The sequence below is a fragment of the Martes martes genome, assembly GCF_963455335.1.
Source record: "Martes martes genome assembly, chromosome: 9".
In the NCBI taxonomy this organism is placed as follows: domain Eukaryota; kingdom Metazoa; phylum Chordata; class Mammalia; order Carnivora; family Mustelidae; genus Martes; species Martes martes.
Genome location: NC_137896.1, coordinates 102,027,094 through 102,171,272, shown reverse-complemented (window position 1 = coordinate 102,171,272; position 144,179 = coordinate 102,027,094). Strand labels below are relative to the sequence as shown.

Genomic DNA, 144,179 nt, shown 5'->3' with positions numbered 1-144,179 from the left:
CCCTTGTCCTCTATATTATTTGTTATGCTCCACCAATAAGTGAAACCATATGATACTTGACTCTCTCTGTTTGACTTATTTCACTCAGCATAATCTCTTCCAGTCCTGTCCATGTTGCTACAAAAGTTGGGTATTCGTCCTTTCTGATGGAGGCATAATACTCCATAGTGTATATGGACCACATCTTCCTTATCCATTCATCCGTTGAAGGGCATCTTGGTTCTTTCCACAGTTTGGCGACCGTGGCCATTGCTGCTATAAACATTGGGGTACAGATGGCCCTATGTTCATCATCATGATCCCTTTTTAAAATGCAATTAAGATGGGGCACCTGGGTGGCTCAGTGGGTTGGGCCTCTGCCTTCGGCTCAGGTCGTGATCTCAGGGTCCTGAGATCGAGCCCCGCATCAGTCTCTCTGCTCAGCAGGGAGCCTGCTTCCCCCCTCTCTCTGCCTGCCTCTCTGCCTACTTGTGATCTCATTCTCTCTGTCAAATAAATAAATAAAAATCTTTGGGGCACCTGGGTGGCTCAGTTGGTTAAGTGACTACCTTTGGCTCAGGTCATGATCCTTGAGTCCTGGGATCGAGTCCTGCATCAGGCTCCCTGCTTGGCAGGGAGTCTGCTTCTCCCTCTGACCCTCCCCCTTCTCAAGCTCTCTCTCTCTCATTCTCTCTCTCTCAAATAAATAAATAAAATCTTTTAAAAAAAAAGAAAAAATCTTTTAAAAAGATGCAAATAAGATGTTTTCTGCCTAAAATCATTTTTCTCTTAACTTTGAAAAGTGGAATATTGTTTTTATAAGAATATCCAGCTGCTACTGTATCTCTTAATGTCTCCAAGAGTGATCTGACTGGTTTTTTCTCCCTAGCTCTGTTGAGATGTAATTAAAAAAAGAAACATTGTGTAAGTTTAAGGTGTACAACACAATGGTTTGCTATACATACATATCACAAAAAGATTATCCCAATAAGGTTAATCAGCACATCCATCACCTCACATAATTATACATATTTACATATTTTATATTTACATATAAATGTATACATATTTACAAAAAGATACATATTTATCTTTTTATGGTGAGAACATTTAAGATCTACACCTTGGCCACTTTCAAGTATATGATATGGTATGGTTAACAATAGTCATCATGTTGTATGTATATTGGATTCCCAGAACTTACTCATCGTGTAACTTGAAGTTTGACCAAACTCTTCCTATTCTTTTCTGTTTCTGTGAGTTTGCCTTTTTTTTAAAAAATATTCCACATATAGGTGAAATAATAAAGCATTTGTCTTTTTCTGCCTGACTGATTTTACTTAGTGTAATGCCCTCAAGGTCCATCATATGGTCACAATTGGCAGGATTTCTTTCTTTTTTTATGACTCAATGATATTCCTTTATATATCACATTTTTAACCCATTCATCTGTTGATGGACATTGAGGTTGTTTCTATGTCTTGGCTGTTGTGAATAAAGCTGCAATGAATGTGGGAGTGGAGATGCCTGAGACAGTGATTTCATTTCCCTCGGATATATACCTAGAAGGGGAAATCCTGGATCCTACGGTAGTTATAGTTTTAATTTTTTGAGTAACCTCTATATTGTTTGCTTTCTGTAGACGTTCTACCAATTTACATTCCTGCCAACAGTGCACCAGGTTTCCCTTTTCTCTACATCCTCACCAAAACTTGTTGCCTCCTATCTTTTTGATGATATCCATTCTAACAAGTGTGAAGCAATTAGCTCTTGTCCTTTCGTTTTGAATTTCCCTGATGATTAGTGATGTTAGGCATCTTTTCATGTAGCTGCTGGCCATCTCTGAATGTCTTTTTTGGAAAAATGTCTATTGAGGTCCTCTGCCCATTTTTAAATTAGATTATTTATTTTTTGCTATTCAGTTATAGGAGTTCCTTAAATATTTTGGATATTAACCCCTTACCTGTGATTTGCAAATACTTTCTCTTATTCTGAAGTTGCCTTTTTGTTTCATTGATTGTTTCTTTTGCTGTGCAGAAGTTGCTCAGTGTAACAGTCCCCTTGTTTATTTTTGCTTTTGTTGCTTGTGCTTTCGGTGTCATATTAAAAAAAACCATCGCCAAGACTAGTGTCAAGGAGCTTTCCCCCTATATTTTCTTACAGGAGCTTTACAGTTTCAGGTCTTACTTTTAAGTCTTTAATACATTTTGAGTTAATTTTTGTAAGTGATGTAAGATAGGGGTCTCCAGTTTCATTCTTTGCATGTGAATATCCAGTTTTCCCAACACCATGTGTTAGAAAGACTATCTTTTCTCCATTGAGTATTCTTGACTCCCTTGTAAATATTAGCTGACCATATATGCATGGGCTTATTTCTGGGCTCTCAATTCTGTTCCTTTGGTCTCTGTATCTGTTTTTATGCCATTACTATACTGTTTTGATTATTGCGATTTTATAGTTTAGTTTGAAATTAGGAAATGTGATACCTCCAGCTTTGTTTTTCTTTCTCAAGATTGCTTTGGCTATTTGGGGTCTTTGGTGCCATAAAAATTTTAGGATCCATCTTTCCTTCCTTCTTCCTTCCTTCCTTCCTTCCTTCCTTCCAGAAGAGGATAAGCAGGTGGGGGAGGGGCTGAGGGAGAGGGAGAGACAGAATCCCAAGGAGGCTTCCTGCTCTGCACAGGCGGGGCTCAATCTCATGACTTGAGATTATGATACGAACCAAATCAAGAGTTGGATGCTCAAGTGACTGAACCACCCCAGTGCCCCAGGATTTTTTATTTCTGTAAAATATGCCACTGTAATTTAAATAACTGTTGCCTTGAATCTATAGATGGCTTTAAACAGTATGGACATTTAGTGTACAGATCTTTCACCTTCTTGGTTAAATTATTTCTATTTATTTTATTGTTTTTGATACTACTATAAATGGGATTATTTTCTTTATTTTTCTTTTAGATATATATTTTTAAAGATTTTATTTATTTCTTTGACAGAGAGAGAGAGATCACAAGTAAGGAGAGAAGGAGGCAGAGAGAAAGGGGGAAGCAGGTTCCCTGCTGAGCAGAGAACCCGACGTGGGGCTCGATCCCAGGACCCTGAGATCATGACCTGAGCTGAAAGCAGAGGCTTAACCCACTGAGCCATCCAGGTGCCCCTTTCTTTTAGATATTTTGTTGTTGGTGTATCAAAATACACCAGACTTTGTTGAACTCAGAGACCAGCAAAGTACCTGCCCAGCGTACTGGCCCAGGGTAGCCTTCCCATTTGTAGAATGATTGAATGACTAGGTCATAAACTGTGCATGAAGCCTAGAAATGGGGCCTTCTCCACCCCTTTTGGCACATCTATATTACAGCATTTAGAGCACTGAATTGAAATCTTGCTGGTATATTAGGGCACCTGGGCGGCCCAATATCAGGAAGAATGCTATCATTGGTAAGTTTTATGTTCCACAGGCAATCTAAAAGCTGCGTATTGGGGGCGCTTGTGTGGCTCAGTCGGTTAGGCATCTGCCTTTAGTGCAGGTCATGATCCCAGGATCCTGGGATGGAGCCCTACGTCTGGCTCCCTGCTCAGTGGGGAGCCTGCTGCTCCCTCTCCCTCTGCCCCTGCCCCCTCAACTTGTGGGTATGCATGCACATGTATATTCTCTCACTCTTTCAAATAAATAAATAAATTCTTCAAAAAAAAAAAAAAGCTGCATCCTGTTCAATGCATCAATTTCTTGTGAGTTTGGTAAGCAATAGTCAGTTCCCAACTCTGAACCCTTATAAAATCGGGTGTCTAGTTCTGCAGACACTTTGGAGGCCCCAAGGAGCTCGATGGACTTTTCTGTTTTGCCTTCATGGGCTTCACTCTGTCAATTAAGCAGTGGTCACCAAACTTCATTGAAGGAACTACCATCTTCCTCAGAGTCATTATGCTGGAGTCAGCAAGACCTGGAGGTCTGATAGCTCTGTGGGTTCTCCTGCCCAGAGAACACAGAAATTCTCAGCCTGTTAATGTGTTGAGAAGCTAAGTGAAGGAGGATGAAAGCCAGTGACAGGGAGGGGGGTATGCAAGAGACTCAAGTGTCATTTCTGAGTTAATCCTTTCTGTTTCTAAGGACTATGAGCTTGAGGTCAGGAATCTTGAATCTACTTCTCCATCTTTTTGTATCCAGGGTGCATAAGTTTCCATTCTTTTTGCTCAAGGGAAATTTTGGAGCCATGGGGCAATGCCCCTTGACGTAGTAGTTTCTAGTTCTGCTGTGTCTCATCCCAGGCCCAGAGCCTGGACCCCAAACCTGGCAGCATCCTGTCCATCTCAGGAAGTGAAACTTCTCATTGTGTCAGGCAAGTATGTTGCACAATGCATGTATCAAACCCCATCCCTTCAAAGAGACTACTCAGGCCATAGCACTTCCTTCCAGTACCTAATCAACAGAAAACTTCTTACTACAGAAATAGTTGCACTGGGGGAGGGCCTGGAAGAGTGACAATGATGTAAATGGCCACGCAGACCCATAAAATATGGAACAAGCAGAAGTGGGGAGTTGACAATGCCAGGATGTAGTGGGAAACTCCATTTGGGGAGGACTCTTCCCTCTTGAGTCACTCAAGCCCTTCTCACCTCCAAATCAAGTTGTCCTCTACACTGGCAGGTCATTTCTCCAAGACAGGAGAATGGCAGTTATTCAGAGCAGCAAGTTCCTTGGTACTATCTTATGTCTGATCTTGAACTTCTAGCTTCTCTTAGCAAGCTTGACCTCCCCCAAATGGTCTTCAGTCAAGAAGACAAATGATCATGGGTCATTTCTTATATTATCATGTGTAGTTATAGTAATATCTACTCTCTGTCATGGGCCATTTTGTTCTCGTTGACTCTCTTGTAGAGAAAAGCATAAAGCCATGACTGTCCCTACCATTTTCCAAGTCCCATCTCATCCTTGGCATGGACTTCCTAATATTCTTCTTAAGAGTCTTATCATTTCTTTCCACCATCCCCATAGACCTTTCTGGTACCCAAAAGTGTTTAAAATGTCCTGTGTAGCCATGCCTGTCTCCATGGATACTTCTTTCCTTTTCTTTCTGTTTCAGAGATTATTTCAGATTGGAGAGTCTGATTTTAGTTTTGAGACCTCTGCTTTTCCTCTTATAGCATCATCTCCATCAAGTCTGCCCCCCTCTTGGATCCAGGTTCTTAGAGCAGACAGGCAGATTTCAGGAATGCTCCGTTTTCCTCCCTGGTCTAGAACAAGGAGGACTGAAATATATGAGGAAGCTGCTAGGTTTGGTGAGGTATATGGTCTGCAGAGGCTTCTCCCTACTGGCTGAGTCATTCATTATTCCATCTCTGAGAGGCCAGTGAAAACTTGTCCTTCCTTTGGGTTCGATAGTAAAAGCCCTTTGGTAGGTGAGGTAGATGCCAGGACGTTTCTACTCTGTATCTTTCTTGCACGAATAGATATAAGATAGTCTGCCATAAACACAGGGCTCTGGTGCTGCTTATATAGGGGTCTGGAAACATTATAAAGGACCAGATAGTAAATATTTTAATCTTTATGAGTCACAGGGTCTATGTTGCAACTACTCAACCCTGTCATTGTTGTGAGAAAGCAGCCATAGATAATATGTAAATGAATGGGCTTAACTGGATTTGTCCTCAGGTCATAGGATGTCGGCCCCTGTCTTACACCATTGTATTAAACCATATTTCTTGGACATAAATTTAGAAACAATACCTTAAAAAACCTGTCCTTTATTGAGTACCAGGCACTTTTTTCCTTGTCTTATTTAGTCTTTGCAATAAACTTTAAGGTAGATAGTATTGACCCATTTCACAGATGTGAAAACTGAGACTGACAGAGTTAACGAATTACTAGTAAATGCTGGAACCATGGCTCAAACATGGTTTAGTTGAATCTAAACCAGATCCTTTTTTTAAAAAAAATCACTTTTAACTGTTATAAACATTTTTTGCTCCCATCTTGTGCTGTCCACAGTGCCCACCTGCAGAATTTTTTCTCAATGATTCAGTTATATTCTAAATGACATTAGTTTGGCAGATTCACATATCTTGGCAACTGTGCCCATAAATGTTTCCACACTGTCCTCTTGGGATTAGAGTAAACTTTGTTCCCTTGTCCTTCCTCCTTTTCCCACCTGGCTGTGACATGTGTGAATTCTCTTCTTTTTCCTTCTCTCAGGGTAGCACTGGGACTTTCCAAACTGGGTATTTAGTTCTCTCTCTTCCCTTTTCTGAGTTTCTTCCTTATTCGCTTTCATTTTTTCACCTGCTACTGGTAGCTCTGTTGTTTGATCTCCTTTGTCCTTTCCTTTTTCTTTAAGACTGTTCTAGCACTATCAAAAAAAGACCACTTTAGGATTATTATCCCTGGAATCATATGGTTTTTAAAAAACTAATGCTTAAAAATACTTTGCTCCTAAAATCGATGATGAAATACTTCTCTCCTAATATGTCAGCAGTGTATGTATTCTACTTGCTGGTTATTACATAATTGAAGGTGATTTGGTCATTTCCTTCCAGGACTTAGTTAATTTCACTTCTCCAATTACTTCCTCCTTGTTGGCTGGAACCAAGTTTTCTATCTTCTGGGAATACAAAGTTCTTAGCAAAGCAACTCAGGACTTGTTGGGTGCAATGGTCAAGTCTAGAACCCAGACTCAAGGTGGTTAATCTCCCCTAATTACTGAGCAATGTTGAATGAGGAAGTCTGATTGTGTAAAGGTATTATACAAATTCTACCCATACTTCAATACAATGCATAGATATTCCAGAATTCAGCAACTTGGGATTCCTTTCTCTCCCTGGCATTAGAGGTTGCAAACTCTTTCAGTATGTAATAATGGATCTATGAGGCTGCCACATGTGACCCATTTTTCAAAGTCAGTTTTCACAAGGAGGATGTTTGATATGATAGTTCCAGGAGTGATCGATCAAAGTTAACCGGTGGCATGTGCAAGCAGCAGGTTATATTTTAGAATTGGTAGTGATTTAAAAAATATCCTTCTTAGGCTTTTTGTTAATATACATGTTCATTTTGAGAGTTTCAAATGATATAAAAATATTTAAAGTAAAAGGGAGAAAGGGTACCTGGGTGGCCAGTGGGTTAAGCCTCTGCCTTCAGCTCAGGTCATGATCTCAGGGTCCTGGGATCGAGTCCCGCATTCGGCTCTCTGCTCAGCAGGGAGCGTGCTTCCTGCTCTCTCTCTCTGCCTGCCTCTCTGCCTACTTGTGATCTCTGTCTGTCAAATAAATAAAATCTTAAAAAAAAAAAAAGGGAGAAAACTTTCACTGCCCCTACCTGACTGCCTCTCTCACTGGGTAAGCCATTTCACCAGAAATTGTCCCAGTCACTGCCATCCAAGGACTCACCGTTCATTCATTAACCACCATCAGTTCTTTGAATAGGTCTTTTTTTGAGCACTTCCTGACTGCCTTGGATCTGTAGATTTCTCTCCATCCTCATACTTCATTGTAAGTAATTCAAGCCCTCTCCCTTCTTACCTCAGTCATTTAAATCATTTCCTAATTAGTTTGTTTGCTCACATGGAAACTCCATTCATCCATTCCCAACACATTAGCCAAGGGATGTCTCCACAAAGCAAATCTGGAGACATCAAGTCCTTGCTCACATCTCATCGTTGGCTCCCTGTCTCCTCTGTGGATGAGTCCAAACTCCTGAGCATGGCAAGCAAGGTCCACCATGGAATCCTCTATTCTTCTCTCCTGCCACACACTTAAGTCCTCCCAAACTATTCGCAGTCCTTTAATGCAATAACATTCTTTCTAGCTTCCATGCTGTTGTACAACGTTTTCTTTTTGCCTGGAAACTCCTCCTCTTGTAGTTTGTCCACTGCTTAATCCTTTTTTTTTCTTTTTTTAAGATTTTTGTTTATTTATTTGAGAGAGAGTGAGCGTGAGAGAAATCACAGAGGGAGAGGAAGAAGCAGAATCACTGCTGGGCAGGGAGCCTGATGTGGGGCTCGATCCTAGGACCCTGAGATCATGACCTGAACCGAAGGCAAACGCTAACCAACTGAGCCATCCAGGTGCTCCTGCCTAATCCTCTGTACCATGTGCCTCTAATACCCTCTGCAAATCTCCCTCACTGTGCTTTATTTGCTTATCTCCCTTACTATTAACACACTTGTTATAGCTCTTATCTCCATACCTAGCGCATGATGGTGGTCCATGAATGTTGGCTGACCAAATGAATGAAAGCCAGGCATGATCATGCTGCCACTCTCCTGCCACTCCTCTGTTTCCTTAGAAAAGAGTATCTTGGATTAAAAATAGGGACTTACCGGAAGCGCAATTTTCAACTCACAATGAACTCCTCAGTAAGCAGCCTTGTTGATAATGGAAGCAGCAGGTAGGCCCCAAAGACTCCTAGTGACTTCTGGGCCTGACTAGGGGTGTTGTCCTCTTGGATAAGTGCAGTTCCTGCCACAAAGGCACAGTGAACACCTTGCTGCCTGGCTTGAGTCAGAGTGGTGTTCAGCTGCTCCTCTAGGGCATCCTGAGCTCTTTATGAAGTCCTCTGGGATAAGGAGGTGACAGGTGTTGTCACTATCATCAGGAAGTGATAGTGTTCTCCTGCTCAGCATTTCACCAGATGCCTGGGAGGTAAATTTCTGGAGAGACACTCCCATTTGTCCCAAAAGGCAGTTTTGAAATGTTTCTTAAGGACTTTTCCAAACTCCTCTGAGAATTTGGGAGTTCCAGAAAGATGAAATCAGAGGTGATGACATGGCAGGGTAAGTAGCTTTTGGAATGACTTCCATCATTCCAAAATGGGAGGTGTGTGTGTGTGTGTGCATTTGTGTGTGTGTATATACAGAGAAAGGAGAGGAAAACTATACCTCACACCAGGCTCCATGGAAGCTGTGTGTGTGTGTGTGTGTACACACAGAGGAAGGAGAACAAAACTATACAAGACATGGTACTTGTCCTCAAGGAACTTTTGCAAATGCCTACAATTTAAGAGAATATGGCAAGTGTTACGAGGTGTATAAACTGCAATGGAGGGGTCATCTGCTCTTTCCTCTACATGTGTTCAGGCACTTGGCCAGGTCAAAGGAGGGAGAGAAACATGATTTGGCTCATTGCGAACTGAGAGTGCTCTGGGCTGCATTCTGAGATGCTGTTTGGGAAATTGTGGATTCATTTGGAGGGGTTGTTTACTTCAGAGCAGAGTGAAGACCTGAGAGTACCAGGAAAGGCATGGAGGAGAGTACCTCCTCACTCTGGACAAGGGACTATAGGAAAGAACTGGATTGGCCTTGGCAAATGAGGTTGCAGACTCATATCTCCATGTGGTCATTGTTGCTGTCTGACCTGGAACCCTGAAAGGAATGGATATCTACTGTCAGACATCCTAGGGAGACGGCATGCTGGGGCAGGAGGAGGGCCCTGGTGGGTGTGGGGTAAAGCTTTCTCTGTTAGGCCACATGGCAGCTAGGGCCAGGACTCTGGGACTTGGACCTGCCTGGAACTCACCCTGGGGAGTATGAGGGGAAGTGCAATTGAGCTGTTTGCTCACACACTGAGAAACTCCACGAGTGAGGCAGGGAAGGAGGCCTGGGGGTAGCCATTCTGTCCGAGGCAGTTTTATTTCCCTTCTTTCATCCGCAAGCCTCACGTCACTGAAGGCAGGAAGGTGGTCTCAGAGATTTAAGGGACTTTCCCTCTAGAACAGATGTGACAGGAAGAGTTAGGAGGTATTGTGTGCCCAGCAAAGCAGCCACCTCTAGAATGGTCCCCGAGAGCAGGGCCCTGGGTGCCTTTGCTCACTGCAGTATCCCCAGACACTAGAGCAGTGCAGTTCACTGACATGAATGAATGAATGTCACCAACAGCAGTCTGAGTATGGCAGCCTGAGGTGGAAGTCAGAGGGAAGATTCTGAGACAGTGTCTTAGGGACTCTCAGAAGGTGATCACTGGGGACACGTTGAGGGGGATCATTTCTGTCCTCATAATTAGGCGTAAGGCAAGTTTGACCCCGACTGAAACCCAGGCATGTTGTGTGTGGTGAATGAATTGAAAGGGAGTAGTATATGTCATTCAGAATGTACTAACTTGGCATATGGGTTATTTTGAGCTGAACGCAATGAGGTTCAAAACTCAGCTTAACCTCTCCCGTAACTACCTAAAATAATTTAGATAAGTGGACTATACCAGAGAGAGGGCTGTTACCAGAGAGAACTGTTATCTGAAAGACTTTTCTGTATGGTAGGGCAAATATCTGATTACCAAACTCCTGCTCTTCTTATCTGCCTATGAATTGCCCTCCTTCCCTATGAAGCCCCAGGGCCCTACCCCTTTCCCTAGCTCAGAATGGGACACATAAACCTCAATTGCCTGACTGCTTTGAGTCTCATATTTTTATGGGGCACCTATACAAAGGAAATTAAATTTGCTTTTCTCCTATTAGTCTGTCTTATGTCAATTTAATTAGTAGACCAGACAACAAACCTAGAAGAGAAGAAGGGAAATTTTGTCTGTCCATATAGAATCCTCACCACTGACCTTCCCGTATCCAGGAGCCCAACTCCACCTTCCCTCTCCCCAGAAGTCTGCTTCAGCAGGGCATCTGGAAAGTTTGTACTATGCAAATGGAAGCATAAAGAAATGGGTGTTGGGGCCCCTGGTTTAAGTCATGATACGTAGGGGACTGACTCTCTGCATTGGGGAATAATGATAGGGCTCTGAGTGCCCAGGTGGCTCTCCAGGTGGCTGACATTGTTTGCCTTCAGCTGGGGCCTGTCCACGTCTGTGATTGCTGGATGCTTGTGGACTGGGGAGTGTGGGGTTCATAGCTGTACTTGTGATGGACTCTACATGCCCCTCTTTAGGGCAAAGGCTCCCCCTATGTCCCTATATGTCCCCCTATGTCTCCTATTTCTATTTGGGGTAAAAATTCATGTGACCTTTGCATGCCCTAGTATGAAGTTATTGGTTGGTTTAGGTGGTTTTGTTGAGGCCTTTCCAAGGCTCATACAGCCTAGGCCTTGCTGGTACTGTCTTCATCTCTCAGCCCTCTTCCTCTTGCTCACTATGTCTAGCACACAGGCCTTCTGTCTGATCCTTGGCTTGGCAGTCTTGCCCCTAACCTGGGGGCGAGTTGGTTTATCTTTCTCTCATCAAGGTCTCCCTTGACCCCCAGCTCTCATTCTGTGTCCAGCTCTAGCCACTCTCTCTCTCTTTTTAAAAATTTATTATTCAAGTATAGGCAGCATGCAATGTTATATTAGTTTCAAGTGTACAGCATAGTGATTTGGCAATTCTATATATTATGTAATACTTAACATAATAAGTGAAGTTACGATCTGTCAACTTACAATGTCTTATAATTTTATTGACTATGTTCCTTATGCTGTATTTCCCATCCTTGTGACTTTTTAAATTTTAATTTATTTTTATTTTATTAACATATAATGTATTATTAGCCTCAGGGGTACAGGTCTATGAATTGTTAAGCTTACACACTTCATGGCACTCACCATAGCACATACCCACCCCAATGTCCATAACACAACCACCCTCTCCCTACCCCCCTCCCTTCAGCAACCCTCCGTTTGTTTTGTGAGATTAAGAGTCTCTTATGGTTTAAAAAAAAAAAAAAGTCTCTTATGGTTTATCTCTCTCCCGATTCCATCTTGTTTCATTTTTTCCTTCCCTACCCTCCAAAACCCCCACTGCCTCTCAAATTCCTCATATCAGGGAGATCATATGATAATTGTCTTTCTCTGACTTATTTCGCTCAGCATTATATCCTTCAGTTCCATCCACATCATTGCAAATGGTAAGATTTCATTTCTTTTGATGGCTGCATAGTATTCCATTGTATATATGTATACCACATCTTCTTTATCCATTCATCTATTGATGGACATCTAGGCTCTTTCCACAGTTTGGCTATTGTGGATATTGCTTTTATGAACATTCGGGTGCATGTGCACCTTCGGATCACTACGCTTGTATCTTTAGGGTAAGTACCCAGTAGTGCGATTGCTGGGTCATAGGGTAGCTCTATTTTCAACTGTTGGAGGAACCCCCACACTGTTTTCCAGAGTGGCTGCACCAGCTTGCATTTCTACCAACAGTGTAGGAGGGTTCCCCTTTCCCTGCATCCTTGCCAGCATCTGTTGTTTCCTGACTTGTTAATTTTAGCCATTCTGACCGGTGTGAGGTGGTATCTCAGTGTGGTTTTGATTTTTATTTCCCTGATGCAGAGTGATGTTGAGCACTTTTTCATGTGTCTGTTGGCCATCTGGATGTCTTCTTTGCAGAAATGTCTGTTCATATCCTCTGCCCATTTCTTGATTGGATTATTTGTTCTTCGGGTGTTCACTTTTTAAATTTTATAACTGAAAGTTTAGACCTCTTAATCCCCTCCAGCTATTTCACTCATCCCATCAACCCTCTCCCTTCCTGGCAACCAGTTAGTTCTCTGTATTTACAAGTCTGTTTCCCTTTTTTTGTTTGTTTTGTTTTTTAGATTCTACATATGGAAATGTAAGTGATGTCATATAGTATTTGTCTTTCTCTGTCTGGCTACACTTAGCATAATACCCTCTAGGTTCATCCATGTTGTTGTAAATGGCAATATCTCATCCTTTTTTATGACTGAGCACTACTCTGTCACATATATACATATATAATATGTATACACACATATATAATATATATATCATATTTTTAATAAAACTGGACAGCTACATGAAGAAGCACGAAACTGGACCATTATATTATACCACACACAAAAATAAACTCAACATGGATTAAAGACCTAAATGTGGGACCTGAAGCCATAAAACTATAAATGAAAAGGCAGTATTCTTTTAGATATGGGTTTTAGCAGCATATTTATGGATATATCTCCTCAGGTCAGGGAGACAAAACAAAGATAAACGAATGGGACTGCACCAAAATAAAAAGTTCTGGCCGCTCATTAGCATTTTACTCCTGTGTATTTTCTTCTTGCTTATCTCTTGTTTGCTGACAGATTGCTCCACTAGCCTGTGGGCATGATTGGAGCATGCTCCTGCAGTCTTATTACTATTGTGTCCCCAGGCCAGGGTGGGTGATTTTGATTTTTGAGTGGCAGTTGAGCAAATGAGCCATCTAGCTCCTGTCTCAGGTTTCACTCCATGCTTTCCAAAGAATGCAGGCCCCCCCAAATTAGAGTCATTCGATTCAGTGCCTTAGGGTGGGTGGTTTGTGTCCCTGGCTCCTGCCTGGTAGAGTGTGCTGCTCTGGTTGGCTGCATAGGTTCCCTTGCCCTCTCTTTCTTCTCACTTCCTCTTGGCAGTTCCTTCTGAAATTGCTTGTTCAGTGTAGAGCATGACCTTGCCCAACAGGATTCTGCTCCACATGGGCTTAAGACAACCAAGAACTCTTGCTTGGATCTCTCCTACTGAGCTCCTGAAGTCAGTTTATACGTGAGGAATGAGACTACCCTGGGGTCAAACCGCAGATCAGGCAGGTTGCAGACTCTTGTACAGGTGCTCAACTTCTGGTGTGAGTTCCCCCCTACACTGGGTGTTCAGGTGGAGAGAGGGCAAGGTATTGCTTTGTGCTCCTGAGGAAGCCCAGGACTGAAATCTCAGCCAAGGGCTACATTATTTAGAGGAACTCGCTCAGCCAGTCCTGACACTGGGAGTTGGCCCCTGCCTGATTGTCCTATTGCAAATGGCTTAATGGACAAGGGGACTAGACTGGTATTAGTGGAGATGTGGGGGAAAGGGAATAAGCCCACAATATTTTCTCTGAACCCACAGCAGCCTTGTTGGCTTTAACACAGATTGTTTAACTGTCAGACCACTTAGCTCTTATATTATCCTATGGACAACCAGATCTCAGGAGTCAGACTTCGTGAATTCTGGCAAGTTCCTTGACTCCCTCTTTACTGAGATTGATTCCTCAGGAGACCCCATTTTAAAGTATCAAGGATACAGTAGGATTCACCTTAGTCTCACTTTGTTCACTGGACAAGGAAATTGGCTCTTCTTTTAAGTACTAGTCATACGGAAAGCAATTCTACAAATAAGCAAACAAACTCATGTCAATACCCAGAACAGAACTTTTCAATTTAGTTTCCCCCAGGTAATAAGCCTCCTTGTTGCTTAGTAGGGAGCTGCTTTGAGTGTGACTGTTTGGGAACGCATCTGACCTTCCCCTCCAGTCTTAAAGTTCCTAGAGGACCATGACAAAATCAGCCATTTCTCCTTCTCCTATGACACCTTGCTTATGTTGAGCACTCAGGAGAGGGAGGGGGAATTATTATTGGAATGAGAGATTCCAGGAGGCATTCAGTAGGTGAGTCAGAAAGACCAAAGAGGGAATCAGATGAAGCTCTACCCACCTAGCCTAATCTCTGAAGGTCACTCATCTTCCTGGCCAGATGTCCTTAAGTTAAAATGACGACAACAAAACCTATCTCTCAAGGTTGTTACAAAGATAAACAAAGTCCTTTATGTGAAAGTGTCTATCACAGAGGTGGACCATGGTTGACACACAGGAAATACTAGTTTGCCTCCCTTCCTCCTTCTTTCCTCCCTTTCTACTGAGAGTAGCCTCCTTTTCACTATTGCCACAGAATCTCTGATAATAGTGATAATTCAACAGGGCTCACTGGTTATGTGTGAGGATGTGTGAGTTAGGACTGGAAAGTGTCAACTGGCAACATTCATTCATAAAGAACTCACTTGGCCTGGGGCTGCAGTGGGGATGGGGAATATTGTTCCCCAGTATGCATCATTGTCCCTTTGTTTCATTGGTTCCTTGGGGCATTTGTCCAAATGGAGCCCCTCAGTGGGCTCACCAGATACGGATGTCCCTGAGTTTCCCAGCACCCTTAACAATTTAGCAGCATCTATTCCCTAAAAGTGTAATTGCCTTCCATATAGTATTTCCAGTATTGCTAGGAATACAAAGATAGATTAAACATGGGTGCCACTCTTCAGGGCACTTGAATACAAAAAATTAATAGTAGGTGCTGCGAAGAGGCACACCTTTTTGCCACCCTCAGGGCTGCATACCTCTTGGAAAGACTCCATTTAGGCAATCATGCACACAGACATCCTTCTTTCTGACCACAGCCTTCCTGCTTTCTCACCCCCATACTCTCAAAGTGCCAATTATTCACCCTTATCAGGACAACTAGCCCACAAACATCCCCCCTCTCTATCTGTCCTCCTACTTTTGCTTCCTTTTTAGCCATTTTAGTTAATATGCTCCATCTTTTCAACCATTTTCTTGCTGATCTTCTCAGCAGCCTTTCCATTTTTCTCCCCTAGCATTTCCTAGGCAAAACCCCAGTCCTGTTTACATTAATGGTCTGCTTCTTCTGCATCTCTCTTGAGGCTACTGGGGACTGTTGGAGAAAACTGCCTAGCCTTACAGATGACTGCCTCCTGGATGCATGGGCACCACCACCCACTGGGCTCTGACATTGTTTGTGAGTCCTATGAAGATCTTCTAGTGTGCTGTGCATAGCAGTCATTTCAAATACCACTGACCTCAAATCCTGACCCTACCTCTCTCCCTCATACTTAGTCCTTGAAAAACAGACACCATCATATGAGAGCTCCCACAGCATTTCCTTTTTTTTTTTTTTTAAAGATTTTATTTATTTGAGAGAGAGACAGCATGAGCAGGGGTTGGGGTGAAGCAGAGGGGAAGGGAGAAGCAGACTCACTGCTGATTGAGGAGCCTGACCTGGGGCTCTATCCCAGGACCCTGGGATCATGACCTGAGCCAAAGGCAGATGCTTAACCAACTGAGCCACCCAGTTGTTGGAATGGTGGAGGCTTTTTATCCTACATGGGCTCTTTCTCAGGCCTGCAACCTTTTGACCCACTGTTGTATAATAAAGAGTGTATCTGTTTTTTGCCCCAGATTCCTATCAGGGAACTTCTGAAACTCTTGGAATTTTTGATTCTTGGCAGTGCCCTTAGATAACTTTAGGTGGGAGGCTAGTTTCCAGAAAGACCAACCATGTAATTAGAAGATTGGGGCTTTGAGTCACATGATGGTATCAGTCAACTCTTCCTCCCAGCCTCCTGAGAGCGAAGAGGAGGGGGACTGGAGATTGAGTTCACTCACATGGCCAAAGATTTAATCAATTATACCTACATGATGAGATCCCAGAAAAACTCTGGACACTGGAGCTTGGGTAAGTTTCCTTTTGTTGAACACAGTGATGTACTGGAAGAGTGATGTGTCCTGATTCCACATTGAGAGGGTACAGAAACTCAGTTCCCTCCCAGACCTCCTCCTCTATATCTTGGCATTTGGCTGGTTCTCCTGATTTTTATCCTATTTAATAAAATAATAATAATAATACCAGCATTTTCCTGAATTCTGTGAATCTTTCTAACTAATTAAAAAAGCCTGAGGGGGTCTTGGGAACTTCTGAATTTATAACCAGTCAATCAGAAGTGTGGGTGGTCGCTGGTCAGGACAGTCTTATTGGGGACTATGACCTTTAACTTGTGGGGTCTGCACTAACTCTGGATGGTTATTGCTAGAATTGAATTGAAGTGTACCCAGTTAGAGTTGAAATGGAATACTCATCTTCTCAAGAACCTTGCCGTTGGTATCTTTCTCCCTCATTTTTGACCCTTTACTCTCTACTGGCTCCTTCTTACCAAACCCTCTTGTGCCTTGCTTATATGAATTAAAACGAAACAAAATAAAACAAAACTGCTTTGTTTCTCTTAAAAAAGTGCCTTCACTTGTTTTCCCTCCCACTCCTTAGGCCTCAACACTTTTGCTTCCTCCCTCCGTTTGATTGTAACTTCTCTCATGAAGGCCATCCTTGTCCCTGGAGTCAGTGATCATTTTCAGCCTTTAAAAACAAAAAGCAGAGGGGCGCCTGGGTGGCTCAGTGGGTTAAAGCCTCTGCCTTCTGCTCAGGTCATGATCCCAGGGTCCTGGGATGGAGCCCCGCGTCGGGCTCTCTGCTCAGCGGGGAGCCTGCTTCCACCTCTCTCTCTGCCTGCCTCTCAGCCTACCTGTGATCTCTGTCTGCCAAATAAATGGATAAAATCTTAAAAAAATAAAAATAAAAAAATAAAAACAAAAAACAGAAAACAAAAAAAAACCCTTGACTTCTCAGTGGTATTTCACACAATTGATCATTTTCTTCTCAAACTACAATCCCCTCTTGCCTCAGTTCTTCAATATTACCCAGCTTTTCATTCCCTCATTCCTTTCCCAGTCACCTATCTAGTCTTCTTCTGTCTGTCTCTTAACTATGCCAAACTGTTCCACTTCTCACCCTCTTTTTTGATTCCTAGCCTATGAAAGTCTCACCATCCACCCAGACACCTAGAGCATCACCTTGAGCCCTTCACCTCATTCACCACTCTAACCTCATGTCTAATGAACCATCATGCTTGGTTTCCTTTTACTTTTCAAGTACCTCATGTCTCCGTGCATTTACACCCTCTGTTTCTATTGCTCCCCAGTCCACATGACAACCTCTGGTACACTTCCTCTTTAGTCTCCCTGCTCCCCTAGTTGTGTGACCCTCCAACCCGTTCTCCACCCTATAGCTAGAGTAAAATTTCTAGAACAGACACAATTATGTAGAGCCAGAGCCTATGTGGAACCTGCCCAATGGCAAATGCCGTGACTTTTTGTCGAATGAATAGTCCTTGTTGAAGACCCTTCAGTAGTTTCCCATGGCCCTTGAAGTCCAATCTCCTGGGCACAGTTTGTGGCCCTCTTGACCCGACCCTTGCACACTCCCCTTTTTTGCCTTGAATGTGTCATGCTCACCCTCCCTCTACCTGCAACACCCTTCCCTTCCTTTGGCCAGTAACTGTTATTCATCCCTTACATCTCAGCCTTCATGGGCTCTTTCCTGCCCCACCTGCCATATGTCCTAGTCACTTCCTGCTCCACCTATTATATACTTATTACATTGTATTGCAATTGTTTGCAGTGCTGATTTACATACCCACTAGCAGTATCTCAACATCCCTATCACTCTACATTCTTGGCAACACTTAATGTAGCCAAACTTCTAAAAATTTTGACAATCCATTTGGTGTAAAATGGTATCTTATTACACTTTAATTTCTATTTCTCTAATTTTTAATGAGGTAGAGCATCTTTTCAAATGTTTCTTAGCTATTTGTATTCACTCTTCTATGAAGTGCATATACTTTTTCCTGCTGGATTTTTTTCTTATTTATTTGTAGGAGTTCTTTATATATTCTAAATACCAATCTTTTGTGATAAATTTTATGTTGCAAATTTTATATTCCAGTTTGTGGCTTGTTTTTCCTCTTTTTAATGGTATCTTTTAAAGAAAAAAAATGTTTTTTTCTTTTGTAAACATATAATGTATTATTAGCCCCAGGGGTACAGGTCTGTGAATCGCCAGGTTTACAGACTTCACAGTACTCACCATAACACATACCCTCCCCAATGTCTATAACCCCACCACCCTCTCCCTACCCCCTCTCCCCCGGCAACCCTCAGTTTGTTTTGTGAGATTAAGAGTCTCTTATGGTTTGTCTCCCTCCCCATCCCATCTTGTTTCATTTATTCTTTTCCTACCCCCCAGACCCTCCACGTTGTATCCCCACTTCCTCATATCAGGGAGATCATATGATAGTTGTCTTTCTCTGATTGACTTATTTCGCTAAGCATAATACCTTTAAAGAAAAATTTTTTACATTTAAAATGAGGTCAAATTGATCAATTTCCCATTTATGGTTTATGCCTTTGGTGTCTTGTTTAAGAAATTTCTCCCTGCCCCAAATCACAAAGATATTCTACTATATTTTGTTCTATAAGTTTTAAAGTTTTGTCTTTTCACATTTTTGCTTTTATTACATTTAAGAATAGCTGCATAAGGGCAAAAGGTATGGTCTTATTTCATGCTGATCACCAGAGGTCTGTGTAGTGACTGGTACAGTAAGGGATCAGTGACTGAATGAATGATTGAATGATTGAAGGTAGAAACAGAGCGGTGTGGGAATTCAGAGGGAGCAAGAGGTACTGTTGAAAGGGTGAAGGAGATTAAGTAAGATAGTGGTTATCAGTCCTGGGTCTACACTGGGGTTCCCTGGGGACCATTAAAATGTAGAGGGCTCCACCCCAGAAACTCTTTGTGATTGGTCTGAGCCATGGCCTGGGCATCAAGTGATTCTAGTGAGGGGTCAGGGCTGATGGCCACTGGATTTGGAGGTAAAATAATATTGTAGTCAAGGGAACAGGATCTGGGCTCAGCCCACCTGGGCTTGAATTTTAGCCTTATCACTGACTAGCTATGTGCTCTTATACTGTTTGAACCTGCTTCTTTACCTACAAAATGGATGTAGTAACACCTACGTGCTGTAGTGGTTGTGAGAGTTAGAGGAGATAAATGTGTTCCCAGAATGAAGTGTGTTCTTAAAGATCTGGTGCATTTATTTGTTTGTTTGTTTATGTTTTTCACAGAGGCGATGACATTTGAGCCAGACCTTGATGCCTGGGTGAGACATAAATATGTGGTGATTGAGAGAGAAGGTCAAGTCAGGTGGAAGATTCAAGGGCATGGGGGAGGAAAGACATGCTCAGGGAGAGTTAGCAGGTCAGTTAGCATCCGCAGAGAGTGCAAGAAAGAGAGGAGTGGGGAATCTGCCAGGGGAGACAGGTAGTGAACAGGTGCCAAGGGTACAGCTTTTCAAGGGTTCCTATGGGCACTGTTGTCTTCCCAAATCTCCAGCCTAGCCATAAGTGAGCAAGGATTCTGGATTCTCTCTCTCTTTGTTTCTCCCTTCATTCCCTAGAATAGAGCAGTGACTGGCTTTTAGGAGGAAAGTTAAGACAAGGTCACGGTGAGGATCAGGAAAAAGAATGCAAGAATGCTCTACATGTTCTCTTATTGAGTTCTTACTTTAGTGTCTATTAAGGCAATCTAGTCTAGGGCAATGCCCAGTGGGGGTTATTCTCTCTCCCTCTCCCATATGCCTAGATTATCTTTGTTTTCCATCTATATTCTGTTATTTATCATATCTGTCCTCTGCCACAGTATTTCATGTCCTGTCTGCCTTTCCTCTTTTCTAGATTCAAGCTGTTCCTGGAGGTTTAGATAATTTCCTTGTTATTTTCTTGTCCCTCAGAACACAATGAGTGCTTAATAAATGGTTATTGATTTGAATCAAATTTTATTTAAATGGTTATATTTCACATCTAATTGGTTCCTGGATCATTGCATTCCTTTCTAGCATAACCAGAGATGGGGAACCATATTAAAGGCAGGACTATGCCTTGTAGAAATGCATGAAACCCTCTCCCTGACAGCTGAAAAAGAGCATGAGAAGGTGCAAAAACAAAACTTCCACTTTTGGAAATGTAAAAATGTGACACCTATCACACTTAGGTGTATTTTACCATGAAGTTATTGTTGGTGTCTTATGACTGCATTGTTTACCCAGATATGGATTTATCTTCCTGTATCGGGAACTGAGGACAGAAATGTTGTTGATACAGACTCTTGATAAGGAGGCCAGTATTCAGAGAATTTCTATCATGCAGTTTTTGAATTGTTTTGCATTTTTTTTAACATTTATTTAAATTGGTGGTTTAACTTAGTTGTGAAGTCTGATCAAATGTTTGGGATATACTCATAATGATGACTTTGGTTTTTAGAAAAGTTATTTGTAAGTTATTATTTCTGGTAATACTTAAGCAACATGATTATTTGTTTCTTAAGGCCTATCTTAGGTTGTGACAGTAAAACTATATCATCCCTGTGTAGATAAATGCTTATCTTTTTGTCCCCTGTAGCAGGATATAACCTTAGCTTGTCCCCAGAACTAAATCAGGTTAGTAAAGTGTAGTTTACTAAGAAAACGTTTGGGGTAAAACAATCTGTTTTATTTACTTTGTTGGATATCACATATCCATCAGGAGACTCTTCTGACTGTGACTGTGAACTGACTAAAACAAGAATTAACAACATCAACTTACATTTTAAAAGAATCTTTAGCTTGGGGGCACCTGGGCGACTCAGTCATTAAGTGACTGTCTCAGGGACCGGGACCAAGTCCCACATCGGGCTCCCTGCTCTGCAGGAAGCTTGCTTGTCCCTCTCACACTCTACATGCTTGTGTTCCCTCTCTCACTATCTCTCTCTTTCTGTCAAATAAATAAATAAAATCGTAAAAAAAAAAAAAAGAGTCTTTAGCTTGTTTTAGATGGATTGTTGGTTGGATAGCCTGAAGATTTATAATTTGGGGGAGAGTTGGCTGTTGCCCTTAGTGGTTTGACTTATTTCAAAGTTATATGTAGTTTTATTGTGAAACAGTCTGGATTCTCAAAAAAATGTTGGCTTGAATAATGCTGAGAAGTACTGAGCCACTCATCTGAAAGAGTAGGCCTGAGAAATAATTTGAACTGGTTTATAGATGGGCACTATGGACATCTACCTCTGTCTTAACTGGCTGTTCAGAGATAGCCAGAAGGTTGAGAGGAGTAAGGATTTAAAAGTAGATGCTGAGCTATGCGTGATCTGTTTGATCTACAACACAGAAGACTGCGCCAATGGATCTCAAGGAAAAGGGGTGTGCATTTATTGATCCCACTACATGAAGGGCATAATGATAAGCTGAGTAAGAATTGGTCTCTGATCTTAAGAGGTTAACAGGTTTTGAGGATGACAGACAAAAATATTTAATGTTATAAATGCTCTGATGGAGTTATGTTCAAGAGATCAAGAGGAAGATTGGTTGATTGAGTCTGGGAGCATGGGAGAGAACATTCCTGAGCGGCTGCTACTGGTACTGAGTCTTAAAGGAGGAACAGTACATGAGAGGTGTGGGGAGTGCCAGCAAAAGGACTTGAGGTAGGGTCTCTGCAGGCAGTGATGAGAGATGAGACTAAGAAGTAGGCAGGAACAAGATTAAGAAGGACCTTGTGTACTAGGCAAAGGAGATCTGAGCGACACAGTCAGTTTTGCGTTTCAGCAAGTTCATTTTCCCACTATAGCACAGAAAGGGCTGGAGCTGGGCCAGGCTCAAAGCAGGGAGACAAAAAGTCTAGGGGAAGTTATGATGCCCTGAAATAAGACAGCAGTGGTAAGTAGAGAGTGGAAGAGACAGAGTTGAGATTTTTCCACAGGAAAATCAGAATGGACTTAGTGGCCAGTTGGATAGGAGTGGGGATTCAGGAAAAAAAGTTGAGGATAACTCTGAGATTTCTAGGTTGACCTACTAAAGTGGAATTATCTAACACTACCTGGAAGCCAGGGGGATGATCAACTTTGTTTGTTTGTTTGCTTTGGGCAAAGTGATGTAGGAAGAGTTATTGCATTAAAGTTTGGATATGTGAATTTGGTATGCCTTTGGGATTTATAGGTAAATTTCTCCAGATGGTGGTTGAATATGTCTGTCTAGATGAGGAAATAAGAACAGTTTGGCTGGTGATGCACAGTTGGAAGTGGTCATTGTATATCCCAGAACTTAGAGTAACTGAATGGAGAGGGCCATCCTGAAGGAGCCGGGTGAGGAGCTAGGGGAATAAATGCTCTCATCTCTTACCTCTCTGCTCATGACTTCCTCTCAGTTTCTCCTGTTGGCTAAACCTGACAGCAGGGGAGCCCAGTGGATATAGTTCCATATAGGTCAGCCTCATAGGGACCAAAGCCAGATGGAAAAGGGTGATGGAAGATCTGGGGTTCAAAAGGAATATCTGGGACAACCACCATCTGAAGGCAGGTTATATAAGAATTGTCAGTAAAGGAGACTGAGGAGACAGAGGCCAGAAGAAAAACCAGACGACTCAGAAGCCAAAGGGAAAAGGAAGTCAGGCAAAACAAAGGTTGAATCCGTTGGATTTGACAATTAGGAGACCTTCATAAAAGTAGTTTTAATGGGGTGGTGGAACCAAGAGTCAGCCAGTTAAGGTGGATTAAAGAATAAAAAGGATTTTCATTTCTAGCAATATGGATGGCTAGTTATCCATATAACTATGGTGACTTAGTTGGTTAAACAGCTGCCTTCAGCTCTGATCATGATCCTGGAGTCCCTGGATCGAGTCCCACATTAGGCTCCCTGCTTGGCGGGGAGTCTGCTTCTCCCTCTGACCCCTGTCCTCTCATGCTCTCTCTCTCTCTCTCTCAAATAAATAAATAAAATCTTAAAAAAAAAAAAAAGCATGACTGAGCTGATAAGAGAAACAATTTGATGCCAGATGCAATGGGAAACTTATGCAGCTGAGGGTAAAAACTAGAGTTGGCAAAGAGTTGGTTTGTTACAGAGAAACAATAATTGGAATGATGGCAAACTCTTCAACAGTGACAGTAAAGCCAGAAAACAGTGCCATAATATTTTTATTGTATTGTGAGTAAATGCTGTCAACTTAGGGTTGTGTACCCAGTAAAACTATCTTCCAAGATTAAGAACCCATGCAAAGATGTTGGTGATGAGAGGATTCATACCAAGAGAACCTTATTAAAGCAGCTTCCAAGGGCAGTACTATAGGTTGGGGAAAATGACCCAGCTAGGAAGGCCTGAGATGTAAGAAGGGATGGTGGGCCATGAAAATGGTCAAGGTTTAGATAAAGCTAAACAAATATTAACTGTTTAAAATGATAATAATATGTCTAATTTGTGAGGGAACTATAATTCTGGGCAACAGTAGGTTTGGAGAGGGGAGAGATTAGGGTTAAAGCATTCTGTGGTTCTTTTTTTTTTTTCCCCAGAAGAGAGGGAAAATACTGACAAATTTTTGATTTGGTTAAGTTAGATGTGATGTTGAAAGTTCTTGGAGGTGAAGGGTGCCTGGGTGGTTCAGTCGGTTAAATGTCTGACTCTTAATTTTGGTTCAGGTCATGATCCTGGGATCATGGAATCAAGCCCCAGGATGGGTTATGTGCTCAGTGTGGGGTCTGCTTGGGATTCTCTCTCTCCCTCTCCTTCTGCCCCTCCCCCTGTCCTCTCTTTCTCAAATAAATAAATAAAATCTAAAAAAAAAAGTTCTTAGAGGTGAGCACCAAAATATATAATGTCCAACCCAGTAAACAAAACACTAATGGCATAATAAAAACAAAATGAAGCAACTCAAACCATCTAAGAAAAGAAAAAAACAAGAAACAGAAAAAGTGGACAAACTGCACAAAATAAGATGGTAGAAGGAATTAAAATATATGACAAATCACCATCAAAGTAAGTGAGCTAAACTTACTAGATGAAAGGCAAAGATTATCAGGCTGGATTAAAGAAAATAAAGCTATGTTTTACCACAAACACACTGAAGATACATAGTAATATACATATATAAAATAAAGGTACAAAAATTCTGAAAACAAAATGGTGAAAAGAATATGTGTTAGACTAGTTTTAAACAAGATAAAGCTGTTGATTCATGACAAAAGAAACAAACATTAAGACAAATAACATTGCTAGAGATAAGTAGGTTCATTCATATTGATTAAAAAACCCCACAAAGATATAAAATTTAGAAATGTGTGCACCAATAATATATAAACATATTAAAGTAAAAAATTACAGATCCACAAGGAGCCACTGACAAAGCCACTAATACAGTGGGAAATTTTAATTCACATCTCTTAGTAATTGATAGACATTGCGGACCCACATCAGTAAGGAAATAACAAGCTTGGTTGAATGGATATACTTGGGATATGGTACCCCACAACTGGTACAAGTCTTTCTGTGAAATGTAGATAAGAAGTTCAGCCAAATAGAATATGTTGTCAGAAGTAAATGTGATAAACTACTTAAGATACCTCGTACAGGGCCTAGCATGTATTAAGCCCTTGATAAGCGCTTGGTAAATATTTGTAATTTTTTCCCAAATTAAAAACAAACCGACAAGCCCTGTCCCCTTTCAGAGACCTTGACAGGTAGAACACCAGAGGGCAGTTCTGAATGAAGACCACTGAGAGATAACTAAGGGCCTTGGGGGCTGGGAGCACCAGTATGGCCTGGGGCAGGACCAGGGAAGATCAAAGAGGGTGTAATAATGAGATTGAAGGTGGTGTAAGACATGCAGTAGTCATAAGGATCCATCAGGACTCAGACTATAATTTTATTTATTTAGTTTTATTTTTTTATTAGATTGTAATTTTTTTTTTAAGTGGGGTTAGGGATGGTCCTGGGAATTACAACAAGAGCTTCGTTAATGAAGGAAAGCAGGGTGGAGAGAGTTGAGGGAGGCCATCTCTGTTAGTCCATTTTACAAACTTGCTTCCCCTGCCCCTGCTTGTGCATGTGCGTGACGTCTCTATCAAATAAATAAATAAAGTCTTTCAAAAAAATTTTAAAAAATCATGAATGGATAAGGAAGATGTGGTCCATATACACTATGGAGTATTATGCCTCCATCAGAAAGGACGAATACCCAACTTTTGTAGCAACATGGACAGGACTGGAAGAGATTATGCTGAGTGAAATAAGTCAAACAGAGAAAGTCAAGTATCATATGGTTTCACTTATTGGTGGAGCATAACAAATAATATAGAGGACAAGGGTAGATGGAGAGGAGAAGAGAGTTGAGGGAAATTGGAAGGGGAGGTGAACCATGAGAGACTATGGACTCTGAAAAACAACCTGAGGGTTTTGAAGGGGCGGGGTGGGAGGGTGGGGGAACCAGGTGGTGGGTATTAGGGAGGGCACAGATTGCATGGAGCACTGGGTGTGGTGAAAAAACAATGAATACTGTTACGCTGAAAATAAATAAAAAATTTAAAAAAAAAATCATGTTGCTTGGCAAGATATTACTATCTTACCCCAAGCCTGACTTGAGGAAGAGAGTGCTCATAGGTACCCAGGATTATGGCAACTTCTTCATTCTCCCAGCTCTCGCTCTTCTATATTTTTGTCTTTCTGGGGCTTCATCTCATCTGATAGCCTTTGAGGTTCAGAGTGGGCCACTGAGTTATTCCAGTTCTGGACTTTTCCAACAGTTCTAAGTGACAAAGGGGCCTGATGTATGGGCGTGTGAGTGAGGCCCTAGTGACAGCATGCTTAAGAAACATTTAAAATTTTCCCAGCCTGGAGAGAAATTCTGTGAAAAGATTGGCATTTCCACAATTCCAGATTTATATAAAAAGATGACATTAGCAGCGTGAGTTGAGGTGATCCACACTGGGTCTGGGTTTCCAACTGTGGCTTCTCCCTCAAATCCCTATAAAATGGCTCTAGCTTATTGGGTCACAATCTGAGGACCAGCTTGGGGACTACAAAATAGAATCATGGGAGATACCCCTGGCACCTGCTTGATGCCTGCCCTGAGCATATGGAGGTTGGCTTGTAGCTTTTAAAACACTTTTAAAAAGCTTCTTAGATTCTTAAAGTTTTACTTTCCTTAAAACAGCTATACTTGAAGAATTTAAACAGCTAGACAAGGTAGCTGTTCAGCATGTCCAAGGATCTCCCAGGTGGAGGTGGAAATGATAAGGTGATGGAGCATATGTTAAATTTTTCTCTGAGGCAAGCTGGGAGGATATTCTCAGAGAAGTTACCCGATCCTTGAACCTTGAGTCATCCGGGAAACCTTGGACTAGTAGGGTAGTCATACCTGTGGAAGCCTAGGAATTTCTAGATCATGCAACTCCTTTCATTCCCACAGCAATCCTGTATGATATTAAGGATCTCTTGCTAATAAACCTCCAAGTATTTGTGGGTAATGGGGTGGTGGTGTGTTTGACCTAGGGGTGCAGTGGGGCTGTGAGGCAAAAAGGAAGTTGGTTCTAAGCCCAATAATTTAATTTATTGTTTTAGAATGTTCTGGCATAATTAAACTCAGGTATAAACAGATAGGTGCTGTTGATGGACAGGGCTGCTCTAAGTATGTCTGGGGTATTTTCAACTGGGGTCCTTTCATGATGATAATACATTGGCCCATCTGGGGTCTCTACTCTTTCCACTTTTGCTTCTTGGCCTTGGAATCAGGACATGGCCACTTTGTCTGGACTGGCCTTCTGAAAGCAAAACACCCTACTTCATCTTCATCACGTATCAGAACTAGTAAGATCCTGGGTGGGTAACAGATGAATCCAAGTGGGATGGATAAAGGCTGTGGAAAGAGATGAGGAATGAGCGATGTAGCACTTGGTGTTGGAACTGTGGAATGAATGGCCATAGAATTGGCAGTGAATGGGAAGAGGGAAGAGACCTGAGGGGTAGCTGATAGAACAGGAAGTGCCCATGTTAGAGACTGAGGTGGAATGGCGTGCTAGCGGGCAGGCAGTGGTGGTGTATGTGCATATTTTCATCCCTACGTGCTCAGGGAACTCTTTAGAGACACACCCTGGGCCCTAATGCTGCTTCAGTACCCCTATGGCACAGAGCTGAGTGCATGGTGAATGAGTAAGAAAATGCCCACAGATTCATATTGGCTAGTGTATCATGGCTATATGATATGATATATATATATATGTGTATATATATATATAGACAAACATGTATAAACATACACATATATATGACATATATATCATGATACATATCAAATGTATGTATATATAAAAGCATAGTTGATCCAGGATTTTTCTACTGCTACTGAGATTTCAGGATATATAAGTTGGATACTGTAATATTGAAATTCCTAGAAGACTTTTTAAAAAAAGATTTTATTTATTTATTTGTCAGAGAGAGAGAGAGGGGGAGAGAGAGAGCACAAGCAAGGAGAGCAGCAGGCAGAAGGTGAAGCAGGCTCCCTGCTGAGCAAGGAGCCGAATGAGGGACTTGATCCCAGGAGCTTGAGATCACAACCTGAGCCGAAGGCAGGTGTTTAACTGAGCCACCCAGGAGTCCCCCTAGAAGTTTTCATTAGTTTTAAAAAAGTATGTGAACTTAGGGTGAGTAATCAAACAGTGCCGAAGAGTTCACTGTAGAAAGTACTGTGCTCTGTCTCTGCTTGATGACAGATACTGTGGCCCAGATATTATTGCCATCAATAGTGATATTTTTTTCTAGTTTGGTGGTTTTTGGAGTGTATAGCTTAGGAGGCTTGACATTAGTGTAGGCCACAGAAAATCATTGGCAGTCTCACAAAGATAGACACATAGTGGGGATATTTCCCATGGGGCTCATTAGCCACTTGTGCCTTTGGCTTCTGTGCCCACATTGGGCTCAGAATAGCCTGCAGTGGTAGTCAGCTGTGAGGGGCATCCTGGTATGGAGTCATCAGAGCCCACGTAGTGTCATCTTGGACTACCTGGAAGTGTCTGCCAAGGAATCTGGGCCCTCTGAGGCTCTTAGGAAGGAAGGATGCTTGTCCACTTAGGGTTTTATAGCTCCAGAGTTTAGGGAGGAAGGTTTAGCTTGAGGCCATGTGCCCCTTTGCCAAGCTGGATGGGATGCACCTATGAGCTGTTGAGCTGGGTCCTGGGGAGGAGAGCAAGGCAGGAACTGGAGGCCCAGAAGCTGATGGGGTGTAGGAAATCCCATCGAACAGGCTGGGCAGCAAAGATGGGAGTGGTCATCCAGGTGTTGGGGACTGATGTAGGGGAAAATGACATACTACAAACCCACAAACTCATGGGTGATGGCACTCTTATCATGCTTCTCTGATTTCTTGATGCATTTTGGGCTCTCTAGCAGCAGATGACTGGGCAGCTTGGGTCTCAGCCATCTCCATGGTGCAAAGTCTTTGCTGCTGCCCTATGGGACAAGACAAGAGGAAACCTGACATTGGCAACAGCAGGCAGATTGGCTGACAGAGTGACACACAGGTGGCTACTCTGTTAGATTTGTTTTTGCGAGGACTCCCAGCCAGAGAGCCCTCGATGATTGATCAAATGAGCGAGGAATGGAGGCCACCTGTGAATCAGCCATCACAGATGCTAAGAGTCTCAGGCAGTGCCCCATCCAGTGCCTGAATCTTCTTTGCTGCTGGATCTGAGCCCAGTTGGTAAAGGGTGAACTGGTCAGAGAGCCGTGTTGCCAAACTACCACACACTCTTGCAGGAATGTAGGCACACAGGCATGTACCGGCAGGCATGCTGTCACTTCCCCTTTCACCACCACGGCCACGTCTAGGCTGAGTTGGCTCTGTCATGTGGGAAAACTGGTTAGACTTAGTACATAAAGATAAAGGACTTTTGGGGAGCCCATCTATCCGGAGACCCTAGGTCCGGCCCACAGATGTTGACAGGTGCCTGCTCTTCTGAGGCTGGGTTTCAGAGCAGGCTTGTGGTCTTTTACCCTTCTGTGATATCCTCTAGCTAGTGAAAGACTCCGTGCCCTCTCTCTGCCTATAGCAAATGGAGGCCCCAGGCTCAGGCAAGGAGTAGTGGCTATTTGAGTAACTAATAGAGAGGGCGAACCAAAGAAAATGGCATTTCCCTTGGGATGGGGAGGGGCCTTCATGGCATCTGACTTCCATCCCCATTTTCAAACCTTGTTCCCAAAGCTGGACATGCCACAGAGGAGGAGCTGCTGTGTGGACATTTAAGAAGGAGCCCTGCCAAGTGGCCCTAGCACCTGGACTGACCAAAGAAACCCCTGGCTTCACTCATGGCTTATGTTGTAGATACTTGTGTTGATACATCTCTGTTTAATCTTAGAGAAATCCCCTTCCTATGAGAGCAGGAGCCTGGGCTTGTTACTTCCAGCTTCTGCAAATCAAACAAGAGGGGTGAGGAGTCTGGCTGATGGCACAGGAGGAAATGCCTGGGGAACCACCAGGATCCAGTTGGGACTGGATCCTGCCACCCAGCTGAAGGGAGAAGCTCCATCCTGTTCGGCATCTTGTCTGCTCTAGAAATGTGAGCTCAACCCCAGGGCTGGGGCTTATTCCTGCAGCCTAGGGCAAAGCAGGGAGCGCTTTCCAGGGGCAGCTCCAGGGAGCTCCCTCCAGGGAGCTCACCTGCAGATAGGCCAGGCTCGCCAGGTGCAGCGTGGCCTGGAAGGCATGGCTAGAGGGGAGTGCAGGCACACCGTCTGACCCCAGGGACCTTGTGTCCTGCTGAAGGAAAGAGGACACACACACCCGCTTGCAAACCGAGAATTGCCTAACACAGGCTGCTTAACAAAGACCAGTGACATTTCCAAGTCAGAAATGCAAGAATAACGGAAGTGGGGACCCAAATAGTCACCAGGTAGGGGCCATGGATGTTGGGGTGCCATGAAGGGGCAGCATTGACCAAAGTAAGATTTAAGAAAAACCACTAGTCTTTATATCCAGAACAAAGCCAGGCCCAGGACCTCTTGTCTGTTTATTGGAGAAGAAGTCAGGGCTGGGCTCTTTCACTGCCCAAGTCTGAGATTCTTGGGCCTGAAGCCTTGCCTCCAATGGTTTCTTGAGGTCAGAGGCTCTTTTGGTTTTGCTTCCGTATATGAGCTACAGTGGGAATATGCCACACATCCAAGAAACCATAAATCAGAAAGGCGACTGCAGTGTAAGTGTGGCCTACCTGAACAGCTGGGACTGGCAAGATGAAAAGTGTCTCCATGATGATTTACCTGGCTAGACAGGAAGGTTGACTTTATCCAAACTGAGACTTGTGGCTTGCTGTTTTTGTAAGTTTCTAAGACAAGAGTTTTAACAGTTGAAACATACAAATAATATTTTATTGACTTGATTCTTTTAGGTATTTTGGGGGCTAGTTTTGTAGCTAGTTTTGAACATTAGGAAACAGAAGAATTACTTGATTGTTTTAATTACAAAAAAGTAGATATTTCTGAAGTGACAAGAATAAAGGATTTCAATATTAGAAGAGACCTCAGGGTGTCCAATCCCTAAGGATGAGGAAGGGTATTTGAGGGATGGAGTGATTTGCCTGGAGCTACTCAGCCAGGCCTGAAGGAAGCTGGAGTCCAGACTTGCCACCGCCATCTGCCGTAATGCCTACACTACACCAAGTGCAACCTTACACATGCATTATCTCTCTTGATGCGTGCATTATTTTATAGTTTGCAGGAACTTTTCATTAAGTCCTCCTTAAAATGTTATAAATATTCTACTCTATTCCAATGAGTCCTTTCACTTAGCCTGTAACTAACACACAGCTCTCTCCAGTATGGTATACCATACACAGTGAGAGTCTCCCTGAACTGTTGCTTCTGAAGAGAACGAGACAATAGTAGTGACCATGGATTGAACATCTTCTGTATGAAAAGTGGACGTGCCAGTAGATTGCACACTGGGGGCCCAAGGGCTGGAGGCTGTCCTTGCAGAAAATGGGAAGGAAAGAAAAGCAATGGGAGAAACCCAAGTTAAAGTGACCACCACATCGTGGACTCAGTCCCCATCAGAGCCCAGTGATGTCCCTCCACTGTGTCTACAGTGGATCAGGCAGTATAACCCTGTAGATCTCCTCCATGCCTACATCTGGGCCCATGCCTAGGTCCTCCAAATGTTATTGCCGCATAACCTTCTCCCTCTTTTACACATAGTGAAACCGAGGCATCCGAAACAAATTACTGTGCTTTCCCAAACCAGGTAGAGTTCTCTTCTCTAGCCACAATTTTGTACTTTTTGACAGCTTTATTGCATGTCACGTTTCTCCACATACATTGACTGCCTTTGCAGGTGAATTTTAAATACAGTTTACGGGGTCAGCTGGGTGGCTCAGTTGGTTGAGTGGCAGCTCTCGAATTTCAGCTCAGGTCGTGAGATTGAGCCCTGCTCAAAAAAAATACCTTTTGTCTTTTTTTTTTTTTTTTTAAATTTATTTGACAGAGAGAGATCACAAGTAGGCAGAGAGGCAGGCAGAGAGAGAGAGAGAGGAGGAAGCAGGCTCCCCGCCGAGCAGATAGCCTGATGCAGGACTCGATTCCAGGACCCTGAGATCATGACCTGAGCTGAAGGCAGAGGCTTAACCCACTGAGCCACCCAGGCGCCCCACCTTTTGTCTTTCTGTTGAATCACTGACCTTGGGAAATAATCAATGAAGGCTCACATAAAAATAGTCATCAAGTTAATTTTGTAGAGTGGCATGGTCTGATAGAAATTTAATTGTAAGCTGCAATTAGCCAGACATGTAATTCAAAAGTTTGTAATATCCATGTTAAAAAAGTAAAAAGAAATAGGTAAAATTAATTTTGATACATTTTAACACAATACATCCCAAATATTATCATTTGAACACATAATCAATGTAAAAATTATCCATGATCATTCTTTATTTTGCACTGCATCTTTGAGATTTGGTGTGTGTTTTATACTTTGCATTTCAGGTACTCAATAGCCACATGTAGCAAGTGGCTGCTGTATTGGACAGTGCAGGTGTACAAATAGGGCAAAGGAAAAATATCCCAGGAAGGATGGTTGTTGAGTGTCAATGTCATGGCTAACTCTTACGGAGTTGAGATTTACTCTGTCATGGGACATTGAAAATATCAGCAAGAAGTATGGTGAGATCATGGTTGTTATGCCTAAATTATTACTATTATTATTTTTTGATTTCAGAAAGTCAAACATTTCATATATTGTGAAGATGTGATGAAAAGACATGTAGAGGTGTAGAACTGATGGGTTCCTGTTTGAACTCAATTACCGCCACTACCGCTCTCAGCCTGTTTCCTCATTTGCAAAATGGGGATCCCACTGTCCGTCTCACAGAGATGTCAGCTCAGAAAATGTTATTTCATCAAGCTTCTGGGGCTCACTTCCTTCTTTGTAAGTTCTGCAGCCCATGCCCTGAAACTGATTCCCCTGCCCTTTGTTCAAGGTCCAGAAACAGAAGTCAACCTGTGTCCCTTTCGTCAGAACTCAAATGCTGGTCATCTCTTGGATAGGCCACTTATTCCAGAGAGCACAAGTGGACCTTCCCTCATTTTTCTATAATTCCCTTTCATCTCTGATCGAAGCCCTTGGTTTTTGTTTCTTTTAGGCAGTTCAACAGTTTTGCAGTCGTTTTAGTGTAAACTCAGCCAGGGCAGGGTTCTGCCCCTCCTCCCTTTCTCCTATGGGGGCACCTAAGGTGTGGAGGGGTCTTTGCAGCATAGACCTGTTGGTGGGATGTGGCAACAGGTCTGTGGTAGTTCTTGGGAACTGCTGAGCTCTGACTGACCCTGTCTGACCTGGTCATTGACCTTTTTCCCCATGGTTCCCATCACAGGATACTTTGTGTCCTTCTTGTTTCCAGCCACCAGCTTTCAGGCCCACAGGCCTCTCACTGCTGAGATACGGAATAAGGGCAGCTTCTGGAAGTTTCCCCAAACTTTCCTGGGGCCACAGGAAGCTGCATGTGTCTCTGCTTCTGTCCAGACGTTTCTTGCTACTGTTATTGTTATTTGTAGTTTCTGGAAGGCTCGCAGCTTCCCTGGGCTCTCTTAGATGTTGAAATGGATCTAGTTTTTTGTCATCCACCCATTATAGGGCTCTGTTTGGAGGAGAGGGTTGGAGGACAGGCTCTCCTGGCCCCTTTTCCTCCCAGAACCTCTTCTCTCCATACCTGGGCAGCCTATTTTAGCTTAGTGGGCAGGGTTGTCTGGCTCTTGCACATAGGTTTGGGGCTTTGAAGGGTACAGTTTGAGGGTAAGGCAGATCTCATATGGAATCAGAGTTGCCCTTCGAAATCCTTGAGATAGCCGTCATTCTGACACTGTCACCTGCCTTTCTTTAAGTCAACAAACCAGTTTTTCCTGGGGCAGTTTGGGAGGCTGGGGTGTGGAGAGGGTTTGCAGAGAGCAATCGAGGAAGGGCAAAAGAAAATAAGCAGATGCATGTAGAGACAATCCTCAGTTTCATTCTCAGTTTAACCCTGCCACCAAGGTTTTCCTGATCCCCATTCCCAGATTTGGGCTAATTGCTATTGTATCAGCAATTTCTCTCTAGAGAAAGATAAATGAAAGGAAGCAGTGACAGAGACAAATCCTTCATATTGAGATAGTGGTTAAAAGGTGAGCTAGATGTTGTCTTGGTTCTAGTCTGCTTTAGGAAAAGTGAATGTGCAAGCAGAGCAGTGCCAGCTCCCTGGTGCTGGTAAATGACTACTTTGCTGGAAAGTGTCTGCCCTCAGAACCTTAAGTTGGGAACGTCTTTAAAAATGAATTGGCCATTGCTGCTATAAACATTGGGGTACAGATGGCCCTTCTTTTTACTACATCTGTATCCTTGGGGTAAATACCCAGTCAAACTGTGGAAAGAACCAAGATGCCCTTCAATGGATGAATGGATAAGGAAGATGTGTCCACATACACTATGGAGTATTATGCCTCCATCAGAAAGGACGAATACCCAACTTTTGTAGCAACATGGACGGGACTGGAAGAGATTATGCTGAGTGAAATAAGTCAAGCAGAGAGAGTCAAGTATCATATGGTTTCACTTATTTGTGGAGCATAACAAACAATATGGAGGACAAGGGTAGATGGAGAGGAGAAGGGAGTTGAGGGAAATTGGAAGGGGAGGTGAACCATGAGAGACTATGGACTCTGAAAAACAACCTGAGGGTTTCGAAGGGGCGGGGGGTGGGAGGTTGGGGGAACCAGGTGGTGGGTATTAGGGAGGGCACGGATTGCATGGAGCACTGGGTGTGGTGAAAAAACAATGAATACTGCTACGCTGAAAAGAAATAAAACATTAAAAAAAAAAAATGAATTGGCCACGATGGTTGCTGGGGTGAGGGAGGGTATGGAGAGGGTGGTTGGGTTATGGAACTTGGGGAGGGTATGTGATATGGTGAGTTCTGTGAAATGTGTAAGCCTGATGATTCACAGACCTGTACCCCTGGGGCAAATAATACATTATATATTAGTAAAAATAATTAATAAAAAAAATGAATTGGCCATAAAAGTTTTCTTCTGAAGTATGGCCTTTTCATCACTAAATAGGCATGTTCTGAGACTTTAACAAGCAGAGCCTACGTTTATTGGAAAGCTCTGGTTCACCTCACTTGTGTGCAGAGCTGGGGTTCACTCCCCCGCCAACCCCCCCAACCCCCCAGGGGACTCTCTCTCGCCACCTGGTGGCCAGGTGTCCACATTCTATGTGCCACCCAGGAAGCACCTTGGTGAGTTCACTAGTCCAGGGTGTTACAGACCTTAGTAAAGATAAGCTAAAACTCTGTAAAGAAATGGGGCGCACACATACACACAAACACACCCCACAAGTATTTTAAGAGAAAATTGGCATTTGTGTGTGTTTCAGCTTTATGTCAATTTACTGCTGTTATAAATAGTGCTTATAGGTGCCAGACAATATTCTAAAACTGAAAATACATTTTTAGGTGTTCCCAGTCTATGGGCATTAAAAGATAGCTGATATAAAATTTGCTATGATTCATATTTTTGGGGTAAGGTGTAGGATTTTTTAAGTCTAGGCTGTAGCATTCTAGAATGCTCAAAGAACCATTTCTGGTGGGGCTAGGAAAGTTGAACGGCTGCCTCAGCTCAGACCTTCATGGAGAGTATTAAGACAGATGAATCTGTGAACACTGTCCCTGCCAAAGCGACAGCTGGTGGTGAGGAAGCTGAAAGACTCCACATTCTGAGAAGAACTTAATGGGAAAATGACAGAAATATTTATTTAATAATTGAAATCAGAAACCACTGCATTAAAATGTTCTCACTAAACTTTGGCAATGTTTTTCATGTTGGGGAGTTTTCTTTTTTTTTTTTTTTTTTTTTTTAAAGATTTTTATTTATTATTTATTTGACAGACAGAGATCACAAGTAGGCAGAGAGGCAGGCAGAGAGAGGAGGGGAAGCAGGCTCCCCGCTGAGCAGAGAGCCCGACGCGGGGCTCGATCCCAGGACCCTGGGATCATGACCTGAGCCGAAGGCAGAGGCTTTAACCCACTGAGCCACCCAGGCGCCCCTCATGTTGGGGAGTTTTCTAAGTGGCATCTGGACGTGGTTTTGCATATTGTTAGAATGAACAACAGATGATGGAGAACATCTTTCTTTGGAGCCCCCTCTGGGGATTTGGGTTATTCCCACACATGCAATTAGAAAGCTTAGACTTGAGTCCCATCTGCCTCTGGTGTTCCTTGTACAAATCACTTAAGTTCCAACCTCACCTCCTCCTCCTTCTAAGTTGGTTTTATTTTTTTCCTCACAAAATTCAAACAAAACACAGAATTTGCAGAAGAGAATCTTCGAGTCCCCTTTTATACCTCCTCATTCCCAAATGAACTCCCTGATGCCTGGATAACCATGTATTAGCTGGTTGGCATTACTTGTAAGGTTAAATCCTTTCCTTTGCATGCGTACATAGTACATATACACTGTTTATTTATTTACTGGCCTAAATGAGGTCACACTTAGCTGTATTATTTTTCCTAAAAAATTGACTTTATTGAGGTATAGTTTATATACAACAAAACAGCCATTTTTAAATGTACGGCTTGGTGAGTTTTGACAAACGAAAACCTTGTGAAACTACTACCTTAGTCAAGTAATAGAATGTGTCTAACAACCCCTAAAGTTCCCTTATTCCCCTTTGCAGCCAACCCTCCCACCCCATCCCCCCAGCAGCCACTCAGCTACTTTCTGCCACTGAGTTTCAGTTGGTCTCTTCTACAATTTCATATAAACGAAATCATATACTGTGTAGTCTTTCGTGTCTGGCTTCTTTTGCTCAACTTATTTCTGAAATGTGGCTTTTTTTTTTTTTTTTGGTCAATAGTTAATTCCTTTCTATTGCTGAATATTTTTTTGTTTTATAGTTCTACCATAGTTTGCTCTTCACTCAACTGTTGATGGACATTTGATCTGTTTCCAGCTTTTAACAATTATGAGTAGAGCTATTATGCACATTCATGTGCAAGTCTTCTTGCAGACTGGTGTTTTCATTTCTCTCGATTAAGTAGCTAGGATCAGAATTGCTGGGTCTTATGGTAAGTATATGTTTAACTTTGTAATAACTTCGAAAGAGTTCTTTGTAACAGCTCTACGATTTTGTATTCCCTCCAGCAATGTGTGAGAGTTCCCATTGTTTCATATTTGCAAACACTTTTGTTCTATTTAACATAGATACCTAAGTGAATATAGAGAGACATCGCATTATGGTTCTATTTTTCGTTTTTCCTGATGACTAACAATGTTGAGCATCTTTTCATGTGCTTATTGAATATTCCCATATCTTTTTGGTGAAGATTCTGTTCAACTCTTTTGCCCATTTAAAAAATTTGGTGGTTTGTCTCCTTGTGTCAGAGGATATGAGAGAATAGAAAATATTTACATTGGTCTCTGCCCCTGATTCCTGGTACAGAGCTCCTAAAACCCTTAAAAATTTATAAGAGCAGTAGGATCATCTTTTGTTCTATTGAGGCTACTCTGAGGGCCTCCTAAAGAGGAATGGTCACTAGAAAGACTTGTTATGAGAGAGGGGAGAGGGGCGGGCAATGAAGATAATAGCTGATCATGCCTATGTGAGGAAGCCTCTATAAAAGCATGATGGTGCAGGGTTCAGAGAGCTTCCAGGTGGGTGAACATGTCTGTACTGGGAGGGTGATGCATCCTAATTCCATGGAGACAGAAACTCTTGCATTCAGGACCTTCCAAGACCTCACCCTATCAATCTCTCCATCTGGCTGGTCATCTGTATCTTTTATCATACCCTTTAATAAATTAGTAAACGTAAGTAAGTGTTTCCCTGAGTTCTGTGAGCCATTCTTGCAAATTAATCAAACCCAAGAATGGGTTATGGGAATCCCTGATTTGTAACCAAGTCAGACAGAAGTTGTGGGTAACCTGGGGACCTACCATATGTGACAGGCATCTTAAGTGGGGAGCAGTCTTGTGGGACTGAGCCCTTAACTGGTGGCATCTGACACTATCTCCAGGGAGATGTGTGAGAATTGAATTGAATTATAGGACACCCAGCTTGTGTTGCAGATAATTGCTTGGTGGATATGTGTGTGAACCTCCCAGCCTCCAATGTAATTGGGTCTTAAAATCATTACAAAAGAGTTCCATATTTCTTTTTTATTCTTTATCTATTCTTGTATACAAGTCTTTTTTCAGCTATAGTAATATCTGTCTTGTCACCTTCTAGGACTGGTCAGATAAGATAATGAGCAGGAAAATGGCATGCAAATGGGGGAGCATAATTCAAGTGTTGTTCATTAAGGCCATAAGATGCTTCCTGTTGTGATCACGGAAGCTGCTTCTTCCTGGATTTTGTAGACCAGCATGTGGAGCTACCCAGGCCATCCGTGTTGGCTCCCATTAGTTAGTCAGAGGGTTTTTGTTTGTCTTTTCTTGCCACGTCATTCTAATTTGTGACACACAATCAACCACAACGTGTGTTTTCAGTTATGACACTGGCCTGGGAAGCCAAGGGATGATGTGAAGTGGTTTTCCCTGATTTTGCAACAATTGTGTGCTTTGCTCGTCTTATTACACCATATTCTGTTAACATGAGTTCATGGAAGTGGAGCATCTGGCAAGATACGTTGAAGACCATCTCCCTTTCTTCATGAATGTGATTTCTCATAAGCATAGTGTTTATTTGATACTTTATTCTTAAAAGCAATAAGGCAAGTTGAGAAACTTTGGAAATATAGCATAGAGGGAAGGTATTTCCAACCCCTCAGGTCCCCATTTTCTTTTCACATTAAGTATCAGTTCTGGCCTTTTAGTGGTTTCTTTTCTGCCCTGGTTTCCATGTTTGTGAGTGTTGGTCTTTTTAAGTATTTAGATTTGGTCCAAATATTATATATTTGGATAATATATGTTATCCAATATATATTATATAAATAATACATAATATATATTAATATATTATTTTAATGATATAAGGTCTTTTCAGAGAACTGGAAAGTATGGAAAAATGGAAGGAAATCATCCTAATCCCATCTTCCAAGAGCAACCACTGTTAAACGTATTTCTAGACTGTCATATTACTTCTTTCTTCTAGCCATTTTAACAGGAATCATCAGGCCATGGTCATATCTTTGAGTTTTAACCTTTCTTAGATGAAAATTATCTTCACTTAGGTGCTCTTACTAAAAAGAATTGTAAAATAAGAACTTAAAAGTAAGATTGAAAATTTACAAAAGAGTAATTTTTTAAAGATTTTATTTATTTATTTATTTGAGAGAAAGTGAGAGCAGGGGGAGGAGCAGAGGAAAAGGGAGAAGCAGACCCACTGCTGAGCATGGAGCCCCATGTGAGGCTCCATCCCATGACCTTGTGATCATGACCTGAGCCAAAATCAAGAGCTGGACAGTCAACCAACGGAGCCACCCAGGTTCCCCCAAAAGAATAATTTTTATTAACACTGGATTTGGGCCTTGGGGCAAATTACTGAGAAGGGGTGCTGTAACTCATCAGGGATGAAGGAAACGAGGAAGCTGATGCTTGGAAAAAGGCCAGAGATGTGGTTAGGTTTCCCAAACCAAAGGGTGAGTTAGCAGATAAGCCAACTTCAGGTGTCCTCAGACTGGCCACACACCTGGACTGTTGGGCGGAGGTGACAGTAAAACTCCTGCTTACTGTTTGCTGCAGGGATTCTCACACACAGGCCTGGGAGGAGAAAAAGCTTTTCATACTAGCAAGTGGAGGAGGAAGGGTCAGCCTGCAGAAGGGCATGGTGAAATAGCAACCTCTAGAAATCTCTAGATCTCATGGGGTGACTTTCTTCGTCACTAAGGTGCTGGGTGGGACTTTCTCAACCATGCAGCCCAATTCTGGTCTCTCCAGCTAAGACTGGCATCTTCACCCCTAGGATCTTAGGTTATGTTGTCTTCTCTACTTGAACTCAATCATTCAGGATATGTTGAGTACCTACCATGTGCTGTGCACCTTATTTAATGAAGTTTTGGGGGCAAGATCTGGTGGTAAATCTTACTACATATCTCTCCTTCCCTGTTGTGTTCCGTACGAAGGAATCTGTATGTGTGTTTGACAGAGAACAGAGGACTAATTCTGTAAACAATTGGACAAGCATCCGATGGCACTCGATATAGGGCTCTTGTGGTATCTGTGTTGGGAGGGTCCATGGATTGGCTCAAGGCTGGAGAAGGGCCTCACTCAAGTTTCCTCCCCTCAGAATCTGGATGGTTAAGTGTGTGAAATAATACAAGTTAACCACACAGAGAAAGTTGTTATGGAAAATGTGTGATGGACTGCTGGGCTTCTTTCCAGAAGGCTCTGACCAGGTATATTTACTACCTGGGAAAGGAAACAGAAAGAAGAAAGGAGGATGGCTGGATCTTCTGTCTTGAGGGAGAGTATGGCCAGAATCTGTCTTAGGAACAATGGCCTTCCTCAGAGTACTCCACAATGACAAGGGGACCCATTCTGCCTGTGCAGGGAGTGAGCGGACATGGGCACAGCCACGGGCTATTAGCCCACTCTCTGGTCAAAGGCACCGCAGTGCATATCAACATCTGATTAGCAACTTCTCCCAGGGGTTGGTGCTGAGCATATTCTCTCTCTCTTCAGAGAGGGGCCCTGTAGGGCATATTGAGGACAGCATTCCTTGAAAACCACATGTAAGCTGCAGCCTGAATGATAAGCAGCAGAGAGCTGGGGGTTAGGGTTCAGTCCAATAAATCAAGGCAGGCCTGTGGTCACAGTGGGAGAACTGCTGTATGTCAGGAAACCAGGACAAACACACTTACACAGCCAGAGCTGCACCGTGGGCCTCTAGTAAGTCATTCACTTAACAAGTATTACTGAACCTCTGCTGTGTAACAGGATATGTTATAGCCACTGGAGTGACGAGGTGGATGAGGTCCCTGTTCATATATAGCTTATGTTCCCACGGTGGACAGGCAAGGGATCAATTATGAATAATAAATTATGAAAATGTTCAGATAGTGACATACTTTATGATGAAAATGAAACATGTTGGGGAGGACAGCAAGTATGTTACCTGAGAGAGGTTGGTCAGGGAAGGTCTCTTTGGGGTCGCCATGAGAAGGAGCCTGGCACTAGAACATCTGGGGAGGAACCTCTGCTTTGGGCACAGGCAACAGTGAGTACAAAAGCCCCACCATATTGGAAGAACCGAAGGAGGCCAGTGCAGCACAGAGGGTGAGGGAGGTGAAGAGTCTGGATTTTATTTTAAGTGAGACAGGACCATTGGAGGGTTTTAAGCTGGGGATCAACAGGACCTAAAGTACACTGTAAAAGGATCATCTTATTGGGGCAGGAGTAAAGCAGGGACTCAGGTCCAGAGGAGGAAAGAAGAGCCCCACCCTTGGGGTTGCGCAGTAGCAGTGGCATCAGAGGGAAGTGGACAGAGTTGGTATTTATCCTGGAAGGTGGAGTCACCAGGACTCATTTATAGACTGTAGAGGAATGGCGGGTCGGGGGTGCCGATTCCTGAGGGAGGAGATTAGGAAAGAAGCAGGTTTGGATGACAGGGAGGCAAGAGTTTGGTTTTGGCCATTTGCAGTTCAAGATGCCAAATATCAATGTGAGATTGGCAGTTAGACAAACAAGTCTCTATTCCATGGGAGAGGCGAGAGCTAAGATTGTAAACATGGATGTCATTGGCTAAGAGATGGTATTTGAAGCCATGAGACTAGATGAAATGCCTTTAGTATGCTGGTGTCTGGGCACCGGCTTAGGCAGGAAGACCATGACCAAATCCTGCCACCTGGTGGGGACTGGAGAGGCCAGGGTAGAGTCTGGCTCACAGGCTGAGTCTTTCATACCCACAGATACATGTGGCTGAATCATTTGGGGACTGGCACTGCTCCCACATCTTTGTCATTTCTCCCCCCTGTAGCTCCACTCACACGTTTTCTAGAATCCCCCATTGTCTTCATACTCTGCCAGCAGGTGACACCCAGTCAGGCCCCAGGGCCCAGAGCAGATGTCTAATGGTCCTTGTTTACATGTCTCCTTATTTGTCGTGCCCTGGTTTTTGCCCTCTGTCTCGTATGGTTGACTGAGTAAAAAACCCTCATTTATATTATTATATGGCACCCTCTTCAGGCCATTGGAGGCCCTTCATCTCAAGAACTGCATGAGTTTTTAATAGTCATTCAGTTTTCAGCCTCTGCCTTCGGCTCAGGTCATGATCTCAGGGTCCTGGGATCAAGTCCCATATCAGGCTCTCTGCTCGGCAGGGAGCCTGCTTCCTCCTCTCTCTCCCTGCCTCTCTGCCTACTTGTGATCTCTCTCTGTCAAATAAACAAATAAATTCTTTTAAAAAATGATTTTTAATAGTCATTCAGTTTTCATTTCGAAGATGGGAAATCGAGGGCCAGAGAAGGGAAGTGGCTTGGCCAGGGTAACAGAACACATCAGCAGGAACTGTGAGCTCCTGGAGGCCAGGGACTGCTGGTGCTGTATCTTGATCATTATAGAGAAATATGAGTTCCAGTAGTAAAAGGCGTCTTCTAAAATTAAATGACATAGCCTTGTAAGAAAACATTTTATTTAGAAATAATTGCAGATTGGCAGGAAGGTGCAAAGGAGTATACAGGGAGGTTCTGAGTGCCTTTCAGGCAGCTTCTCCCAGTGTTACCATGTTGCGTTCTTACAGTGCAATGACAAAACCCAGAAACTGGCATTGGTACAATCCCCAGAGTTTATTAGATTGCCCCAGTTACACACACACTCATTTGTGTGTCTGCAGCTCCATGTAATTTTGTTGCCTGGGTAGCTCCATAGAAGCATCGCAATCAAGATGCTGAGCTGTGCCACCCCACACATCTCCCTCTTCATGGACACACCCACCTTGTTCCCCTCATCCCTCACCCCTGGCTACTGTGCATCTGTTCTCCATCTCTATAATTATGCTATTTAATGGATGTTATATAAATGGAACCATGAAGTAAGTATTCTTTTGAAATTGGCTTTTCTTCACTCAGCATAATTTCCTTGAGGTTCCTTAAAGTTGCTGGGTTTATCAATAGTTCTTTCCTTTTTATTGCTGAGTAGTATTCCCCGGGCTGGATGTACTACAGTTTGCTTAACCAGTTACCTCTTGGACATGTGGATAGTTTCCAGTTTGGGGCCATTATGAATAAAGCAAACATAAAACATCAGTGTATGGGTTTTCGTATGAACTTAAATCTTCATTTCTCTGGGTATATGTCCAAGAGTGCAATTGCTGGGTCATATGATAGGTTCATTTTTAGTTTTAAAAGGACCCGTCAAACAATTTTCCAGAGTGGCTGTGCCATTTTATATTTCTGTCACAATGTATGAGTGATCCAGTTTCTCCACATCTTTGCTAGAATTTGATGTTATCATTATTTTTTCTTTCTTGCCATCATGATAGGTATGGAGTGATATCTCAGTGGGGTTTTAATGTGCATTTTTCTAATGACTAATAATGTTGAATATATTTTCATGTGTTTACTTGTCATTTGCTTATTACCTTTTTTTAAAAAAAGATTTTATCTATTTATATACTTGACAGAGAGAGACAGCGAGAGGAAAGAGAGCACAGGCAGGGGGAGCAGCAAGAGGAGAGGGAGAAGCAGGCTCTCCACTGAGCAGGGAGCCCGATGTGGGGCTCAATCCCAGGACCCTGGGATCATGACCTGAGCCGAAGGCAGATGCTTAGTGACTGAGACAACCAGGTCTCCCTTGCTTATTATCTTTGGTGAAATGTCTGTCCATGTCTTTTGCCCTTTTTTCTTCCTTCCTTCCTCTCTTTTTTCCTTTCCTTCCCTCCCTTCCTTCCTTCCTTCCTTCCTTCCTTCCTTCCTTCTTTAGTAGTCTCCATGCCCAATGTGGAGCCCAGTGTGGGGCTTGAACTCATGACCCTGAGATCAAGATCTGAACTGAGATCAAGAATCTAACAGTAACTGACTGAGGCACCCAGGCATCCCCTTTTGCCCATTTTCTAATTGCATGGTTTGTTTTTTAAATGTTGAGCTTTGAGAGTTCTTTGTATATTCTGGATACAAGTTCTTTGTCAGATATATGATTTGCAAATATCCTCTCCCAGTCTGTAATTTGTTTTTTTATCCTTTTAACAGGATCATTTACAGAGCATTTTAATTTTGATGATTCCAAATTTTGAATTTTTCCTTTTATGAATCATGTTTTTGTTGTCAAGTCTAAGAACTCTTTGTGTAGTCCTAGGTACCAAAGATTTTCTCCGTTTTTTTCTGGAAGTTTTATAGTTTCATATTTTCTGTTTAAGTCCATGATATATTTTGAGTTAATTTTTTTACATTAAAGTATTTTTAATTAACATATAATGTATTATTTGTTTCAGGGGTACAGATCTATGATTTATCAGTCTTATATGATACCCATTGTTGAGTTAATTTTTATATATGGCTGAGGTTTAGGTTGAGGTTAAATTTTTGCCTGTAGATATATAGTTATCTAGCACCATTTATTGAAAAGGGTATATTGAGGGGCACCTGGGTGGCTCAGTGGGTTAAGCCTCTGCCTTCTGCTCAGGTCATGATCTCAGGGTCCTGGGATCGAGCCCTGCATTGGGCTCTCTGCTCAGCAGGGAGCCTGCTTCCCCCTCTCTCTCTGCCTGCCTCTCTGCTTGCTTGTGATCTCTGTCTGTCAAATAAATAAATAAATAAATAATCTAAAAAAAAAAAAGAAAGAAAAGGGTATATTTTTTTCATTGAGTTACTTTACTCATTTGTCAAAAATTAATTAGACATATTTGTGTGGGTCTATTTCTGAGTTCTCTATTCTGTTCTACTTATCTATGTGTCTATTCCTCTACCAATACCATGCTGTCTTAATTATTGTAACATTATAGTTGGGAAGAGTATTTCCTCCTATATCCACCATTAATCTTGATGAAAAAATTCCTTGGACTGTGTTTTTTTGGGAAGAGTAGGACTGGAGGGGAAAAGATTCCTTCTTATGTTCACAACCTGAACATTTTTTTCTCCTAATTATTTTCATCTTTGAACTAGAAAATCTGATTGGAAGAATCTTATAGAATTTTGTGTGAAATAGAAGTAAATTGATTAAATGTGATGCCTTTACCTGGAGAATGTTGCAATGGACTTAATGCCCATTCTCCTGGCTTTTCAGAGGCCTTTCTCATGCCCATTAGATCTCAGAGGAGCTTCTGGATGGTAGAGGTTATAGTAATCCTGACCTGTGTGTGAATAGAGCGAGTCTCACCTTACTAAAATAGCTTACACAAAAAGAGAGGTCTTCAGGATCCATGAAATTTCGAAACAAAGGCTGCCATATTAGTTCCAAGGATATATAACACCAAATACAGTACCTGGTGGGCATGGCAGGTGATAGAATTGAAAGAAGTGGGTTGCAGTAAGAAAGAAACCCAACTACCATCTGAAGATGCATTTACCACTCTGCTCCAACCCTCTGTGGAAACAAAGCCAGATTTAAATTAAAATGCCAGATTTAAATTAGTAATGCCAGATTTAAATTAAAAAAAAAAAAAGCCCAAATCCAGATTTAAAAAAAAATTGTGAACTCTCTTGGCTTTTAATGTTGGGAATCAATCAGTATTTGAAATAACACCTTGTGGGCCAGATGAACTTGTCTGTGACTCTGATCTTTCCCACGGGTGGCCAGTTTGCAACCTCTGCTACTCATCTGGGTCAGCCGACTGGGCCTGGTTTGTTATTGCCAATCAGGAAGGTAATACGTGATTGGTGAAGCAATTATGTGCTGTGTGTAGTCTGTTTCCATAGAGTCTGAGGGTACATAAAAACAGTTTATTTGCCCATGCAGAACTCACAATCTTCTTTACACTGCTCATTTACTTTGCAAATCTTTCATCATTTGTTTTAAGCCGCCAGAGGTGAGGAAGGCTTCATCCCAGCCTCTTTCTAATGCTCCATTGATCAGACTATGTAGAATATGAATGTCCTGTATTGACTGAGAGTCAGTGGGTGTGATTCCTCTTCTAGGTGTGGTGGAGATGCCATGGATGGAGGCCAATAGTGTGTGTGTGTGTGCACGCGCATATGCGCGCGTGTGCGCAATTTTGGGGGTGCAGAGGGCAATAGCTAGGTATACAAAGTTTAGTCTAAGGCAGTATCAGGAGGTTGATGAAGTCAGAACTGTTTCTATAACAATACAAGGCATCATTTACCTTTTTCCTTCTCATTTTTTAATGTGTATCCAGGGGAGTGTTACAGAAGCTATATGACAGATGATGATGTCATTGCTCTAATGGCTAATGAAAGGTTTGTATGTATGTTTTTATATTTTAAAATTTTGCTTTGAAGCAAACTTCTCTGGGGTCCTAATAATATTTAAGAGTATAAAGAGGTCCTGAGATTAAAAAGTTTAAGGACTGCTAGTCTAGGACAGTGGCCGTCAACCCTTGTTGTATGAGCCATCTGGGGAGCTTTCCATTAGTACTGTTGCCTGAACCTCATCCCAAACCAATTGATCCAGAATCTCTGTAGATGGGAAGTTATCATTATTGCCATCCCCATCATTATCATCATTACTGTTACCATCCCCATCATGATCATCCTATTACCATTCCCACCATCGTCATTGACTTCATCACTGTCATCGTCAACACCACCATCATCATCATCATCATTATCATCAGAACTCCACCTGTGAACTATCCACCCTTGCTCGGGCCCCGTGCTATGTACTATAACTCTGATTCTAACAACTGCCCAGAGAGGCTGACATGATCTTACTTTACAACAGGAGCAGGTGGGTCAGAAAAGCTGAGGTGAGTGAGTTCACAGAGCCCAAGCTGATGGAGCCAGCATCTTTCAGCAGTTATTTCCGCTGTATCAATGTTCCCAGGCTTTGCACTAACGGAAACTTATTGAATTATGCTTTTATCCCTCCAACCCTGCAGTATATTTTGGTAGATTTTTATAAACAAACTGCACTCCTAAGCAAGAATTAATTTATGGTTTAAATTGTGTGTTAAAAACATGCAATAGTTAGAATGGCCAAAATTAACAAGACAGTAAACAACGTGTTTTGGAGAGGATGTGCTGAAAGAGGAACCCTCTTATACTGTTGGTGGGAATGCAAGCTGGTGTAGCCACTTTGGAAAACAGTGTGGAGATTCCTTAAGAAATTAAAAATAGAGCTTCCCTATGACCCTGGAATTGCAGTACTGGGTATTTACCCCAAAGATACAGATGTAGTGAACAGAAGGGCCATCTGTACCCCAATGTTTATAGCAGCAATGGCCATGGTCGCCAAACTGTGGAAAGAACCAAGATGCCCTTCAATGGACAAATGGATAAGGAAGATGTGGTCCATATATACTATGGAGAATTATGCCTCCATCAGAAAGGATGAATACACAACTTTTGTATCAACATGGACGGAACTGGAAGAGATTATGCTGAGTGAAATAAGTCAAGCAGAGAGAGTCAATTATCATAGGGTTTCACTTAGTCATGGAGCATAAGAAATAACATGGAGGACATTGGGAGATGGAGAGGAGAAGGGAGTTGGGGGAAATTGGAGGGGGAGACAAACCATGAGAGACTATGGACTCAAAAACAATCTGAGGGTTTTGGAGGGGTGGGGTGGGAGGTTGGGTGAGCCTGGTGGTGAGTATTATGGAGGGCACGTATTGCATGGAGCACTGGGTGTGGTACATAAACAATGAATTCTGGAACACTGGAAAGAAATAAAAAAATAAATAAAAATTAAATTAAAAACAAACAAACCAAAAAAACCCCCATGCAATTGTCAATCGTGACTTCTGCTTAGTACAAGATCATCAGATCACAGTATAGAGTTGAAGTAATTCCACCTAAAAGCAAAGAGATCTGATCTCTGGGTTCACTTGGAAGGCCTACATGTGGTTAAATATGTTTTTTTTTTTTTTTTCTGACACTTTGAAATATTGAGAAGAGCACATGACCCCCCCCAACCCCCGCCACCGCACCACCACCACTCTTAACTTGGTGGATCTCAAGGTGAGCACAACTCATGGGAAGGAAAAAGAAACCTTCCATTTTTTGCTGAATTCTGAGCAGTAGAATGCTGTGCCCATGTTGTAGACATGGGTGTACCCAAAGTCTTTTCTTATAAATAGATCTTCATGAATAATTTATTTTAATTTTTGTCAGGAAGCTGGCTTTATGGATGCCAGAGGATGGAGTGGGTGGAGTAGGGGAGGAACAAAGGTTGGTGCCATAAGCTCTCCATTTCTGGGGCGGTGATCCTTTTCCTTGGATGAGGAAGTAAGGCGTGAAGATTAAAGGCACACAGATGTGTCTGTGAGATGTGTCAACCTGCCAGATAGTGAGATGCAGCAGTTCTCATGGAGTCCTCATTGTTCTGCCCTTGCTCTGCTTTTGCTTATTCTAACTTTAATAACAGAAATAGTCTGACCCCAAAGAGTTACCTCCCCTCTTGGGCTATTTAAACCCTATGTCCTTTTTAGATCTCAGTTCAAAAGTCACTTGCTCAGAGAAGCCTTCCCTCTCCCCTTAACTAAAGTCCCTGTGATAAGCTGTCCCCCTCTCCTTCACAGCACCTATGCTGGGAGTTGTTTGACATTTGCTTAGGTAGAACTTTGGTTGACATCGTATCTCCCAGGAGGCTACAGTTCCCTCACCAGTAGGGATGGTGACTGCACTTGCTTACTCTTTTTTTTTTTTTTTTGTTAAGATTTTATTTATTGGGGCGCCTGGGTGGCTCAGTGGGTTAAAGCCTCTGCTTTTGGCTCGGGTCATGATCCCAGGGTGCTGGGATCCAGCCCTGCATCGGGCTCTCTGCTCAGCAGGGAACCTGCTTCCTCCTCTCTCTCTGCCTGCCTCTCTGCCTACTTGTGATCTCTGTCTGTCAAATAAATAATAAAATCTCTTAAAAAAAAGATTTTATTTATTTATCTGACAGAGAGAGAGAGAGAGAGAGACATCAAGAGAGGGAGCATAAGCGGTGGGGAGTGGGAGAGGTAGAAAAGACTTCCCACGAGCCAGGAGCCCTACACAGAGTAGATTCCAGAACCCTAGGATCATGACCTGAGCCGAAGGTGACGCTTAATGACTGAGCCACCCAGGCGCCCCTTGCTCATCATTTTTATTTCCAGCACTTAGCACCGTGCCTTGTGCAAATAAGTTTTTTAAAAATGAAATGAATAACTGTGTCAATGAATGGGTTAGCAGTGCTAAAAAAGCAACTACTTTGTTTTTCTGTTTTGTTTTTGTTTGTTTGTTTAAGTATTAGATTCCTCTTTGATGCTGTTGTTCTCCATGTTCAGGCTCATGTTCCTTTTTTTTTTCTTTACTGTGGTAGGGTGCTGATCATTATCTGTATTTGAGGCTAGACCAAACACTATTAGTGCAGATTGCTAGGTCCCAATCACCCCAAGCTCTCAGCTGTGTCATACATTTTATTGGACTTTTAAATAAAACATATCAGGAAGAGGTGGTAATTCTTCAAATATGATCTGAACCACCTGTACCAGAATCACATGGGGGAACTTTGTGAAAAAGCCTATTTCTGGGCTTAACCCTGGGCCTGCTAAATCAGAAGCTCAGGGTATAAGAGCATGAGAATTTGCATTTATTGTTGTTATCTTAAAAAATGAATATGTGCCACATTATCCCAAACCACAAAGTATAAAAAGACATATGGACTTTAATAAAAAATTTAAATGTTTAAAAAATTAATATCTATTTTATTTTAGAATATTTTTAGGTTTATAGAAAACCTATGAAGATAATATAGAGAATACCCATATACCCCACACCTAATTTCCTCTGTTGTTGACATCTTATGTTGTTAGGACACATTTATCATGATGAATGAACTAATAATATTGATATATCATCATTTTTTAATCATTATTATTTTAAAGATTTTATTTATTGAGAGAGAGTGAGAGAGAGCATGAGAGCAGGGTGAGGGGCAGAGGGAAATGCAAACTCCCTGTTGAGGGGGAACTCCATGTGGGGTTGGATCCTGGGACCCAGGATCAGGACCTGTTTAGATTTTATTAGTTTTTTAAAAAATAAATAAAATTTAAATTAATTTAAATAAAACTAATAAAATCCGAAGTAAGACAGATGCTCAACTTAAGCTTATGATTAAACTAGAGTTATAGGCTTTTGGGAGGAAGACTACTGAGGTAAAGTACCAGTCTCATGACATCATATCAAAATTACATGTTATCAATATGACTTATCAATGTTGATACTAGCCTTGATCAGCTGACTGGGGAAGTGTCTGCCAGATTTCTTCACTGTTATATTACATGTTATATTACCTCCCCGCCCCCCCCCCCCCCCCCCGCCATTTACATTGTGCTCTTTGGAAGGGAGACAATATAGATCAGCCCACACCTAAGGTGAAGGGAGTTATGCTCTGCCTCTTTGAAGGAGGAAGTATATACATAAATTCCTCTGCAGAGGAAATCTGTTCTCCCCCATTAATTTATTCAATCATTTATTTATATCAGTATGGACTCATGGATATTTGTTTTATACTTTACAATCCAATGCTACATTATGTGTTTTGTTGCTCAAATTGTTCCAACTTTGGCCTCTGGGAACCCTTTCAGTTGCTCTGGGGTCCCTTTGACATACCTAATAACTGCCTCCCCTGTTTTTTTTTTTTTTTTTAAGATTTTATTTATTTGACAGAGAGAGAGAGAGACAGACAGCAAGAGAGGGAATACAAGCAGAGGGAGTGGGAGAGGGAGAAGCAGGCTTCCCGTGGAGCATGGAGCCAGATGCGGGGCTGGATCCCCAGGACCCTGAGATCATGACTTGAGCTGAAGGCAGATGCTTAATGACTGAGCCACCCAGGTGCCCCTCTCACCTGTTTTTTTACTTTCTGGTACTACAAGGTATTCTAGACCTATCTAGTGCATTTCTTTCTTTCTTTCTTTTTTTTAAAAAAGATTTTAATTTATTTATTTGACAGAGAGTGATCACAAGTAGGCAGAGAGGCAGGCAGAGAGAGAGAAGCAGGATCCCCCTGAGCAGAGAGCCCGATGCAGGGCTCCATCCCAGGACCCCGGAATCATGACTTGAGCTGAAGGCAGAGGCTTAACCCACTGAGCCACCCAGGTGCCCCACCTTGTGCATTTCTTGATCCAGCCCTAGAATTTCAGGCATTTTCCTAAGGAGCTTTGATTCTTTTTATTAGAGAATGGTATTAAAAACTATGAACTGGGCACTAGGTATGCTTGTTGTACTGGGTATCATTGCTTCTAGGCTCTCCCAGCTGACCAGTCAGGGAAATATACATGTGTATACCAACCCAGGTATATGCACAGATTGATAATATTTCTGTATGTAACTGTCTGTTCTATATCAAGTCAAACCTGAGTTCATACTGATGTCTCTAATCCATTTCCGCATGGTTCACTTCAGCCTTTTCCCCATGCTTGTTTGTGAACTCTCCCTGTAACAGTGAGAAACCTGGCTTCTTCCATCCACCATCCATATGCTTAATTGTTAAATGCCAGTACCCATGGATAATGGTTTCAGCGTTGTTCACTTGTACTCCACACTCTGTGGGAAACTTTACCAACTGCATGCAGTGCTTAGGTACAGTTCCTTTGCCTTTGGTCTTAAATTAAAGACTCTACTCATTTCCAATGTGACTTTAGGTCAGCACCTTGGGTTTCTTCCTCACTCCCTGCAGTGAGGTTATTTCATACCTTTTTGCTATATTTAGATTCTATTGTTACAGTCTGCATTCCAACCTGGGATTAAAAAAAATAAAGCTGAATAAATAAAATAAGTTCAATTAATTTAAATAATTTTATATTTAATACATTTCATTTTATATTTATGTAAGTTTATATCTTAAACCCCCAAATATAAAAAAATATATAGTTTTTGGGGTGCCTGGGCCATTCAACCAGTTAAGTGTCTGTCAGGGTACTGGGATCAAGCCCTGCCCGTATCAGGTTCTTTGCTCTGTGTGTATGTGTGTGTGTGTGTGTTTACATGTACATATACATGTATATATATATATGTGTATATATGTACACACACACACACACACACACACACACGTGGTTTTTCAATCATGGTCACCCAAACAATTAAAACTTTTGAGCACACATTTTTAGTATTTGCTTTTTTAAAAAGTGGTTTATGTTCGTGCTTTCCTAGTGTTATATAATTAGAAATACTAACAGTTTCTACCTGTTTACCTGCAGTTTGTGGCGGGGGGGGTGCTTTTAGAGGACAAGGGCCATAGGTTCCCTGAAGTTTCCAAAAGCTCAAATGTATGTGAGTTTTTAATGTAAGATGCATTTTCTGACAGGAAGAAATGTATTAAGTAATGACTGGCTTCCCAATCTCACCCACGAAATCCCATTCAGTTACTTATTTATTTCCAGCTGCAATAGTGACATTTTACTTATCTCTAACCCCATGGATAAGACTGTTATCTGGAAAAAAAGAAAACCCAAGTTCCACGTGAGTTCTTAAGTTTGTCTTTTGACAGAGACTGAAGTTCTTTGAGGCAAATTGTAGGACAGTAGGACCTGCAGAAGTATCTTGATACAGGCAGAGTACACACCGGAGCTTCCCTTCTGGTAATGATGAACTTGGCAATTCAGGAATGAAGGTGAAATGAGGTTATTTTCAGCTAAACAAAAACAGAGGGTGTTCACTACCATAAGATCGGCAGAAAAGGAAACTTTATTTTTTATTTTTATTTTTTAAAGATTTTATTTATGTACTTGACAGACAGGGATCACAAGTAGGCAGAGAGACAGGCAGAGAGAGAGGAAGGGGAAAGCAGGTTCCTCATTGAGCAGAGAGCCCAATGTGGGACTCGATCCCAGGACCCTGAGATCATGACCTGAGCCAAAGGCAGAGGCTTTAACTCACTGAGCCACCCAGGTGCCCCAGGAAAAGAAACTTTAGATAAGCATTATCCAATAGAACTTTTGAAGATGATGACAATGTTCTCTATATTTGCCATGCAGGAGCCTTTAGCTACTTGTGGCTAGTGAGCTCTTGAAATGAGTCTCTAATGAGACCAAGGAACTGATTTTTAAATTTTGTTCTATTTTACTTACTTTATGCTTAAATAGCCACATGTGGCTGGTAGCTACCCTATTAGACAGTGTGGCCTAAAATACATACTTCACATAGGAGGAAAATGATCCCAGATAAAAGGTATAGATATAAGAAGAAATGAAGAGTAAAGAAGTTACTAAATATATAGCCAAAAGTAAATTAACACTCATGTTATGAAATAATAATAATAGTATCTTAAAGTTTTGAGAGTATATGAAATTAAAATATATGACAGTAGAAGCATATAAATGGGGTGAAGTTGAGGTAAATGGAGGAGTTCTGTCATTCTGGATTGTCTGGGAAGAGGATAATGTTATTCATTAACATAAGTCTTTATAATTTAAGGATACATGGGGTATTTCTAGGATAAAGACTAAAAGAATAGAAAATAAGTGTAATAGTATATAAATTTCAAACTAGTGGGGAGATAAATGGAATGCCAAAAAATACAAAAACCAAAAGAAAGCAAGAATGGGGAGCAGAAACAGAATAGGAGTAAGGAATATGAAGCACCGTAACAGTGGTAGGTTTTCAAGCCCAAATGCTCTGTTTCATTGATTTTAATATATACATTTACTCATATTTTTACATTTCTGGAATTGGGAGTCATATGATGGATTGTGGCATCGCATGAGTCCTGCCAGGTTGTGCTAACATGTCAGAGTCAGAGGTTTTTTTTGGTCATCGGTTGAGTTTTGTGGTTCATTGTTTTTTTTTTTTTTTTCATTTTATTTTATTTTTTTCAGTGTTCCAAGATTCATTGTTTATGCCCCACACCCAGTGCTCCATGCAATACGTGCCCTCCTTAATACCCACCATCAGGCTCACCCAACCCCCCCACTCCCCTCCAAAACCCTCAGTTTGTTTCTCAGAGTCCACAGTCTCTCATGGTTCATCTCCCCCTCTGATTTCCCCCAACTCACATCTCCTTTCCTTCACCCAATGTCCTCCATGTTATTCCTTATGCTCCACAAGTAAGTGAAACCATGTGATAATTGACTCTCTCTGCTTGACACTGCCTTTTACAGTGGCATCTGGGAGGCCAGCAGCCAGCCCTGGATCAACACAGGATTAGGGGAGCTAAGGAATGCAGTGGGCTAGCCCAGGCCTGGCATGCTGAGAGCATACAGCGGACTGCTGTGGCGGTTGCCCTGGCTCTTGTGCCGTTGCTGTTGGCCCCGCTGCCATGATCTTACTTGGTCATGTGGATTTTCCTCTGAATGAAGCAGCTGTTACTGGATTTGTGAAGCACAACCATACTTGTTAACTGACAAGAGCAAATGCAATACAAAACAATAAAAAAGCAAGTAAATTGCCAACAGGCTGTAGGGAGAAGCTGGTTCTTGGTGGGCTTGAACAAGGAAGGTCCCTTGGGGATGTGTTGCATGTCACCACCGAAGAAGAGTGAACAGAGATGAGGTGGACAGGAGCATCAGTGATGTCCTGGAGTGCTCCTTGAGAGCGGAAAGGATATTTTTCTCTGGGATATGGGGCCCCATCTGGCTGAACTCTGGGACTGGAGTAAAGAACCAACAGGAGAACAGAGACTTGGTTGCACCTCTCAGGCTCAGTGTCTGGCCTACACCCTGTGTCTCCCCTTTCCTTCTATTCATGTGTCTTTCCTATACCTTCACTGTCGGACTGGACTGGCAGCCACACAGCCCTTTTCAAGTGCCTTGAAATGTGTTCAATGGTTGTGGCACAGTTCTTGGCAGAGTGACACTACTCCCCAGGAATTTGTTTGTTCCCTCAGTATGGAAAATGGCAGGCAATGGATGATGACATAACGCCTAATAACCTAAGACGCTATTTATTACTGGGTAAAGGAATGCTGCTGTTACATTTGCATGCACACTCCCAAACCGATTCTTCAAAGTAAGGACCAGACCTGGCCCCTCCACATTAGAGATCCCAAAGGGAGAAGACAAGCCGAGCTCCAGGAACCATAGTGTACGGGGATCCCTGGCTCAGGTAAGTGTTACTGACTCCCGCTGAAGAGGCCAACTGACATAGATTGGGAAGCAGAGCAGGGTCTGGCCCTGCCTTGCTTTTTTCCCAGAAGCATGACCTCCTGTGGACTTCCTGAATCTCTAAATATTGTCTCTGATTCCTGCCCAGACCACCTTGCTCTCAGCCCCAAGAGCAGCCTGTTGTCTGCCAGGAGCGCTTCTGCCGACAGGCAAAGCATTGCTGGAAGGCTAGGCAGACACTGAGCTTTGGAGACCTGGAAACCCTGATAATGCTATCTCTGATTTCCAGATTCTAGAGAAGACTGATTTCAGAATCTAGAAAGTACTGGTCTTCAGAAAAGAGATTTTGGAAGCCTCCTTATTTTGAGTGTTCTTAGGTGAAAAGAGATCCGCCTCAGACGGTTGAATGCACTACTTCTCTAGGGAACTCTCTGGAAGCCACCTGCGTTTATTTTAATGCCGGTGGCAAATTCCATAGTGGCTCACAGGGATATCCCAAGTACCTCAGTCTATAGGTATCATTCTGTCCTCCATCAGGACCACCATTGTCTTCATGTATCTGGGTACCTACATTTCTGCCACATGTTTCTTATTCTGATGTCATGTGGCTGCGAAATTCTCTGCCTTCTCAGATGCCACCAATTCCCTGTGTCCCTTGGTGTATCCCCAAACTGCAAAAGCAGTTGCACTTTGTAGATTTGGGGGAGAACCAAATAACAAATAACTGAAACTCAGATAGTGGCTATCCATGCCCTTAAATATCTATCAGGTGTCCCTGCCTCTGAGAGCCACTCCCCTGTCTTTCATTGTCTTTGCTGCTGAGTCCTGGAGCCCTCTCATGTCATTTTTAATTTTTGCAAAAGCATCTAGTTCCCTTTGACTCACTCCTAAGCCCTTCTCAAAGGATTGGGTTTCCATACAGACTGCCCATCTCCGCAAACTAAAAGTGGTGTGATCCTTGAGAATTCACTTACCTTCAGGTTTTTCATCTGCTAAATGGGAATAAGAATTCTTCCCTCACTTCCCTTACTCTGATGTCCTGAACTAATGTTGGGGAAAGTTCTTTGTGAACTGAGTGAGATGTGCCCTGCAGAATTGAGGGGTGTTTGGAAATCTCTCTCCTCTAAGCCCTTCCAGTGAAGAGCTCCTGTGTTATCCCTTCCCCAAGACATTAAGAGTTGAGCCTTCTGGGACATTTGGAGGCTTAGTTTGCCATGACAAGAGGCTTCAAAGAAACTGACTTTCTTTGCAAAGATTAGACTATAGCAGAGAGTCAGCAAACTTTTCCTGTAAATGTTGGGACAGTCACTATTTTTGTGTGTGTGTGTTATGTTAGTCACCATACAGTACATCATTAGTTTTTGATGTAGTGTTCCATGATTCATTGTTTGAGTGTAACACCCAGTGCTCCATACAATCTGTGCCCTCCTTAATACCTATCTGGTGATGGGTATTAAGGACGGTCAGCATTTTATGCTTTGCTGACCAGATGATCTGTCTTTCAAATACTCATCTCTGCTGTTAAAGCCAGAAAGCAGCCATAAACAATGTATAAAAAAGGACATGGTTGTGTTCCAATAAAACTTTATTTAAAAAATTAGGTAGTGGGACAGATTTGACCTGTGGGCTGTAGTTGATAGCTCCAGAGCAATAATACACTTTGAACTCTTGATTACATTTTAATCAAATATTGCCAAGATCCATAAGAATCATATCATGACCCACAGTTTGGAAACATTGCTTTGGAGGGCAAAAATCAAAGAAAGAGTGATAGAAGAAGCATGGTCAAGTCTTACAAGGACTTCCTGGACACAGCAAACATTTCTAAGCAGAGAATAAGGCTGATGGACAATCAGCACTAGCGAAGTCCAGCAAGGTTTCCTGGGGCAGAAGTGCCATAACTGATCTCCTTCTTGTCTACTCAGGTCCTGCCTTTCATCCCAGGCCCTTGCTGAGTCATTTCATTGTGTTTAAAATGTCATTTTTGAAGGACTTAGGTGTGAAAACAGAGTCTGAAGACCTGGGAAGAGATGAGCCCCAGTGCTGCTCAGAAGGTAAGATTCTTGCAAACATGCTTACCAGGGCCAAAAATAACCCCTAAAGAAAGACCTTGCAAGTTTGCATACAGACCTGTTTCTTCCTGTTGACTTGCATGGTAAATGACCTTTGAGAACTTCCCTGGTAAATGAATTAGGTGAGAGAAATCCTTGAAGGGAAAATGAAACTTTGCCTTGGGTGCCTAGGTATGTTAGGTAGTAGGTAAATAGATCACCTTCACCCACAGATCTGGGGCTTTGAAGTCCTGACTGACCAACTGGATGGTTCTGGATCATCCAAATGCATTTCTGTCCTCCCAGCCTGCTCAAGCAGAGGTGAAGTCCCTGCAGTGGAAGGGGTTGTCTGAGTCTGGGGTGGGAAAATGACACCAGCTTAGGGCTTCTGAGGGCCCCACGGAGGAAAGCATTTGGGTGTTGGCTCAAGGGGAATGAAAAGAAGAGGCTTTGAACTCAAATGACTGTCTAATGCATGGAGTGTGAAGGGAGAGGCCTATAACATGATGGAGGCCCAAACCCTGAGCCTTCAACTCATATGTGACAGTGTTCCCAAACTAAAAATAGGACATTTGTCTGGTAAATGTAGATCTGCCAACAGAGAGGTTTAGAACTAGCCCTGCTCCTGGAACATGGGTCATGTGATGGCCACCGCACACATTCTGTCCCTTAGGCAGCAGGGAGTGCACACCAGGAAGGCATAAGCACTAGACATTGTAATTTCCCAACCCTAGGGAACTCCAAATGGTGACATTGAGGCCATGTCCTAATTCTGCCTCTTTGTAGGTGGCATGTGCAGAAAGGGAAGAGTCTTCCTCTGATTCCAGTACAGTTCTTGAGAAGCTCTGTCTGAACCTGGCCTGGGGCAGCTCCAACTTTCCCCATTCCTACTCACCAAGGTGCAGTCCTCCTGCTTCTTAGAAGCATAGATGGTCAGAGCTGGAGGGACAGACAGGGAAAACGAGGCTCAGAGTGGTGAGAGGCAGAATTGCCTCGATCAGCCAAGTAGTTAGCAAGGCTAAGACTGTGTAGAACCTTCATACCAGAGCACAAGTTTTGAGTTTTCTTCTTCCCTAGGTGCTATGTGCTCTCAATGTGCAAAGTTTTTTTTGGATTATGGCCAGGAATTTCATGCAGGGAATTATCAAACTTAATGTTTTATCAGATAGAAGCCTCCAGATTAGTCTCAGATTAATGTGGGCAATGTAAACTATACCCCTGAATTAATGCAATGCATGTATTTGTTGCAAGTAAGGAAGTTCTGCATTCAGAAACCAAGTTAGCTCTATTTCATTTCCATTTCCACCATTTTTGACCAGTAAAGTTTTGTTTTGTTTTGTTTTTTGAGAGAGAGAGAGAGAGACAGAGGTTGGAGGAAGGGCCAGTGGGAGGGGGAAAGAGAGAATCTTAGGCAGGTTCCATGGCCAGCACAGAGCCTGACATGGGGCTCCATCTCACAACCTTGAGTTCATGACCTGAGCTGAAATCAGGCTTAACTGACTGAGTCAGCCAGGCACCCCCAGGAAAGCTATTTTTTATGTCATTACTGTCTCTCTGCTTTAGTGTTTCTCAAAACATACAAAAAAAGAAGTAAAACATTAAATGGGCCCTGATGTTCCCAAATCCCTGGAAAATCTCAATTGTATGTGCTAACTTCACTGTCTCTGATTCCAGACTTCACCAGAAGCCTCTCGGAGCCAAACACGAACCTCCCCACAATGAGTTCTCCCTATTCACGTAAGGCCCCTGGTTGAACTGATGAGGGTGGTGATTTGTGAGGGTGAGGATGAGGGTGACGCCACTATGCTCTCTTTGGGGAGTCAGAGGATCAGAGACGGGGGGATACCTGAGGATACTGTGATGAGGCTAAGGCTTTTCCTTTGTGGAAGTGAATCTGAGGAGAGTCAGTAAGAAAGATGAACCCTGGGTTGTCCTCTGCCTTTCCAGAGAGGCGAGGTAGCACATATCTGCCGAATGGCACAGGAGAAGAAAGGTTATGAGCCTGGGAACCTTCTATGTCCTTCTTCTGACCTTAGCATGCCGCTAGCGGGCAACGCTGACCTCCTCACATAATTTATGAAAAACAGGAATTGGCCAGCAGAGGGTGCACAGGAAGCTCACACAGCTAGTGCCTTGGCAGCCCTCACAGATCTAGAAATTTCTCACAGGTTACTAGATAATCTCCTGATGATCTTAAGAAAATTCAAGTGCAGCAAATGAGGGCACCTGCCCCAAGTGACACAGGTAGAAAGGCACTGTAACATCTGTCTGCCCAAGTCAGGTTTAAGGCTCCCTGTCACCATCCCTGCAAAAGCAGAGTCCGGAGACCTCAGCCTGAGTCCCAGGTCTACAGCAGGCTTCCTTCCTCCCTGGTAAACCAGCAGTTACACACTGGGGTGCTCTGTGAGGGAGGTCGCGTCAGGCACTATGGCTGCTGCCATTGCGGCTCCCACTGTTGTTTGGGAGTGGACTCCCTAGAGAAAATAATTACCAGCATGTGAAAGCCACTTACACCTCCGCTGTGGATTTGGGAAGAAACTCTGAAGAACACATATGAGGTCAGGAATGATGTGATGTGAACCGATCCCACTAAGAGGATACCACGGGAGCCTCAGGGCACCATGATGGGAGGCCCAAGTCTGCATGACAGGAGGGAAACCGAAGTAGAAGAAGGACAGGTTCCAGAAATATTCAAGTGGCAAGTGGCCCAATGCAGTGATGGAAATGCAACTTACAGAGCACGTGTAGGTGTCTCCCCAGACCAATCAGAATCTCAGGGCTGTGGGGCCCAGGCATCCATGGCCCTAAACTGTCACCCATCAGGTGATTTCCAGTGTATGGTGCTTCGCTCCTAGGTCCTTCCTGCCTTTTTTCTCTTCCACTGGCCCTGCAGTGCAAGGAGCTGTCCCGCCCCAGGCATTGCTGATGGCATATTGCCCCCAGTGATAGGCTACAGGAAAGACGGTTAAGAAGACTAAAGATTAACATGTTCTGGGGCTTTTCTATGGCTCAGATACCTGGCTAAATGTTACTCATTTGAGTAAGCATTTTGATCTTCCCAACACATCTGCCAGGTAGGTGCTATTATTAGCCCCTTTTCACAGATAAGAAGATTTAGAGAGATTTAGTAACATTTCCTAGGTCCTAAATCAGTAAGCGATGGGGCCTTGGATTGAACCCATCTTTGAAAATGGATAACCCATGTTAAATTGCTTGTTCAGAGCAAGGCAGAAAATCTGGGTGGGAGAAATCTTCAGTGGGCTGTGATGTTTGAGGTCATAGGCAGGTGGAGGCTTGGGGCTGGGACTCTCACCTGTGGGCTAGAAAGGATTGCTTGTAAAAGGGCAGTCTCAGGGAATTTAATCTGTAGCAAGAACAGGAGCACCCCAGCCAGAGATTCGTTTCACAGTTGGCCACTCCTGCTCCCATTCAAGATCCTGGGGCAGGGTGAGGTAGGTGAAGGCCAGAGCTAGGCTATCTTGGGGATAGAAGAAGACCTCTATCCATCTGGTACTCTGCTTGGCATTGAGTTACCTGTACAGAGATGACAGCTTTAGGAGTGGTATGCTCTAAGCATTTTGGATCCCAGTTACCCCAATCAATTAAACAAAACTGAGGATCTACATCTTTGAAATGTGGGCATTATACATTATGAAACTTGCACAAAATTAGAAAATTCAGAAGGACTAAATAAAATAGAACCGACATTTAGTGATTCCTTCCCACATTCCAGTGGACTGTCTGGTTCACCCAACCACCACGCTCCACCCCCGTCCCCGCAGACACGCACCTAGCGATGTGCTGGCAAATGTTTGACAACCAGTTCTCTGGAAATGGGGGAGTGGGAGGGAGCTCTGATATGTAGCTCTTGCCAGTTTTCATGGTGTGATGATTCCCAGCATGGCTGACTTCAGACTGCCAACATGAAGTCATTGAGCATGGATTTGGGAAGAGATGCTAGCCGTTGGCTCTTGTAAGCTGATATAAGCTTGTTCCAGCACACCACTGCAGCCACTTTTCAGATCTTCATTTTAGAGCAAGAACTGGTTGACAAACTGTAGCCTGCAGGCAAAAATCCACCTCACAGCCTGTTTCATGTAGTTTGCTAACATAGTCGTGCTCATTGGTCATCTATGGCTGCCTTCATACTATAACCATAGAGCATGTGGTTTCTTGATCTGCAAAGCCTGGAATATTTACAATACATCCCTTAACAGAAAGTTTGCCAACTCCTGCTGTAGAGGGTAGGAGACCAGAGACTATTGGCAGCCTCTAGACATTTACCCTTGAGTCAGTCTGGTACTTGAAGTACAATTTCCATTAGATGGCTGCAATGCATGATGGTCACAAAAGTCTACACTATTTTACTCGCAAAAGTAACATTAGCTGTTTTAGTGGTTTTGTTTGTTTGTTTTTACTTAGCTTAGTCTGTCTTGGCAATTTTCAGTAGGAAAATGCATTCTAGATTCCACCTAACCAAGACACCCAGAGCTGTTGACAACTCCCTGTTACTTCCCCACAGCCCTCTTGCAGAAGGTTTGTCAGGGCGGCTCCAGGAGATCGATCTCCAGGAGATCAAGGAAGGATCAGAGGTCAGTTGGCCCAAGGCAGCAGGACAGGCTAGGCTCTCTTTGCAGAGTGTGTGGGAGGGACCGTTTGGCAGTCCCTCATGGTGATTTCTGGTGTTTAAGGTAATTGTCATAATGCATTGGGTGATTGTCACATCAATAATTAACATAATGCTGTGAGGAGGGCAGGGTGAGGATGATTATGCTCATTTCATAGACGAGTAAACAGACTTAGAGACGAGTAACTTGACCAGTCACCCAGATTGTAAGTGGCAGACTTCCAGATGTTCTGACTCCTAGTACAGAGCGATTTGCCCTGTCCCTGAGGGCTAAAAAGTGAGTCCTGCATTGGGCTCCCTGCTCAGCGGGGAGCCTGCTTCTCCCTCTGCCTGCCACCCCCCTGCTTGTGCTCTCTCTTTCTCTGACAAATCAATAAATAAAATACAATCTTTAAAAAAAGAAAAAAGAGTGCTCGCTTTGGCAGCACATATACTAAGGAAAAAAAAGAAAGAAAGAAAAAAGAATCACCTGAGAAGCTTCTAATGAATCTTGAGGGTATTGGGCTATGTGAAAAAAGTCAGACAGAGAAAGAGAAATACTGTATGCTATCATTTTTTTAAAAGATTTTATTTATTTATTTAGCAGAGAGAGAAATCACAAGTAGACAGAGAGGCAGGCAGAGAGAGGGAGAAGCAGGCTCCCCGCTGAGCAGAGAGCCCGATGCGGGGCTCGATCCCAGGACCCTGAGATCATGACCTGAGCCGAAGGCAGAGGCTTAATCCACTGAGCCACCCAGGCGCCCCATGCTATCATTTTTTATGTTGCATCTAAAAAAGCTAAACTCAGAGAGACAATGTAGACTGGTGGTTAGCAGGGGCTGGGGGTAGGGGAAATGGGGAGATATTTGTCAAAGGATACAAACTTCTAGTTATAAGATTAACAAATTCTGGGGATCTGATGCACAGCATGGTGATCCTAGCTGGTAATACTGTATTGTGTACTTGGAAGTTGCTAAAAGAGTGGATTTTAAATGTTCTCACCACACAAAATAATTATGTGATAGTATGGAGGCATTAGCTAATGCTATGTGATAATCATCGTGGGGTATATAAATGCATCAAACCAACAGTTTGTATGCCTGAAGCTTATTTATATGTCAATCATATTTCAATAAAGCTGGAAAAAAAATACAGATTCTCAGGGTTGCACCACCTGAGATTCTGATCTAGGCATTCTGAGATATAACTCAGGAATCTAGCTGCCTTGTTAAAAAGCCTTAAGTAATTCTGATCCAAGTATATCTTTCTGGTCCACACTTTGAGAAACATCGCTTCCTCCCATATATTTCATTAGAAAACAGTAATGTGCTTTTGTGATTGAGAACCATTTCTGAGTGAGTGGGTGCCAACTGCACTAGCATTCAGTCTGGGCTGAAACGTCTGTCCCTAGGGATTGTCCTGCTCCAGGGGACATGAGCCTGAACCATGGAGAAAACCCATTGCATGGCACATCTGGTGACTGTGCACAGTTCCCAGCAGCAAGGTACCCAGCAGAAGACAGTGATGGAGAGATGCTTACTTGCACAGAGCTTGCATAATGTGGGTTGGCCTGCTGAGCCCCCTGCTAGCTGATTCATTCATTACAGAAGGGTTTGTGCCAGGCTCTGTGTTAGGTGACAAGGAGGAAAGGCTGAGCAGACTCAGATGCAGACTATGTCCTCAAGTAGCTCATGGTCTGGTGGGGAGATAGACAGTAATCACACCAACAGCAAGAGTAAATGGAGAAGTGGTGCCCAGTGTATCATGGGCGTGGGTTGTAACCCAATCAGGAAATCAAAAGGGCTTATTTTTTTTAAAGATTTTATTTATTTATTTGACAGAGAGAAATCACAAGTAGCAGAGAGGCAGGCAGAGAGAGAGGGTGAAGCAGGCTCCTTGCTGAGCAGACAGCCCGATGTGGGGCTTGATCCCAGGACCTTGAGACAATGACCTGAGCCGAAGGCAGAGGCTTAATCCACTAAGCCACCCAGGCACCCTTCAGAAGGGCTTCTTTGGGAAAGAGACATGTGAGCAAGATCACAAGAAAGAGTAAGTACTAGTTGGCTCAAGGTCTGTTTAGGTTCTGGACGAGGTCAGTCTAGGCTCTGCTGTTTGTCTTTGAGTGGTCCTCATGAGTTTCCTTTATTGATATGAAAGAAAGCAAAGGTGGAGAAAAGGGAGAGACATGCACAGTATGGAGCCACCTGCATCTCCTTATCCAGGAGGGATGGTTTACCACACCCCAAGCTGTGGTACCCTGAAACCCCATTGATATGCCTTTGGGTACCTCTTTTCTTATGGCAGCCCAAAGGGAAGGGACATTGCTGTAAAGGCCCAGGGAGCTCCTGCCACCCATCCCTCTTCCACTCTATCTCCTGACATGCACAAAACCCATTTCCTGACCTGACAAGTAAAACAAGTGGTGCCAGAAGGGCAATGAATAAAAATGGGCCTTGGGCACAGCCACTGCAGGAGACAGCCTGTGCCTCTGCCTTGGAAATTTGGGAAGAGAAAACTGCTCTATTCTTTACATAATCCCAAAGCAGATACTGGCCCCTGATCCACTTTCTGAAACTGTGGTCATAGCCCACATATTACCGAAGGCTGCAGAGGAGAGGAAAGGAAAGGTAAATTTCATAATGTTGGTGTGTGCTAATTACTTCCTGGCTCAGTCAGCAAAATCCTTCAAGAGAAGCATAGACTCAGACCAGTTCTTGTCAGATGGCAAGCAAAGATGGAGGGAAACACTGCTTTGCTAAGGAAGGGGCTGGTCTGCAGCCTGCAGTCTAAGTTCACTGCAAATCCACCCCCCTCTTTTTTTTTTTTTTTTGACCTCTGCAGGACTAGGAAAGCCAACTGCTTATGTATGGGCCATAGAAGCTGCAAAGTGGCAGGCTTACATAGTAGATAAGATTGGGGCCCTGCATCTTTATCAAGCATGGTCCTTCAAGAATAAATATGTATTTATTGCAATGTATCAGACATGGTCCCTTCAGAGTTAGGTCCAGTCAATTTGCCAGCCGGTGTCAGACAAAGGAAATTTATGTTCTCATCTGAACCTGTTCTGAATGACTTCAAGGCAGCATAATGAAGTTGAGGGGCCCCTTACAACACACATCAAGGGCTAAATGCCACTGCCAAACAAGAATTGTCAGTTGCTAGAGCGTCCAAAATGAAAGTAAATGCAAACAAAACACATTAAATATTAGTTAAGTACTTACATAATCATATAAAATGGAGAATGCTTGAAAACTTTGCAACCACAAAGTAATTTTGATTATATATTCTCTTTGGGGTATAATCAAAGTAAAAAGCAACTGAATTGTTAAATCTTGCTATTCATCCAATCACTTTAACTTTAGATATTTGTCATGTTGTTTGGGACTCTAGAGCAGCAGATAAATCAAGTGAGTAAGCTAATTTTGTAAGTATCAAGATTTTCAATTAGAAAATAATTGTGTAGCTCACTGAATTACAAGAAAAAGACGTAGTATTTCAGTGAACTGTTCGCTTTAGTCTTAAGATGACACAAACAGGGCTTGCCTTTCTTTATTATGATTATTATTATTTTTAAAGATTGTATTTACTTATTTGATAGAAAGAGAGATCACAAGTAGGCAGAGAGGCAGGCAGAGAGAGAGGGTGAAGCAGGCTCCTTGCTGAGCAGGGCGTGATCCCAGGATCCTGAGATCTTGACCTGAGCTGAAGGCAGAGGCTTTAACCCATGAGCCACCCAGGCAACCCCCTTTTTAAAATTATTAACATATAGTGTGTTATTTGCCCCAGGGGTACAGGTCTGTGAATCATCAGGCTTACACGTTTCACATACCTTCCCCAATGTCTATAGCCCAGCCAACCTATCCCTATACACCACCTCCCCAAACCCAGGCTCGCCTTTCTAAAGGGTACAAGGGTAAAGACCAACAACAGAACAAAAGGAGACACCAACTTCCAGACCCCACATTTTTACCAGGCTTTCCCAGTACAGATGACAATTTCTGAGTGGGTGAGGATCCCCTAGACTTTAAGCGTTGAATCTGTTATATACGCAACCTAGAAATAAAATTGATACTCACCTCCAACATCCCTTGCCCCCAAATTTGTACCTGACTCCCTATTCTTTTTTTTTTTTTTTAAAGATTTTATTTATTTATTTGACAGACAGATCCCAAGTAGGCAGAGAGGCAGGCAGAGAGAGAGGGTGAAGCAGGCTCCTTGCTGAGCAGGGCGTGATCCCAGGACCCTGAGATCATGACCTGAGCCGAAGACAGAGGCTTTAACCCACTGAGCCACCCAGGCGCCCCTCCTGGTCCCTATTCTTATTGCCTGCCTGGCCACCACCCCCACAGCACTTTAGTATCTGGAACTTGCTTTGCTTTGGACCTAAACCCAGATATGTCATGAGGGCCCTGCTCTCAGCCTTCAGTCTTCCTAGAAGAAGCAGCTTCTCCTGATTCTTTGTTACTGGTTCCTCCCACCTGTTCACAGCTGCTGCCCCCTCCTCCTCCACTGGGGACTCATGGACAGGGATTTGCTGTACCCCTTGGACCCCAAACCCCAATGTACCTCTCTCAGTGTACCCACAGCTGGATCAGTGTCCCCAGAATTCACCATCCACACACATCCCTTACTATAGAACTTTTGCATCCTCCTCCTGGAGGCACGATAACGAGTATAGCCTGGCTGTATCTTGAGAAACAGAAGCACCCGGGTGAGGTTGGGCATGTTTAGGAAAGCAACAAACCCACAGGCCCTGAGATCATCATTTCCTGGAAATTTATTTCCCTAGAACCTTATAATTAACCACACTCTACCTTTTTTTTTTAATATTTTATTTATTTGAGAGAGAGAGAGAGAGTGTACAAGCAGAGGGAGCAACAGAGGGAGAGGGAAAAGCAGAGGGAGAGGGAGAAGCAGGCTCCCTCAGAGCAGGGATCCCAATGCAGGGTTCGATCTCAGGATACTGGGATTATGACCTGAGCTCAAGGCAGACACTAAACTGACTGAGCCACCCAGGCTCCCCCACATTTCTTATAGCCCAAATAACATACTTTAAAGGGACAGATGACACTGAAAACAAAGCCCATACGCTTGTAGGGTGAAGACAACATCTACAGGGAGAAGATAGGTTCTTATTTGCTATTCTTTTTTTTTTTAAACATTCTTTTTTTTTAAAAATTTATTTATTTGACAGACAGAGACCGCAAGTAGTCAGAGACACAGGCAGAGAGAGAGAGGAGGAAGCAGGCTCCCCGCTGAGCAGAGAACCCGATGTGGGGCTCGATCCCAGGACCCTGGGATCATGACCTGAGCTGAAAGCAGAGGCTTTAACCCACTGAGCTACCTAGGCACCCCATTATTTGCTATTCTTTATTGAAATACACAAATGTTGGGTACCCAGGTGGCTCAGTTGGTTAAGCGTCTGCCTTCAGCTCATGTCATGATCCCAGGGTCCTGGGATAGAGCCCCACATCTCACCAGGATTCCTAGGAGCCTGCTTCTCTCTCTCCCTCTGCTGTTCCCCCTGCTTGTGCTCTCTCCCTCTCTCTCTCTCTCAAATAAATAAATAAATAAAATATTTTTTAAAAACAAAAAGAAACATACAAATGTTGATACAAAATGAATAAACCTTTAAGAATCTCAAAAAGAAAGAAAGAATTTTATTTGAGCCCAAGATAGATGCCCGGGAAACATGATCTTCACAGGGAAGAAAGTGCTCCAGGGAAAGAACGGTTTTTATGGTTATATACCTTTTTACAACTTGTAAGTCCTCAAAAGACAATAGATTATGATTTAAGCAGGAATCACAGATTTTAATGTCAAGGAATGCAGGGAGTAGGAGCATCGATTGAGATCTTAAGGACAAGATGGTTTCCTTCAGGCTACCCATTTACAAAGGTGTACAATGTGTGCTTGGTGAGCCATAAATCAGGCTTTTTGTTTAAACAAAGTTTATGTACGGTCATACAGAAAGAAATCTAAAATGGCTTTTAGAGAAGGCCTCATCATGAAGACCACTCGGATAAGAACAAACTGGAGCTATTTATTCAGAGTTTGCTCTAGCAAAGGAGTCAGCCACCATCACTTGCATTTGGCAGTGATTCAAAGGCAGGCAGAGGAGTGGGTAAGCTGATGGTAAAGAAGGGGGAGGGCTTCAAGTGTGACTGACTAGAGTTGGTGTGGGAAGCTGGAGGTGGGTCACCCTGTGAGCTTGGTTTGAAGGGCATAGTTGGCTTTCTCTGGTTGGTCCTGAGTTGGGAGTGGAGACAAAGATAGAAAAGCTGGCAGTCATTGAAAACGTCCTGATTCTGGGCCAATTGCTGTAGAGCTGAGGGTTAAGTGTTCTGTTGTCAAAGAGGGTCTGTCCACTCCCATTTGCATATTGTCTCCTAGTGTATTGAGATTCACACTGGTATTTTGAAATCTGAATTGAAATTTTTTTTCTTTTCCTTGATCTTTCCTTACTCCCATAGTTTGTCTGTGTATTTAGAGGTATAGAGGAAGTACCTGGAATTTGCAGCTGACTCCAAAGTGAAACAGGAACCAACTTATTCCTTGAGGGAGGTGAATGGATCCTCATTGTGCAGTGAGTTCGGTTCTTTGATGTTCTTTTTTGGAAATGCAAAAGAGAATTTATCAGGTAATTGGGCTACTTTGTGAAGGAAAGATCAGGCAGTCTTTGCCAAAGTTTGGGTTTTCAGCCTTAGAATTCAGGCTTCCCATTTCCCTGAACTGGGAGGACAGGGAACATTTCTTTTCTTTTCTTTTTTTTTTTTTTTTAAGATTTTATTTATTTATTTGTCAGAGTGAGAGAGTGCACAAGCACAAGCAAGGGGAGAGGCAGACAGAGGGGGAAGCAGGCTCCCCACTGACCTGGGAGCCTGATGCGGGGCTCCATCCCAGGACCCTGGGACTAAGACCCAAGTCGAAGGCAGATGCTTAGCCGGCTGAGCCACCCAGGCATCAGGACAGGGGACATTTCTTTCCCAATCTCTTACTTTCAGTTGCAGTGAGAGATGTTTTGGCTCTTTGACTCTATCATAGGAGGGACAGAGTTCTCCTTTAGAGACAGCCAAAAAGTAAGATTTTTCTTGGTATTAGCTTTTCTGTAGTGTGAAGTTGATACATAGAAGGTGTCTGGAAAAAGTCAGAAAACAGGGTCAGCTCTTGTAGTGAAAAATGATCTTTTTTTCTTTTGACATTTCTGGTACAACACCCTCTTTCGTCATCAAATTCTTATAAGTGAGTTGGCCTAGGAGCCAAGAACATCTCGATTCTTGGAATTTCCCTCTCCCTGTGCCTCTAGCTCCTTCTCCCTTCCAACCCTTCCAGATAAACTTCTTTTAGATCCAGGATCTCCTTGGGCCCATCTCCTTTCACTGTTACCCACTACCACCTGTTCTTTGAGGCTGCTCCCCAAGAGGCAGCCCTTTTGCCCATTCCAGAGAAAAGAGGGGCTGAAGGCCCCATTGGGAGAGGGCTTTAATACAGACTGGGTGGGAAGTGAGAGAATGAGAACCATACATTCATAAATAAATCATTCATAAATTCATAAATCATAAATCATAAATAAAGCAAGGTGGAGAGTCACCTGGGGTTGTGGTGCTTTTGTCTGGAATTGCTTTGGGAACCCTGCCTTCTAGAACCAGAACTTTCTGGGTTTTGGGTCTCGAATAGTGTATGTATCTAAGGTTATTGATTGGTTTTTACTCCTGAAAAACGGTACCAGAGATTATGAACAATGAACATGCCTCAGTTCACCAGCCTTGGATCCCTACTTTGCCCGTTGAACTCAGGCAATATGTGCTCCTCTCATTACTTTATCACCCCAACCCATTAAACCATTCATAGAGGAACTTCGGTAATTAACCATACCACTCCGGAATCAGACCAAGTTGGGGCCAAAACCTTGTCAGTCATTTCCAGTCTGAACAAGTTACTAAGCTTCACCAATTTCATTTTGCTCATCAGTGAAATGAGGATAATGAAAACTAGCTTATATAGGATTGATGTGAGGTGTAAGGGGATTCAATGAAAGTTAATTATTAGTAGTAGTATTGATAACATCCAATGGAAGTTCAACATTATTATTAGTAGTAGTGTGTTGATAATATCCAATGGAATTTCGTTATTATTATTAGTAGTAGTAGTAGTAGTAGCAGTGGTAGTAGTATTGATAACCCTTTCTTCTACACCCCCTTACTGGTGGGCCCATGACATCAGCAACGCCCGGGTGGCACAGATCTCTGATGTATTGGGCACCGACTGGGCCGATAGTGAGGACAGTGAGAGGGTGAGGATGACAGGGTGAGGCAGGAAGCACCCAGGAGCAGCAGCTTTGTGTCAGAAGGGGATGGAGATGGCAGGAGTCTTAAGAAGAATGCCCTTGTGGAGCCTGTCTGAGTGGGCAGGGCCAGCTGCATCAGTGGCCAGAGATCTGGATGACTATGGGGGTGGGGTGGGGGGGGTGTAGTGATTCAGTTGATCAGCCCTGCTTATGGGGGATAGGAGTATGGGACAATTCTAGACAGGGAATTTGTCCCTATGCCATCTCTGATAGGGATGACCAAATATTCGTGACTGAATTCAGGCTTTGAATGGGGGAGGGTATGAGCCCACATACAGGACTGGTGACTGTCTACATAGAACAACAGGTATAAAATGTGATTGATGTGATAGATTAGCATTTATACTATCTAACTATGTGCAAACATAAACAAACACAACAGTCTTGTTTCTGACTCCATAAACATGATACCTTTAGCAGGGAATCTATGGTTTGTACCTCTTCTGTGTTACCCACTGATCTTAGGATCACCTGAGGAAATTTAAAATTATATATTTGGGTCCCATCCCTAGTGACTGACTTAACTGATGTGGGGTAATACCCAGACATTGGTATTTTTTGAAAGCTCCCAGGTGATTTTAATGTATGGCCAGGGTGAAGAGTCATTGTGCTATAGAGTTGGGCTCCTAATTGGAAACAGTTTGCACCATGAAGTGATATAGTTTCTGATAACAGTTAAGCTCCCTGCCTAGATTTTCTGATACAAGATGAGTCATGTTTACAGGTTTGTATCAGGAGAAGAACTACTTTCTTGTTCTTGTGTTTTTTCTTCTACTCTTCTAACTCCAGAGTCCTTTGGAAATCGCATTGGGTGATGAATCTAGAAATTTAATCTCTTAGCTACTGTAGAGAGTTAAGTGTTAGCATTTGTGCCAGATATAGTTGGGACTGGTAGGAAAACAGTACCCAGAAATCCTTTTCTATCCCATCAACTTCAGCCCCGATTTGATCAGATAGAGTCCTTGCTACAAGGTTTTCTTACCTTTCTAGGACATTTGGAGGTCACATTTATCCCAGTTGTTAGTTTAGAACCATGGTTCCCAAAGTGTGAGTCCAGGGGCCCTGGTGCCCCACCATACTCACAGAGGTGCCATGTGTTATTTTAAAATTTTAAGGAAAACACAGACATCTGTCAGACCCATAAAAATCACTATCATTAAGTTGTTTCAAACTGACTACTTAATAAACAGACCTGACAGGCACTCCTAGCTTAGAGGCTCTGTGAAGAAATTCCTGAGACACTAAGGGCACTGTGAGTTGAGAAAGTTTGAGAACCTGTGACTTACAAGTTGAAGGTGATGTGTCTTGGACAGAGTACTGCCTTGGGATTAGTATATCCTTTTGACAGTACACTTAGTTGTGGGATGAAATCACGTTGAGTGGGACTGAGATGTGCTAGGAGACCCTACTAGATTGATCTGCCTGATAAAGAAGGAACACTCTGGGGACACTTGGGTGGCATAGCTGGCTAAGTGTCCCACTCTTGGTTTCAGCTCAGGTCATGATCTCAGGGTCCTGAGGTCAAGCCCCACCTAGGGCTCTACCTAGAGTGGAGTCTGCTTGAGATTCTTTCTCCCTCTCCCTCTGCCCTTCCCCACCATGCAGTGCCCCCACCCCAAATAAATAAATAAATAAATTATAAACAAAATTAAACAAAACAAAAACAAAGGAAGTAAAACTCTGATGCTTCCACAAGCAGCCAGGGAAGGATAAGGCATGGGGTCTGAGAATAGAGAGAAGCTGAAGGAAATGCAAGGAAAGGAAGGCCTGGGAAGTGGGACTAGAAGAGTAAGGTGGTCTCTGAGAAGTTCCTGAGAGCAGCTTCACTGACTGGTGTGAACCACGAAGGGCATAAATTGTTTGCTGGGCCGTCATCATCCCCCATGTCTGTGGGCTCCTTGGTAGTCAAGATGCAATCTGGGGATCGGCAGCATCATTTGAGAGCTTGTGAGAGATGAATCTGGGACCCCATGCCAGACCCAGAACCAGACTCTGCATTATAACAAGATCCTCAGATGACTCTTTTGCATAGGTATTGAGGAGTGTGTGCTAGCTGGGAGATTCTCAAGCACTGCTGACATTGAAACATCCAAGGGAGTTAAAAAAAAATACTGAAACTCTTATTTAATTCATCTAGGGAGTAGACTTGGCATCAGGATATTTAAAAGCCTTCTAGGTGTTTCTAAAACCAAGTTTGAGAACTACTGGCTGGTAACAACTGCTTTGTAAGATTAGTGTTTTGTTTTGTTTTGTTTTTGGTAGAGTTAGGGTTTGTGGAGGAAACCAAAGTTCTGTGTCAGTTTGGAACAAACATAGGAAAAAAACTAAAATATGTGAGCCATAAGAGAGATCAACAGATATAAGAAATCAGGGACTACAAGAGGTATTCCTGAAGCATTAGGGGATAGGTTATATGGGAAATTGAGTTTCCACTATATGTTGGATAGGGGATTAAGCAAATTCCCACTTAAACATTGCAAAAAGGATGACTCCAATAGCCTGGAGGGGTTAGAGACATATAGGTGACTGATATCCAATTACAGACAGAATTGGCTCATGAGGGGGCACCTGGGTGGCTCAGCCAGTTAGGTATCTGCCTTTGGCTCAGCTCATGATCTCAGGGTCCTGGGATCGAGACCCATGTCAGTCTTTCTTCTCAGCGGGGAGACTGCTTCTCCCCCTCTCCACTCATTTTTTCTCTCTGTCTCCCTCCCTTAAATAAATAAATAAAATCTTAAAAATTAAAAAAAAAAAGAATTGGCTCACAAAGCTAATAAAATTCATAATAGTACTTCAGAAGGTATCCACACAGGTTATCCATAGAGCCACCTTAAAAAAATGCTATATTCAGCCTTCTGGGATCTGTATCCATCAAGCAAAGAAGGCTCAAGGCAGTGGGTTCCAAAAGCACCTTCCTAAAAATTCTCTGTTTGCCTGCAAAATTAGTCAGTCTAGCCCCTGGACTAGAGGGAATGAGTGACATATCAGTGGTACCCTGCCACAGAATACCAAGGTTTGTATTTTCTAAAGCTCCATTCTCTCCTTTCCCCCAGATCACTAAAAACCCATTGATTTCTAGGGAGATCCTTCTGGGAGAAAATGGCTGTGCTGGTGCCTTGGAGCAGGTTGCTCAGAGTAGGTCTTGGGGATAAAATTTGGAAAAGTTAGAAAAGCCTTAGGGAGGAGGTCCTTCTAGTGAGACAACAGCCAGGACAAGCCAGTGAGTTCTATTCCATCTCCCCATCCATGGAGGTCCACTGCCAAGGAAGTCAGTTTTAGGTTGGGCCAGAGGGTTGAGAACGGCCAAAGTCTATGGTGTCCACAGTCCAGGAGGGTGTTCTGCAACTGGGGGTGAGAACCACATATGTGGGCTAGGGATGTACCATGTGTGCAGCTCTGAATGGATGTCTGGAGCTATGTTGTATCTTTTTTTTTTTTTTTAAGATTTTATTTACTTATTTGAGAGAGAGAGAGCAGAGTGGAAGAGAGGGCACAAGGAGAGGGGAGAGGCAGAGAGAGAGGGAGAAGAAGGTACCCCACTGAACAGGGTGCCTGATGCAAGGCTCGATCCCGGGACCCTGGGGTCATGATCTGAGTTGAAGGCAGCTGCTTAATCCACTGAGCCACCAAGGTGCCCCATATGTTGTGTCTTATATAACACGGAGACTGTAGCCTCATTGAAAACAAAAAGGGAGTGGGTTAACGTGAAACAATGAAAACAATAAACAGTTTGTCAATAACTCACGGGTAGGGCAGAATAAATACATGCAAATTCTTTGACATTCTTCTTGACAGGGGTGGTCAATGTTCCCTCCTCTTGACTCTGGCTGGGCTTTGTGATTGCTTAACCAGTATTTAACAGAATGCAGTAGAATTATGCCACTTCCAGATAGGTCCAGATCTTAAGGACTGGCAACTTTAAAAAAAATTAGATATAATTGACATATAACATTGTGGAAATATACAATGTATTGGTTTGATACCTGTATATATTGTAATATGACTACTACGGTATTTAGCTTACATCTTTCTCATATCACACATTTATAATTTCTTTTTTTATGTTGGAACAGTTAGGATCTGGTCTGTTAGCAACTTTAAAGTTTATAATATAGTATTGTTGATTATAATCACTATGTTGTACGTTAGATCTCTAGAATTTATCCATTATTTACAAATTTGTACCCTTAAATAACATCTCCTCTGTTTCCCCCCCCACCCCCCACCCCTGGTAAACATTCTACTCTCTGTTTTTGCAAGTTCAGTTTTTTAGATTCTGCATATAAGAGATATCATCCAGTATTTGTCTTTCTCTGACTTAGCTCAGTTAGCATAATGCCCTCAATGTCCAACCATAATTGTTGGAAATGGCAGGTTTTCCTTCTTTCCCATGGCTGAGTAATATTAAGTTGTATACATATCTCCTTAATGCATTCATCTATTGACAGACACTAAGGTTGTTTCCATACATTGGCTATTGTGAATAATGCTGCAATGAACATGGGTGTGCAGATCTCTCTTCAAGATACTGATTTCAGTACCCAGGAGTGGGATTGCTGGATCATATGGTAATTCCATTTTTAGTTTTTGAGGAACCTCCATACTGTTTTCAATATGGCTGTGCCATTTTACTTTCCCAGCAGCAGTGTAAGAGGGTTCCCTTTTCTCTGCATTCACACCAACATTTGTTATCTCTTGTCTTTTTGATAAAAGTGGACTGGTAGCTTTTATGTCATGTCTCCTGAAATATGTATTCTTGCACAACAGTCATCACATTGTGAGAAGTTCCAAGCAGCCTTGTGAAGAGGTCCATGTGGAAAGGAATTAGGGCGCGACTGACAGTCTGGACAATTGAGTTCCTAGCTGACAGCCAGCACCAACATGGCAGCCAAGTGAGTGGCCTCCTGGCAATGCATCCTGCAGCCATGTGAAACAGAGTCAACCATTGTAGCTGAGCCCTGCCCACATCGTAGGATTCTGAGTAAAATAAGCCACTAAGTTTTGGAGTGATTTGTGAAGCAGTAATAGATCACTGGAACAGAATTTAGGACCAGCAGTGAGGTGCTCCAGTGACTAAAGCATACAACGTGTGCCATTGCTTTGTGTTTGGTGACAGGTGGAAGTTGGAAGTCTCTGGGGAGACTTAGTGAGGGCCAGGACAGTGAGGAAAGTGCTACTGACTAAAATGACGTGTGTTTTGTAGGGGTGAGAAGTTTAGAAAAAGTGTTGCCTGAAGTAATGTGGCAAACTGGGAGACTTCAGAGGAATTTAGGGCATGCCTCGTAGGTCCTTGAAAAAACCAGAAGCCTCATAGGTGACACAAGGTAGAGTGGTCTTGAAAAGGAACGTAGGTGTGTTTCTTTCCCTAATGGAATTGATTATACATTGAGAATGCAAAACTTTTTTAAAAAAATATTTTATTTATTTGACTGAGAGAGAGATCACAAGTAGGCAGAGAGACAGGCAGAGAGACAGGCAGAGAGAGGGGGAAGCAGGCTCCCTGCTGAACAGAGAGCCTGATGTGGGGCTCAATCCCAGGACCCTGAGATCATGACCTGAGCTGAAGGCAGAGGCTTAACCCACTGAGCCACCCAGGCGCCCCTTGAATGCAAAACATTTTTAAAGGCATTGTAGTAGGTTGGACTGAAAGGGACAGAGAAGTAAAAAATAAAGAGAGGCCTTAACATATAAAATATTATATGTTAATATAAATATATATAAACATATAATATTATATATATAATATATATGTGTATATATACACATAAATATATACACATATATATGTATATATATACACATATATACACATATACATATAAAATATTATATGTTTATATATAACATATATAAATATATAAAAATATAAATATGCATATAACATAAAATATTATATAAGCATATTTATATGGGAAATATTAATTATTATATAAGTGTAAAATACATTGTCTATAAAAATATATTTTAGTATATACAATATATAATATATAAAATAATAAAATATATAATATAATTATATATGATATGATATAAAATATAAATATATTTTAGTATATAAAGATATACATTAAATATTTATATGTATAGATATTATATATCACATATATAATATATTAAATATATTTATGTGTGATTTAAATATATATTATTACTATATATAATATTACTATACATATCAATATATATTACATATTATATACAAAAAAATGATGGCCCCAGAGATGTGTACATCCTAACCCCAGTACTTGTGAATATGTTACCTTACATGGCAGGAGGGTCTGCAGATGTGATTTTAAGGATCTTGAGGTCGGGTGATGATTCTGGATTACCCAGGTGGGCCCAGGTAATCATAAGGGTCTTTCTAAGTAGAAGAGGACGTCAGGAGGGTCAGAGTCAGAGTGATGCAGTGTTTAAAAGGATTCAGCTAGCCATTGCTGTCTTTGAAGATGGAGGGGAGACGCCTCCTAGAAGCTGGAAAAGGCAAGGAAACAATTCTCCCCTAGAGCCTCCAGAAAGAGCCTGCCGACATCCTGATTTTGGCCCAGTAAGACACTTTGCCAACCTCTGACTTCTGGAACTGGAGGACCACATTTGACCCATTTGCTCTACGAAGTTTGTGTAAATTTTTTTACAGTAGCGCTAGAAAATGAACACAGACCTCCCATTTTCCATGGGCCGGAAGCATGCTGAGAGAAGCTCCCTGCTGCAGACAGGGGCTTCGGGCTGCTCCCTGTGGAAAAGGAAGGGTGGCTTGGAGGGTGGGGCTGATGGCTCAGGGTGGAGCCTGCTCTAGGTGAACAGGCCATGCCCCTAATCAAGGAGTTGGCCATGTGGTCCCAGCTGGATGTGCGAATTGCTGTGAACCAGGGACTGCTGTGTATGTCTGGATTCCCTCCTGAACACGAAAATGTCTTGCGGTTGCTCTGTACCTGTTCACCACCGCAGCTTTGGTCCGTGTGGGCAGATCACTCCTCTCTTTGGTTCACAGGTCTTCAGATTGGGAGAAACTTCATCCAATAAGCCCTATCTATACCTGGATCTGATTTAGACTAGGGATGGGCAACTTCTTCTGTAAAGGACCAGATGGTACATCTTTTTTGTTTAACAGGCCATCTAGTCTCTGTCCTGACTACCCAACGGTGCCACTGGAGCACAAAGGGAGTCATACACAATGTGTAAATGTGTAGGCAGACCAGATCTGGCCTGTAGGCCGTAGTTTACCTGATTGAGCTGATGAGGTCCTGGACACCAAGCTATGCCTTAACTGGATGAGACTTTGGGAGCCTTTGGGTGGGCATAAGTGTATTTTGCATAAGGGAGGACTAGAAATAAGGCAGACTATGACAGATGAAAAATAAAGGCAAATTCTTTGATATTTTTCTCATTGAGAGATGGCATTTATGTGCAACCCTCTTGAATCAGTGCAGGTTCTGCCATGGGTCAAGAGAATTATGACAGAAATGAAGTATTGCCAGTTTCTGGGTCCAGGCCTTGAAAGATTAGCAGCTTCGACTCTTCTGCTCTTTGGGAGGTGGGGATACTTGTTCTTGAATACAGAGGCCATTCTGTAAAGAGGCCTAAGCAGCTACAGTGTGGGTTATGTGAGCATATGTGGCTCTGAACAACTGACTTAGGAACAGACCTGTGGGACACAGTCTGTTCCTAACTCTGGCTCTATATGTGCCTTTTAGCTGGGCCCAATGAGTAGTTGTAGCTCTGGGCCATGAGGCACAGAGGTGGTGCCAGGAACAGGATTGGGGACACAGGAGGTCCTTGCTCAGTGATTCTCATGATACACCTCCACAGAGCTGTGTGTGCTCCCCGCCCCCCCACCGGCCCCACAAAGTCTTTCTTTAATTTATAAGTTAATTCACATAGCAACAACAGAAATAGAATGCAAAGTATCTTTAAAGGAATTGTAGTAGGAAGCGCTTGTGGGGTCCAAGCATGATTAGGGGCAGGATGGGCCAAAAGGACTAATTTCTGCTGGTCCCAAGCTCGTTTCTCTCTGTGGGGCTAGGCCGTGGAGAAGACCAGAAGGCCCTTGTGCCCTCCAGAGCCAACTGCCAATGATCTGTTTTCTCCTAGCTCTAATGCTAGGACAATGCCTTATCAACTGTGGGCTGAGAACCATAGTAAGGCATAAAAATGAGTTGGAAAAAAAAGAGGAATAGGACATATATCAGAATCCATTAAACATAGTGAGGGGGAATAATATATTATGAAATGTCTATTCTACCTTTAGCTCACACATTCTTATTAAAGCTTTCTTTTCTTTTTTTTACTATTCAGCAGGAATATTCTGTTTCTATGTTTTAAGAAGCTGAAAACGGATTGGATGAGAGCAGTTGGGTTTTTTAAGACACATCGATGTTTTAGCATCATGTGGTGTGGAATTCAGATGTCCTGGCAAGATTTTACACCCTAGATCTTCCCTGTGAATTCGATAATCACCCAAAGTAACTGAATCTCAGTTCTTTTGGAAAGAACTTGACATAAAGCCATGACACCTTTCTACTTCTGCAGCCCCATTACCAGGACACAAATTCCTGCAGTGCTTCTAGAATATCTTATTTATTTTAAAGCATTTATTGGCTCATGAGTATTCATCTCCAGTAGCTTGTCTTGTAGAATTTCTCTTTAGGGATCTCAACTGCTGTAGTAACTGGGCATAGTTACTTATGCATTTTTACCAATCTGAAACTTTTTTTTTTTTTAATTTTTTATTTATTTTCAGCGTAACAGTATTCATTGTTTTTTCACCACACCCAGTGCTCCATGCAATCTGTGCCCTCCCTAATACCCACCACCTGGTTCCCCCACCCTCCCACCCCGCCCCTTCAAAACCCTCAGGTTGTTTTTCAGAGTCCATAGTCTCTCATGGTTCACCTCCCCTTCCAATTTCCCTCAACTCCCTTCTCCTCTCCATCTACCCTTGTCCTCTATATTATTTGATATGCTCCACCAATAAGTGAAACCATATGATACTTGACTTTCTCTGTTTGACTTATTTCACTCAGCATAATCTCTTCCAGTCCTGTCCATGTTGCTACAAAAGTTGGGTATTCGTCGTTTCTGATGGAGGCATAATACTCCATAGTGTATATGGACCACATCTTCCTTATCCATTCATCCGTTGAAGGGCATCTTGGTTCTTTCCACAGTTTGGCGACCGTGGCCATTGCTGCTATAAACATTGGGGTACAGATGGCCCTTCTTTTCACTACATCTGTATCTTTGGGGTAAATACCCAGCAGTGCAATTGCAGGGTCATAGGGAAGATCTATTTTTAATTTCCTGAGGAATCTCCACACTGTTCTCCAAAGTGGCTGCACCAGTTTGCATTCCCACCAACAGTGTAAGAGGGTTCCCCTTTCTCCACATCCTCTCCAACACACGTTGTTTCCTGTCTTGCTAATTTTGGCCATTCTAACTGGTGTAAGGTGGTATCTCAATGTGGTTTTGATTTGAATCTCCCTGATGGCTAGTGATGATGAACATTTTTTCATGTGTCTGGTAGCCATTTGTATGTCTTCAGAAATGAAACTTTTAACTTAATATTCTATTAATAGTTTTTATTTGAGAGTGGAACCTTTTCTTTTTGCTCCCTCAGTCTCAAACAGTATAACACTTTCACACAGGCTAGGTAAGGGACTGATTCTGCCATTGTGTGAGGCATTTGCCTTTAACAGTTAACTGCATCATTCTGTGACTAACTCCTGTTGTAACCAAGCTCACAAAATCATTGTTTCTTATTTTGCATTTGTAGACATTCTGGGAATCTCTATTCACCTTACAAGGTGTCCTCACGGTTTGTTTCCTGCTCCTGGTGATAACTCTTCCATGCAAACAAGACATTTAAACGAAGGAAGAGAATTATTTGGAGCATGAATCAAATTTAAGATAATTGTTATTATCTTAATTAACATGTCATGGAACCGAGGCTCAATTACAGTTTCAGCTGTCCCTGAAATGGAATCTGGAAACCAGAGGTTAAAAAAAGGGCAGGTCATTCAGGAGTCACCTGATCAGCACTAGCTAGGTAATCTACTTGAGACACCTCTGCCATCACCAAAGGGGAAGTAACCTTGCAATAAGCAATAATCAACCTGATTTTTTTGCCAAGTAGAACTTCCTTATTTCTGCTCCCTTCTGCCTACTAAAGTCTTTCATTCTGCACAGCTCCTCAGAGCTCCTTTCTATCTGCTAGATTGGATGCTGCTTGATTGAAATTTATTTCTGCTCAAATAAATTCTTAAATTTTTTTTTTAATTTATTTTCAGCACAACAGTATTCATTGTTTTTTCGCCACACCCAGTGCTCCATGCAATCTGTGCCCTCCCTAATACCTACCACCTGGTCCCCCCAACCTCCCACCCCCCGCCCCTTCAAAACCCTCAGGTTGTTTTTCAGAGTCTGTAGTCTCTCATGGTTCACCTCCCCTTCCAATTTCCCTCAAAAAGATTTTCTTTCTTTCTTTCTTTCCTTATTTATCAGAGAGCAAGAGAGAGCACAAGCATGGGGAGAGGCAGAGTGGCAGGCAGAGGCAGAGAGAAGAAGCAGGCTGCCCGCTGAGCAAGGAGTCTGATGCCGGACTCGATCCCAGGACCCTGGTATCCTGACCTGAGTCGAAGGCAGGGGCTCAAATGACTGAGCCATCCAGGCATCCCAATTCTTAAAATTTTAACATGTTGATTCTTTCAAAAAACCAGCTTCTAGTTTCGTTGATACGTTCTACTGTATCTCTGGTTTCTACCTCGTTGATCTCTGCTCTAATCTTGATTATTTCCCTTCTTATGTGTGGAGTTGGTTTGATTTGTTGTTGATTCTCCAGTTCTTTAAGGTGTAGAGACAGCTGGTGTATTCTGGATTTTTCAATTTTTTTGAGGGAGGCTTGGATGGCTATGAATTTCCCCCTTAGGACCGCCTTTGCTGTATCCCATAGGTTTTGGAGTGAAGTGTCTTCGTTCTCATTGGTTTCCATAAATTGTTTAAGTTCTTCTTTGATCTCCTGGTTGATCCAAGCATTCTTAAGCAAGGTGGTCTTTAGCTTCCAGGTATTTGAGTTCCTTCTGAACTTTTCCTTGTGATTGAGCTCCAGTTTCAAAGCATTGTGATCTGAGAATATGCAGGGAATCATCTCAGTCTTTTGGTATCGGTTGAGCCCTGATTTGTGACCCAGTATGTGGTCTATTCTGGAGAAGGTTCCATGTGCACTTGAGAAGAATGAGTATTCTGTTGTTTTAGGGTGGAATGTTCTGTATATATCTATGAGGTCCATCTGGTCCAATGTGTCATTCAATGCTCTTATTTCTTTATTGATTTTCTGCTTCGATGATCTGTCTATTTCTGAGAGAGGCGTGTTAAGATCTCCTACTATTAATGTATTCATATCAATATGACTCTTTATCTTGATTAATAGTTTTCTTATGTAATTGGCTGCTCCCATATTGGGGGCATAGATATTTACAATTGTTAGATCATCTTGGTGGATAGTCCCTTTAAGAATGATGTAGTGTCCTTCTGTATCCCTGACTACCGTCTTTAGTTTAAAATCTAATTTATCTGATATGAGAATCGCTACCCCGGCCTTCTTTTGAGGCCCATTGGCGTGAAAGATGCTTCTCCATCCCTTCACTTTCAGTCTGGGTGTATCTTTAGGTTCAAAATGGGTCTCTTGTAGACAACATATGGATGGGTCCTGTCGTTTTATCCAATCTGCAACCCTGTGTCGTTTTATGGGTGCATTTAGGCCATTCACATTGAGAGTGATTATTGAGAGATACGTTTTTATTGACATTGTGTTATCTTTGAAGTCTTTCTTTCTGTCGATTGTCTCTATATTTCTGTTCAATGCTATTCTTAGGATTTTTCCTCTTTTATAGAACCCCCCTTAATATTTCCTGCAGTGTCGGCTTGGTGGTTGCATAGTCTTTCAAGCCTTGCCGGTCTTGGAAACTCTTTATCTCTCCATCCATTTTGAATGTCAGTCTTGCTGGATAAAGTATTCTTGGCTGCATGTTCTTCTCATTTAGTGCCCTGAATATATCTTGCCAGCCCTTTCTGGCTTGCCAGGTCTCTGTGGACAGGTCTGACGTTATTCTGATGGGCTTTCCTCTGTATGTAAGGAGGTTCTTTGTCCTAGCGGCTTTTAAGAGATTGTATCTACAATTATGATTCCTCAATTTTACTATGAGGTGCCTGGATTTTTTTTTGAATTTATAATCTTGGGGGGGGACCTTTCTACTTCTAGTACATGAACACTTGTTCCATTCGCAAGATTGGGAAAATTTTCATGAAAAATTTGTTCCACTATATCTTCTAGACTTCTTTCTTTCTCCTCCCCTTCAGGGATTCCAATAATTCTGACGTTGGAACGTTTCATGGCATCATTTATTTTCCTGATTCTGTTTTCGTGGCTTCTAAGCTGTTTGTTCCAGGCTTCCTCCTGATCCTTTCTCTCTATTTGTTTGTCCTCCAGATCACTAATTCTATCTTCTGTCTCAGTTACCCTAGCTTTTAGAGAATTTAGATTAGATTGGAACTCATTGAGAGCGTTGTGAACCTCATCCCTGGTGGCCTTCAGCTCTGCCCTAACATTATGAACCTCCTCTCTGGTCGCTTTCAATTCTGCCCTAATCAATTCTGTTTGGTCATCCATGGCTTTCTCCAACCTAGCTATTGCCTGGATAATTGTTAGCCTGAATTCTCTTTCTGACATATTGTCTATGTTGATAGCCGTTAGCTCTGTTGCAGAAGGCCCATCCTCTGTATTTTTCTTCTGTTGGGGATTCCTCCTCCTAGTCATTTTGGTGAGAGATGACTGGACAGATGTAGCTGGATGTATTGACCGTGGTGCAGTCAAGGTGCACCCTGGAACGCTTCTGAGCACTCAGGATTCCCCACCCAAATGAGAGAAAAAAGAAAAGAAAAAGAAAAAAGAGGGAGAGAGAGAGACAGGAAAAAAAGGGAAGATAAAAGTGAAGGTTCAGCCCAAATGGGCCCCAGGGTAAGGTTTATGACGTATACAAACACAAACAGACAAACAAAAAGACTGATAAAAGTATATGACGAGAGAAAAAATATATATATATAAGCAAAAAAAAGGAGGAGCCTCGTCAAGAAGAACCCCAAGTATAAGATTTATATACTATCCAGACAATCGATAAACCATTGGCCACACTAATCCAAAAGAAAAGAGAGAAAGCCCAAATTAATAAAATTATGAATGAAAAGGGAGAGATCACAACTAACACCAAGGAAGTAGAAACAATCATCAGAAGCTATTATCAACAGTTATATGCCAATAAGCTAAGCAACCTAGATGAAATGGATGCATTCCTGGAAAACTATAAACTCCCAAAATTGAACCAGGAAGAAATTGACAACCTGAATAGACCGATATCTAGTAACGAGATTGAAGCAGTGATCAAAAACCTCCCAAAAAACAAGAGCCCAGGACCTGACGGATTCCCTGGGGAATTCTATCAAACTTTCAAAGAAGAAATAATACCTATTCTCCTGAAGCTGTTTCAAAAAATTGAAGCAGAAGGAAAACTTCCAGACTCTTTTTATGAAGCCAGCATCACCCTGATCCCCAAACCAGGCAAAGACCCTACCAAAAAGGAGAATTTCAGACCGATATCACTGATGAATATGGATGCTAAGATTCTCAACAAGATCCTAGCAAACAGGATCCAACAGCACATTAAAAAGATTATCCACCATGACCAGGTAGGATTCATCCCTGGGTTACAAGGATGGTTCAACATTCGCAAATCAATCAATGTGATAGAACAAATCAATAAGAGAAGAGAGAAGAACCACATGATCCTCTCCATTGATGCAGAAAAAGCTTTTGACAAAATCCAGCATCCGTTCCTGATTAAAACGCTTCAAAGTATAGGGATAGAGGGAACATTCCTGAACTTCATCAAATCTATCTATGAAAAACCCACAGCAAATATCATCCTCAATGGGAAAAAGCTTGCAGCCTTCCCATTGAGATCAGGAACACGACAAGGATGCCCACTCTCACCACTCTTGTTCAACATAGTATTAGAAGTCCTAGCAACAGCAATCAGACAACAAAGAGAAATAAAAGGTATCCAAATTGGCAAGGAAGAAGTCAAACTCTCTCTCTTCGCAGATGACATGATTCTTTATATGGAAAACCCGAAAGACTCCACCTCCAAACTACTAGAACTCATACAGCAATTCAGTAATGTAGCAGGATACAAAGTCAATGTCCAGAAATCAGTGGCTTTCTTATACACTAACAATGAAAATACAGAAAGGCAAATTAGAGAATCGATTCCATTTACTATAGCACCAAAAACCATAAGATACCTCGGAATAAACCTAACCAAAGAGGTTAAAGATCTGTACTCGAGGAACTACAGAACACTCCTAAAAGAAATTGAAGAAGACACAAAAAGATGGAAGACCATTCCATGCTCTTGGATGGGAAGAATAAACATCGTTAAAATGTCTATACTGCCCAGAGCAATCTATACTTTTAATGCCATTCCAATCAAAATTCCACCAGTATTTTTCAAAGAGCTGGAGCAAATAATACTAAAATTTGTATGGAATCAGAAGAGACCCCGAATTGCTAAGGAAATGTTGAAAAACAAAAATAAAACTGGTGGCATCACGTTACCTGATTTCAAGCTTTACTACAAAGCTGTGATCACCAAGACAGCATGGTACTGGCATAAAAACAGACACATGGACCAGTGGAACAGAGTAGAGAGCCCAGATATGGACCCTCAACTCTATGGTCAAATAATCTTTGACAAAACAGGAAAAAATATCCAGTGGAAAAAAGACAGTCTCTTCAATAAATGGTGCTGGGAAAACTGGACAGCTATATGTAGAAGAATGAAACTTGACCATTCTCTTACACCGTACACAAAGATAAACTCAAAATGGATAAAAGACCTCAACGTGAGACAGGAATCCATCAGAATCCTCGAGGAGAACATAGGGAGTAACCTCTTTGATATCAGCCACAGCAACTTCTTTCAAGATATGTCTCCAAAGGCGAAGGAAACAAAGGCAAAGATGAACTTCTGGGACTTCATCAAGATAAAAAGCTTCTGCACAGCAAAAGAAACAGTCATCAAAACAAAGAGGCAACCCACGGAATGGGAGAAGATATTTGCAAATGACAGTACAGATAAAAGGTTGATATCCAGGATCTATAAAGAACTCCTCAAACTCAACACACACAAAACAGATAATCATATTAAAAAATGGGCAGAAGATATGAACAGACACTTCTCCAAGGAAGACATACAAATGGCTACCAGACACATGAAAAAATGTTCATCATCACTAGCCATCAGGGAGATTCAAATCAAAACCACATTGAGATACCACCTTACAGCAGTTAGAATGGCCAAAATTAGCAAGACAGGAAACAACGTGTGTTGGAGAGGATGTGGAGAAAGGGGAACCCTCTTACACTGTTGGTGGGAATGCAAACTGGTGCAGCCACTTTGGAGAACAGTGTGGAGATTCCTCAGGAAATTAAAAATAGATCTTCCCTATGACCCTGCAATTGCACTGCTGGGTATTTACCCCAAAGATACAGATGTAGTGAAAAGAAGGGCCATCTGTACCCCAATGTTTATAGCAGCAATGGCCACGGTCGCCAAACTGTGGAAAGAACCAAGATGCCCTTCAACGGATGAATGGATAAGGAAGATGTGGTCCATATACACTATGGAGTATTATGCCTCCATCAGAAACGACGAATACCCAACTTTTGTAGCAACATGGACAGGACTGGAAGAGATTATGCTGAGTGAAATAAGTCAAACAGAGAAAGTCAAGTATCATATGGTTTCACTTATTGGTGGAGCATAACAAATAATATAGAGGACAAGGGTAGATGGAGAGGAGAAGGGAGTTGAGGGAAATTGGAAGGGGAGGTGAACCATGAGAGACTATGGACTCTGAAAAACAACCTGAGGGTTTTGAAGGGGCGGGGTGGGAGGGTGGGGGAACCAGGTGGTGGGTATTAGGGAGGGCACAGATTGCATGGAGCACTGGGTGTGGTGAAAAAACAATGAATACTGTTACGCTGAAAATAAATAAAAAATTAAAAAAAAATTTTAACATGTTGATGATAGAGTTTTGTCCTCGCAGCTGTGAATGACTTGTGAATTAGATACCTTTCTAGTTTTATTTGAATTCTATACACCCTGTTCCCCATAAAACAAACAACTTATGAAAACCAAATGTTTCATCTTAAGGAGGCCATAGGCCTTTATGACTTTACACAGTCAAATTTTCATAATTTTTATATTACCTACATTTTAAAGAATGTTTCAAAATTCCAGAAAATGAATCCTGCAACAAGAAAAATAAGATATACGGATATGGTACGTTTCTTGTATTCAGTAACTAAAAATCTTAATATTTCACCAAAAAGGGTTTATTGAAATGCAAATTATTTAAAACAATAATTTGCTGAAGTTACAAAGACCAAAAGTCCACTTTAACTAGCTAAATTTAATTTTGTTCATCTATTTTGTATTTTTTGGAAATTTATTTTATTATGATATTCCATCAGTCAGATTTGGTAGGTTAACATTACAAGCTGATTATAGATTTACACGTATGCGTGAACTTGGTTGCAAGGTAATTTCGAACTGGGATGCGTAAAGTTTGAAAGCACGATTCTAGGCTTGCGACAAAGGTCCTGCCTTCAGGCGCCGCTGCGCTAAATTCGGAGCTCCCACCCCAGATGGGAGGGATGTGGCCTGCGGAGGCTCGGCCTTTTGATGTAATTCGGTGCCGCAGCGCCCTCTGCTGGTCCCAGGGAGCACAGCTGACCTCTCAGCTCCAAGCTAGGGTGACCAAAGCTTTTTGATTTTTGATTAAAGTCTCAGATTGACAAGACAAATGTTTGTTTTGTTTGGGGAAAAACAAGAAACTAAGTTTATCTTATTAATTTTTTTTTGAGAAGCCAGGTTTAAATCATCATTTAGGCAGTATACCAGAGAATTCCTCAGTTTGGATTTGCCCAACTGATAATTCTTTCCATTAGTCTAAACACCTTGTTCGTATGGAAAAATGATCAGAGAATCAGCAGTACCAAACGAACTACTCTAGCAGTTTACCATAATACATTCATTTAATTTTTCTTTTAAACTTTTTGTTAGAAATAATAATTGTAAGCTTTTACAGGCGAGATAAACACGACACCAGGCGAGGTAGGCACAAGGCAAGATTTATTAAAGGCACTCTCTGGGGAAGTTTCAGGGCTCAGGAGAAGGGGAACCAGGAAAGTCACGCCGGGAGGAGGTGGGCACCCTCAGGCGAGGTTCCGCGACTCCGGAAAGGGGAGTCGGGGAAGTCACACCGGGAGGGGGTCGAGTGGGTCTTTTATCTGGGTTAAGACAGGGAATAGGTTCACAGCTATATAAGGTATGGTATTTGGGGATTGGAGGGTTGGGGGAGTCCTGATGTTCCGGTTTCTTGCATAGGTATTGGGTTACTTGTGGAGATATGACCTGGGCATACATCCTTATGGCGAGAGAGTCAAGAGTTAGGAAAGGGGGGTGGTGCTGGAAGATGGTGGCCCCGGCGGTCATTTCTGTTGTTTCTCCTGCATTCCCGGAGCCGCCGACCCAACAATAATAGATACAGGAAAAGTAAAAAAAAAGTACAAGCATTTATAAATATCATTCATCTAGGGGCGCCTGGGTGGCTCAGTGGGTTAAAGCCTCTGCCTTGGGCTCAGGTCATGTTCCCAGGGTCCTGGGACTGAGCCCCGCATCGGGCTTTCTGCTCAGGAGGGAGCCTGCTTCCCCCTCTCTCTCTGCCTGTCTCTCTGCCTACTTGTGATTTCTCTCTCTCTGTCAAATTAAAAAAATATATATATATATATATATATATATATATATTTCATCTAGCTGCCTCTAATGTTAGAAACTTAAATAACCATCATCTCTAGCCCAGAGAGGATGGTTACCAATGAGTTCTTTGGGAGACTGGGTGCCCCTCACCAACACATTTGCTCGTGGTCCCTTGGGTCATCCTGGGGTGGGTGATTAATGGGCAGCTGAGTCACAGGTGTGTCCCAACATTCTCTCCATCTCCCTGAGCAACAGCTCAAAGTGAGCTACTTATGTATTTACAACGTCAGCACTCTGTGGCAATGACTAATTCATTGTAGGGTAGATTTCTAGAAGTGGAATAGATGGAGATGCTTCTAAGGTGCTGCTTAACATGTATGAGAAAAAAGCCCTAGGTGTGGTAGGCAGAACACCTAACCTGAATTGGTGTAGTGGAGGATTTATGGCTTCTTACCTGCTTTCCAGGCTGAAGGGAGATCACAGACCTGAAGCCCTTTGAGCCAAAGGACAGGTCCCTTTGAAGAAGAATTTTGCACAGTGGTGTGTTACAGATTGAATTGTGTCTCCCCACCTGCCCCCACTGCTTCACATGTTGAATCTCTAACTCCCAAAGTGACTGTGTTTGGAGATGGGCCTTTAAAGGAGTGATCGAGGCTAAATGAGGTCATGATAATGAGGTCCTAATCTAAATATGACTGCTGTCCCTATAAGAAGAGAAAGAGACAGCAGGGAAGTGTGTGCAGAGAGGAAAGGCCACAAGAGGGCACAGCAAGGAGAGAAGCCCCAGGAGAAACCAATGCTGCCAAAACCTTGATCTTGGACTGCCAGCCTCCAGAAATGTGGGAACAAATTTTTGTTCTTTAAGCCACCCTGTGTGTGGTATTTTGTCATGGCAGCCCAAGCAGACAAATACAGAGTGACAGGTAAATAGTAGGACTCTTCCCCCAAGCTTTACCCAGAGACATGTGTTGCCATTTATCAGAGGACTGTGTACTGGAAAGAGAGAAAGACTTTCCAGGGGCTTCAGATATTGGCTCCACACTGATGCTGATCCCCAGAGATGCCAAATGCTGCTGTGGTCCATCAAGCCAAGTAGAAGGTTATAAAAGTCAGGAGACAGATGGATTTTGGAGTTGAATCTGCCTGAAGGCTCAGCCTTAGATTGTTTTCTCAGGTTTAGAATTTATCTAATTTAAATAAATAAATTTAGTGATTGGCAACATGCCCCATTTTCAGTTCCTTCTTATTAAGTTAGGGTTACTATGTACAGAATGCAAAAGGGAAGCCCCTAGAATTCTTCCTCACCCCTGCCAAGATAATAAGTCCCGAACCAAAAGCAATACATACCTGGAGGGATGACTAGAATTAGTGTCATCATCAAAGACTTGAAAGATGCAAGGGTATTAATTTCACATCCCATTTAATTTACCTTGTTGGCTGGTACAAATACTGCATAGGTTGCAGAGAATGCCAGGAAATCATCATAAACTTCAACTTGTAAAGCCAGTTGAGGCTGCAGATCTGCATATATTGTCCTCACTGGAGCAAATAAACACAGCCCAAGACCTAGTATACAGCTATTCACCTAGAAAATGTTTTTTAAACCCCATATCTATGAGCAAAGATGACCAGAAGCAATCTGCCTTCACATGCAAGACTGTGTTGCTTCATGTCTATTCCCAGTTCCTCATTGTCGTAAGTCTTAAGGACAACGTGCTGGTCCATTACATTCATGACATTATGCTAATTGAATTTGGTAAGCAAGAAGTAACAAACACACTAGATGCCTTAGAAAGAGAAATGCTAGTGAGATGCATTCAGGGGTATGCTATATTGCTGAAATTTCCAGGGGTCTAGTAGTCTAAGCGTCTCAGAAAATCACCTAAAAAGTGATAGACCGGGATGCCTGGGTGGCTCAGTCATTAAGCGTCTGCCTTCGGCTTGGGTCATGATCCCAGGGTCCTGGGATCAAGCCCCGCATGGGGATCCTTGCCCGGTGGGAAGCCTGCTTCTCCCTCTCCCCCTGCTTGTGTTCCCTGTCTCACTGTGTCTTTCTGTCAAATAAATAAATAAAATCTTAAAAAAAAATGTGCGATAGATTCTTGGACCTTAGATCTCCCAGCAGGGGGAAAAAAAAAGGCATAGTGATTAATGGGCTTCTTTAGATTTTAGGGTTAACACATTCTTTGTCTGGGCATGCTGTTGTGGTCCATGTACCAAATAACCCATAAGGCTGCTAGTTTTGATGGGTCCTAGATCCAGAAAAGATTATGCTGAATATCCAGGTTGCCCCATGAGCCTTAAGAATTAACAGACCCACTGGTTCTAGAAGTGTTTGTTGCAATTAGAGGTACTTCACGGAGCTCTTACAAGCCCCAGGTGAAAAATGACGGGGAAAATCCGTGGGGTTTTGGAATAAGGCCATGTCCTCTTCAGCCCTCCTGAAAATCAGCTCCAGAACTGCTATTTGTTTATTATAGAGTCTAAATTCCTAACCATGAGACATGAAATGACTTATACTGCCCACCAAGAGCTTGGAATGTCCTGATCTGCCAAGCCATAAGATTGGACAGGCACAGGAACAGTCTATTTAAAAAATAATGATGTAGAGGAGACCAGGCCCAAGCTTATCTGAAAGGCAAAAGTCAACTTCATAAGTTGGTAGCTCAGACACCCATGGTACCTGCTTCTATAGCTTTTCCACCTGTTTCTTAATTCATACCAGAGTCTCATGGGATGATGTAGAATGGAGGAGGAAAAGCGTAGGCCTGATTGATGTATGTATGGATCTGCATAGTATGCTGGCCCCAGCTGGAAATAGATGGCTACTGCCATTTCACTATAGCCCCTTCAGCTTGCCTTGAAAAATAATGATGAAGGGAAATCCTCCCATTGGGCAGAACTTGAGGTAGTATATTTGGTTATTCATTTCATGTTGGAGGAGATCTGTGAGGCAGATCTACACTGATCTGTGGGGCAATGAGTTGGCTAGCTGGGCAGAAACTTGGAAAAGAGAAAGATTAGGACATCGGCTACAAGGATGTGTAGAGTAGTATGCAAGTGAACCTCACGGAATGGGCACGGAATAGGAAATGTGAAGATATTTGTTTTCCAAACAAGGACCTACCAAATGGCATCTACTGCAGAGGAGGCTCTCAGGAAATGAGAGGTTGAAGTGTCCCAACCCATGGATGCCAGTCTTCTCCAGTCCCTTGCCTACTCAGTGGGTCTATGTACAAAGTGACAGTGGTGGCAGATATGGAGATTATGCATGGACTCAGGCACTTGATTTCCCCTCAACAAATCAATTTGGTTATTGCCACTGAAGAGTGCTCAAACCATCATCAGCAGAGATCAACAGAAAACCCCTGACAACATTCCCTAATGCAACCAGCCAACTCCCTGGTGGCAGATTGTATTGGACTGTTCCATTATGAAGAGGCCAATGCTTTTTTCTTGTAGAGATACATATAAATTTTATGTATTGATTTATCTTCTCAACTCATAGTACTTCTGCCAGCAACACCATGGGGGCAGACTTACTGCATGACTGCATGATGCTACAGGGCGTCATTTTTAATTAAGGGTTCCATTTTTCAGTAAAGGCATTGTGGCTACAAGTTCACATTCATGTAATAATTCATTGGCTTTTCTACCTGAACCATTGTTGGCTTTACCATGTGCAGATGTCTTGATAAACTAATGGAATTGTCTTTTGAAGAGTCACATGTGGTGCCGAGTAGAACACAACACTTTGAGAGAGGGCTGTCTTACTAAAGCAGCATATTCTTTAAACCGCTGGTTGATAAATATTACTGTCTTTGTCATGATGGGAATGCAGAGGTTCAAGAGCCAAAAGGTGGAGTGGGGAAGAGACCCTCTTACTCTTAAACTAAATGGCATACTGTAGGAACTTTTTCTTCTTGTTATGTGACCCTAAGCTCCATGGAAAGGAGGTTTTAGTGCCCAGGAATGCAATGCTTCCACTAGGGAATACAGTCAAGGATTGGAGGAATTGGAAGCTGAGATTGCCCTATAGCCATTTGGCCCCTCGTGTCATTGAATAAACAGGCAGAAAGGAGTCAACTTAATGGGTGGGGTGTTTAATCCTGATTATTTAGGGAAAACTAGGTTGGTGCTACTTGATGGAGGTACACATGACTGTGTCTGGAACCCAAGGGGTTCCCTGGAGAAGGTCTTATTACTCCCCTGCCTGGTAGTTTCAGATAGTGAAAAACTGTAACACCCTAAATCCTGAAAAGAGCACCAAGGACTCAGAGTCCATAGACACAAAGGCTTGAATTACCCTCAAGGTGAAGAAGAGCATCCTGCTAAGGTACTTGTAGAAAGCAAGGGAAATATGGGATAGTTGGTGAGAGAAGGCAGCCATGACTACTACATTAGACCTTGTGAATAGCTACAGAATCAAGTAGTCTATCAATTGACTTCTTAACTGTTTCCTCCCCACTCCTGTATTTTCCTCTAACCACCTTATAGGAGCAACAGTGGGAATGGCTTTTAAAAACTTTCAGTTGGGGGTATGACCACATAGACCTAACTTGTGGTGATTCAGAAGCTGCTGTCTTTTTATATTTCGCTTGGGATAGGGAACTCAGATTTCAGACTCATGGAGTAAGAGCATGGACTTGAGGGGCAGAAGGCTTAGCCTATGCTGGATGACTTCCACCACCACTGCCTTCACGATTCACTGGAAGGAAATTGGAGGATGGGAAGAGAGAGAAGTCAGGGTATTTAGTTCTGATTCCTTCCCTCTGGGGTCACCCCAGGCTGTTTTTCTTGAGGCAGGTCATGGCTTCTATTATGTTGCCCTCTCCACAAAGCTCTCTCTCTGTGGGTTCTGGTAACTGTTTCCTCTTCTTGTCCATTCAGGCCTATGGGTGATAAGAGGTGTATCCTACTGTTACTAGCCCCAGGGTTCAGCATTATCTACGCCTTGGGATTTCCCTATACTCTGCCCACATCTTTATAAATAACCCCTTTATTACATTTGCCTCAAACTGCCAAATTTTGAATGTGTCATATATTTCTTGTTAGGACCTGATGGGCACAGCATGGCTCTCAAGTTCACCCAAGCAGACTTGAAAGACTTTGATGTGGGAGAGACATTCTCTTTCTTGCAAAGATGTAAATGTCTGAACATGTAGTTCTGATTCTCACAGAAAATTATCTTACAGACATGAGGGAACCTGGCCTTATGTACTGAATGCCAGTTCAGAAGAGAATTAGCTCAATGCTGGTCCTTGCTGCCATTATGGAATTACCACATCAATGGTTCTGATCCTATATAACTTCTGGACTTCCAAGTATGTGATCTAATGAATATTTTGATCACATTGAATTGGAGTTTTCCAACTTTTGAAGCTGAACTAACTGATAGATTCTTATAAGTAGAATTGATGAGTCAAAGGGCACATATATTTAGATTTTTAATAGCTCCTGCAAAATTGCTTCCCAAAAAGACTGTGCTGATTCACACATCCATCCATACAGTCAGTGAATCTGTTTCCTCACCACCATTGCCTACCACCTTTTTAATTTGTGCCTTCCTGTTGGGTGGAAATGGAATCTCATTGTTGCTTTGATTTGCATTTTGCTAATTACTGGTACGGTTAACTATAATTACTTCTATTTGTTGGACATTTATATTTTCTTCTCAGTGAAATGCTTTTTACGTCTATTGTTTATTTTTCTATAAAATTACTTGCATTTTTTAAACTAGTGGGAACTACTTAAAAACTTTGAATGGTAGGTATTAGCTTGTTAGATGTGTTGCAAATATTTTCTAGCAGGTGCCTTATCTTTTAACTTTCACCCATCATGTGTTTTGTCCAAGTTTGTCCAAAATTCTAAAATTTTGATGATGTTCAGTTTATCATCTTCTCTTTCATGGCTTTTGCACTTTCTGTTATATGGCTCATTAGGCTAAAAGTTCTCTGTCATTGGCTTTTTATCCAGGAATTTCAAACTTTAGGCATTTAACCTAAGCTTTTCCTTAAATGTTTTACCACAAACTGTCTGATAGAGGCTTTAGCTGTTTTTTTTTTTTTTTTAAAGATTTTATTTATTTATTTGACAGACAGATCACAAGTAGGCAGAGAGGCAGGCAGAGAGAGAGGAGGAAGCAGGCTCCCTGCTGAGCAGAGAGCCTGATGCGGGGCTCGATCCCAGGATGCTGGGATCATGACCTGAGCTGAAGGCAGCGGCTTTAACCCACTGAGCCACCCGGGCGCCCCTGTTTTTATTTTTTGGTTGCACACAAGTGTACAATTTGGTCAACAGATTTTTTAAAATTTTTTATTTCTTTTCAGCATAACAGTATTCATTATTTTTGCACCACACCCAGTGCTCCATGCAATCCGTGCCCTCCCTAATACCCACCACCTGGTTCCCCCAACCTCCCACTCCCCCACCCCTTCAAAACCCTCAGGTTGTTTTTCAGAGTCCATAGTCTCTCATAGTTCACCTCCCCTTCCAATTTCCCTCAACTCCCTTCTCCACTCCATCTCCCCATGTCCTCCATGTTATTTGTTATGCTCCACAAATAAGTGAAACCATATGATAATTGACTCTCTCTGCTTGACTTATTTCACTCAGCATAATCTCTTCCAGTCCCGTCCATGTTGCTACAAAAGTTGGGTATTCATCCTTTCTGATGGAGGCATAATACTCCATAGTGTATATGGACCACATCTTCCTTATCCATTCATCCGTTGAAGGGCATCTTGGTTCTTTCCACAGTTTGGAGACTGTGGCCATTGCTGCTATAAACATTGGGGTACAGATGGCCCTTCTTTTCACTACATCTGTATCTTTGGGGTAAATACCCAGTAAAAACAAAAATAAAACTGGCAGCATCACATTACCTGATTTCAAGCTTTACTACAAAGCTGTGATCACTAAGACAACATGGTACTGGCATAAAAACAGACACACAGACCAGTGGAACAGAGTAGAGAGCCCAGATATGAACCCTCAACTCTATGGTCAAATAATCTTTGACAAAACAGGAAAAAATATACAGTGGAAAAAAGACAGTCTCTTCAATAAATGGTGCTGGGAAAACTGGACAGCTATATGTAGAAGAATGAAACTCGACCATTCTCTTATACCGTATACAAAGATAAACTCGAAATGGAAAAAAGACCTCAATGTGAGACAGGAATCCATCAGAATCCTCGAGGAGAACATAGGCAGTAACCTCTTTGATATCAGCCACAGCAACTTCTTTCAAGATATGTCTCCAAAGGCAAAGGAAACAAAAGCGAAAATGAACTTTTGGGACTTCATCAAGATCAAAAGCTTCTGCACAACAAAGGAAACAGTCAACAAAACAAAGAGGCAACACACGGAATGGGAGAAGATATTTGCAAATGACAGTACAGACAAAAGGTTGATATCCAGGATCTATAAAGAACTCCTCAAACTCAATGCACACAAAACAGACAATCATATAAAAAAATGGGCAGAAGATATGAACAGACACTTCTGCAATGAAGACATACAAATGGCTATCAGACACATGAAAAAATGTTCATCATCACTAGCCATCAGGGAGATTCAAATTAAAACCACATTGAGATATCACCTTACACCAGTTAGATGGCCAAGATTAGCAAGACAGGAAGCAACCTGTGTTGGAGAGGATGTGGAGAAAGGGGAACCCTCTTACACTGTTGGTGGGAATGCAAGTTGGTGCAGCCACTTTGGAGAACAGTGTGGAGATTCCTCAAGAAATTAAAAATAGAGCTTCCCTATGACCCTGCAATTGCACTACTGGGTATTTACCCCAAAGAAACAGATGTTTTAAATTTACAGAAATGTACCTTGATGTTGGTCCTGTATAGTTGAATTCTTTTGTCTTGACGCCTTTAGTGGTTCTTTTGTTTCTGCCATTTTCGGTGAGGAGTTTGGGGGTTATTTTTGTTAAGTTATCTTTCATTTTCACACGTAGAGGAAGCTATTAAATAGCACGTTGGCCCACAACCAAAAGTGGGGGTTTTCATGGCAGACCCAGCTTCGGGAAAGACATGAGGATGGGTCAGCCCACAGGGAAGGGAGTTTTAGACAATGAGCTTGGGCTGCTTAGAAGAGATGAGGTTTGGGCAAGTTCAACTATATCATCACACCCACATTTGGTAGAGGCAGTTCTGCAGAGGTCATCCTGGGAATTTCCTTGGCATTGTCCCATTTTCTCAAATCTACTCGAGTACAAATGGCCCAGGCTGTTCTCTGTGGTGCACGTCGTGTTGCCCCATTAGTTCAACCAAGGGAATGCCATTTCTCTTCCAGTAGCAATGTCCAGGCTATATTGGTTGTAGGTAGCCCCTGATAAGATATAAGCTGCAGTGGCTTTGGTCCTTTTAGGAGCCACAGTGGAGCTGGTGAGCACTAAAGCAGAGAGCCCTGGATTGGGGAATTGGGAGTTACAGATTCTAAACCCAGCTCTACCATGAATTTGATTCTGTGTATTTTTCAACTGTGGGGGTCAGACAACATCTACTACTTCTTGGTTCCTTCTGCTTTCATTCCTTGTGAATGTCAGCTTGGCTCCATGAATACATTGTTACAGAGATTATGCCTCTATGAACAGGTTCTAGAGATTCTAGTCCTGGTGAATGACCAAGCTCGCTCTCCATTCTTGGTTTCCATTGACGTTCCCTCCACTTATCAAGATCATGAGCACGTTAAGTGAGCAAAATAGAAGGACTTGATACCAAACAATCACGGACGATAGTATCTTAGAGCTTAAAAGTTGGAATCTGGACTTCATGATCTCTTAAAATTATTTCCATGTCTAGGATCTTTTTTGAGTTTACGAGTACTCACTTGAACTCAATTCAAGCCACACTTAATGTTGTGCATAATTTTCACTGTTGTATGTGACAATAGAACATTAATAGAAAGAATTTGACAAACTGGGTTTTGAATCGTATTCCTTACTTTTTGTAACCAGCATAAATATTGATAGTCCTCTCAAATACAGCTAGGATATCATGTAATCATATTATCCATCCCTTCTACTCAAAGACTAAAGTTCTGGTCCATTTCTTTACTAGATATGGCCTATCTGCTCCTCAATTATCCACCCAGTGGTTCAGTTCTTCCCTCTCATCACTGTCACTCCTATTCTAATTTCTCTGATACTCATTCACGGTAAACTTTAAACTGGGGACTTCAGAATGGATACTGATTGCTGGCAATTCTGGAAATTACTGGATGCTCTGAATATTGGGAAGTGAGAGGAAGGTCAGGATCAAGTGGAATAAGAGGCTGAAACTGAAAGGGACACATGTCATCATAAGACATAGGTTTTTACTACCTTCTTCTGGGTATGGAAAGTTCAAGCTATATCCAAAGGCTTTGGCATCAGTGAAAATACAGCTCTCTGGGTTGTGTCCCTTGGGTCCTCTGAGCATCTCTTGGGCTGATGCCTCCTCTCCGCATTTGTGTTCATGCACCGAACAGACTACACTATCTCTTCAGAGGTCTGAGCATCAGTTTGGCAGAGGGTCCCCTCCTGAGGTCTGGGCATCAGTCCTACAAGGTCCTTCCTTTGAGCTCCTAGGTTCTTTTGTTTCCTCTTGTTTCTTTCCTGAACTTGTTAATATCAGGGACACTTCAGCACCTTCTTGTTACTCTTTAGTGTTCTAATATATTTTGTAACTAGTTCCCTTTGTTTGAAATTCCTTGTGTGGGTTCTTCCCACACTAGATCCTGATTGAAACAGAAACCTAAGAAATTTGGGGGCCAGATGATAGGACCCTTTAGATGTCATTTTTTTTGGTGAACTTCCCAAGAAAGGAGGTATGTTGACTGATACATAATTGAGAAGCTCTTCGGTTGGACAGAGGGGACCTAAGAGAGGTGACACTGGCTGAGCCTGGCTTTGAACACAAGTGTGTCCAAATTCATTATCACACTCTCTCCTGGAGTAACAGATAAACTGGAAGCCAAAAGTGATGGGATTGAGGGCTCAAAGGAAAGGACCATGTTCCTCCAAGGCCAACAAGGAGATGGGGGTGAAAAGTATGAGAGGATGAGCAAGGAGACTTTTAGGGGTGGGAAGAGGGGCTCATGGAGGTGCCTGCCTAGAAGGTTCTGTCTTAGCCCTTTCCTCCCACCCCCCAGCTAGGCAGGTAAATATAAAGTTGTTTCCAGTCTATCTTTTGAAATTTACCTTAGTCAAGTTAGCTTCTGCCTCAGAAAATTTTTGTGCTTGACCTCAGTGGATGGAGGGTGGGAGTATAATAAACATGGTCCCCCCCAAAAGTAGTAATGACTGTTACCATTCATTGTGAACCTACAAATGCCTGGCATTACTAGACCAGAGGGTAGAGGATAAGTTGGGATCTGGGGCTCAGGTTTTAGGGAGATCATTGCCGACCATTTTAGTCCTCAGGGAGTTCTGGAGTCCGCTGCATTTTGGAGGTACCAGGGACCTCAGTTAAGGGTACACTGCCCAGTGTTTGTGGCTTCTCAAGGGGGCAGAGGTGCTAAAAGAGTACAATAGGGGAGCTTTCAGCCTAGCCCTCTTTTCAGGGGTGGCCTGAGGTGGTTCAGGCATGGTTGGATGGCCAAGAATGCCATGTGGACCCTGCCTGAAGCCCATAGCTAATTTTGCAATCAAAGGGCCCCTTTAGTGGAACTGTAGAGGGCAAGCTTGCCTGCCCCAGCAGATGGACTTCTTTTGTGAAGGGCCTGGCATTTCCAGTTGTAGCCTGAGTGACAAGACAGGAGAACTGGGTTCTGGGGAAGTCCCTCAGTATCCCCTTGCTGAGAAACCTGGGGACTGTCATCAGCTCTATTTCCCCATGGGCGTGGTTTGGTGCAGCTCAATGCTGATGCTATGATTTTGCCATCTGAGACTCCCAAGATTTTCTGACATACAATTGCCACGCCCCACCAAGGTAGTGGCACCTCCTCCATTATACCAAATAAATGGCAGTCTCTGTCAGAGCGCTTCACTGCTCTTGGGAGCTGTTGGAGCTGTGATTCAGTCCCCTGCACTATTGATAAAGGTCCAGCAAGTCCTCCAACTTTCTAGTCTTCCCTCTCTTCTGTGCTTTAGGGCTCAGGGAAGAGATGGGGCTATGCCAGGCTCTGCGACTTGTCCAGTGCCTGTCTAGTTGCTTCTCACTTCCTCACTTCCCAGGGAGTTGCTAGGATCCTGATAGAGCTGCCCTGCCCCCAGGCAGAAGCAGATGTCAATAGGGGAAGGAGGAGGAGACGCATGCAGGCGACTTAAGGTCAAAAGTCATGCCTTAGAACTTCTAGGAGGATCTGGTCACTGGCTGGATCTTTGGGTGGAGAAAGTTCTGCCCAAGGTCTCCTCCCTGTTGCTACCTTGAAGTTTTGTCTCAGGAGGTGGCTCAGATTTTCTGAGTAGGGCTCTGCGTCAGGCCAGGCTTCCCAACTCCTTGTCCAGAATGAGGATCTCAGTAACTAGTGTCCTAGAAAGGTCTTGGAAATGTCTCCTGATGCTCATATCTACTATCACTGTCCCCACAGGTGTTGAGACAACCCCACTATGACATGCATTCGAGGAATCCCTATTTCTGGAGAACCCTTAACAGCAGGTGATGTTGAGATGGGGCTCTGGAGGCTGGGACACCTGCACTCACACCTGTCTCTTCTGGATCTGCTGGCTGCCCCAGCATTCTCTGCCCCTCTTTGTGTATGGCTTTTACCACCCAGTGCTCTCCAGTTTCCCCTGGACAGTGAGCTTCCGCAGGGTGGGGAGCAGTGCTTATCCTCTGCTCTAGCTCCAGACTGAGCACCAAGCCGAGCACAGAGGAGGCATCAGAGGGAGTAGCTGGGACTCAGCACACATGCCCTATGGGACATTTTACCCTCTTAGACCAGTTGCAGTCCTGGCCCTCCTCACCACAACCCATAGCTTTCCCAGAAAGAAAGGCTGAGCTGAGGGTCATGTGAATGCTGTCAGTTTTGGTGTGTAAACCCTGGACCTTCCTTCCTGAAGGGCCTAGCATCTAGCAAAACGGCCTAATTATAATGGTTCTCCATTATTCTTCTCTCTTTAAACTGCAGTGAATCAACCTCATACTGGGGAGGTGTCCGACTTGAATCAGCAGGTGTGGGTCCTTCAGGGTCAGACCATTGTGACAGTTCCACGGAGTAACAGTGTGACCCCAGGTGAGTGGTCATCCCACAGCTGCTGCCTTGGAGGCAAGGGAGGGGTCACCTTAGGGCACCTGGGATGCTGGCACTGGCCTTTTGTGAAAGGGTGGCCTGACAACAGGGCCCACGTGGAAGGAGGAGAATTTCACAGCTGCCTGGGAAGCCGTGTCAGGGAGAAGTTTGTCTGGACCAGGGTATAGAAAGCAGAAAGGGTAGAACAGCCTCTTTGCAGGGCAGGAGAGCTGCTTTCAGTGACTGACGGCCTATCCTGTGGAAGAGGAGTATCTTCTCCTGCCTGACTTCAAAGTGTCCTAAAAGGATTAAATGAGTGGGTACAGGAAGGCAGATTTCAACATCACATTAGGCAAAATTTGCTAATGGATGGAACTCTTCAAGGATCAGAGGGGTTGGAACTTCCTACCTCCAGATGTTTAAGCAGAGGTGTGACAATCTCTAGGGGAGGGTCTGCCATCTGTTTAACTCTGTGTGCTTGCTCCATTTCCGAGGGCCGTGACTGGTACGTGGTATGAATGAATGAATGAATGAATATGGTAGTTGGCCATTTGGTGGGCCTGGGGTAGCAGGGATGATACTTCTAAGTTTTCTTCCTGCCACACCTGAAAGATGCTGGCCTTCTCCTGACTTCGGAGGAAACTGACACCATCTCCGCTCTTATCTTTATTAGTCACTGTCACTGTTGTCCCATGCAAGTATCCAGAATCGCTAGAGCAAGGCAGAGGGGTTCCCATTTACTTGGGAATAGAGAATCCAGAAATGTGTCTGTCTTGTGAGGACGTTGAAGGGCAGCCCACATTGCAACTGAAGGTAAGTATGAAAAATGATGTTTTAAAAAAAAGGTTAATTTCTTTTAAAAGATGTTTATTTGGTAGATAATCTAATTTTAGAATTAAAAAAGAAATACTCTCCAATTCTTTCTTTATTTTTTATTCAATTCTTAAACATAGTTACTATTCCTAGATATTTTTGAGTCCTGTGCATGCAATTGAGTTATCCTGCCCCTCGCTAGTTGAGGGTGTTTGTCTTTCTTGAATTTTGAGATATTCTCAACCATTATGTCAAGTAAACTTCATTCTGCCTTATCTTTCCTTTTGGAATTCCTATGCCTTAGTCATTGGAACTTCTAGATCCTCTTTAATATCTCGTCTAAATTTCCAAACTTTCTATCCTTTCATTGTTTTTGTTTTTTGCTTGTTGCATCCTGGGAGAATTTCTTGGTTCCATCTTCCAAGTCATGATTCCATTTTAAGCTCATCCTGTCTGCTAAATCATTCTCCCCTTGCCATTTTCTGAAATTTCAATCTTTACTCTTGTTCCTTAAGCTTCAATTCCATAAACTCGTTTAATTCAGTTCAATTTAATTTAACCCCATCCGATTCAGTTCAGCAAATAGAGTTCTTACTGGCCTCCAGCTCTGTTGTGGCCATCTGACACACGTGGAGGCCCAGAATGGCAGAGCCCTGCCCTCACGGGGCGTGGCTTCTAGCAGGAGGAGAGAAATGGTAGACAATAAGTGTCATGATGGACAAGTCGGTGATGTCTTTAAGGGTGTTATGTCCCCTGGGAAAGCAGGAGAGAGAGGCCAGCAGTGCTAGACCCAGGTGGGGTTGGGTTGCCATAGAAAATAGTGCAGCAGGCATGCTAAGATTTTAGCAGACAATAGAAGGCAACAAGAGAGTTAGCCAGCAGCATGTGGGGAGAACAAGGATTAGTGGAGAAAACAGTGTGACAGGAGTCAATTAGGGAGGAGGAATTCGGAGAGACAAACGTAGATCACAAAGGGCCTTGCTGGCATTTGTAAGGACTTTGCCTTTCAATCTGAGTGAAATGGGGGAATTATTAGAATGTTTTTAATAAAAGAGTGACATGAGTGGACACAGGTTTTAAAATAATTATTTTGGCTGCCAGTTGAAAGCAGACTGTGGTGGGGGGCAAAGGTGAAAGTCTTGTGGGGGACTTTGAGGTGATCTAGGTGAGATCTGACGGATTAGGGGATAGCAGTGGAGGTGGGAGGTAGGTAGCCAGTCAGATTCTGAAAATATTTTATTTAATTTGAGACAATAAGATTTACTGACAGAATGAATGTGGAGTGTGGTGAAGGAGGACTGACAACTACATTTTCAGCTACATCTTGTCTAGTAAGCTGCCCTTTTATTGTGGTTTTGTCTCAGATAAATTAATAATTGACCACTGCCTTCTGCCATGTATGGGTCCTTAGGGAACTTGGTTACAGCAGTGTTTCTGCAGTGCTGGAGGTGGAAAGCCTGGATGGAGGGGGTTTAAGAGAGGGATAGGAAGGGAAAAATCCAGGACAGCATATATAGACAACTATTACAGGGAGGTTTCTGCAAAGGGGAGCTGGGATGATGGTGGGCATTCAAAACAGTTATTTTTTAAGATGGTGGAATGACAGCAAATATGCTACTAGGAATGATGGACAGAAAGACAAAATGATGATTTGCTAGAGAAGCAGCCATAAACTGGGGAGGGCAGAGGGGACCTATAGCCCAGTGCTTTCCAGGCCGTAAGTTGGAAGGGAGGAGGACGACGTACTGGAGTTGGAAATGAGAAAGTGTCTTTTTATTTAATGAACACATCTCTTTTGAATTTCTCTCTGTTGAGGAATGCAATGATGAATTAGTCTAGCAGTGATGATATGCCTGAGAGTTAAATATACTAAGTTCAGATAATAATTGGAACTAATGAAGAAAGTAAGATAGGGAGGGGGTTTGAATGTGGCTGAATTACAGATCATTCCATGTAGTAGCTCTCTGGAGATCTTTGTGCATGTGTAATTTAGTTAGAAATATTTATTTTACTTAAATACATGGTATATAAATATATAAAATATACTTCCATATGTGATATAGAAGTCATTTTCTGATTGCTCTATTTATTTTATTTTGTTGTTGTTGTTGTTTTTAATGCAAATCCTCTAGTTTTTTAGAGACTCTTGTGTCTATTTCATGGCAGTGACCTCTCTCACACGTTGGCAGTTGGTCAAAGACGAATACAAACTTGGGTTAGAGCAGTGGTGTCTGCAGGGTGGCAGCCCTCACTGCTGCAGCTTTGGTAGGAGAGGTCCTTGGTTTACTGCTGCAGATCTGCACGTCCTTCCTTTTCCTCCGCTTGGCCTCTTGTGTGAGGAGAGTCCCAACTCATTGTTGGAGTGTGCCACTTGTTCACTAACCTGTTCCTCATGTCTTTTCTCCTCCGTTTCTGGATCTGAGGCTGGGGACTGGGAAGGTGAGATTGTGTGCTCCCTCTGCTGCTCCCAACCCCTTTTAATAGAGGGATAAGGCTTTCTCATACTTTGGAACATTTACTGTTTGGGTACAAGTAACTTTGAACGACTCGCACTGTCTCTGCTTCTTCTGCTGGGTGTTCTCTATCACATTTCAGGAGGAGAAGATCTTGCGTCTGTACAACGAAGTGGAGCCCGTGGATCCCTTCCTCTTCTACCGCTTAGAGATTGGCAGTACCTCCACCTTTGAGTCTGTGGCCTTCCCTGGCTGGTTCATTGCCTCCTCTGACAGCGGCCACCCCATCTTCCTCACTTCACACCAAGGGGAAAATAATGTTAACTTCAATTTAAGTATCAATGCTTGAACTCAGGCTGGAGGAAACATCCTGGTCAGAGGTCTTTGTGTTAAGTTTTGTAGTTACCAGCATGCTTTCCTCTGTACTATCTCAGCGTCATTTCACATCAATGCTCAGAGGTGGGCAGGACCCTGTTATCACTGTACTTTATGAATGACTTCATGGCAACTGAGGCATAGAATGTGGGCTCAGACATAGGAGGGAGGGGTGATGAAAGGTTCTCCTCTCAGGCTGAAGCTGTTCATCCCACAGCCATCCCACGGTGTGAATATGAGGATGTTGGGACCCAAAGCCATTAGGGCGTTCCCTGGGGGTGGATATGGAGAAGCCTCGGAGCTCATGAATCTTACCCAGAATTGGGTAACTAGCACGGAACTGATTGTTTTTTGTTTTGTTTTGTTTCCTTTCCTATTTGGATTACATTTTGCATATAGTTTGTATGTTTCCAGTACATCTCAAGTTGTATTATGTATGCTTTTAAGGTTTAAAGAACTTTTAAAGATAAAGTTCCTTAATAACAGTTAAATTACTTTTTCCCAATTTTAATATGTAAACATAAAGCCAAATATAAACTTCATGTGTTTATACAATAAGAAAGCTAAAACTTAAGATATAAAATGAAATAGCAAACATAGTAAACTGAAATTAGCAAGAATAATTGAATGAGGATAGCTGGGTGGGTGAGCCTGGGACTGGGGCTTAGCTGGGGGGAGGAGAACCCCTGTTGCTGGTGATAGACTAGGGGTGAGATGATGCATGTAAATGAGAACTGTTATTTCACTACTTTCTGTACAGCCTCACAGCCTTGATTTCTTTGCCTCTTCTAGACTTTTCTTTTTAGGCATACTCACCATCCACATAATCCTTTAAAAACTGCAGGAAAGTTCCATTTCTTTGGAACAGAGAGCCTAGTTTTTCCAGCAGCCATGCTACAGATGATGTATTCTAATGAAATCTGATGAAAACTGATGAAATTAAAGCATTGATTGTGGGTATAATTGTAGAAAGATATAGCTCAGATCTGGTTCTGTGTATAATATTTTCTTATTTTGACTCTGTTATTACAAACACAGAAAATTCCGTTTGCTTAAGTACAATTTCCAAAATAGCACCAGTAAATTTGTTTTTTTCTTCCCTACTTTTGGACAATCAGACCACATACTTTGCGAGGCAGGCCAGTAAACAATCAGTAAGAACCAACTTAATGCAAGGTATCTTGATTCTTTAAAGTTTTCTTCTTTCATTACATATAGTTTTAGCACTGTAGTTTTATAAAAAATAACATTAAAATAGGCACTGAGATAATTAGTTCTGGGATATTAAATAGAAGAATTGGTTATTGAATATTTATGACTATGCTCCCTACTAATAAATGGTGGCAGTGTCTTACATCTGCCAATTTACATTGTTACATTGTCAGTTGTTACATTTGACAGTTGGATCCCAAGGACACATTTGCTTGTGACGTGATTATGGTCCAAGTGTTATAGCATCTCCAGATTAGTACAGGCTGTGTGGTAATTCCATTGTCCCATCTCTTTTCTCTACCACGAAAATTGCTCATGCAGACACTGTGACACTTTGGATTGTCACTTGGCATAGATCTGAGCCCAAACAAAAGCTCAAATATGAGTCTTGGTGTCATGTAACTGGCTATCCTGGCTATCAGAGATTCTGATAACATATTTAGAGAGTTATCGAGTATAAACATAGTAATCTCATAGTTTGTGGAACTGGAGAACAGACTTCCATGGACCCCTGGCTTATCCATCACGTTTGAGTAAGACCACAGCATATGAAATCGTGGAAGGCCCCTGTGAGTAGTGACATCCTCATTTTCAAGTTTATGGCCTGGTGAACACCTGGTTTCCACACATTTGAGTATCAGTGCTCTGGCATTTGAGTTCTAGGAGCTCCAGGTCAACATTCCTTGAAGGATTCAGTTCTTTTGAGTCTTTAGCAATGAGGTGGTATAAAGGACTTCATGCACTATGTTGGGGGAGGTCATTAAGAGGATATGACCACCCCTTGACCCATGACCCGGACTCTGGCAGTTGGAGGCTCCTCACACCCTCCCCTATCCTTGCAATGTGTGTGCTCTGCCTGCTTTCCCTGCTCCCAGAAGCTCTCCCAAGGACACAGCCTGGAGATAGTGATGTGTTGTTGAGACATCTGGATGGAATGTGTGACTGAACCCAGTTAAAGCTTCTATATAAATTTTTAATATTCTAGTGGGTGAGTATGGAGATCTACTTGTCTTGCAGCTGCCCGAAGACAAGTGTCTTGAGTTTCCTTGTTTATTAAATTTGCCACCTACCAATCTGGGGCGAATCGTCTTTTTCCTTTTGGTCTCAATCCTGACCCCCACATATGAGGAGCGGTTTCATATTATAGCCAGGAAGCTCCTGAGGAAGTGTAATCTGACAGATTATACTGAGAGATGGGCTTTGGGATTCCGGGAAGGAATTAAGAACCTTGCCACCAAAATTGCAACTGCAGTGAAAACAGTTGAGTGAGATGTTTTTCTCCTTTGGGGATCGTACCTTCTGACACAAGGACTGCTGAAAGGCAAAGACTGTTTCCTGAAGCTGGACCTGATGATACCATCTCTGAACTCATGAACCATTGGGCATAAGGGACTGAAGATGCTGCCTCCGGGACCCTGGGAACAGTGGCTGTAATATACAATTCTTCATGTCAATAAAACATGGCTTTTTCTTTCCCAGGCTTTAAAAAGTTATTTAAAAGAAAATTATTCTAGAACCATACATGTCTATAATTAAAAGTGACATTCTTCTGTCCCAATCCTCTTTCTATGAGGCTCTTTTCTCAGTTTTCCTCCGTGTGTCTAGAGATATGTTTTACTTCTACTTCTTGAACTACCAACTTTAGACATTATCTTTTCTACCAGACAGATGTCATTTGGATCTCTACTGTACAAAAATCATATGCTCTTTATCTGTTTTAATAGAAGTATTAATTATTAAGTCGAGCAAAATTATTTTTATAGACAGTCAGATGACCTTTGGGTAGGCCTGTTAGACAATGTTCTACTATGGCATTGAAAAGGCACACCATAATCCCCTTGCTTTTGCAAGATTTGGATAACTTTTCTGAATGACATAATTTTCCTTCAGCTTTTTCTTTTTATGCGTAAGGAAAGGAGATACATGGAAGTGGGTATGACTTGCTGAGGACTGCACTGACATTTAGTAGGTCTGGAAATATGATAGTCTTGATTTTTGGTGTTTCAATTTCTGTCTCCTTGTGTTGGTATGTTATGAAGCACTGTGTGAGAACTCAGCAACAATTACACAGAGCAAGACAGCTAGAGCAAAGTATGAGCCACCTCATTCTCATCATTGGGTCTATCCTTATCTAGCAGGGTGTCAGCAGATGACCCACCTATGGCAGAATACTCCTGGCCACCTAATTATTATAATGTAATGGCATCAGTGCTTTGTCTGTAGTGTCATTTGTGAATATCTTCTCCCATTCTGTGGGTTGCTTCTTTGTTTTGTTGACTGTTTCCTTTGCTGTGCAGAAGCTTTTGATCTTGATGAAGTCCCAAAAGTTCATTTTCACTTTTGTTTCTTTTGCCTTTGGAGACATATTTTGAAAGAAGTTGGTATGGCTGATATCTAAGATCTATAAAGAACTCCTCAAACTCAACACACACAAAACAGATAATCACATCAAAAAATGGGCAGAAGACATGAAGAGACACTTCTCCAAAGAAGACATACAAATGGCTAACAGACACACGAAAAAGTGTTCATCATCATCATTAGCCATCAGGGAGATTCAAATCAAAACCACATTGAGATACCACCTTACACTAGTTAGAATGGCCAAAATTAACAAGACAGTAAACAACAAGTATTGGAGAGGATGTGGAGAAAGGGGAATCCTCTTACACTGTTGGTGGGAATGCAAGTTGGTGCAGCCACTTTGGAAAACAGTATGGAGATTCCTTAAGAAATTAAAAATAGAGCTACCCTATGACCCTGAAATGCACTACTGGGTATTTACCCCAAAGATACAGATGTAGTGAAAAGAAGGGCCATCTTTACCCCAGTAGTTCATAGTAGCAATGGCCACAGTCGCCAAACTGTGGAAAGAACCAAGGTGCCCTTCAACAGACGAATGGATAAAGAAGATATGATTCATATATACAATGGAGTATTATGCCTCCATCAGAAAGGATGAATACCCATCTTTTGTATCAACATGGGCAGGACTGGAAGAGATTATGCTGAGTGAAATAAATCAAGCAGAGAGAGTCAATTATCATATGGTTTCACTTGTGGAGCATAAGGAATAAGACAGAAGGCACTGGGAGATGGAGAGGAGAAGTGAGTTGGGGGAAATTGGAGGGGGAGACAAACCGTGAGAGACTGTGTACTCTGAGAAACAATCTGAGGGTTTTGGAAGGGAGGGGGTTAAGGGGTTGGATGAGCCTGGTGGTGGGTATTATGGAGGGCACGTATTGCATGGAGCACTGGGTGTGATGCATAAACAATGGACTTTGGAACACTGAAAAAAAAAGATAAAATAAATGGCGTCAGTGCTGAAATATATTGTGTATCTGTATTTCTCAAACTTGAAGCAATATCAGAATCATCTGGGGTCTGAAATAAAAGCTCAGATGTTTGGGCTCACTCTGGATCTAGTGAATCAAAACCAATTTCCCTCAAAATTCCAAATTGGTAGGTTTACAGCACAGCCTAAGAATCAATGTTTTACTAAGGACCTTCAGAAATAGAATGCACTCCCACTGTTCATATGCCCATCATGTCTGTTCTAGGGTAGTTGGCTAATGTCAACTAGCAGAGTGGTTTTATTTGCTTGTGTATCTAGTGACTCTTCTGTGGTCACTGGTGGGCATTAACATATAATACAAACATCTTCACATTTTGTGTCCACTCCCATATATCCATCCACATGCCTTTACTCCGTTTCTCCTTATCATTCAGTCTTCTGATCAGCAAGCCACTCATTGACTACTGCCCAGGAATCTGTGTGTATTGTTCCTTTGGGACATTGTTATTTTCATAGTAAGTGAATGACCCGTTGCCTTATTCCCAGCTATTCCCATTGACTATTTCCTCTCTTCACTGTTCTTTAAGGACACTGCCAAGTGTGTTTGTAAAACAGCTCTCATCCACCTTTGCCTGATAGCTCATATTGAGCTGACCAAAGTGTAAACAATACTTGAGCTTTTTTCTCCTCATTCAACTGGTTATAGGGGGATCTTCCATACAACTGGGAAGGCAAGCTAGGGAAAGGGCACTGGGGCAACTATGCTGGTGACATGGGGATCTGCATTACCTGCTCATATAGTTTACATGAACCCTCTTGTTCTGCTTGGGGTCAATTCTGGATTGAGAGTGAAAAGCTGCTGGACATGTGTCTAACTTTATTGCTTGATAGTCTGACATAATTCAAATCAATGGACAGTTTGGGATGAATGTTCACTTGGTGCCTCATGTATGTGTTTCTTTCTCCCCGAGGGCTCAGTAACACAAGAAGAACTATTTCTGAAGAAAGCATAGAATTCTCTTCTATAGAGGGCACTGGTGTGGTTCATTTGGTTAAGTATCTGCCTTTGGCTCAGGTCATGATCCCCAGGTCCTGGGATTGAGTCCCAGATCAAGCTCCCTGCTCAGCAGGAAGTCTGTTTCTGCTCCTCTCCCTGCTCATGCTGTGCTCTCTCTTTCACTCAGTTTCTCACTCTCAGATAAATAAAATCTTTTTAAAAAGATTTTAAAAAATCTTTTAAAAAAGATTAAAAAAAATCTTTTTAAAAAGATTTAAAAAAATCTTTTAAAAAAGATTTTAAAAAATCTTTTAAAAAAGATTTTATTTATCCATTTGACAGACAGAGATCACAAGTAGGCAGAGAGGCAGGCAGAGAGAGAGGAGGAAGCAGGCTCCCCGAGGAGCAAAGAGCCTGATGTGGGGCTCAATCCCAGGACTCTGGGATCACGACTCGAGCCAAAAGCAGAGGCTTTAACCCACTGAGCCACCCAGGCGCCCCTCAAATAAATAAAATCTTAAAAAAATTCTCTGCTATAGAGAATTCTCGGCTTGATGCCCCTTTTTTATTATTCCCTAAAGTGAGCCTTTACACATCATGAGCTTTAAGTTATCTGAGACTGTTTTTGATTTGCCTTTAATCTGGAAAGAAATTCTCCAGAGTGTGGAATTCCATTACAAGTTTTTTCTTTCCATGTTTGAGATATCATTCTACTGTCTTCTAATTTCCATTGTTGTTAGTGAGAAGTTAGTTGTCAGTCTTCTGCTTCCTTGAAGATAGCGCCTTTTTATTATGTTTCTCTTACTCGCTTATCTTTGTCTTGGATTCTATGCAATTTCTGTCTGATACTGATTTCTTTTTATTTATCTTACTTGGGATTTATTGTGTTTCTTAAATCTGTGAATTGGTGTCTTCATCAGTTTGAGGAATTGCCAGCAATTTTTTCTTCAAATAGTTCCTCTGCCCTACTTTATCTTGCCTTTTGGGACTCCAATAAATGGCATAGCTTTCTCAGTGTATTCCCCACATCTTTTCCACCCTTTTCTGTATTTTCCAACATTCCTGTGTCTGTGCTATAATTTGTATTTCTTCTCATTTATCTTCAATTTATTAATTCTCTTATTCTTTTTTTTGTTTCCAGATATATTGAGATATAATTGACATTGTGTAAGTTTAAGGTGTACAAAGTAAGGTGGTTATTTGATATACATATTTTTTTGTTGAGTGTTCTTGTGGTTCACTGAATTTCTTTAAGAGGATTATTCAGGGTCTTTAGACCATTCATTAATCTCCATTTCTTTAGGGTCAGTCACTGGAGTTTTATTAGTTTTCTTTAGTGGTGTCATGTTTCCTTGATTATTTGTGATCCTTGTGACCTTTAATGGTGTCTGTGCATTTAAGGAGGTAGGAACTTCTTTCAATTTTTTGTAGGTTGGCTTTGGAAAGGAAAGCCCTTTACCAGTCAGCTTGGTCCAGAGATTCTGGGTGGGCTTGATGTTGAAATTCTCAGACAGGCAGGCCTGGTGCCTGGGTTGGCAGGTGGGCAGGGCTGTGCTTGGGTCCACAGGGACCAGTCTGATAATCTGGGTTCAATGGGTTCACAGGCTCAGTGCCTGTCTATGGTGGTAGGCCTGGGACTGGGGTCTGTATAAGATGAGCCTGGTGTTTGGGTCCATAGGGGCTGGCCTGGAGTGGGGTACCCCTGGAATCTGGTTTCATGGGAACCTAGAAGCTGGGACTGTGGAGGCCACCCTAGCAGTTAGGCAAGCCTGAAGCCTGGGTCCATGGGAGTTAGCCTGTAGCCTGTAGATGCAAGGGCCATGAGGGCCACTCTGGAGTTTGGATCCATAGGGGCTAGCCTGGAGGCTGGGGCCATGGGAGTTGGTCTGGAAACTGGGGCTTTAGGGACCATCCTGGTGCTGGAGTGGGCTGGTAGCTGGCATCCATGGGAGCCCACTTGGAGCCTAGGTTTATGGGTGTAACCTGTCTAGAGCCTTGAGGACATGGGGTCTGGCCTGGTGCTAGGGCAGCCTGGGGCCTGAATCCATGGGAGACTGCCTGGATCTTGGGGACAATGGTACCAGCTTGGAACTGGGGCAGACAAGGAACCGCATTCCATGGGAGCTTATCTGGAGTCTAGGTTTGTGAAGGCTGGCTTGGGTGCTGGGGCAGGCTGGTAGCCTAGGGCCATGAGCGTCAGCCTGATGCTAGGGAGGGCCAGGAGTCTGGATTAGCAGGAGGCTGCCTGGAGCCTGGGTTTTGGGAGGTGTACCCAGTGCTGGGATGGACTAGTATGGTGTTGGAGTCTACCAGAAGAACAGCCTGATGCTGGGGTAGACCCAGAGCCTCAGGCCACAGGAGTCAGTCTGGTGCTGATGCTGGTGCTGGTGTGGACTGGTGGTAGAGCCCACTGTGAAGTCAGTTCCTTAATTCACTCTCTTCCCATGAGTTGGATGTCTCTTTTCATGCTGGGATACCTTGGCTTTGTTGAGGGGGGATGGGTAATGGGAGTAATGTGAAACTATGTTTCCTACCCCCTTTTCAGTGCATCTTTTCTTATTTCTGTATTCTACCCAGGTGCCGTTATCCCTCACCTGGAATTCTTAGCTCTTGTAGAGGTATTTTTATGTATGGATAATTGTTCAAATTGACATTTCTGGAAGGCAGTGAGTGCTAGAAATTCCTATACCATAAGCTGATGGTACTCTCTAATTTTTCTGCTATGTGTTGTCTGTTGCCAAATACAAATTTTGGTTTATATAATTTTATTTGTTGTGTTATGTAATTCTAGAGATGCTATTTAACTCTTTCAAATCTGCCACATTTCATAGTTTGCTGTTTTAGAAAAATATATCCATGTTTGTTATTTGCTTCTTAAATATGGTTAGGGTAGTTGTTTTAAGCTCTGTGTATAATAATTACAGAGTCTCTTATTTGTGTATGTTTCTGCTATCTTGCTTTGTTAATTTTTTTGGTTCTTGTTCTTGTGATCTTGTTTACTTGTATGCCTGGTAATCTCCAACTACTTGTGGCTTATTGCCTTTGTAAAATTATTTAAGTGGCTCTGCCCTTCTCTAGAGAGGCTTTCTCTTTGTTTCTGGTGGAAAGTGTTTCATCTATATTAAACCAAATACAGTTTGAGTTCTTGGCTCAAACAAGCTGTGAGTACTCAAAGTAGAAGTCCTCCAGAGGGCTTGTCCATGGCCATAGCCTTCCTGGAATTACCTCTTTTCTTTATATCTTTCCCTTCCCCTCTTTGTTCAGTGCCAAGACAGCCCACTTCATGGGTCTCAGAGATTGCGGGAAGGTAAGGGTGGGTCTACATCTGATTTGCTTGCCCCCTCTCCAGTCCTAGATGGCCCCTGGGTCTTGACATCTTTGTGTGTGTGTGTGTGCTGCTGTGACTAGAGTATGGCATGTGTGCATGTGTGTGTGTGTGTGTGTGTGTGTGTGTGTGTGTGTGTGTTATATCAGTACAGAACATATGGTAGTTTAAATGTTCCTTTATTTCAGATCCTGATTCCAGAAGCCTGGGATAAACCCTAAGATTCTGCATTTCTGACAAGCTACCAGGTGATGCAAATGCTACTGGACAACAGGTCATGCTTTGAATATTGAAGATATATAGAACAAGAACGGTTCCATCTAATAAGTTGGCGATATATGAACAATGGTCAAGCTGAATGATGGGAATTGTGCTATAGAAGTTGGGAAGGATTTTTGGAACTGAGGTGACTATATTATATATATATTATATCGATGTGAAGCAGTAAAGGATAGATATAGGTGGACAAAGGAATGAAATTCCAAGTTGGATCCAGTTCTGGCTACCTGAAGAGAGAAGGAAGGCTATATCTCTAGATTTTATTCCTATGGAGTGCTTTTCTTACAGAGAGAGAAATTTCCTTCACATATTTGACCCAGTGTCCCTTCTCAGGGTCATCCAATACCTTGGTAGTAAAGAATACACCTCCATACTAGGGAGACATAAGTAGAGGTCTTGGGTTATTTGGTATCACCAAATCCCCAATCACCTCAACTAATGGCACCAGTTACATGGCTCCTATATATTTATAGGATGAAATAATGACTCTGAAAGGATCCGTGTCTTATTGGCTGTGGTCCTGAATGTGTTTGCATGCGTCATCCATACCAGTGTATCCTGAATATTTGCTTCTTTGTACCTTATGTCAGGACATTGAATCTCTTTCCTCAAGATATCCAAGTGGGTCTGGTCCTATACAAGGAGCATGGGGGTGATGTCATAGGCTTTGCACTTCCTTCTTAAAGCATAGAAATCAACTCATGTTAATGGATACCTAGGGCAACTCCTCATAGCCACAGATTGATTCTGAATCGTAGTTTTGACTCAGAGGCACCTACTGCACATTTAAGTGTGGGTGCTTCATGATTCCATGCTCCCGAGGGAATGGTGATAGGGCTATCCAGGACAAGACCCTAATGACCTTTCATATCCCACTGTGCAGTGGGAATCCCTTGGAAGTGTATACAGTATGGACATGAGGATGTTAGGTTGATGAGGTAGCAAAAATGTCAAGAGCTAGGATGATGTATTAGTGGTCAAAGCAAAAAGGCTGATAGAGACAAGTAGGCTGATCTGGGGTCTTGTGACAGACATAGGAGACTTAGTAGATCAGTTACTACAGGAAGCTGTCATGTACTGGGTGCTTTGCATACTCTTCTTTAACCCACATAATAATCCAGCAAGGTACAATGTGTTTCATATAATAGTTATTTGAGGATCAGAGAAGTGAAAGGGCTCTGCTGAGGACACAAGTCTGAAAGTAGCAAAGCCCAATTGTGAACATACATCTTTTGAGTTCAAATCTATGGCTTTTGAACACTTAACTACTCTCTTAGTGTGGGTTCTCCCTGAGAAACCCTACCATTGTCCCACCAGAAGCTGAGGAAACTGGGACATTTACCCACAAGCCCTTTCCCCCATTGGTTGAGGTTGCCCTTGAGATGAATACCCTTGAAGTGTGAAGCTGACAGGTGCTAGGAACTGTCACAGGGACAGTGAACTCAATTGGCCTGAAGGGATTGGCACAGAGTATCAACAGCCTCAGCTTTCCTTTATGTAAGGCCTAATGTGTGTCTGCTAGCTCAGAGCTGTGGAGTACTGGGAGCCAGGCTCCCTTTCCCACTAATCCAGGGCAGTGATCCAGAGTCAGTGATAGGCAGGTGCCCAGGAGCAGGCTTTGTCCAGGGGAGGCTCCCTTGAATGGAGAAGCAGCATGTACACAGACTCTGAAAAGCTGGAGAAGCATACACTGGGACATTTTTACCTGGTCTGAGATTGGCAGAGAGTATGGTGACTGTGGTCCAGGAGTAGTTGTAAGCTACACAGGTCTTCGGGGACCCACCTCTTCTTTAGTCTTTCTTAAACCTACTAGGGGCTTCCACTCCTGGGAAAAACATCTCAGTATGTCATTTTGTGGCAAAAGAATCCAGTCATCAGCCCTGGGGAAGTCCCATAATGTTTCTTTTCCTCAAGCTCAGTATTGATGACTATATTTCCTGGTTGTTGCTCTTAAGGGCTTGGCATGCCCTACTTTTTCAGGGTGAATATACAAGTCATAGCAATGCTTGGTTGACATTTACATACTCAGTGAATCCTCTGGCACCAGGAACCAGCAAATATTGAGTGTTAGGCAGTCCCAGCCCAAGTGAGGCAGAACCTCCTTCCTTCCCAGTGTGGATAAAATGCTCGGGACCTGTTGGAGTCAGTCACAGCACTTGAGTCCTGAGGAAGCCATAGTCCATAATACAGATTACAGGTGCAGCCTGAAGTCATGAAGCCTCTTAACCTGTGATCTTCTCTTGCACCTGGGTGTCTGGTCTCTCCTGTCTTTTCAGTAAAAGTTAAGAGCCTTAGATAGCTTTCCAGCACCCTTGGATGCAGATAGAACCTTAACTTTGGATCCAGGAATAAGAGCATCTCTTGGACAAAGGTAATTTCAGCTCAGAAGCCATTTGTGGGAAGTCTTGTTTCACTGCTCTATGTGTAGCCTTGAGGGGCCTTGGGGGAACCTTGGAGGAAGCACAGGGTGCTGGAGGAGTGAGGGTTTCTTTTAAGAGTGCAGGTGGTGATTTGCTTACTCCCTGTCCAGTGATAACTATTCAATCAGGCTGTGAGGATCCTGGGATGGGGAGGGTTGTGAACAGCTGGCTCTCACTATGGGGAGTTTGTGGCCTTTTTGGGGAACTGTCCTGGTTCTCTAATCAGAAGCTCAGGGACAGATGGCCCCTGACAATCAAAATACCTAATAGAGCTTGTGGATGTCCATGTGCAATATTCTAGCAATGCCTCTTTGGATGAAGAATGGGGGATGATGCAGGTCAGAGAGGTAGATTTGCTGCCTGTTATTCAGTAGTGTTCAAGCGTGAAGTCAGGATGATTGGTGCCTCAGCAGCCATATGAGAGGCCAGACTGGAGATAGATGCACAGTCCCCCCTCCTCCATTCCTTCCTTTAAATCCAGAGACTTGTTGCACTAAGCAGTGCCTGAGGTGATGCTCTTGAACCTCCTCACAACCACAGATGTGATGGATGGAGGGCATCTCAAGGCCATCCAAGTCTGGAGAACGAGAACTACCTGGTCATGATGAGATGAGTTTCCATTTGGGGTTTTCTGGCCTTGGAAAACCCCATCCTTAGTCTCAAATGTGCATCTGGGACAGGATCTTGGGGGCAGGTTTCTCAAAAGAATTTTTACACAAAATTCTAGGGTGGAAGAGGGGCGGTGAGAAATGGATGACATGTTTTTCTTCTTTCTTTCCCCTACAAGACCAGTTGCTGACAACCTCTTCTCTATTATCTGATTTACCTTGTCCTCTATCACAGGAAGATCTGAAGCCGTCATGGCTACCCCACAAGGTGAGTGGTGAATTTCAAACCAGCTTGGAAATTTCTCCATCCTGCCTCCCCAAAGACAATAGAATACAAGGGCCCTTATCATTCATTCAGCTATAGGTGCATTTATTTCTTACTAAACCATGCAGATTACAAAACCTACATTTGAGAATCTCAGAGCCTTTAGCTCTTTTCTTATTATGTATGTTCAGAATTATTATTTATTTTGGTAAAGAGGGTAAAGGAAAAAAACAAGAAACCTACTGATGACCAATTTGAATATTTTTGGTTTTCTCACTACCCAGAGACTATCAATCAGAAAACAACAAGTCATTGACATCCCTAGAAAAAAGACAAATTTTGAAAATCTGTTGGGAACTATAAATGAAGGTAGAATCTTACAGATGCTTTGATCCACAAACCGTTCCTGCCGTATTTCTTCTCCCTTTCTCCTTATAGCTACTTTTTTTTCAGAGCAGTAATCCTACCCTCAAGGATTCAAAAACCATTATTACCAAGATGCAGCGAGAGTCCTGAAGTGTTTAATAGCCTCATATGTGTTTTGTGCTTTTCTGTCTTCTCTCAGCGGTAGAGTTTCCCAGAGTCTTTGGTGTTCATGATTCTCGACAAATGGTGTGGATCCTGAGAGAAAATTCATTAATAGCAAATCCTTTTAGCAGCAATGTCAAACCTGGTGAGTGACAATCAAATCCACTGTTGCCTGTAAAAGGGACACCAGCTCCACTGGGAATGGGACCGAGCTTGCTTGAGCCTGGCCTTGGGCCCTTCCTACTTCTGGGTGGCAGCTCAATGTTCACAGGAAGGACAGGAAGGTTCTCTTCCACAGAAGAATCCCTGTACTTAGAGATGAGGATGTGAGGGGTTGACAGTTCTTCTTACCAAGAGAAAATGTCTTCAGATAAGAAGAGGTTGCCCACTCAGGCAGCAGTTGAGCTTCTCCTTGGAGTTTCTCTCCTTTAAATTTCAACTATCGCCACTTATGTCCCCAGAATCAAACTTAATCATCTTTTCACCACCAAACCTGCACACTTTCCTAATTCAGTGTCCTCTCTTCTAATAATGGGGGATATTCTTTCCTCCCAGCAAAAGCCAGTCTGTCTCATCTTCTTTCCCTTTTGCTAGGACTTCAGTGTTTGATTTAATTCTTCTCTTCCCTGTATACTCCACCTTCGTCTGTCTGGTGGATCCTTTCTATCACTGACAGACATGCTCTAATATAATATTTCTAAGCTTAATACTAAATACCTTCTCTTGATTCCCACATTCCATTCTTGCTACCATGCTTTCCCCCTGTATACCAGTCTCTACACAGTGCTATGTACTAGTCTTCATGGAAGAGCTGGCTACACAACCTTTTTCTACTTCATCTCCTGCTCATGCTTGCATCAAACAATCTGACTTCTGAACTGTTCTCTCAAGGTCCTCTTCCCAAGGCCAGCAGATATGCTCCCCTATCCTCACAATGTTTGGTTCCTCAGCTACAGTCAGCATAATCGTTAACTCTTTCCTTCTTGAACACTTCCCATATTCTCCTTCTGTAGGAATATTCTCTTGTGGTTCCCTGGCTTCTCTTTGGAATTCTCCTTTCCAACTCCACTTTCTCTATAAAATCTCCAAATGTTGCAGATCCTCAGATCTCAGTCTGCAATCATTATGTAACCCCTCTGAAAGGATTGGGATCTGGTCTCTTAGATTAATGTATCACATTTATCACTCTGGCATTTGTGCTTCCAACCCAGAAGTCCACTCTGGATGATTTACCCGCATCCTCTCCATGTCCCCTCAGACATCTCCAGCTTCATCTATCCCAAGAAGAACTAGGGATCTGACTTCTCAAAACTGCTGATGAGCCCAGTCTTCTCCATCTCCATTAGTGGCATTACCATCACTTGTTTCCTTGAGCCAGAAGTTCAGGACACATCCTTGATTTGATCTCTATCCAATCCATCAGCAAAGATGGAGGAGTCCATGTGCAAAATATGCTTTATTTCTGAGATAATATCATCTCTTACCTGGGCCACTGCCATTGCCTCCTCACTGTCCTCCCTCCCCCTTCATTTGTGTAGTGTCTCATCCATTCTCTACAGAGCATTAAGAGTGACCTTCTGAACTATGTTAATTGAAGAGTAACATTCCCATGTGTTTGTATTTTGGGGGTGGGAGGTGGGAGCTAGTACATAGATCTCAGGGGCACCAGTAAAGGCCCACATATGGGCCTTTGTCCATCCTTTCCCTGTGACGCTCTCCTTTTAGACCACTTTTAGCCCCCATGTTTTCCTATACTAGTTTCTTCTTACCTTTAAGGTCTTGGCTTGAACTTCACCTCTGCAGAGAGATCTTTCTTGATTCTTCTAAATTTGGACTCCTACTGTCCCAGGCTTTGGCCTCTTCCCCCAAACAGGCATTGCAATTTATTCTGGTCATTTCTCTGCTTACATCTTTGGTCACATTTTCTGTGGGGGCAATGACAATGTCTCTCTTATCCTCAGCTAAATCTCTGGGGCACACATGCAGCCTTGTCCTGAGTGGGAATTCAATAAAGAGAGTTGATGTGAGATTTCTTGGTCCCTGCCTAGAAGGATAGTTGCAGAACATCCAGGCTCCTGGGCTAAATTAGTTGCGAATTAAATTCAGCTTATAGTGACAGAAAACCATATAACTGGGACTTAACTAAGAAGTTTATTTCTTTCTCATGAAAAAGAAGCCTGAGCAGGCAGGCTGAGGCCAGTGTGGTGGCTCTATGATACCCCAATAGTCCAAAGATTCTAGCTTTCTGCTTACCAAGCCCAAGTTCTCCTCAACCACCATCCAAGTATTTGAGGCCAGCAGTAAGAAGACACAGGGTATAAGAAAGGAGCTTCTCTTAGCTGAGTCAACTCCTTTTAAAGAACATTCTTAGAAATCCCACACAACACTTCCACATTTATCTAATGGGCTACAACTTCAGCATGTGATCAAATTTAGCTGCAAATATGGTGGGGAATTTTATTTTTATTTTTGGGTTGCAATATGCCTTGGTAACAACTGGGGTTCTGATATTAAGTAAGAGAATGAAAATGGGCTTCAGATAATGATGAAGGGTCTCAACTACATGGTGAATGGGAGGAGCCTTCTCGGAATGTCCTGACGGCTCAGCATCCCCTCCCCTGGCTGGGAGGAGTAATGTCAGGCCAGAAGGACTGGACTTTCTGCTGCTTGGGGCTTGATACCTGTTTCCATTTTTCCTTGTGTTTCCAGTCAGTCTTGATTTAATAACATGTACAGACAAAGAATTTCATGATGCGGGGAAAGGCAATCCGGTTTACTTGGGAATCAAGGGCAACCATCTTTGTCTCTTCTGTGCAGAAATTCAGGGCCAGCCTACTCTGCAGCTTAAGGTGAGTGGTGGTACAGCTCATGAGAGAAGCACTGGGAGATACACTTTTTATTTCATTTAACATATCACTGAATAAAAATGACAGTTTTTCAATCCTGGATTGTTCAGTTTAAGGAAGGAGATGTGACTTGACTGACCCCCAAGTCAGTGGGCATGGTTGTAACATTCATTTGAACATCAGAGCATTCTCCAAAAGCCAGAGGGTAAACCCATGAGAATGTTTCAAAAAGGCCAAGGACTGATGGTTTCTTCATCCTCGGTTTTGTTTAACTGCCTCCCAAAACTCTTCCAAGATGCTGGGCTGCTCCCACTTAAGCAAAGGTCACCGAGTGGCATAGGAGAAAAGGGGAAATTATTAGTCTGAATTTTGTGGATTATATGCCTGTGGTTTCTGCACTGAAGATAGCATTTGTAGTCATGAAGTGAATTCTTCTGGTTATGATGAATGCCATAAGATGTCAACCCATTTGGAGGCTGGGAATCTTGTGAGATGTCCACACCTGCAGATGGGTGCCCACCAGAAGCTCCCACAAAAGGGGCTTAAACCTGTCTCTGTTATCTTCCATGATTCTCTGCTTCTCAGAGAATCAGAAGTGCTTGATGTTGTGGGATGCTGAGGTAGAGACAAGCTATTGGGAGCCAGCAGGTTGTCTGTTTTGACACCTGGTGTCCCTTCACCTGCCTGTGTCCCTGGCCTCTGTTCCTCCCTTTGGGGAAAACAGTCACTCTCCGGGTTGTGTTAATTTAGACCTTTCTCTAAGTAATCCTCTCTAATAAGCCTTTTTCCTAATCCTAGGAGAAAAAGATCATGGATATGTCCAAGGAGAAGAAAGCACAGAAGCCCTTTCTCTTTTTCCATAGTAGGGAGGGCTCCACATCTACCTTTCAGTCTGTTTCCTACCCCGACTGGTTCATAGCCACTTCCAAAATGGCAGGACAGCCTGTCATTCTCACCAAGGAGAGGGGCAAAGATTACACCACTAACTTCTATTTAGAGCCTGAGGACTACATTCAGCCTGGAGTGTGAGAGGCTGATTCCAGGACAGAGGATCAAGGAGTCAGAGAACCTTCCATTCTGAAACACCATAGGTCATCTTGAGAGACCAGCATGCACTGATGCCCATCCACAGCCCACCTCACTCTCAACACCCAAAACCACCTCTTCCTTTAGACATCCATTTCTGCACCATGTCTCCCCATCTTAACATTATCCTAGTATAAAACCCGAGTCACTTTTTAATTCTTTCCAGATCTTGTCCCGCCATCCACTTAGCTGCCACATCCAGTTAAGTCAACATCCAAAATGTCTCCTGTACACACCTCCCTCTTCCTTTTCTTTCTGATAACCTATGGCCCAGATATGTGAGTTCCAAACATTTTTGTTCATACAATACTATCAATAAAAAAGTATTATTTGTTAATTCTCTGCATGTTTATTACAAATATTATGATGTGTGTTCCAAAATGAATCTGAAGTTTTTATCTATTTAAGTAATTTCTACACCCCACATGGGGCTCAAATTCATGACCCTGAGATCGAGAGTCACATGGCCCTTCCAACTAAACCAGCCAGGTGCCCCACCAAAGATGAATCCAAAGGATAAGATAAATGTGAAATAAAAATTTTACATGTCTTGTTCATCATAATGGACTCATAATATCATTAGTTAATAATTTGACAATAATACATACTTTGGTAAAGATTAATTATTAACTGTAGAGAATTTAAATCAATCCATATTTTGGAGAATCACTTGTATGGGTTTAAATATTTTTCAGGTGACTTCTCAGAACTTATTGTATTGCCTTTGTTTTTACTTATAAATTAGCTTGAAGTAGAAGTGCCAGCTTTGATATTTTCCTGCTATTTTTCATGTTTTCTGGAATTCTAGTCAAATCTTTAATCAACAGTTCCTTTATTAGGATACTTTTAGGCCAGTTGTCCATTTGGCAAGGGTTACTTTATTTAAAGCCCATCATAAAATCTCTAAATTCATTTAGCCAATCACAAGGAGCTACAATTTACCATAATATCCTGCACATGAATATGAGCATGATGGGCTCTCTCCCTGCAGGAGATCTTGCCCTTTTCTGCACATGATAAGCAGGAGTATCAGGTTTTGCAAGGGATACCCATTGCTAACTAAGTTCAAATTTCTTAGCCAGGCATAATCTTTCAGAACTTATCCTTGTGGCATTACCTCCTGGCACCTCATTGGCCATGGTTCTGAGATAATCTCAGAATCCCCCCTTACCTCCTGTTCACCTGCCTCTTACTCTAGTCATTGCTGTGTGACCAGCTCTGAGAAGGTTAACCCGACATCATGTCATCTCAGCTGCCCCAAGCATCTGTCTCTCTCTGCTCAGAGGCTCCTAGGACACCTTGGGGAAAGACACTTGCAGAAACTTGCTTGGCACTCACATGCACATACCTGGAAGTGAGATGGGCCTGCCCATGAAGAACCTTTGACCAGTAGGGGGTGGGAGTGGGTGGGAACCTGCTACTCTCTTGGGTCCTTCAGGTGCACAATTCTGAGACGTATTCTACCTACATAGTTCCTCAGAGGGTCCCAGTAGAATTGAGTCATAGTCACCCATGGCAGCGCTGAGCTCAAGAACATACCCTTGCACAGGCTTATCTCGTTTCCCTGCTTCATTTCTTCATGCCCCATTCCTGTTCCCTGGAGTTACTTCTCACTATCTGAATGCAAACCCTTGTCTCAGATTCTGCTTTCCGGTGTAAACCCAGGCTAAGACAGATTCAGTCAAAATGAGCATCTTTTCTCTACCAACTACATCCAGCCCATTGGGCTTCTTCCCTCTGTGCCTCTGCACATGCTTTTGCAAACATTTCAACAACTTTCATCACCATGTGATGACCCCTACCTATGTCTTCCTAACACTCTACATCTGTCCAAAGTGTTTAGAGGTTGCTCCTTATCCTCCCAAGTAAATCCAACATCTTATCCTCTTTGAAGGTCTATGGTGCTTTGCCTTTTCACGTGACAGAAATTTCTTTTGTTAGACTTGTACTGGAGTTGTTTCTCCTTGTCTTGGTTTCTTTGCTCCTTTCTCCTCAACCAAATCCTAGGTACTCAGAGGGCAGAGATTGTGACTTTGATATTTCTATATTCCTTAGGTGCCAAATCTTGCCCCCTACACAACAGTTGCTCAGAATATATTGTTGAAACAAATGAATTCACGTTGCATGTATTAGCATCTTCCAGTGATACTGGAATGTGTCAGAGTGCAGTTTGCTTTATCGTGACAGAGGCAGCCCTAATTGCAAGAAAGGTGCAAGGAACATCAAATTTGCCAGAGAAGGTGGGGAAGGAAAGCACAGAAAAGTTGGCTAGGAGTTTCCCTATATCAACTCTTCTTCCTCTTCCCTGTATGTCAATCTGACCTTAGGAGACTGTGATGATGTTAGCATATCCTTCCAGGAGGGGATGACTGCAGAAACAAAGTGCAACCCAGAGCTTCTCAGAGGGCCTCCAGCCAATGTCCACTGAATCAACGGCATCTCCCTCTTGGATTTTGTCCAAGCCTTCACTAACATACATTCATGCATATTCATAAAGCACTTAGGTGCACAGGAAAGGATAACAGGGGAATCCAGTATTTCAGTTTTTTCTCTGACAAGGTCAGGACTAAGCATAAATGACCCCAAGGATGGCTTTGAGAGACTTGTAGTGGCAATGAAACGGACACAGATTAGGCAGGTTTTCTGAGAAAAGCTACAAAGAATGTGAATTCTGTAAATAGCTGAATGTGTAGAAAAAATAGTAGACAGTGATAAAATAAAAATCACAATGTAACCTTAGGCTGTTCTTATAAATATTAACTTCTCAGAAATCCCAAGAGCACTGGAGGTGAGAAGGAGGTAGACAGCCGGCCCATCCAACACTGCACCCTCCGACAGAGGAAGTGAAGAAGTGGTGGAGGAGGAGGAGGAGAAACCATAGAAGGCCCCACGAGGTATTCTCAGATATTTTATTGGCTCTCCTAGTTTGGGGGAGGTTTTAGTCTGTTTGGGCTACTGCAACAAAATTCAGTAGCTGGTAGGCATAATAAGAACAAACATTTTGTCTTGCAGCTCTGAAGACTGGGAGTGTGATCCAAGGGTGCCAACATGGTCAGGTGAGGGCCCCTCAGAGGGTTGCAGATGGTGGAAGGGGAGAAAGTCTCCTAGGCCTCTCTCATTTGGCTGTTGGTTTTTTGGATGAGGGCCCTGCCTTCAGGATCTAATTACCTCCCAAAGTCCCCACTTCCTAATCTGATCCCACTAGATGTGAGGATTTCACCATATGAATTTTGAAGGAATCAGACATACCCATTCCCACACCCCATATTTTCCATCTCAGTTACTCAAGATAGAAACTTAGGAGTCACCCTTGATTCTTTCTTTCCCTCAAGCCCTACCTCTAATCCATGAAGTCTATCTCCTAAGAAGTCTACCTTCAAAGATCTCCAATCCACCCATCTCTCTTCAACTTTTCTGCCAATCTCCAATCCAAACCAGGCAGCCACCATAGCTGCCTGGTGTGTAAATCAGACTCCTGACTGGTGAGTTCCATCTATTCCACCCTCTGCCTGTAGGGGCCTGGTTGGCCAGAGGGAGCCCTTTTGTTGTGGGCTTGGATTGACCTTGCCCTTCCCGGAGGAACTTGCTTGCAGGTCCTGGATGTAGAGACGGGCCAGCCGGATGGAGACGTCCAATCAGTGGGGCACACATATATTTGCTATGGTGAATTGAAATTCAATTGGCCACCCATATTGCTGACCGAGTGTGACTGTGCAGTTCTCCCTGTGTGTTGTAGTCTCATTGGCCACCTGTGTGTGGGCCGGGCTCAACCACCTCTATAAGGGGAGTAGTAGTAGTGATAGCATCAGGGTTGTCCGAAGCGTTGGGATCGTGGGGAGCAGCATCGTCGGGAGCGTCGGGATTGTCGGGAGCATCGTGGTCGTCGGGAGCGTCATGAGCGTCATCGGGGAGCGGCCTCACCGGGGAGCGGGCTCCCCGCGGAGCAGCGCCATTGGGGAGTGGCCTCGCTGGGGAGCAGTGCTGCCAGGAGCGCGGTGGGCAGGTAGGGAGAGTCGTTGGGTAGGGGGAGTCATCGGGTAGGGGGAATCCTTGGGTAAGGGAAGTAGTTGGGGTCGGTTTCCTGGTCGTCGTCGCCTTTGTAAGAGATGGCCCCGACTGGTCGGTCTGATTTTCGATGCTTGGCGCGAAATAAAGCTTTGCTTGACTTTCGCTTTGTGTCAGTCTTGTTCCTTTGATCACGGACCCTAACACTGCCCATTCAATCCGGTCTCCATGAACCAGTCAGGATAATCTGGATACATGTAAATCTAAACTATGTCATTTCTTTTTTTTTAAAATAACATATAATGTATTATTTGCTTCAGGGGTACAGGTCTGTGAATCATCAGTCTTACACAATTCACAGCACCATAACACATACCCTCCTCAGTGTCCATCACCCAGCCACCCTATCCCCACCCCCCCCACCCCCCCACCCCCCGCCCAGCAACCCTCAGTTTGTTTCCTGAGATCAAGAGTCTCATGGTTTTTCTCCCTCCATGGTCACTTCTTGTCTCATTTTTTCCCTCCCTACACCCCACAATCCCCCGCCCTGCCTCTCAAATTCCTCATAAGAGAGATCATATGCTAATTGTCTTTCTCTGACTTATTTTGCTTGGCATAATACCCTCTAGTTCCATCCACATTGTTGCAAATGGTAAGATTTTTTTTTTAAGATTTTATTTATTTATTTGACAGAGATCACAAGTAGGTAGAGAGGCAGGTGGGGAGGAGGGGGAAGCAGGCTCCCTGCTGAGAGAGCCATGTGGCTCCGTGCGGGACTCGATCCCAGGACCCTGAGATCACAACCCGAGCTGAAGGCAGAGGCTTTAACCCACTGAGCCACCCAGGTGCCCAAGATTTTGTTTTTTGATGGCTGCATAGTATTCCATTGTATATATACACCGCATTTTCTTCATCCATTCATCTGTTGATGGACATCTAGGTTCTTTCCATAGTTTGGCTGTTGTGGACATTGCTGCTATAAACATTCAGGTGCACATGCCCCTTCCGATCCCTACATTTGGGTCTTTAGGGTAAATACCCAGTAGTGCAATTGCTGGGTCATAGTGTAGCCCTATTTTCAACTTTTTGAGGGACATCCATACTGTTTTCCAGAGCGGCTGCACCAGCTTGCATTTCCAAAAACAGTGTAGGAGGGTTCCCCTTTCTCCACATCCTTGCCAACACCTGTAGTTTCCTGACCAGTTAATTTTAGCCATTCTGACGGGTGCGAGGTGGTGTCTCACTATGGTTTTGCTTTGAATTTAAACTATGTCATTTCTATGTTCACTCCTTCAGTGCCTCCATTTGCACTTAGAAGAAAATATAAACCCCCTTCCACAGTTTTAAGGATTTCCTGGATGGCCTGACCCCTGCCTCCAACCCCTCTACCTTCCAAAGTAGTTCTTTTCCCTGTTGCTCTTCTCAGTCATGCCAATTTTCAGTTGCTTGGATATGCCAAATTCTTTATAGCCTCAGGACCATTGCATATGCTGTGCTTGTGCACATCCTTATATGTATATTAGTTCATTCTCATTCTCTGCTTTTCTTATATGTCACCTCCTCAAAGAAGCCTCCTTTAAGCACCGTGTCCAAAGTAAGCCCCTTCTCCCTCCTGCGTTTTCTCTCTCCCATTTGTTACTGTTTCCTGCACACAATTGTAATGAAGTTGTTTATTTGTTTTTATCTCTACTTCTCTCCTTGCATTATAAAGTCCTCAGTTCCAGGGAAGAGGTATTTGTCTAGTTTACAACTATATTCCCAGTTCCTGGTGCAGTGTCTGTATTGAAAAAATATATGTTGAATAAATGCATGTTAATAAATTAATAAATGAATGATTGAGGAATTGACCTCCTCCCCTTCTCAGAGCTCAGGGAAGTTCACCATAGTAAGCATCCTGGTCCCTAAAATAGGCTCAAAATCCCATTAGGAATCCAGAAGAGAGAGGCATCTTCTCCAAGGTTATGGCTCTGCTTATAGCTTTTCCTAATAACCTCTTCCCAATTCCCAGTGCCTAGAAAGTGTGGACTTTCTAGAGATATATGAAGACAGAAGACTCTTCTAGCATTCCCTACACCAGCAGAGCTTGAAGGGACTGTAGGGTAATATTCTTCAGAAGCAGTTGGTGGAAACTCCCACTCCCACTCAGAATTTTGAGATACGTAGGAGGGTAGAATATAATTCCAGAAGCTCCCATGACACATGTAAAGAAGCCTGGGGTTGGCAGAAGGCTTGGAACCGTGGAACTTTTCTCCAAGGGAGCAATAGGTCAAGTGATGATATGGTCCACCCTGGAAAGAGTTTAAGTCTGGGAACTACTCAGGTCCCTCTGAGGGTGTTTAACAATGGGTAGAGGCAAGGTGATGCTGATCGTCATACCTTCCCCAACAGCCACACACATACCACCTACTGAAATCTGATGAAACCAGACTACACCCAGGAGTGTGGGAACACCTCCCCTGCAGACCCAAAGCCGGTGTCCTGAGAGGGGCTCTGCCTTTCCTATTCTTGCTCTTTGCTTGCAACATTTTGGCACCAGGTCTGGTAAAAAAGAGGAAACAACTTCCAAAACCAAAATATCATTTCCCTGCCCCCACCCCCCCACCAAACATTCTGTGAAAAATGACAAGAAAGTGACTTGAGTTTCCTTGACTAAGATGTTGTTAGGGGGCCCAATACCAAGTGGGAAAGTGGAGTGAATATTGCAAATTTTAAAGAAGTGTTTGCACTAAAGGAAAAGAAAACCATGAAGTATTTTGACATTTATACCTAGATGATTAGATGGCCCCTTAGAAGTGGATTAGAAAAGGAAATAGACCAAGAGGAAGAAAAAGACCCAGAAGTCACAGGATAAGGCTTAGCCCAGGAGAGAGGTATAGGGATTCCTGCAAATAGAGAATACCTTTCCTGAATGGATCTGAAGATTGGACTAAGAGAAAGAAGATGGTATGGCAGGAATCTGTCATTTATAGTTATGCATTCTAAAAATTCTATTTGGCTTTTAAAAGCAATATGCATGTATTACTATGATAAAAATTAAAATGAGTTAAAATAGTATGATTCTGTGCCCTTGTTTTACTCATCTGAAAATGTCTTTTTCTTTTTTCACTGGGGTGAAGACTTAGATCCTTTCAAGGAGTTAAATATGGGAAATCTAGGAGGGTTTATCCAAAATCATGAAACATGGCATCTTTCCTCTTTTTTCTAGAGAGGAAAGCCAAACCTCTGATGAATATACTTGAGAGCACCAAGCTCATTTTTCACATTCACGTTCACCTGGGTATTAGAGTTTCGGCCTCAATCCTGTCCTCCTTGGTGATAAAGTCAATGTTGAACTAGAATTTCCATCTCCCGACCCTTTGGAAGAGTGCATTTCTGTGGGTGCCCGAATGACCTATCAATTCCTGGATAGGTCATTCTCAGACCTTCAGAGGCCCTTGAGCTATGAAGTGAGTAAGCACTTGATCCTGCCCAAAGTGCCTCATCCTGATTTCTCAAAGCCAGGAACTCAGAGATGTCCCTCTCCTGGTTTAGATTAAGGTGGATGCTGTAGGAGGCCCAGCATTGGTGATTCAGTCAATCAGAGGAGGCTGCGTCTGGGCAAGACAAAATCTAGGACTGCACTGCCCTGCCTGCATTCCACCTGCAGGCAATTTGCCCTTCCCTAAGTTTCTCCAGTGTGGAGAATGTAATTGAGTCCCCGTGACTATAGGGAAATAATTGCTGAAACTAAACCTGAATCTATAGAGTTGGAGGAGCCCTGGCTCTAGATGCCTCCTTCTGACCCTTAGGTATGTTTAGAAGTGCTTGAGAACCAAGTGGCATCTCTCTCTGTCCCTCCCCATGATAAGCATCAGTGTCTGTAGGCATCTGGGACCACAGATAGAGATATGGTTCTCAACCTCCACGAGGCTATGTATCCACCATATCCAGGTTCTTTCTGTCATGGGCCTCTGTGGATATGCCACCATCAAGACTTTTGGTTGTTTTGGAGTTCTCTTGAGACTCATTTGTGGATTCTCTCAATATCCCGGAGAATATAACCATTTGCTCTTGGACAACCCAGCTCCTGTAGAAGATCTGATAGGTCCATACTCTCTGTTTCTGTACATTCTTCAAATCATTATATGAATGATGGGATTCTTCTAGATCCTTATAGTTGTCTTTTTATTTTGTCTAGTTTTGAACATATTTAAGGACCGTTTAGGCAGCTGGCCTTATTAACTACCAGATATTATGCTTTAGAGGCAGATTTTCATCAAAATTGTATGCTAAATTTTATGTGCTGATTTGACTGTAGGTCAGCTCCATTAAAGGAGTGGATGTTTGGCACTACTAAATTTGCATGGATAATTTTGTGTTTCTTAGTCCAGTTTGATTTCTGTACCATAATTAGGGCAGTTCTGCAATGAGAGAACTTCCCTGGGCATTTCCCTCCTTGAGAGAATGAATAATAGGACTTTCGGTGTGCCTTTGATACAGATATTTGAAGTTCATTGGTATTGTTCCTCCTCAGAGTAAATGACAGCTTGATAGGCACCTCTCTCCCCTCTACTACAAAGCAATATGTGTGGCTGAGATATCCCCAGAGGACAGATTGTATTGATAACTTGGGCCAGGAAACAGCTTGTGATCTGAGCTTTGCACTTTCCAAACAGGAAAGATGATTTTCTTCTTGCTACAAGATGATGGAGAGGAGGCTTTGGAGAACAGAGTATCCAGATCAGATAATCCCAGCCCCAAAGGGCTTCTCATTGCTGGCTGGGCTCAGGGATCTGCCCAAGAGAGTGAACGATATGAGAACTAAATTGGTAAATAACATAGTTTGAACCCAAACGCTATTCATCTCTGAGCTGTCCTTGCCAGTCCTCTGTGCAGAGCAAGTTGATCTCATGCCTTCATTTTTTTTCTTCAACTGCTCTTGGCTTTTGACCAAAAACCAAACTCTGCCCTATCCCCATGTGGGACCAGCAGCAGATGAGACGGAAGGGGCCCAGAGCTAGGGGATGAGAAATCTAGGTGCCCAGGATAGCCCTTCTCTGAGGCCAAAGCTTGGAGTTGGGGTGTAGCTAGGGGGTATGGTGTATCTCGGCTCTCACTTTGCACATTTTCCATTTTGGAATTTTGAGTTCCATTGCTGGAAAACTTAATTTCTCCCCAGTTAGTGTGTATGTGTTTTTAGAATTGAGGTTTTTTTAAAAAAGATTTTATTTATTCATTTGACAGACAGAGATCACAAGTAGGCAGAGAGGCAGGCAGAGAGAGAGGGGGAAGTAAGGCTTCCTGCTGAGCAGAGAGCCCGATGTGGGGCTCGATTCCAGGACTCTGAGATCATGACCTGAGCCGAAGGCAGAGGCTTAACCCACTGAGCCACCCAGGTGCCCCTAGAGTTGAGTTTTTACTTATTATTTACTTATTAGAATTGAGTTATTACTTATACTTATTTTTACTTATTACTAACTTATTATTAGAATTGAGTTTTTACTTATTATTACTGAGTATTTACTTATTTACCCATCTTACAATTTAAACTTATTATTAAGTTAATTTAAAACTTATTGGCATAAGTTTTGTAGTAAAACTTAGTATATGTTTTTACTTATTACTTATTATTGAGTATTTACTTATTTACTTATTAAAGCAAAAAGCCCAGCTCTGCCAAAGCCTGAGTGTCCCTTGGAAGAATGTCCTCAGTTGGGTGGTCTTGAGGTGCAGTGCAGGTGGCCTGGCCCCACACTTTTGCTTAAACACAGAGACTCAAGATGTGACAATACTTTGTGTGAATAAAGTATATATGGACACTTGCAAGAAACCCAAAAATAAAAACAAAAAAAAATTGTTTTCTTTCTGAACCAGACCCTGTTTTTTTTTTTTTTTTAAAAGATTTTATTTATTTGACAGAGAGAGACACAGCAAGAGAGGGAACACAAGCAGGGGCAGAGGGAGAAGCAGGCTCTCCATCGAGCAGGGAGCCCGATGCGGGGCTCGATCCCAGGACCCTGGGGTCATGACCTGCGCCGAAGGCAGACACTTAATGACTGAGCCCCCCAGGTGCCTCTGGACCAGACCCTGTTTTGAGGTACTTTTATTTCCTTGCAGAAAAAGGAGCTTTCTTACTGGGAAGTCAAATGATTCTGGGCATGCCCATTTTTTTTCCCAGCAATCTCAGCTCCATGTGTCTTCTCTAGAAGCTCCATTTCCTTTAAGAAAGATAATTTCCTGATGAGAGATATCAAACCCAGCTGTGACCTCTGGTTGCATCCCTGTGGTAGTTCATACAGAGTGAGATGTATGACAGTGGGTGACATCCTTGTGTGTCAGTCCAGTCTGAGAAGCCTGGTTGATATGGGGGAAGATACTGGATAGTGAAGACTAAGCCTCAAATGAGAGGCTGTGGGTTTGGTTATTTTAGGAAGGCATGATCCCAGAATGCGAGGAGAAGAGATAAGCTTCATGACTTTGAGGACCAGTGATAGGAGAGGGAGACAGGGGGACAGAAATGAAGACAAAAGATTAAGCCTCAGGGAATCCATGGATTCAGGGACAGGCTGGGGAGAATCCATTCTCTCAACTGCTGAATCTCCATCTAGTCTTGTGTTTCAGGTGAGAACAGAGCAAAGACAGTGTGTAAGTGGGAAACTGCCCATTGAGGACTGGACAAACCATGTCCTCTTGGGATCTTCTCCCCTTACTACCAAACTGAAAGCAAATAGTCATTGGCCTAAGGATTGAGGAGAGAGGAAGGCTAGGGTGGTCTTGGATTTCCGTATCTGGCCTCTTGTCTCTAGTTTGGATGTCAACTAGCGCAGATCAGACCCTGGATGCCAAACTCACTCCAGGCATCTTGGGTGTCCAAGGATGTAATCAGTATGTGCTTTGTAGGATGAGGCAGGCACCAACTTCAAGTTCTGTTCTTTCTTGAGCCTTCATCACTACCAGCCAAATGGCAGAGTGCCACTGTGCCCTCATCACAAACTCAGTGAACACCCAAGGAGGGAACACCAGATACCCCAAAAGGTGGTCACCATCTTATCCCTGTGGCCATCCTCACTACAGCACAGTTCTCCAGCTGAAAATATTGGTTAACCTTGTATTTAGTTGGGTCATGAAAGATTATTAAAATAGTTAGAGTGACTATCAAGTTAATAGAGGGCATGTAACTTCCAAATTTGAGGGAAGGGTGAACAAAGGGAAAACAAGGAAAACCATCTCACTCAATCCCACTGAAGGCACTACAGGAAGGAGAGAACGAAACAGAAAAAAGTGCATCAGAAAGAAAGGAATAAAAAAAAAAGGAATGAAAAAATAAAAGGATAATAGAAATAAATGGACATATTTCAGCGATCGGTCAATTTAAATTAACTCAATTCTCCAGTTAAAAGAAGATTAACAGATTAGTAAAGAAATACGGCAATGTGCTCATCACAAGAGACATACTTGGAACTGAAAGATATGAGTTTCCTTGGGTGCCCAGTCGGCTCTGACTGGACCAAGGCTTGCACAAAAAGAGCTATAAGATCTGGTGGGAAATGGGGAGGGAACCTGAATGCATCAGTGAACAAGCATAAGCAAACACATGCAGGCTGATTCTGCAGGAGAGTAGCTAGCTGGGAAAAAATGATGTGAATGGGTCAGTTTCCCATATGTCCTGTTTTTGTGCTGAGGCAGGCTTAAGCTGCACAGCATGACAACTAAAACTGATCAAAAACCCTATAGTCCTCCTTGAAGAACCAGGGGGACAGATTTGGGACAACCACTGCCACTGGAAAGTGAGGGGGATAATCTTAGAAGGGGAGAGGCAGTGAGGGAGAGCCACAAAATTCAGTGTAAAAACTGCCCAAATTTCTGGCTGACCCTTGAGCTATGCCCAGAAGCCCCGGTGAAGGTAAAGGAACTGATCTGAGATATTTGCCACCACCTGAGAGACAGGATTTGCATTTTGTGTCCAATGAGGTTAGTTGTGTGGTAAAACAGAAACATAAACTTCTTCAGAGGAGTGTAATAGTCTCTGTAATGTAATATTTACAATATCTAGGGAGTAATTCAAACATATGAGGAAGAAGGGATGTGTGACCTTGTGTCAGGAATTAGGGCAATGAAGACCAATCCTGAAATTCCCTAGATGTCAGAATTAAGAGATAAGAACTAGAAAAGAACTAGAAAAGGGAACTGTATTAACAAAATAAAGGAGAAATACCAGACAGTTATTTCAGTGGATACAGAGAAAACATTAGGTTGAAGTTAACCTCTACTCCCGATATACAGTCCCAGCCAACTACAAATAGAAAAGACTTTTTCAGTATTTTGAAAGGGCATCTACCAAAAATAGATATATCTACAGCTCACAATGGTGAAAGATGGGATTTTTTTCCCCTAAGAATGGTAACCAGTTAAGGATGGTTGTTCTCTCTATTTTTACTGGAAGTCACAGCCATTGCAAAAGTCAATTAAAAATATCCAAAGAATGAAGACCAGAATATAAGGAAAACTGTCCCTCTTTGCAGATGATATGATCGTTCACGTAGAAAATCCTAAGCAATCTAGAGAATAACTACCAGAAGTAAGAATAAGTGTAAGGTGGTGGGATACACTGTTAATATAGAAAAGTTAATTGTATTTTTTTAAACAAACCTTAAACCTTAAAAAAAAATTGAGTCTAACACACATAGAGGATGCTGCACAGCTCATGAGGATATAGTTTGCTGAATTTTCTGATGATATGCATTATGTGCCCCGAAAGAGCCCTGTACCCCTCCCAGTCCCTCTTCTTACCTCAGGGTGAGGTTAACCCCTGGTCGGATGGCCAGTACCATTAGTTTTGCTTAGTTTTGAATTATGTCTATGAAATAATATAGCGTGTGTTCTTTTTCTGTGCCTGGTTTCTTTCACTTAAGACTATGTTTGAGAACCACCTCTTAGAGTTAAGTAAAAAAGCAAACTTTAAATGATTAACACATCTAAATGAACAAAAGTGAAAATCAGTTCTTTCTCCCCATCCAGTTTTCTCTGGCCCATAGTGATAACGAATGCTACCCGTTTGCAGGCTATCTTTGGAGAGGAATCTGGGACACCAGCAGGCCTCTGAATGTGTACTTTCCCCACACAAATGGAAGCACACACCACATAGAGGAGAGAACTCTTCAGGAGATACATTTTCTAAATATTTTCCGCGTCAGCCTAATTTTACTCCATCCGCATTGTCGTTGTTCATTCATTGTTGAAGAATAAGGGGCTATTGCTTTGTGACCATCCCTCAGGCTGGCTTTGTCTGGTGTTTCCTCGTGATTAGATTCAGCCTACAGACGTTTGGCAGGAAAGCTGCAGAAGATGTAATGTGTCCTTCTCCGCGTGCCATCTCCTGATGGACACGCCTTGTGTTGTCTCCCGCCAGTACTGGCGAACGACATTTTGACCACTTGGTTAAGGTGAAGTGGGCCAGGTTTCTCCATTGCAAAATTACCAATTTTCCTTTTGTAATTGGTAAGCAATCAGTGAGGAGATTCCTTAAGACAATGCATATCTTACTCTTCATCATTCGCATGAAGGCTTTAACCTCCGTGGATGATTTTTACCTGAATTGGTCATACCTATGATGATTGCAAAAATATTATCGCTAATTTTTATTATCCTTGAACTAATCGTGTCTTTTTAATATATGGGTAGCAAGCTGTTAGAAAATGACATAAAAAATCAATTCCATTTACAATAAAATACTCAGGAATAGATTTAACAAAGGGATGCAAAAAACACATACGTAGCTGTATACTTAAAATGTTTAAGATGGTAAATTTATGTGCATTTTACTACAATTAAGTATAATGACAAAAAATTAGGACAAATGTGCAAACACTTATCTAATAATTGTTATATATAAAATGTATAATTGTATTTAAATATATAATTGTATTTATAATGTATATAATAAATATACAATATAACTATATATTATATATTAATTATGTATTATATATAAACTATATAAGTATATAAATAAGTATATATATATTTTATATAAAGAAGTAGTCCCTGGTTCTTGAGTTTGCAAAAGGAGATGATTCTACTCCGTCAGTGAGAAGTGTCACAGACAGAGCCATGGAAGTCTTGGGACCTCTTCTGGGGGATTTCCAATGCAGTTCCCTTTGCCCTGTCTAATTCTGCTATGGGTGCTCACTGCTCCAAGTCCTCTGTGGAAAGAGACCAAAAAAAAAAAAAAAACACCAAAAACACAAAAACCCAGGAGGAAAGACTGCATGGATTGAGCAGGTGGATGTTTGGAAGAAATCATCTAAGTGTGGCCTGCCCAGTCCAGCCTGGCCGAGAATACCCTCTCTGTGAGTACATAGCCATGTGAGTACAGAGCCTGGACTCTGCCCAGGCAGAAGGAGGGCAAGGCCCAGGGACCAGGGAAGATGGAGTCAGACCAGTACTCTTCCTGACCTCCTGACCTATTGACTTTTCCCTTCCATATTTGGCTTATTTCCAATTTTCAGCCGCAGAGTCTGGTTTAAGTCCTAGCTGTTGTGTGGCCAGAGGTCCAGAATGGCCAAAGCAGGTCATCTGTGGGAGATGAGTCCTCAGACTCTGGAGGCCTCTGAAGTACAGATGGGCGAAGCAGCTGGAGGGTCTCTCCTGGATCTGAGGTAAGGAAGTGGCTAGTGACTCTGGTCCTGCCCTGGGTGACTCAGTCAGGAGAAACCGCCTGTGGGTGGGACACACAACACGGTCTCACCCCACCATTGCCTACACACTCCCCAGTCCCAGCCTGTAGAACTGGTCCTTCCCCAGACCCTCCACCCTGGAAGATGCCATGGGATTGAGCAAGGACAACAAAGCCACACGTTTCTGGCTCAGCCCCCGGCTGCGGTGCCCTGACCCACAGACTTCCCTGTAATTTCACAGGGACTCCAGTGTTCCTCGAATGTGCTATGAGCCAAGTGGCACCTTGCCTTCTGTTACTCCGTACAGTGACTGTAGGATGTGGCTGTCGTCGGGGTGGGGGTCCCGGGCTGTAGCAGGAGGGACCCTTCTGTTCACAGCTCCCTGAGGCTGTGTGTCTGCACATCCCCACCGGCTCTCCTAGGCCAGGAAGGGCCTCTGTGGGTGTTCTAGGCCACCACAAGTCACTCCAGGGAGTGAGGAATCCCCTCTGTCCTATTGTGTCCCACACTCTGTCGTGCTGGAACCTTTTGTCTCTGGACCAACTCTATTGGTTTCTGCTGTCTTTCTTGAAGTCTCTGTTTTTCTGAAGAAGCTCCTTGGTCCTTCCTGTAAAAGACTCCTGGCAGAGAGCCCCCAGGCCTCCAGCTCTACCCTCCATCCGAGTCTGTAAGCATTATGTGTCTTATTTGTGCACAGTGGGGAATAGGAGCTGGTATGAAATCAAACTGCCAGAATACTAATACCAGGTTCATCTCTTACTAGTTAGTGACCTTGGCTTAGTTACTTCATCTCTCTAGGCCTGACTTTGTCTTCTCAGGCCAGTGGGAATAGAAATTGCACTCACTTCACAGTACAATGCCTGCACTGCTTTTGAGACGATGCTTGACGCAGTGAACACGCAGCAAATCCACTGCATGTGCTGTGGTCATTCAGCCAGGCTGAGTTGGGGCCTTCTCCCTCTCTGGGTCAGGAAAGATATGTTAACACAACGGCAAGGAGGTATTTGACTGGAACTAGCCTCAGATTTAGGTCAGCATAGACATGTTCTCAGGGTCCTCTCTACATACCTGGGGGGGGCGGGGCAGAGAGGTGAGAAACAGAGGACAGGGAAGCAGGTGTCGGTGGGTTTGTGCTAAGAGCTGACCCTGCTCTTCACTGCGTCTTTCTCATCCATCCTCATGACAACCCAGTGAGGTGATTGTTCCTCTTTTCTTTACAGAGAGACGCAAATGAGGTGAGATGAGTCATCAGATCGGAGAGATGAGGCAAATTCCCCCAGGCCACGTGACCGATGATGACGATGATGATTACAGCTGACATTGAAGCACCTGCCTGTGCTAGGCAGGCATGCTCCAAACACTTCACATACATGAACTCTTATCTTAACGACCACTGCTGAATAAGTACTATTTTTATCCCCATTTTACAGATGAGAACTCCATAAGGCAGAAAGATCAAACAACTTGGCCAAAGATGTATGCTAATAAGTGACAGATTTAGACTTGAATTAAGACAGTGTAACCAGAGTTTGGCAAGCCTTTTCTACAAGGGACCATGCCCTAAATACCCTATCTGCGCAATTTCTGGCACAGACACTGAGCTGGGCCATTGCAGTGCAGAAGGATCCACAGACTGTGTAAACAAGTGAGCATGGTTGTGTTGCGACCAAGCGTTGTTTGGGAAACAAACAGTGGGCCCATGTTAGCCCATGGGCCAAGACTGTCCACTACGGTTTTACCTGCTCTATTAAGAGAATGACGCCCCAGAAGCATCAAAGCTCTCTGAGAGATAAAAATCATAGCTGTGAACAAAATGTGAGACACTTCTCTGGCCTTTTTAAAAAAAGATTTTATTTATTTATTTGAGAGAGAGAGAAAAATCATAAACAGGGGGAGAGGCAGAGGGAGAAGCAGACTCTCCGCTGAGCAGAGAGCCCAACGGAGGGCTCCATCCCAGGACCCTGAGATCATGACCTGAGCTGAAGGCAGTTGCTTAACCAACTGAGCCACCCAGGTGCCCCTCTCTGGCCTTTTCAATGTGATACAGCACACAACTCCTTCAGTTTTAGTGCCATATTATTTATTAAAGACATACCATATACCAGGTACCACCTTAAGTGCTTGGAATACACTAATGAACAAAATAGACAGGAAACACCTCCTTGTATGAGCTTATCTTCCAGCAGAGTAGGGTGGGGGCTGATAAATAATACACATAACACAGTTGAATTATACAGTGTGTTAACAAATGGTGAGTACTTTGGAAAGAAATAGAGCATGGTAAGCAGAATGTGGCAGCAGCAGAGGAAAGCATAGGATGGTGAGTATAGGTCTCATGGAGAAGGTGATATTTTAGCAAAGACTTTAAGGAGGTGAGAGAGTGAGGCATGTTTATATCTTGAAGTTCCTAGGCAAGGAGAATAGTCAGTGCAAAGGCCCTGAGGCAGGACTGCTCCTGGCCTGTTCAAGAAAGAGCAAGAGGGTCCTGTGGCTTGAGTGTCCTGCGTGGTGTGGTAAAAGAATAAAATCAAGTGTTAGTGAGAACCTGGTTTTGTGGGGCCTGGGAACATGGCAGAGACTTGCCTTTTGTGCGCAAAAACTCAGGGAGCAGAAGAGTGACGTGATCTGGGACAGACTGTAAATAGTTCCCTCTAAGTGTTGTGCTGTGGCTTGGGGTCAATAGTTTAGATCCAGGTTTCCTGGATTTGGTTCTGATTATTGGTTCCATATCAGACAACATGATTAACCTTTCTCTGCTTGGTTTCCACATCCATGAAACAGAGATCGTAAGAGCATTTATCACATAGGGCAGTTATGAGCATAAAATGAGAACATTCTCATGTTCTATTTCTCATGAAATAGAAAAAAACCCCACTAAACATAGTTTTAGAGACAAAGTGGACACCACATGAATACTGGTTATTTTCATTATGTTTGTTATCTTCCTAATAAAAAATTACTATTTTGCTATAATAAACCATTCTTGACTATGTGCTTACATACTGATGTGCCATTTGTTACCTCATCTCTTCGGCAAGAGCAGGAGCCACCCCCTGCTCCAGGGCACTGGTGAGAAGCACCACGGGGAGCATTACCCCTCTGCAGATGGGCACAGCTTCTGGGACAACCTCTATGGTCAGATGAAGTTCACGGAGAATTGAGATGTTTCCTAAGAAGGGAGGATACCACTGAGGACTGAGGAGAATGAAAAGAGAATGAACAGGAGTGGAAACTGCCCACGGTGATGACAGTGTGTTAGTTACCTGTTGCTGTGTAACAAATTATCCCAAAACTTAGCAGCAGCTTACTACAGCAAGCATTATAATTTTACAGAGCTTCTCAGAATGAGGAACCAGAAAAGTGGGATGAACTGGGTGGTCTGGCTCAGGATTTCTTGTGAAGTCGCCATCAAGATGGCAGCAGGGTCTCCTCATCTGAAGGGCCTGTTTCTAAGATTGCTCACACATAGCTTGTCAGGTCCCACCACACAGGCTTCTCCACAGGCTGCTCTAGTGTCCTCCTGACATGGCCGCTGGCTTCCCCCAGAGGAGGGAGCCAAGAGAGATTGGGAAGAAGCTATAATACCATTTGTGATCTAGCTGCAGATGTGGCACCCTGCCACTTCCACTAGGTAGTGAATTCTTTAGAAGCAAGCCACTAAGTCCAACCCACACTTGAAGGAAAATTAAGCTCCACCTCTTAAATGGTAGAATATCAAAGAATTTGTGGACAGATTTTAAAACCACCACACATGGGGCGCTTGGGTGGCTCAGTGGGTTAGGCCTCTGCCTTTGGCTCGGGTCATGGTCTTGGGGTCCTGGGATCAAGCCCTGCATCAGGCTCTCTGCTCAGCAGGGGGCCAGCTCCCCTCCCCCCCCTCTGCCTGCCTCTCTGCTGGCTTGTGATCTCTGTCTGTCAAATAAATAAATAAATAATCTTAAAAAAATAAAAATAGGGGCACCTGGGTGGCTCAGTGGGTTAAGCCTTTGCCTACGGCTCAGGTCATGATCTCAGGGTCCTGGGATCGAGCCCCACATTGGGCTCTCTGCTCAGCGGGGAGCCTGCTTCCTCCTCTCTCTCTGCCTAGCTCTCTGCCTGCTTGTGATCTCTCTGTGTCAAATAAATAAATTAAAAAAATTAAAAATAATACCACCACACATGATGTGTGACTTGGGACAAAATAATATTATCTTAGTAGTGTCAGTTTAATTTTCAAAAAGTCTGAAACACAACTCTCACACAAACACAGAGTGAGCAATGTGTCAAAGATTTATCATTATTAATAAATGAAGGAACCAGCAGGATAATAAAGTTGATTCAAAAGATATGATCAGTCAGGAAAGAAATGGTGGAATGGGTTGGCTGACTTACATTTTAAAAAAAGACCTGCTTAATGAATTGCAAGGCAGTAAAACTGCCTTGGCCTATCTTTTCTTTCAGGCAGAAATGATTTGCAGTTTATCAATCAATCTCCTCTTAGTTCACATCTAACTTCACAGAGTCTGGTCTTTAATCCTCAGTCATCAATCAGCCAAAAGCATCTGTTTCTTAAAGAATTGAGTAATTCCTGGTGGGGCCTCTTTGACCAAGCTTTAGTGTGACATTGAAAGCACATGTGGTTGCCGTTTTGTTTTGTTTTCTTCTTTTTTTTAAATTTACATTTGATTGGCCAACATATAACCCATCATTAGTTTCAGATGTAGAGTCCAGTAATTCAACAGTTGGATATAACACCTAGTGCTCATCACATCACATGCCCTCCTTAATGTCCATCACCCGCTTACCTCATTCCCCCCATTCAACTTCCCTCCAGCAAACCTCAGTTTGTTTCCCAGAGTCAAGAGTCTTTCATGGTTTGTCTCCCTGATTTCTTTCCATTCCATTTTCTCTCCCTTCCCCTATGATCCTCTGTGCTGTTTCCTATATTCTATATTTGAGGGAAACCATATGATAATTGTCTTTCTCTGATTGTCTTATTTTTCTCAGTGTAATACCCTCAGGTCCATCCACATCAATGTAAGTGGCAAGTATTCATCCTTTCTGATGGCTGAGTAGTATTCCGTCACATATATATAATACACACACACACACACACACACACACACACACCCCACATCTTCTTTATCCATTCATCTGTCAATGGACATCCTGGCTCTTTCAACAGTTTGGCTATTATGAACATTATTGCTATAAATATCCTTTCTTGATTAAAACTTTCCACAGTGTAAGGATAGAGGGAACCTCAATATCAGAAAAGCCATATACAAAAAGCCCACAGTGAATATCATTCTCAATGGGGAAAAATTGAGACCTTTTCCCTAAGGTCAGGAACATGACAGGGATGCCCACTCCCACCACTGTTACTCAACATAGTACTAGAAGTCCTAGCCTCAGCAATCAGACAACAAAAAGAAATAAAAGGCATCCAAATTGGCAAAGAAGAAGTCAAACTCTCACTCTTTGCAGATGACATGATACTTTATGTGGAAAAATCCAAACAATTCCACCCCAAAATTGTTAGAACTCATACAGGAAGTCAGCAAAGTGGCAGGATATACAATCAATGCACAGAGATCAGTTGCATTTCTATATACTAACGACAAGACAAAAGAAAGAGAAATTAAGGAATTGATCCTGTTTATAATTACTCCGAAAACCATAAGACACCTGGGAATAAACCTAACCAAAGAGGTAAAGGATCTGTACTCTAGAAGCCACAGAACATTTACGAAAGGAATTGAGGAAGACACAAAGATATGGAAAAATGTTCCACGCTCATGGATTGAAAGAATAAATATTGTTAAAATGTCTGTGTTACCCAGAGCAATCTACACATTCAATGCAATCCTTATCAAAATACCATTGACATTTTTCCCTGGAACAAATGGAACAAATAATCCTAAAATTTTTATGGAACCAGAAAAGACCCTGAATAACCAGAGGAGTGTTGAAAAAGAAAACCAAAGCTGGTGGTATCATGATGGCAGACTTCAAGCTACATTGTCTTATTTTCAAGTTTGAAGGGCTTACATTTCTTAATGGGGGTTTGTCTTGTTTTTGTCACTTTCACTATCTTAGCTCATTCATTCACCTCTCCCCCCATTCATCCTGTATCCATCACCATAAAGCACACTGCAGAACAGACACATCCCCCCTGTATCCCCAGCAAGTTGCCGCATCTGGAGGGGGGCAGCCATGCACTGGTGTCATTCCATATTAGTCAGAATGAGGACAGAGCTTCTGAAGCCCCGCAGATGTGTCCTGTGGACACGTGGGTGCAATTCACTATGGTCAGGGGATCAGAGAAGGCAGCTTTTTAAAGTAAAATAATATGTACTTCCCTATAATCACTTTACACATGAAAGTCTGCCTGCTTAAAACCACTTTGGGGTACCTGGGTGTAGTCCTTTGAGTGTGCAACTCTTGGTTTTGGCTCAGGTCGTGGTCTCATGGGTCATTTGATAGAGACCTGAGTCAGTTAGTGGGCCTCTGGGCTCAGCAGGGAGTCTGTTTGAAGTTTCTCTCCCTCTGCTCCTCCCCCCCCCTAAAATAAAAAAATAAAATCTTAAAAAAAACCCCACTTTGCCTACAGGCCAACACCTTCCGGTGTTTCTTTTTCATTTTGTTCTTTTTAATATTTATTTTCAGTGTCCTTTCCATTTGGTTAATTTAATGATTTTGCCTAAAGTAGCATTTAGATTTTAAAGTTTTCTGAAAGGTGTTTAGCACATTGCAAAAACTTGATATTTTATTTATTCTTGAACACTTTAAGGACTTTTTAGCCTATAAACTGGAACATGATTTCTTTAAAACTTGTACTTTAACAATATATGGCCATCAGCGGTACTCAAGATGTCATTAAATTGTTTGTTATTACGCACAGCGCTCTACCTTTAATTCAGCTCCAGCACAGAGAGTGTGTGGAAGTTTTGAAGCTGCATGAATTGTTACATATTAATTTGCCAAATAGGTATTGAAAAAAGATCGATCGCAGGTGGCATGGGCTAGATTTTACTTTCTGAGGAAATCATCAGACACATGAGCGAAGAAAAGGTTGATAATGAAGATGTTTGCCACCACATGATTTTCAATAACAAATAGTAATAGACTAATAATAATTGGTTGCTATAAATAAATGAGGCATCGATACAATGAGATGTATGCAGCTATTCAATGTTATGTCATAATTCGTGTTTGGTATGAAAAGATATTCTGTTTTGCTACATGAAAAAAGCAAGTTGAATAGAGTATAGGCTCTATGACACAGTTGTGGGAGACACAGTTGACAGTTACATGCATAGATACACACGGAGGAAAAGCATGGTCATTGGTTTTCTGATGGTACACTCACAGAAGACAAGTATTCATGGTGTGGGTTTGTTTTGTTTCTTTTTCTTTTCTTTCTTCTTCTTTTTTTTTTTTTCCAATCTGGATTTTCAGGTTTTTCTACAATGAATATGTAGACTAAACATAGCCTAAGCAGGAAAGCCCCACCTCCAGCATTTTCCATAGGCCTGGCAAAGAAAGGAAGAATGGAAGAAGGAAGGAAGGAAAGAAGGGAGGGAGAGAGGAAAGAAAGGAGGAATGAAGGAAGGAAGGAAAAGAGAAAGGAAAGGGGAGAAAAGAGGGCTTGCTCTAAAATCGGCTTTCCTTGAGGGGCTGTTTGCACTGAACTCTTTGGGTCTGGAAGCGCCTGAGGTCCAGGAGCTGAGGGCTCACGAAGAGTTTGAAGGCCACTGGGAAGTTCGTCAGAATTGCTGAAAGAAGGCTATCTCCAGAACCTTCCTTCCTTGGGAGAGGTACTGAAGAGCAGGTGTTTCTAGAGGCCTAGGGTGGTGTGAAATGCCTGGGAAGCGCTGCTCCTCCTCAGCTTGTGGTGGTTTCTGGGGCTCCTCCCTCATGCGTTATTAAAAGGGCCGAGGCATCCCAGGGGAGCAGGCAGATACCACAGGCTCTGCCAGGAGAAAGGAGCATTCTGAGGTGTCCTTTGGGGAGCTGGGTTTCATTCTCCCCCGCAGGACTGGGGCTCTCTCCTGACCCCAGCCCTAGAGTCCCCTGCTCTGTGGGGAATGGTCACATTCTGGGAAGGGGTAGGGTGGGGTCAGAAGGCCATTTGCTTCTCAAGCCCCTGCCAGCCCAGCCTCTATCTCCACCTAAGATTTTGTGTTATTTCAGAATAAAAGAGTCTACACACTGTGGAGGTCAAGATGGTCCTGAGTGGGGCGCTGTGCTTCCGGTGAGTATCTGAACCTCTGATTGGCTGTGTGCTCTGGGGGAAGGAAGTTCGGGGTAGACCTGTTGTCCATCCTTTGTGGGTAGGGAGGGGCTGCGGCTGCCCAGAGCTGGGGCTCTTGTTGGTGGGTGGGCAGCTGGGAAGTTGTAAACATCCCCTCATTGTCCTAAGAGAAATTTTTCCAGCCTTTCTCAGGCTGGGGCTGGCCACTTCATGGGGGTTTCCTGATGAGAAGGGGGAGCCAGTGAATCACTCTGCGTTGAGCTTCAGCTCCATAATGAGATTTGAAGTCCGGAGATCCAGCCCAGAGCTGTTACCACCCTCTAGGGTGAACTGATGTCACTCTGCTCTGTCACACCCATGCTGCCCTTTGGGGCAAAACAACAACAAAACTATTTGGTCAATCAGTCTGTCTGTCCGCTAGCATGTACTGAGCCAGGTGGTCTGCTGTGTTCTGGAGTTTGCACTACTGAGTGAAAATGGTCTTTGTTCTCTCTGAACTCAGAGTCTCCCATAGCTTTTCCCAAGGTGTGTTCTGTGGAGCCCCAATCCTATGCGTGGCTTTAGACAGTGGCTCTCCTTGATTAAGAGATGTAGGAAATACTGCTTTCTGTGTCTTCTTCTAAGGGAAGCATGGTGCAGTTTGATATATGAGTAACTTTGAACGAGATTTGTTTGTTTTTAGCTACCATCGAACCAATTTACACACAGCATACTTATTTCTGTATAACACCTGAAGAAATCCATTTTAGGATATATTTTTCACCTCCCAGGATGTAAAAAAATCAGTTGAGATCAGAGATGAGAAATAAATTTGAAAACAAAACAAAAGAATTTTAAATTTATTATTTATTTTAATTTTTTTTTAAAGATTTCTTTTATTTGAGAGAGAAAGAGAAAGCACGTGCAGTGGGGAGGGGTAGAGGAAGAGGGAGGGAGGAACATAAGCAGACTTAGACTGAGTGCGAGCCTGACACAGGCCTTGATCTCACCACACTGAGATC

At 42.8% G+C, this 144,179-nt stretch overlaps 3 protein-coding genes across 4 annotated transcripts in view; all 3 read left to right on the top strand.

Moving 5' to 3' along the window:
* Positions 1-56,660: 56,660 nt before the first annotated feature.
* On the top strand, positions 56,661-104,488 carry LOC308348612 (interleukin-36 gamma-like). The gene is made up of 7 exons (XM_080812789.1): positions 56,661-56,789; positions 57,573-57,685; positions 58,461-58,523; positions 99,139-99,206; positions 99,679-99,783; positions 100,454-100,593; positions 103,189-104,488. Exons 4-7 carry the CDS (start codon positions 99,158-99,160, stop codon positions 103,393-103,395), a joined length of 501 nt encoding a protein of 166 aa, XP_080668915.1. The 5' UTR covers positions 56,661-56,789; positions 57,573-57,685; positions 58,461-58,523; positions 99,139-99,157; the 3' UTR covers positions 103,396-104,488.
* LOC308349127 (interleukin-36 beta-like) lies at positions 100,552-120,225 on the top strand (the record flags this gene model as incomplete). Its single annotated transcript, XM_080813648.1, has 6 exons — positions 100,552-100,593; positions 112,439-112,498; positions 115,793-115,825; positions 116,388-116,495; positions 119,060-119,199; positions 119,995-120,225. The coding sequence occupies exons 3-6, from the start codon at positions 115,810-115,812 to the stop codon at positions 120,223-120,225; spliced, it is 495 nt and encodes a 164-aa protein (XP_080669774.1). The 5' UTR covers positions 100,552-100,593; positions 112,439-112,498; positions 115,793-115,809.
* Positions 120,226-142,873: 22,648 nt separating this feature from the next.
* Positions 142,874-144,179, top strand: part of LOC308349355 (interleukin-36 receptor antagonist protein) — a 5,538-nt gene continuing 4,232 nt past the window's right edge. The window contains exons 1-2 of one of the 2 annotated variants that reach the window (XM_080814000.1): positions 142,877-142,922; positions 143,118-143,178. In XM_080814000.1, coding sequence (XP_080670126.1) covers positions 143,150-143,178 — 29 coding nt within the window. In that variant the 5' untranslated portion in view covers positions 142,877-142,922; positions 143,118-143,149. Of the gene's footprint in view, positions 143,179-144,179 lie in introns of both variants that reach the window. The other variant, XM_080813999.1, reaches the window with a different exon arrangement.

Excerpts from the sequence above, each read along its gene's own strand:
- LOC308348612 (XM_080812789.1), top strand. The coding sequence starts at position 99,158 with ATGACATGCATTCGAGGAATCCCTATTTCTGGAGAACCCTTAACAGCA. Across the intron at positions 99,207-99,678 it reads TGGAGAACCCTTAACAGCAG|TGAATCAACCTCATACTGGG; the intron begins GTGATGTTGAGA and ends TTTAAACTGCAG. Across the intron at positions 100,594-103,188 it reads AGCCCACATTGCAACTGAAG|GAGGAGAAGATCTTGCGTCT; the intron begins GTAAGTATGAAA and ends ATCACATTTCAG.